At 40.9% G+C, this 139,002-nt stretch overlaps 10 protein-coding genes and 1 non-coding gene across 17 annotated transcripts; 9 read left to right on the forward strand and 2 right to left on the reverse strand.

The window, feature by feature from the left end:
* Positions 1–373: 373 nt before the first annotated feature.
* On the forward strand, positions 374–36,674 carry tnrc6ba (trinucleotide repeat containing adaptor 6Ba). Of its 2 annotated transcripts, XM_061709230.1 has the most exons (22): positions 374–612; positions 3,525–3,614; positions 3,990–4,011; positions 8,600–9,040; positions 9,195–12,248; positions 14,310–14,474; positions 14,676–14,872; positions 15,023–15,097; positions 16,052–16,255; positions 16,456–16,575; positions 17,459–17,584; positions 24,173–24,343; positions 24,587–24,697; positions 24,805–24,961; positions 25,175–25,336; positions 25,510–25,656; positions 26,995–27,138; positions 30,663–30,755; positions 31,482–31,685; positions 31,848–31,915; positions 32,027–32,166; positions 34,154–36,674. In XM_061709230.1, the coding sequence occupies exons 2-22, from the start codon at positions 3,558–3,560 to the stop codon at positions 34,710–34,712; spliced, it is 6,417 nt and encodes a 2,138-aa protein (XP_061565214.1). In that variant the 5' UTR covers positions 374–612; positions 3,525–3,557; the 3' UTR covers positions 34,713–36,674. The 2 variants fall into 2 exon arrangements, with proteins under 2 accessions (XP_061565214.1, XP_061565215.1); XM_061709231.1 differs by lacking the exon at positions 16,456–16,575.
* Positions 36,675–43,365: 6,691 nt separating this feature from the next.
* Positions 43,366–55,642, forward strand: csnk1e (casein kinase 1, epsilon). Of its 3 annotated transcripts, none has more exons than XM_061709035.1 (11): positions 43,366–43,643; positions 44,855–44,952; positions 45,065–45,175; positions 47,770–47,918; positions 50,346–50,574; positions 50,707–50,877; positions 50,955–51,103; positions 51,193–51,391; positions 51,470–51,615; positions 53,639–53,704; positions 54,280–55,642. In XM_061709035.1, the coding sequence occupies exons 1-10, from the start codon at positions 43,618–43,620 to the stop codon at positions 53,669–53,671; spliced, it is 1,311 nt and encodes a 436-aa protein (XP_061565019.1). In that variant the 5' UTR covers positions 43,366–43,617; the 3' UTR covers positions 53,672–53,704; positions 54,280–55,642. The 3 variants fall into 3 exon arrangements, with proteins under 3 accessions (XP_061565019.1, XP_061565020.1, XP_061565021.1); XM_061709036.1 differs by lacking the exon at positions 54,280–55,642 and adding an exon at positions 54,134–54,170; XM_061709037.1 differs by lacking the exon at positions 43,366–43,643 and adding an exon at positions 44,006–44,085.
* A 2,978-nt stretch (positions 55,643–58,620) lies between these two features.
* tmem184ba (transmembrane protein 184ba) lies at positions 58,621–70,530 on the forward strand. 3 transcript variants are annotated; one of them, XM_061709039.1, is made up of 9 exons: positions 58,621–58,946; positions 61,979–62,212; positions 63,322–63,487; positions 65,484–65,574; positions 65,757–65,924; positions 66,879–67,048; positions 67,170–67,364; positions 67,608–67,634; positions 68,310–70,530. In XM_061709039.1, the coding sequence occupies exons 2-9, from the start codon at positions 61,979–61,981 to the stop codon at positions 68,537–68,539; spliced, it is 1,281 nt and encodes a 426-aa protein (XP_061565023.1). In that variant the 5' UTR covers positions 58,621–58,946; the 3' UTR covers positions 68,540–70,530. The 3 variants fall into 3 exon arrangements, with proteins under 3 accessions (XP_061565023.1, XP_061565025.1, XP_061565022.1); XM_061709041.1 differs by lacking the exon at positions 67,608–67,634; XM_061709038.1 differs by lacking the exon at positions 58,621–58,946 and having other exon boundaries at positions 61,967–62,212.
* A 480-nt stretch (positions 70,531–71,010) lies between these two features.
* Positions 71,011–78,113, reverse strand: maff (v-maf avian musculoaponeurotic fibrosarcoma oncogene homolog F). The gene is made up of 3 exons (XM_061708501.1): positions 78,022–78,113; positions 73,804–73,895; positions 71,011–73,655 (listed from the first exon to the last, which is right to left on the reverse strand). Exons 2-3 carry the CDS (start codon positions 73,834–73,836, stop codon positions 73,212–73,214), a joined length of 477 nt encoding a protein of 158 aa, XP_061564485.1. The 5' UTR covers positions 73,837–73,895; positions 78,022–78,113; the 3' UTR covers positions 71,011–73,211.
* Positions 78,114–79,725: 1,612 nt separating this feature from the next.
* tomm22 (translocase of outer mitochondrial membrane 22 homolog (yeast)) lies at positions 79,726–84,439 on the forward strand. The gene is made up of 4 exons (XM_061708563.1): positions 79,726–80,021; positions 80,300–80,418; positions 82,948–83,065; positions 83,276–84,439. The coding sequence occupies exons 1-4, from the start codon at positions 79,932–79,934 to the stop codon at positions 83,348–83,350; spliced, it is 402 nt and encodes a 133-aa protein (XP_061564547.1). The 5' UTR covers positions 79,726–79,931; the 3' UTR covers positions 83,351–84,439.
* A 2,828-nt stretch (positions 84,440–87,267) lies between these two features.
* On the forward strand, positions 87,268–94,607 carry dmc1 (DNA meiotic recombinase 1). Its single transcript, XM_061708216.1, is given in 15 exon segments — positions 87,268–87,324; positions 87,996–88,040; positions 88,135–88,281; positions 90,001–90,083; positions 90,234–90,247; positions 90,250–90,285; positions 90,415–90,430; positions 90,432–90,454; positions 91,916–91,988; positions 92,114–92,205; positions 92,297–92,370; positions 92,780–92,894; positions 93,201–93,261; positions 93,365–93,481; positions 94,485–94,607. Coding segments are annotated over 15 exon segments (1,023 nt in total). The 3' UTR covers positions 94,555–94,607.
* A 1,838-nt stretch (positions 94,608–96,445) lies between these two features.
* gspt1 (G1 to S phase transition 1) lies at positions 96,446–107,080 on the forward strand. Its single transcript, XM_061709045.1, has 14 exons — positions 96,446–96,848; positions 97,524–97,568; positions 98,749–99,018; positions 99,113–99,146; positions 99,360–99,437; positions 99,575–99,755; positions 99,923–100,077; positions 100,753–100,893; positions 102,094–102,187; positions 104,054–104,134; positions 104,345–104,518; positions 105,200–105,289; positions 106,002–106,170; positions 106,349–107,080. Exons 1-14 carry the CDS (start codon positions 96,674–96,676, stop codon positions 106,399–106,401), a joined length of 1,740 nt encoding a protein of 579 aa, XP_061565029.1. The 5' UTR covers positions 96,446–96,673; the 3' UTR covers positions 106,402–107,080.
* Positions 107,081–107,674: 594 nt separating this feature from the next.
* Positions 107,675–111,021, forward strand: rsl1d1 (ribosomal L1 domain containing 1). Its single transcript, XM_061709046.1, has 9 exons — positions 107,675–107,741; positions 107,989–108,128; positions 108,249–108,387; positions 108,626–108,774; positions 108,971–109,072; positions 109,372–109,465; positions 110,183–110,293; positions 110,488–110,640; positions 110,766–111,021. Exons 1-9 carry the CDS (start codon positions 107,703–107,705, stop codon positions 110,904–110,906), a joined length of 1,068 nt encoding a protein of 355 aa, XP_061565030.1. The 5' UTR covers positions 107,675–107,702; the 3' UTR covers positions 110,907–111,021.
* On the forward strand, positions 109,155–109,283 carry LOC133419901 (small nucleolar RNA SNORA55). The gene has a single exon (XR_009770566.1). It is a non-coding gene; the product is annotated as a small nucleolar RNA SNORA55 (small nucleolar RNA).
* Positions 111,022–116,527: 5,506 nt separating the features above from the next.
* Positions 116,528–117,774, forward strand: LOC133419752 (transmembrane protein 238-like). Its single transcript, XM_061709167.1, has one exon. It carries the CDS (start codon positions 116,637–116,639, stop codon positions 117,108–117,110), a length of 474 nt encoding a protein of 157 aa, XP_061565151.1. The 5' UTR covers positions 116,528–116,636; the 3' UTR covers positions 117,111–117,774.
* Positions 117,775–121,466: 3,692 nt separating this feature from the next.
* On the reverse strand, positions 121,467–133,419 carry LOC133419751 (polyunsaturated fatty acid lipoxygenase ALOX15B-like). Of its 2 annotated transcripts, none has more exons than XM_061709166.1 (15): positions 133,313–133,419; positions 133,037–133,181; positions 132,570–132,771; positions 132,395–132,476; positions 132,083–132,205; positions 131,871–131,974; positions 125,161–125,327; positions 124,866–125,009; positions 123,885–124,088; positions 123,714–123,800; positions 123,447–123,616; positions 123,175–123,296; positions 122,926–123,026; positions 122,656–122,826; positions 121,467–122,534 (listed from the first exon to the last, which is right to left on the reverse strand). In XM_061709166.1, the coding sequence occupies exons 2-15, from the start codon at positions 133,154–133,156 to the stop codon at positions 122,355–122,357; spliced, it is 1,977 nt and encodes a 658-aa protein (XP_061565150.1). In that variant the 5' UTR covers positions 133,157–133,181; positions 133,313–133,419; the 3' UTR covers positions 121,467–122,354. The 2 variants fall into 2 exon arrangements, with proteins under 2 accessions (XP_061565150.1, XP_061565149.1); XM_061709165.1 differs by having other exon boundaries at positions 132,570–132,774.
* Positions 133,420–139,002: the final 5,583 nt, after the last annotated feature.

Consider the following 139,002-nt stretch of genomic DNA (forward strand, 5'->3'; position numbering starts at 1 on the left):
TCTGAAAATACATTTGTTCAATTTTGAATAATTTAGGGTATTTTTCATGTTTTTTCAGAAATTGGGGGGGACATCTCCCCCCGTCCCCCCTGGGATCTGCACCCATGCATCCAAGTGATTGTGGTCATTATTATTAATATTATTATTATTATTATTGCACAGTGGTTGATTACTCTGAGACTCTATGAGTGATGAGAGTCTATCAGAGCAACAGCTTGGTTTGACTACCTAAAGCCTGAATTCTGGTTCTGCGTTAAATCGACGCCGTAAGGTACGCGGCGACGCTTACCGTAACGCGGAAGCATAAATCACCTTACGTTCCCCTCCTCCTCCTCCCCCTCGTCTGCGCAGCTGCTTCGCGCTGAGCAGCAAAATGTCCGCCGTCGACCGACCGACTCCGCAGCGCTCTGAAACCTAAACTCTCCTGCACGTTTACGGGTCCAACCATCGCCACGCCGGTACCCATCCACGACCCAGCGGCTCGCTATCCGCCACCGACTGGACTCTCTTGCTCTCAGAGCCGCAAAGAGCTACACAAATCGCAGAAATCGCACTGAAAGCACTTTAGCCACGCAAGCTAGTTAGCTGCACGTCTTCATATGTGATCCCGAGGTGAGTAGCTGCACAGCTGCACACATGCAGACATGCACAGCTGCACCGCTGCACGGCTGCACGGCTGCTGTCATCCACATGCATGCGGGGGAGCAGGGGCTTCATGAGCTACGATGGCAGGGCCACTTTAACCTGGTACCTGTGGCTGCTGTCTTAGCCCGGGTGGCTAGCGCTAGGGGATCGGCCTGGTGCTGTTTGCTCTTCAGATGAAACTAACTTTCACTTTGGTTCGGGGGCATGTTCATGTCCAGCAATGTTCATGTCCAGCAATGTTCATGTCCAGCAATGTTCATGTCCTGCAATGTTCATGTCCAGCCTGCGATGTTTAGGGGAATAATGCGCCCTTGGTGTAATAGTTCACGTATGTAAACCTGTATATTATATATTATATATAATAATTAATAAATAATAATCCTTTGCAGGGTCAAGGGTTCTGCTGGAGTATATCCCAGCTCATTAAAGGCGACAGGCAGGGGTTCACCCTGGACAGGTCACCAGTCCATCCATATATATATATATATATATATATATATATATATATATATATATATATACACACACACACACACACACACAGGACTGTCTCAGAAAATTTGAATATTGTGATAGTCCTTTATTTTCTGTAATGCAAAAATGTCATACATTCTGGATTCATTACAAATCAACTGAAATATTGCAAGCCTTTTATTATTTTAATATTGCTGATCATGGCTTACAGCTTAAGAAAACTCAAATATCCTATCTCAAAAAATTATAATATTCTGGGAATCTTAATCTGAAACTGTTAGCCATAATCAGCAATATTAAAATAATAAAAGGTTTGCAATATTTCAGTTGATTTGTAATGAATCCAGAATGTATGACATTTTTGTTTTTTTAATTGCATTCCAGAAAATAAAGAACTTTATCACAATATTCTAATTTTCTGAGACAGTCCTGTGTGTGTGTGTGTGTGTGTGTGTGTGTGTGTGTGTGTATATATACGTAATATTGCACAAGTTATATTTTTTTTATATGTGTGTGTGTATATATATATATATATATATATATACACACACACACACAACTTGTGCAATATTACATGACACTTTTTCTATCCATATAATTATTTTTATGGCACTGCACTTTCTTTTATTTCTATTTTTAATGTTTAGCTTTATATCTTTATATGGGTGTTTGGCTTCTGGGGTGTTTGATTTGTAAATGACAGTGCTGTGTGTGTGAGATGGAGATGTCAATTTCCCGGAGGGAACCTCCCAAAGGGATTAATAAAGTCATCTGAATCTGAAAAAGGGGGCAAAGGTTGCTCGCTATTTCCGCTTTGGTTCGGTTCTGCTCAAGCGACTTGAATCAGCCCGGTTCCGATTTTCAGAAAACGCCTTTCCACTGTAGTTAAAGCCCCGTATCTCATATTAGTCTTATGGGTTTAAACTTTAGGATGTCGTTTGACGGGACCTTTGGTAACTTAATCTGGCCGAGTTGGGGTTGATTGTCATTTCTAGGGGTTGCCTGAGTTGTGAGGGGTAGAAATAATGTCATAATCGGGGCTGTTTATCCAGGCCCGAGGTCAGAAATGCTCCCGGAACGATGACAGTTTGGTTTTCCACCAGTCTGGCATTCCTGCTTGTAGCAATTATAAATGGCTCCGGGCAAAAACCGAATCAAAGAAAACACCGAGCCTGTTTGCTTTTAAGCTGTCCTGTCTTCTGGGTCACTGGCAACTTTTATTAAAACGTACAAATATGGGCCCCTAGTTCTTGTGGCATTGTGGTTGTTCAATGTTATGCTACATCAGGGTTTTTATGTAAGCCTTTTGGCATTGGTGACAAGTTGCAAGTCTGTAGATCTACTGAACTCATGGATTTTGTTTTTTACAAAGCCATTGGTCATAACATAGGTATTCACAGCTAAAATATTGCATCAGGATTCTTATGACAGTGCATTAGTTGCTGATATCGGATTGCATGTCATGCTGTCAGAAAATATTAATGTTAATTGTTCGATTGTCATGGTTTTCATAACCAAATGCAAGTTGAGTCATTTTGCTGATAAAATCAAGCCACTTGTAAAGCCTTTAAATTAAGTGAACCTGCAAATGTGAGAAGCTTGCCAAAGTTTTCTTGCTTATATGCACAATAACTCTTGCTTCGCCTGCCATCCCAATTCTTTACTCTTTTTGCCTTTGGGTGGACATATAATCAGTCAGAGAATCAAAGCGTGTGACGTAGGCAGAACTAACTAAGAATAAACTAGTCTTAACAAAATAGATCCAAAACGGCATGCAGCACGATAGGACTGCTGGCGATTTTTACTGTGAAAACTTGTCAATCCAAAGCAATTCTGCAGCAATATTGGGTGTTTTGAAAGTTGCCTCTTATGTTGCATTTGATGATACTTGTAACTGGGAGCGGGGGGTCTACTAGTGTACTAGAACAACCTCTGAACTTAAAATCTCAGGCAAGGTCCATGTAAACTGAGTCAGGTGACGTGATTGTGACATGAACATGTTTGAATGTTCAGTCTTCTAATGTTCAAGGGTCGTTGTCAACTTCCGACTAGTGCTTTAACACCAGCATGAGTCATCACGTGAAGCCTGTCTCCCCAGTTGTGATTGGTTTGGTACGTTCTGTACTGATGTAAATGGGAGGGCACTAGACACGATTTATGAGAGAAACTTTCTGGGTATGGCTGGCCAGGCTAGTACTCTGGCTGCTGCCCATGTTTTGAGAAACATTCAAACCACTAGGTCCTTGCTTGATATCAACCACAATTTCGTTTACCAATTGTAAATAAACTGGTGGTTAATTGCTTTACAGTGATGAAATTGGCGCCAAAATTAAATGTCGCTGACTCTACAAGTATTCACTTATTTACCTGTGAACGTCTCACCATAAATGTTCTTGTCTCTTTAGAAGAGAGGAGTATCAGGTCAGGAGCAGCAGTTCATGGAAGACAAGAAAAGGAAAAAAGAAGACAAAAGGAAAAGGGAAGCCTCTCAGAGGGTAAGCTTGTACATCTTGTTGGTTTTCTGTTGACAGTCTGGCCCTGCTAGTTCATCACAATAATACGTGTTAAGGATTTAATAAAACTGGAAAGGGGAAAAAGTGGAGGACATTTTTCCAAATGGCACTGACATGACTTAAGGCGCAGTCTGGAACCCTCTTTTGTCTCCTACATTGCATTGTTTCTACCCATTTTTAAATAGAGGACTTATGACTGTAGTATTTAGTATTATACAGTCAGATGTATTATGTTTCTTGCATTGACCTACATGGTAATACTTAAGATGTGATTTAAAATGTTAGTATTAATCATAATGTGGGGCAAATAATTTCTTGTAGAGAATGAATTAGTAATACTTATTCTGTTCCTTCTAGGTTACAGAGCAAAAGAACAAAGGTAAGCAGCCCCGTCATGTTTGTCCATATGCTTCTGTATACTTTCTGTTTACATTGTTACTATAGTTAATTCTTTTTCTGAAAGTTTACAGTGTTATTGTGGACATTAATTCCAATTAACATCACAATACCAATGCTATCTTGGTGGATAATGTAACACTTTGTTAAAAAACAACTCATATTTGTCTGTGTTTGGTAAACTTTGGGGGACAGTTGCACTGCTACTACTGTAAGTTTATAGTTTATCCCCGTGTTAAACTCCTGTGTGACGTAAGATGCTCTCATGATGTCTTAAACCCTATTGCACTGTCCTTTGCACCCGTGATTTAACCTTCTGCTGCAGTTAACCCTAAAGTCAATTGTATTTTCTCCTAATACTGTCTCTAAATCAAAGACCAACAGAAAAATACAGATTTGTAGTGTATTTGGCCTATGGTGGGTCATTGTGCTGAATTTGACCTGCTGGGGGAAGACTATCAATGTCTGTCTTTGCCATCAGAAGATTCAGCAGCAGGAGTGAAATCAGGGCAGGGCAGTGCACATTTTGGTGCAACAGCCTTCATAAGTCTTCTTCCCAAGCATCCTTAAATTCTTGATGCTGCTGGATTTGCACTCAGGGAACCTGCTATTAAATTGGTCAGTTGGAGGCAGTGTCTTTGCATGGATGTTCATGTAAAATACTTGTGGCTATCGTTGTAATTTGCAGCTCAACACATCTTCAGCAATAACTCTAACAGTCTCTTTCAAGCTCAGTATGTGTGTCAGTCAATTAACCTGTACCTGCTCCCATCTACTGGCACTTACAACTGCAGACTTTAATTACATTCTGCCAGTTAGATTGTCTTATTTTTGACTGATTTCGTGGGTGTGATTATAATTTTTTGTGTGTAGGTTTTGAACCTTTTATTGATGTTTATTTTAGCCCAATAATTGCATTGGTGTTATGGTTGTGACTGGAATTTTGTATTTTTTCGTGGGTCATAAAAATCACACAGATTTTAGTGGCTCATCAAGGCTATAAGAATGTCCTTTCATGTCTTGTCAGTCTTTGTAAAAGTAGCCCTTTACGGATCAGTACTTGTCAATAATTATGATCCATGCACTATCCAGACATCCCTGATTAGATTAACATGAAGTCAACACATAAGCTCCCCTTGACATCCTTTAGTGACAACAGTAGTCAATAGATGTTGTTTATTTATCACAATTAGAGCTAAGATTGTTCAAGGCATGTGTCACCTAGCAAGTTGACACATGCCACATTGAAAATTTTTGCGGCTCTGAGAGCAAGAGAGTCCAGTCAGTGGTGGATTTTTCTTTTTTTTTCTTCAGTAAAAAACCAACAAAAATCCCTTTATGACCATCTTTTCGTCGCCAACAGGACTTGGCAGACTAGTTTTCTTAACCATAACTCTTAGACTGTTTTAAGATGTAGATAATTCAAAAACTACTGGGACTGACAGAAGACATGAAGTTGGTTTGTTTGAGAGATGATGATGCAGAGGATATGGTTAGATAGAAGCAGTGTGTCTCACAGATTTACAGTTTACGGTCACATATTTGTAACTTTTTATTTTTAATTTTTATTTAACCTTTATTTAACCAGGCAAACAAATTAAGAAAATGTCTTATTTACAAATGCAGCCTAGGGGGATAAGGGGAGGGAGCTAATCACTTCAGCTTATCACTACCCTTACCCCTCAATGCTGGGTGCAGATCAAAAATTCAAAACAGTTTTTGAAAGTACAAAATCAGAGCTTTTCAATGGTGTGAAATAAATATATATATATGTATATGTATATATGTGTGTGTACAGTAAATTAGGGCTGAACGATTAAATGCATTTGCGATAATATCATAAAATTGGCAGAGCAGGTGCAAATGTACAGAGCATGCGTGCTAATGTTGCTACACCATGGAGTAAAACTACAAACTTATTCCAGCACTTTAACAAACACCATAGAACCACGGACGACAGTTGTATGATTAAAATCGTGAGTGTTAGTGCACCAGATAGCTAGACAAACCAACGATGGGGATCGTTGCTGAAAAGTTGAAAACTGTTGCTCCATTTAAGCAGATTTGAAAACGGCACAGGGAAATCACTCAGGCGATAATTGTTCTTAGCTAAAGATATGGTACCAGCGCGGTGACCAAGTCTGGGTTCACAACATTGATAAATGGTGCAGCAGGAGTTAAATTTGTCTGGGCTGAACCCTGGCACATAAGCCATTGCTGCATCAGGATCGCACATCTTAAGAAACTCATGATTTTCAGTTTTGAATAACTAAAACAATATTTTCAACAATTAAGCCAAAGAAAACTCCTTGATGGTTCTTTTATCATGGTGAGATATTGGATAATAAGAACTATTTGCCTATCAAAGCTCTAAATATTATAAATATTCTAGGGCACAATGCTGATTAACCTTTTTTTTTCTCTCCTCCCTTCAAGTAAGTCAGGGTTGTTGTCACTTATCATTCTGTCCACAGATGGGTAGTAAGAGATTGGTATTTTATGTGACCTTGAAAACAGGTGCTTAGACAAGTAAGATTGATTCTGTATTACATTTCCTTTAGCCTTTTGGTGAGTTTAACTGTCCCACTTTGAAATGGAGCAGGAGAGATCTCTGCTAACACTGAAGTTAGTTTGAATCTCCAAAAGACTAAAGGACCATTCCACTGCATTTTAGAGCAACAAGGCCTTAGACCAGGTCCAATTTATAAACTACAATCCTTCAGCTGCTCGAACTATGACTAAATTAACTTTGGGCCACATTTAGTTCCTTTTATAATTCTATTTGTGAAAAATGTTAAACAGTTTAATTTCAGTCATTTTCATCAGTTCTCATATTAGATATTTTGTAAAACCAGACCTTTTGCTAAAATAACCAATTGACTCTTTCTAATTTGTATAACTTAATTTTTTTTGTTGGTAATTTCTTATTTAAACTCTGTCTTTTAGGTAGATCTGTTGGTTGGTGGTGTTGAAGTAATTCCTTAAAACTTTCTAATAAAAAAAAAGCAATTATGTTTAGTCTGTATATTCTATTTATTGACTAAATTTAAAATATGCAAGACTTGAAGCGAAGATGCCTGGTCTATGAGAAAAACGTTTTATACTAAATGTACATAATATTGTTAGTATTAAAATCATCCATTACGTTTTTTTTTTTTTTTTAAGAAAAAAATCTGATTAATTCCCCTAAACATCGCTTTTTTTAAGCAGTTATATTGACTGTCATAAAGGGAATCATTAACAGTATTATTACTTAAATACATGAAACAGATGTGTGATGACATAATCAACTAATGTCAAGTAATTTTGTCATACATTTTTGCTGACGTCGATTATTCGTTGCAACCCTAAATACATTGAATAAGTATTATTTAAAAAAAATGTCATATTTATTTTCCCATGAAACAATTGATTTCATGTAGGTTATACTGCATGGTTGATTTTTCATTGTAGTGTAATTTTAGTTTCCAGAGGATATAAGTCTGGTTCAGATAAACCTGATCTTGTTGCAACACTGTAATCAGGTTTAATTTTGTAGGCGCTTTAATGCTGGCGTTCTGTTAAATTTCCATAAAAGCGGGCCACCAATTTTACTTCATTGGCCTTTTACAAACGGGCCCAAGGAAGAGGAAAATCCTGCAAATGCGTGTCCTTGCGTACACGAAACTGGCTTTCTGGAACTGAAGTGTGATCGTGCGTCTTGTGCATGAAACAAAACAGAAAAGGTCAATCAGGCTCATTGCGCTCATATTATTAATACGTGTGTGTGTGTGTGTGTGTGTGTGTGTGTGTGTGTGTGTGTGTGTGTGTGTGTGTGTGTGTGTGTGTGTGTGTGTGTGTGTGTGTGTGTGTGTGTGTGTGTGTGTGTGTGTGTGTGTGTGTGTGTGTGTGTGTGTGTGTGTGTGTGTGTGTGTGTGTGTGTGTGTTGCACTGATGTTTGGAAAAGTTGAAAGATTCAGCTGCATGTACAGCATCAGTACAATAAATACAAATGCTGAAGCTCTACCTGTTGGAAGTGTCCGGGTCTTCCTTCCTCACCAGTTGCTGTTTCATTTGTGAGCGGGTTTTAACTACTCGTCCCTGGAGCGAACTATAGCTCTGTGCTTATGATTATGGTCTGCACACATGATCAGAAAGTTGTTAAATTCTCTCACTTCTGACTCTGTTTTGGACTAGGGGGTGGGGGGCATTTGGACTACTTCAGAGGTGATATAATTTTACGCCCTTCCAGAAAGTGGCTCTTGCATACAGGCACCTTTACTGGCAAAAGGTGGAAATGGTCCACAAAGAAATGCCAGTATGTAAGCATCCTGTGTTTATCTCCAAGTTAAACTTTACATTTTTAAATTTCAAAACATTGTCAAGTTACCCACCTACGGAGTATTTTTTTGCAAGAGTGAATTTTTAGCACTTGACTCCCATCTCATCCTGTTACATTTCCTAACAAAAACTACCATGGATAGAACATGCATTTAAAAAAAATTGATTATAAATTGTTCTTTCAAAATGCATTTGGTTACATTTCTTTCATTTCTTAATCCATATTACTCAATGCATTTCCCTTCTTTCAGTGCCAGACTTGACAAAGCCGGCTTCTGCCCACTCTCCTGCCACTCAGAGCAGCTCTGCCTCCCCCAGCCCTGGACCCCACCCCTCTGCTTCTCCAACCCCAGCGACCTCAGGCCCTGGCAGTGCTGCCACCCCGTCTCAGGGCGGCAACAATGCCAAGCGCCTGGCAGTGGCCAACGGACAACCCAGCTCCAACACCAGTTCTTCCTCCACCGTTGGCGGCCCCAGCGCTGCTGGAAATAGCAGTACAAGTAGCGGAGGCGGGACTCAGGCGCCTCAGCAGCCACCACGCTACATGCCAAGAGAAGTGCCGCCACGATTCCGCTGCCAGCAGGACCATAAAGTGCTACTGAAGAGGGGTCAGCCACCACTGTCCTCCATGCTGCTGGGAGGTGGGGGTGGAGGAGGGGATGGTCCAAATGCAAACATGGCTGCTGTCTCAGGTAACTGCCAGATCAGGTTGTCCAGTTGAGAAGAGATTTGTTGGTTCAATCCCTGTTATTTTATTCTGTCCACATGCTTGGGCAAGACACTGAGATATTTTAGAGGTCAAAGGGTGTGATTTTAAAGGATATTTTGTGGAATTTTCTTTTACAGATTCTGGCATGGCATCGTCCTCAATGACCCCCACCTCATCATCAGTTGCTGCTTCTACAACTATTTCCAATTATGCAAATTCCATGTGGGGATCAAGCTCAGGCAGCCAGGCCTCCTCTCAGGGCAGGGAGAAGGTCATCGTGGATGGCAACGATCTAGAGGAGTGGCCGAGTATAGCTGGCAGTGATGGAGGGAATAGTGGAAACAACGGAATGCCTGTGAATAGCATCAGTGCCTCTGGCAACCAATCCTCACCCACTTCCTCATTCCCTTTGCCCAATGAATGTATGCAGTCGTCCAATAGTGTTGCATGGGGGACGGCTGCCACCCAGGGTCATCTTGGAGGAGGTACTGCCGTAGCTGCAACTGGGCCTCTGCTACAACAGCCCTCCTCACTTTCCAAAGCCCCCGCTGTGCCAGGGAGCCATGATGCCAATGGCCCCGTTGATGGTAGCAGTGGGATTCCAGGTGCCAACTTCAGTCCAAATGCCAACCCTTCAGCCTGGCCTGCCCTGGTGCAGCAGGATGGCCTCGCCGCTGCAGGGGAAGGACTGACTTCCTTTCATCACCAGGGCTCTGGAGGGTCTGTCAACGACTCTGCTTCCTTGGGCCTGGGAGGCGGGGCAGGCGGGGTGCTGGGAAGTCACCCATCTATATCTGTGAATAAGTCAAGCACCCATCAGCACCAACTTCACCAAATGCAATCTAGAGACAGAGAGGTGGGAGGAGGGAAGTGGGACAGTGAATCAGCAGGACCAAAAAGTGCAGGGGGAGAAAGGATGGAGGGAGGAATGGACCATGATGTGGGAGGAGGCGGCATGAGTGTGGGAGACCACAGCCTTGCTTCTTCATGGAGAGGCCAGCCTTCTTGCCCTGCAGCTAACTCCAAAACGGGTGCCTCAAGGACTGATGGATGGGACACTGGTGGAAGTGGGGGATTAGCAGCTGCTGAAGGGGATAAAGGGACCTCGAGTTGGGGATATCCTTCTTCCACAAGTGGGGGTAATGCTTGGGGCAATGCTGGGAATGGGGGAAATGGTGGCCAAACCTCCGGAGCATCTCAGGGAGGGTGGGGGTTTTCAGGGGTAGGAGGGGTAGGAGGGGGAGGAGGGGAGAGAGTTGCTGGTAGTGACTGGGGTGGGAGCTCTACTGCTGTTGGTGGCACTAATCCAGGAAGTGAGGAAATGGGAGCCTGTAGTAGTAATAGCAGCAGTAGTGGAGGAAGCACAGTGGGCAACCCCCCCGCTGCTTCCTCCTCCTCTTCAACCACCACCACTACAAACAGAGTCTGGGACAATCAGAAAGGAGAGAGTGAAACAGGGGAATGGGGTGATGGGGCAGAAGGACAGGAAGGGCGAGGGGGATCATCATCTAGTGGTGGAAATTCCCGAAATGGAAGTGCACATAGCAGCAATCGTCCTCGCCGACAGGCACTTAATGCTGACGCTGCCTTACAGAACCTGCTTAGTCGGTCTGATTTGGACCCCCGGGTGCTGTCAAACACAGGCTGGGGCCAAACTCAGATCCGACAAAACACAACCTGGGATGTTGAGGATGTCTCTGGACAGAGCAAAGGTGGAACTGCGACAAGTTCTATGAAACACCAATCTTCTGTTGGTGGTCCTACTCAGTATTCTAGTGGACCTAGGACCCTAAGCACTGATTCAAAGGGTCCAGGGGTTAGTTCCTCCTTGGCTCCTTCTACCGGGTCCTCTGGAGAGGGCTGGGAGAGCAGTAGCAACAGTAGCAGTAGCGGGACCTCTTTGTCAGGGAGAGCGCCGCCACCAACATGCTCCAACATGAGGAGTTTTGGCGTTTCGCAGTCAGGGCCAGTGACTACAACTGCACCTGGTATGGGATCAGGGGTCATACCTGGGGCCGGCCAGCAGTCCAAGGCTATGGGCTGGGCAGGAGGAGGAATTGGTTCTGCGGATAGCCATGAAGCCAAAGGTTGGCCGAATGAGGAATGGAGAGGCAAAACTAGAGGAGAGAAAGGAGGATGGGGTGATATTGGGCAAAAGGGTGAGTCAGTGAGCGGAGGCTGGGGAGGAAGTCAACAGGAGAAAGGGACAGGGGGGTGGAAAGACGTTAGGGGGAGTGAAGAAGGAAGTGGGTGGGGATCAGAACCAAAAGTGGGCTCCGGTAAGGATTGGGTTGAGAAAGAGTCCAAATCAAGTAATAGTGGTGGATGGGGAGACGAGAGGAGGAACGGAGGACACTCAGGTGGAGATTCAAGCGGGAGTGGTTGGGGGAGTTGGGACGACCGGGCTCCCCGGAGGACCTGGGGAGCAGGGGACACAGGGGGAGGAGGCAGTGGGGGAGGGGGGGTTGATTCAGGTGGAGGCATGGGGTCCAAACCCCATCAGAACTGGAGTGGAGGAAACAAAATGCATCAGATGCCAAACTGCCAGTCGGGCTCCACCTCAGGCCCACAGGCACAACTGCAACAGCAACAATCACAGCCCCACAATCAGCATCCACAGCTGCAGCAGGTGTTGGACCAAGGGGCTATGCAAGGGGGCGGAGGAAGGAAACTTATTTCTCAAGCCCAGGCACACAACCAAAGCTCAGGCTGGAGCTCGGGACCCATCCCTAGCGTCTCCGGAGGTGGAGGAAATGGATCTGAACCAAGCGGCTGGGAGGAGCCCTCACCGCAGTCTATTAGCAGGAAGAATGAGATAGATGATGGAACATCAGCATGGGGAGACCCAACCCATTACAATTACAAGCCGGTCAACCTGTGGGATAAGAACAGTGGTCCTGGTAGTCAGCAGCCTCAGGGTCAGCAACACCAACAGCACCAACAACAACAGCAGCAGCAGCAACAGCAACAACACCAACAGCAACAACACCAACAGCAACAACACCAACAGCAACAACAACAACACCAACAACACCCACAACAACAACACCCACAACAGCAGCAGCAACAACAGCAAAACCAACACCAACAGCAACATCAACAGCAACATCAACAGCAACAGCAACATCAACAGCAACATCAACCACCTCCAACACAGCCCCAGCCCAGCAGGCACGCTGCAGCTATTGGAGGTAACGGACACTTCATTGTCTTAGATTTGGTTTTGAAGGCTTTCTTAAAATGTTGAATAAGTTTTTGTAGTTTTCAATCAATAATCACAGTTAAAGTGAGGTTTCAAAGCACATCACAAATTTCCCTCAACTGCGTAGAAGTCACTAAAACTCTATTCTGTGCTGAAACAGCTGTAATGCAGCTTATTCGAAACTTAGTGTTGTGGTTTAGTTGAACTAAACAACAACTTTAGTCATGAAAAGAACTGTAATTTAGCCAGATACCTCGTCACAATTATAGTTGTCTCTTTCGGTACTGTCCCTTTAGTGGGCATTGCAGCATAGTTTAGCTAGTGTTAAATAAACAATGAGAGTAAACATGACCTGTGTGCTGCTATAGTTGCTGACCATATGCTTTGATTTTTGGATCAGATTACAAGACATCAGTAAAAACTCATTAAATAAAAGCACTAGGGATGGGCGGTTTGGACTAAAAAATGTATCACGATAATTTCTGGCTTTTATCCCGATAACGATAAGAATGACTCTCAGATCCGCCATGTTTGTTACACAAAAACGTCATCAACAGGAATTTCTTTCTTTCTTTCTTTCTTTCTTTCTTTCTTTCTTTCTTTCTTTCTTTCTTTCTTTCTTTCTTTCTTTCTTTCTTTCTTTCTTTCTTTCTTTCTTTCTTTCTTTCTTTCTTTCTTTCTTTCTTTCTTTCTTTCTTTCTTTCTTTCTTTCTTTCTTTCTTTCTTTCTTTCTTTCAAAAATCAGCTTTACACAAAAACGTCATCAAGGGGAATTTATCGTTTTTATCGCGAGATGACAAATTCTTATCGTGAGGAATTTTTTTGACGGTATATAACACTTTATGACCTGTTTCAAAAATACCTTTTCAATCGCTTTTTAAAAGTTCAGGTGTTTCAGGAAAACCTTTTAATTTATTTTCTCTTAAATTTGGTTATTTCTTAGTCTGGAGAAACCGGAAAAATGAAAAGAAGAATATTTACTATTATAGTAGCATGTGTGTTGGACAAGATGTGTGCAATGCTTCAGGGTTTAAGGTACCATATTTTCCGCACTATAAGGCGCACCTAAAAGCCTTTAATTTTCTCAAAAACCGGCAGTGCGCCTTATATATGATCATTACGGTAATTTCTGTTACTGTAGTCAGGGGGATTGTGGGTAATGTAGTTGGTGTCGCCAAAGTAATGGCGCTAAAAACGTCAGGAATTGTCACAGACGTTCAAGACAGCAGCGACGCTGACTCGCATAATGGCGACTTTGACGAGACGGAGCAAAGCTGGCTTTTGTTTTGTTAAAGTTTGACATACGGTACTTTTCTTCTTGGATTTTTTTTGCATTTGCTGTAGGATTTTGTAGCATTTCCTGTAGCGCAGTTCTATCAGGTAGATACGTAATTCAACCCCAGCCACTATAGTACGGTATTTTACTATATATTTAGTGCGCCTTATAATGCGGTGCGTCTTATATGTGGAAAAAGGTTTTTAAATACGTCATTCATTGAAGGTGCGCCTTATAGTGCGGAAAATACGGTAAAAGCCCAGTATGGTTAATCAGGCTTTGAGGTGACAGCACACTAATATAGTAGGTAGGGCTGGGCGATTTTGGACAAAAATAAAATCCCGATTTTTTTTTTTTTTTTCTCTGAAAACCCGATTTTTGATTTCGATTTCGATTTTTTTGGTAAAACTACAAAAGACAATGGAATAAATTGTTTAAAATATTTTATCTTTATTTTTAAAGAAAAATAGCAAACAAATGTCCCTATTGGGAATGAAGTGCAATTGAAAGATACTGTTAATCCTCCTTGAGTTTAGTAAAGATACAACATTTACAATTTTCTTGACCAAACAAAGATGACTAGACGAGCTCTGTCTGCAACCAGCTGCAAAAAAGGAAAATCGATTTTCCGATTTTCCTTTTTTAACATCGATTTTGATGAATAAATCCGATTTAGATTTAAAATTGATTAATCGCACAGCCCTAATAGTAGGTAATGTATGTAAGGTAATGTATCTGAATTCATCACCCTCACATGCTCATGTCTGTCTGCAGAACCAACAGGCTGGGGGGGGACCTCTCCAGCTAGTCCTACAGTAGACAATGGCACGGCTGCTTGGGGAAAGTCAAGTGACACTCCTACTGGGTGGAGAGACCCTGATGATGCTGGAGGAAAGACATCATGCTGGGGAAACCCGTCTTCAAACTCAATCAGATCTGGTTAGAAAATCAGCTAAAAGTTTATTTTAAAGTGTCTATCAATCTAATGTTACCTAGACAGCTTATAGTGACATCCTGTAGTCTCTTTGGATAACAAAAGCTTTTAAAACACTGGCATGCTTAAGCAGTTAGACAAAAACCTAAAACCAAATTTTGGCTTTCTGTGAACCGATGCCTATAATCAACTCTTTGATCCTTCAGTTTCAAAGTCTATGCAAGATGGCTGGGGAGACAAAGACAGCTCAGTGGCCGCCTCGCGTCACTCAAGCTGGGAGGATGAAGAGGAGGGCGGTGGCATGTGGAATAGCGCTGGCTCCCAGGGAAACAGCTCCTCGTGGGGACAGGGAAGCGGTGGAGGCTGGGGACAGGGCCACACTGGGAAGAAGCCCATCAACAAGGTGGGTTACTGATGGGTAAAGAAAGGGGAAAGCCTTCCTATAGGACAAAGTGTTGAAAAGGATTTTTCATTTGTATATAAAATAATCTATTTTTGCCCACACATTTTGAAGTTTCATTTCACTAATCAGTTTTATCTGTACAATTCTTAGGGTCCGCTGAAATCCGGTGGAGGAGATTCATGGATGAGCCCCATCAACAGACAGTTCTCTAATATGGGGCTGCTGGTAAGAGGACATTACTTACAATTTTTCTCATCACAAGTTTTGGTCAAGCTTTTTTTTAAATATATGTATGTATTAGGGGTGGGTATTGGGAAGGACCTCACGATACGATACGCATCACGATACTTGAGCCACGATACGATACACATTGCGATATCCCGATTATGCGATATCCCGATTATTATATTCTACATAGTTCACCGAAAAATTTAAAAATGCATTACACATCTTAAAATCCAAGTTGTATATATGTACATCAGATGATAGTGATGGATCTTAAAATCCGAGTTGCACGTTCATCAGATTATAATGACAATTCATGGGACAAACTGAGTCAAAACAATGTTTTTTTATAACTATACAAGCTAAAGTTACAACATATTTGTATATGCTTTTCATATTATTTACATCATATGAAATTAACATTAAATTTAGTATGAGGTTGCTTTAATTATGTGGCAAATGATAATAAACACAAGAAAGATGGGTACTAAAACCAAGGACAGGCACAGTGATCAGTCAGTATAGACATAAATCCATAAATAAATAAACCTCTGTCCATTATTTTTCATTTTTTAAGGACAGGCAATTGTGTTATATAAAAAATAAATTGAAATAAAACCTGAGCCAAGTGCAGGGCCCTCCCAGGGTTGGTAGAGAGTAGCAATGCCTAGGACTGTAGCTTAGGTAGGAGCACTGGGTGATATAATGGGAAGAAATCGGGGATAAAAAATATTTAAAAAAAAGAAAAATCGATATTCAAATTTTGAATATCGATATTGAATCGGCTGGAAAAGTATCGCGATATATTGCCATATCGATATTTTTGCCCCCCCCTAGTATGTATGCATTTATTTGTGTACTTGCTTACGCTGAAATACACACACTTATCAAGTGTTCTGCATAATGACTGTGCTCTTAATAGTGATGATGACTGTAACCTTTCCTGTCGGACAGAATGATGATCCCAGTGGACCAAACATTGACCTCGGTCCAAGTTCTCTCCAGGAGAAAAAAATGGAGGCGGAGAAAAGAGGCATAGGAATGATTGATTACAATGGAGATTTGAGGAAAGGAGCAAGAGGAAGTGGAGTGGGGCCGATTTATCGTCCTGGGACTAAAGAGGCAGCACCAGGGGATGCTGGCCAGTACTATGACAAGGTAAGACCTCGCTTCCATTTTGTTAATCTCCGTCTCTTGTGTCTTTCTCACGTCCAGATAACATTTCAGTCCTTTACTGCTATTTATTCCCTTTTGTGATGCTACTTTTTTCCTACCTTTTCCGTCTGCCCGATTTCTCCTTTTCTCCTACACATTTCATCACTACTCAAATTGGTCTTCCACTGGCTGTCACACAAAAGCCCTTGCATTTGATCAATCAGGATGGGTGCCTTGGGGAGGAGGGTCCTTGTTCTCTGTACTCACCACCCACTGTCTACAAGCCCCATACCCTCTTCAACCACTCTATCCCCTTTAGACAAGTAAGATAATCACTCCTCTTGTTTCTGTCCTGAGAGTTGTACATTAGCTTCTTGTAGTTGTTGTTCACAAGACTGTCATGGCCCCAAGTCCTTCCTCTGTGATGCACGCTCTACTTATGGCCCTTTTCCACTAGCACCTACTCGGCTCTACTCATCTCATCTCGGCTCGACTCAACTTGGCTTAGTTTCTTTTCCATAACAATTCAGCTGTACCAGAAGTGGGCGGGGTTGGAGCAAAGCTGCTGTGACGTATTTGATTGTGTGATCTAAACGAAGAAGACAACACTAAAGATGTAGAACATGGAGGAGATGATATATGTGCTGCTGGGTCTGTGGCTTGTGTTCCTATCAAGTTAAAAATGAGAGTGAGAGAAGCTTCAAGCAGCAACGCCTTTTCATTAATTTCTCTTAGTTTGTCTCGGTGCTGCTGAAAAGTCCGTTGGTAGCTGAGCAGCTATGAAGTGACAGAGCTCCTGGTAGATCTGGTCGTTCCTTATCGCCCGCCTAGATCCCTTTTTAATTCTCTCCTCAGCCACCAGGTTTATGAACATCTGCTGCCATTGCCTGTCGAGTAAAATGAACAAGAAGCCGCTGTCAGAGTCGCTCTTTTGCTGATGTCACATCCTGACTCAGACGTCTGACTCCAACCCCCGACCAATTGGTGGTGGAGGGTAATGACATCAGATACAGGTCGACTCAGCCACTTAGAACCTCCGCAGAGTAGTTACAGAAAAAGTATCTACTCAGTTAGACCCCTAGTGGGAAAGCGCCAAGCCGGGCTGAGTAGGTACTAGTGGGAAAAGTGCCATAAGTGACTTTTGGTTACTGTGTGTGTCCAGGCTGTGATGGCCACTAACATTTCCTCTTTTGTTTTTGATCACAGGGTGGTCACAGTATCTTTGGTAGCACAGGAGGGATGTCCCAAACAAGACATCAACCAAGTATCCCGCCAATGAATCAGTCCCCTGGGATACGAGCACAAGTGCCTCATCAGTTCCTGTCACCTCAGGTAATTAAGCGTCTACTTGTACTGGGAATTCTTCTTAGCTGGTGTTACACACTTGACATTGGCTCAAGCAACATGCATTGATTTTGTTTGTTTTTTTGTAAGTTTTGACTGTGGGTTGGATAATTAATGCTACAAAGGAAGCAAACATCAGGTTTGCGCTACTACCTCATGTTTACAGCCTGTGTTGTCAGCTCCATGCCCCTACCGTGCCTTCAAGGTTAAACTTTAAAAGGTTGCTATGTAATTTGCATTTTTTTAAAACAAGGGATCTCAATGAGAAATCAACACAACGTTGTGTTATTTGGTCTCAGTAATTATTGTGGAGATTACAGTGGGTGCAGTTGTTCTCTAATTAGCACACAGTCTTAAGTGTGTGCTTATAAAGAAAAAGGCTTACCTTTATTTAGAAATAATTCTTGGCTCCAGACTTAATTTTTTTGCAAACATACTTTGCAATGAGTTGATTTACTAGATTATTAAAATGTGTACTGTATTGACCTGAATCAAAGATGCCTTTGAATACATCTGTTATGTCGAGACTTATTAACACCTAAACCGTGATGCAGTGTCAATAACCTGAATGTGCTCGATACAGTTGCAGCTTTAAACATAATGTGATAACAATTCCAGCCGGTTTTAGAGATGCAGAGTAATTTGAGTCAAAAAGATGGCTTTAAAGCAGCACAACGTAACTTTCAGCTTTTCTGAGTTTGGCGGCATCTTTTGGACAAAAGCGGTAGTGTTTTACCAGAAAGAACACTACGTTTCCCATGAGCACCAGCGCGTACTGCCGGAAAACTCCTGTCCCGTCGCTGCATTTGTTTTGATGACAGGAGACGGGACGCTTTTCTGTTTCACCAAGTGAACAGACGGAATGCAAAAAAAAAGATGTTAAACTGCTGGAAAGGAACTGGAATTTACCGGGATACCTTAAACAAGGAAGCCAGGGAGCGGTATATGGAGAAAATAATGATTATTAACGGTCTGGATCCATATGAAATCTCTACTGAAGAGCCATGTGTTTCAATAAATTTGTATAATAGTACAACATACAGTACATGTTTTGTATCCCTCGTACTTCTCTTTTCTTTGTTTTTGACTGCTATATTATGCTGAAGAGGCTCCGAGGCGTGAGCAATATTTTTGTTTTCCTCGTGAGATTATTTTTTTCCTCTGCATCTACAAATATGAGTTAATATTTTTTCCTCAACAAACTAGTTTTATCTGAAGATTGGGGTTAATTGCGCCGCAGAGAGCTGGTCAGCAACTGCGTTTAGCTGGCGAAGTGGGGAATAAAACCCGTGTTTTGATCCGACCCCGGTCTGTGTGAGTGTTTGTGGTTTAAGGCTGTTTATGGTTCTGCGTTAAATCGACGCAGAGCCTACGGCGTAGGGTACGCGGCGACACGCACCGTACGTTGCGCGTGGCCACGTACCCTACGCCGTAAGTCTGCGTCGATTTAACGCAGAACCATAATTCAGGCTTTACTGTGTGGAAGCCGGTGTTTGGTCGTTACAGCCGCGATCCAAAGCGAGCCGACGACTCTTTCACTCTTTTACTTTGTTATATCAGATACTTGGCCTGCCTGGTTCTGCCTCCGAACAGGAAACCGTTGAAAAGTTAAACCATTAGGATCTTTTCCCCACGTTTGTTGTGTGGAGCTGCTGCAGCCACAACGCAGCAACAGGTTCTGCGGAGCTCTGCGCTCCAAGCCCCGCCCATTTTCGTCTCGACTGCGAATCGGGAAGGAGGGGGAAGTGACGTATGCCGTAAAGCAGTCAAAGTCGTAACGATTTGTAGTTTTTTAGTGTGGCAGGGTTCCTACCATGCTCCTCAAAGTTACATAGTGCCAGTGAAGGTGATACAGACCCCTCAGACCATGACAGAGGTGTCATTAAACCTGTTGGAAGTTGATGTACCATCACAATGACTCTGGAAATAGGATATTAAGGTGGAAAAGTTACGTAGTGTCGCTTTAAATTACAATTTACAAAAATAAAGTGGACACTTCTTCACTCAAGTGATGAGTATTTAACTGAAAAAAAAAAGAAAACAGAAGTTCTCCCTATTAGAAGTCTGCAGGATTAAACACACCTGGTTTAAAACCAGCCTGAACGAGTGCAGCAATGTAGGGTTTGAGGAAGTAAGGGGTCACATTTCTCACAGAGCTGTTGCCTTTTCATCTATTAATTACCATCATTTAGAAAACCAATCATATCTTGACCTTACTAAGATGCGACAAGATTTGGTGCTGACAAGACTTACTGAATTTATTTATTTATTTATATTCGGGTCAGCGTTAATTTATTAGTTAACTACGCGTTCACAAAAAAGAAAACAAAAAATTTAAATGGTAGAGATTTGCTAAGTATGCAGTGATGCAGTGCTTGATAGTCAGATGACCACACACATAATCAGTAAATGATTGTCTCAATTATGGCCATCCAGAAGGACCAGATTGCACGGAAACAAAATCTGATGAATTCACTTCCAGGATTATCATACTTAAAATGAGAGACGTTTTGAGGTTATATACAGTTGCATGCACATGCTTGGCTTAATGATCACACGTTAAGCATGTTGAAGTAATACGACCACAGACCTGTATGAGATTGCATGTGTGCAAGTTTAAAACTACAAGGGGAAATCCATGTATTTTGCACAAATTGGGTTAATTTCATTGTTTTGCATGAGTTAGGATTCTTAACATTAGGGCAGCAAAAATAATCAACGTAGTTTACAAAAAACAATGACTAAATTAAATGCCACAAATTTAATAAGCAATATTTAGTTGGTTACATCATCATAGGTCTGTTTTGTGCTGTGGATTTGAGCTTTTAGGAATGATGTTCATTTTTCTTTTAATAGTTGCAACCCTACTTGACACAATCTAATAAAGCAATTCAAGAATCTGTGATAATCAAATCAGAGTTGAGTCGTATCCACTTTCAAAGGTTTAACAAATCAGAACCTGGTAAAGAAATCATCTGGTTTGTACCAGTTCTTAACATGAATACAGCCTCAAGTGACAATACATGACACTTAAAGCTGCATCATCATTTATTTGAGGAAAAACTAAACCTAAATGTGAAAAACACTGAGTGGAAAGAGCTAAACTGTGACTGATTCCATAAGAAACAAAAAAGGCAAGTTGTAGCCATGTGCTGCTAATCAAATAGATAATCTATGAAAATATAGATTTGGGGAGTTTGTTGGTTTAGAGCTCAACACAAGGAAGAGGAGGAAAAACATAGGCAATTAGTGAGAATGGTGATAAAGTGATTAACAATGTTAAACCCAATCCCAGAGTCTACAACCTTAGTCAGCAGGTTAAAAGTTGAAGTTCATGAGAGAACAGTTAGAAAACCATTATATCTCACAAATACAGCTTGTTTGAGGGGTTGCCTCTTCTCTCCAATACAAACTCCATACATAAAATGTACAAAGTTTCATCTGAACTTACTATAAAACTTCTGGAACAGCGTTCTTTGAACAGATGAGACTGAGGTGGAAACGTTTGGTCATAATTCAAGGCACCACTTAAGCAAAAACCATACATGGATTGTAAAACACTGATTGTGAGGAAATCGTGCAGATTACCTCATCACATGTGCAGCACGATGGCTGGTTTTGCTACCGCATTACTCAGACCCCGAAGTCACCGAGTCAACCATGAACTCTGCTGTATACTGACCAAAATATAAACACAAGTGCCACATAGATACTTTGAATGACACATCCCCAAAAATAGAAATTGGTAGTGGACTGAAAACTTTGTCTTGACACCAAATGACCACTCCCAGTGAAATTACTGAGTTGTTGAGTTTTTTTTTTTCACACATGAACTGCATACAGCAAGTCCACATTGTTGGAGGTTGGTGTGAGCAACGTACAGCCAATCCTTCTAACCTCTCCAATAAAAGGACACTCCAAAATGTGGAGCTTTGTCACAAGTGCTGAGCTAGCGTGCTATTGGCATGCTCAGCGGAGGGATGTCCGTCACAGCTGTGTCAGAACAACTGAATGTGTTTCATTCAACTATCAGTCGCTTTAGAGCAGGGGTCGGCAACCCAAAATGTTGAAAGAGCCATATTGGACCAAAAACACAAAAAAAGGAATATGTCTTGTATAAGCCTTAGAATGAAGACAAATGGTGAAAGGAGAAATGTCGGAAAAAAAAGTCAAAATGTGGAGAAAAAAGTCAAAATTTAGAGAAAAAAGTCAAAATGTTGAGATTAATGTTGAAGTACAATCTCGAGAAAAAAGTTCAAATGTTGAGAAAAAAGTGGAAATGTCGAGAAAAAAGTCAAAATGTTGAGAAAAAAGTCGAAATGTCGAGATTAAAAAGGAAAGGAAAAAGGAAGAAAAAAAAGTGGAAAAAAGGAAAGAAAGAAGAAAAAAGAAAAAAAAACAAGAAAAGAAAGGAAAAAAAGAGAAAATAAAGACAAAGGAAGAAAAAAAGAAGAAAAAAGCAAAAAGAAAGAAAAAAAGAGAAAGAAAGAGAGAGAAAAAAAGGAAGGCAAAAAAGAAGAAAAAGGGGGAAAAAAAGGTGAAACATTATTGAAAAGGCTCCAGGAGCCACTAGGGCGGCGCTAAAGAGCTCTAGAGCCGCGGGTTGCCGACTCCTGCTTTAGAGAGACACTGCAAACCGCCCAATCGTACACGTTCTGGGTTGGAGGGCGTGTACTCCAGCTCCGTGTGGCGCTCCACGAAGAATGGGACTATTCTACCAATTCTTTTTTTTTTTTTTAATATTGTTATCCCAATTTTTTTACCCCATTATATCACCCAGTGCTCCTACCTAAGTCAGTCCTGGGTATTGCTCACCCTCTACCAATCCCGGGAGGCCCTACACTGATCTCAGGTCTCCTTCTTTACCTGAGGAGTGAGCAGGCCGCTTCTTTTCACCAGACAGGGTGGGGCTTTTCCGGCCGGATGTAGCGCGTGGAAGGCATGTACAGCCCAGGACTGCTGCATGTTTTTGTGAGGGTAGCTCACATTAGCTACCAAGGGAACACGGGGAGAACATGCAAACTCCACACAGAAAGGCCCTTTCGCCAACCCCCACCCAGGGTGTGGTGCTGATGACAGGGGGGAATTGAACCCAGGACCTTCTTGCTGTGAGACTGCACTACTAGCTGCGCCACCGTGCCCCCCACCGTCCACAATTGACAACCTCCTTGCGTCTGAGGCGTGTTGGTCTTCGTGATATAAAGGTTATACTTAGAGTTGTCCCGATCCGATTGCAGACTCGATCCGGACTCGGACGTTATGAGCCGATCAGGAATCGGATATATTTATCAGGGTTTCTGTTGTCCGGTAATTGCCGGACTTTGTCCGGTAAAATATGCCGAAGTCCGGTATTTTATAATCTCTCCGGTCAAAATGTCCGGTGAAAATACTCACTGGCGCCGACATCCACGTGTGCGTTGATTTATGGTTCCGCGTCGCACCGACGCAGAGTCTACAGCGTAGGGTTCGCGGCGACGCGCACCCTACGCCAGACCCTACGTTGAAGGCTCTGCGTTGCGCATGCGCGGAGAGCACCGCATGCGCGCAGAGCACGCCTGTTTGTTTTGAAGCTGAAGCAGCCCTATGCTATCATGTCTGTTGTGTGGAATTACTTCAGAGTGAACGAGGAGAACAATGCTGTCGCAAACTGTAAGATTTGTCAAATGGGGATTTCGAGGGGTGGCAAGGACAAAGCTGCTTTTAACACCACAAACCTAGTTCTAATGTTGCACTAGTAGTTGTTCTACTTCTAATGTGAAGAAATTTTTTTTATACTGACTTAAGAATGTTCAAGCTGCCTACCTCCTATGTGCTCAGTTTACAGTACACATGTTAAAATATAATAAAAGGGTCTTCCTGCATAATTTTCTTTTCTCTTCTTCATTTTTTATTGTTTTATAAAAGTATCGGATCGGGACTCGGTATCGGCAAGTCCTCAAAATCAAAGGACTCGGACGCAAAAAAACCTGATCGGGACATCCCTAGTTATACTCCATACTGAAAGCTGTGAACTCCAGCCAATGACCGCCATGTTCTAATGCTGCATACACTGCTGATTTTTTGAAAGAAAAGTGACAACACAGCACTATCGACATTTGATGTTTTGTCATGTTTATTCTGAAATATTTTAGTGTTGGAAATGCAGATATTGAGGGAAAATTACTTTGGGCGTTTATGTTTTGGGTCAGTATGTCTTGGAGTCATGTGAGGACATCTGGCCGACCACTAAAGACTTGGGAGAAATTGGACCGTGCACCGAGACATTGATCCCAAACACGCCACAATGGCTAAACACAAACGGTTGTGGTTGGAAAGAAAAGTATTATGGAGCAGTCAAACCTCCGACCTCAATCTGGATCGTGGAAGCTTAAGAGAGTTCTGCAAAAACACGTCCACAAACCTCAATAACCTGAAGCAATGTTGCTAAGAAGAACAGTGCAAAATGTCATGTTTTATATTAGTCGAGTGGCCTTGGAAATGGCCTTTAGAAATGAAAGAGCATGTTTGTTCTTGTGCTTTTTTTTGGGAGGGGCATCTGTGTATGTTAACGGGTTGCTTGCTGTTTTCTGTCTCCAGGTGCCAGGCTCTGTGCTGAAGCAGATGCCCCCTCCCAGCGGGTCCATGGGGAGTGTTGGTGGTGTGGGAGGGGTGGCAGGAGTCGGGGGAGGTGTGTTTCCTCCGCAGCTGTCGCCTCAGCATATTGCCATGCTCAGCAGCATCTATCCACCTCACATCCAGTTTCAGCTGGTATGTAACACTAAACACCTCTAAAGGCCACTGCAGGTCCTCATCACAAGTCTGTAGATTATGAATATGATTAGTGACGAACACTTTTGAGTATTTGAAAAATCTTACATTTTAAGACTGTCTGTACTTTTCATACAAATGTAACCAATATAGACTGTGACGATTATCCCCACCCATCCTTTAGTGTCTCACTCCTTGCCGTTTATGTCTGCTTCTGTATTTTTTCTGCTTGTGTTTGTTCAGGCTTGTCAGCTCCTCCTCCAGCAGCAGCAGCAGCCATCACAGCAACAGCAGCTGCTGCAGAACCAGAGGAAGTTCACGCCAAACGTGCGGCAGCAGGCCGACCCTCAACAAGTAAAAACACAGACACGATGCCGCTCAAGCCTTTCATCATTTTTCACCTTTCTCCACTCAGCATTTCTTTTTTTCTTTGTTTAAATATTCTCCCTTTGTCACCTCAGCTTGCCCGGATTATGGCCGTGCTTCAGCAGCAGAGGCAACAGCAGGTCGGAGGTTTAGGTGGAAGCTCCAAACTCTCTCCCTCTCACCACGGCGGGGTGGGTCCCAAACTGCCTGGGGCTGATCCCATGTCCCACCCAGGCCTGGCTGCTTACTCCGGTGAGTAGTTCTTCCTAATCTGTCGTGATGTGCTTGTCAAAATCAGTGTAGCATTATTTCTTTCTTTTTCTTCTTATTACTACAATTTTTTGTTGTTTGGTTCAGTGTGTTGATAGTATGAGAGATTTTATACAGCGCTTGATAAATGTTTAGATATGACAATCCTCTTGATTTTTACGTTTTAAAAAGAAAAATCTCTTTTCTTCTGAGCAGGGTTTGGTTCAGGGCTGAACCTTCCCGATTTAGGTGGCTCCATGGTTGGGGGGCCTGGAGCCATGAAGGATTTGGGGAGTCAGCAGTCTCGTTTCAAATGGATGATGGAGGGAAACTGTTCTCCAGACTCTGCCTCACCTGAGAATCCGTACCACAAAAATGGTGAGGGTTTTTTCCTTTCCCTGTTTGATCTAGTTTGATAAGGCGTGGAAAGTAATTGTATATCTTCAGATTATGTAAATGGGATTAGATGTGAAGTCGCATGTTAAGGCGATTAAGTGAACCGCCTGGTATTAAATGATGTAACACACCTTCTTTCTCTGGCAACCACTCAGGTCCTGTGACCCCCATAAAGATGCCAGCGAGCTCACCGTACTCCAGTTACGACATGATGGTCGGAGATGGGCTGAGTGACAACTGGCATCGCACCCCTGGCAACAAGATGGGTACCAAACCTACCAACACCACAAGCTGGCCCCCTGGTTAGTGACAGCTTGTAATTAAAGAAACGGCCTGTTCAAGACCATCCAAAGTAAAAAGCTGAATTAAAGAAACACAAAATACTTTTTTTATGGTAAAATATTAGTTTCAGTTTTGTTTTAAAGGAATAATCTAGGGCTGCAACAACGAATCGATAAAATCGATAAAAATCGATTATTAAAAGCGTTGGCAACGAATTCCATTATCGATTCATTGTGTCTCGCGATTATTACGTCACTCACTAAGTCGCGGAGCTGAAGTTGAGTTGAGCGCGGAGCGGAAGTAGAGGAGCTTGTGCTTTGCCAGCTCAAAGCAGGTATTTCGCCCGGACTACATTTAATGTGGCACAGCACGCTGACGCCGCGCACGTAAAAGTTTTTTGAGTGAAGGTAGTGAGAGAACAAATTGTAATATTCAAACAAATCCTGTTTCTGATTTGTATTTTTCTTTATTTTTTATAATTTATTTATTGTTCTGACAGCTCAGGTCCCTTTTAAACAAAGTATACCTCTTTTGTGCACTTTATTTTTATATATTTGGCAAATGTAAAGCATACATGTGTATGTTTTCTGTGTTAGTCCATTTAGTTTTTTTTTTTTTTTTAATCAATACTTTAAAAGCTCAGGGATGTTCAAGGAGCAACCTGTTTGTGAACTTTCTGAAGATTATCTGCACTATGAATTTGCACTGTCAGTTCTGTTTTCTAATAAATGGTTGGAATTTAATGCTTTTTTTTTTTTTTTTTATCCGATTAATCGAAAAAATAATCGACAGATTAATCGATTATTAAAATAATCGTTAGAATAATGATAACTTTTAGGAAGCATCGTTTAGTTCTTGTGATCTCGGATCCCTGTCCTCGACAAAAATCAGCCAAAGTAATTCTGGACTCGCGTCCTGGTCATCTCTTGTGACAGTTGGAGCTCCATTAAGTGAAATTCGACACACATGAACAACGATGAGACGAGCTCGCAGAGTTACAGTTGACATCACAGCTGAGGTGACTAAGACTAAAGGCGGAAATTATGGAAGACAAAGCAATAGACTGAACTGAACTTAGTTTCGTTAAAGCAGCTTAACCTCTGCATCTATCGGAGGGATCTCTTGAGTTCAAAATTGCCAAAGATCCACACACACACAACTGCATTTTCTGTCCAGTAGGTCGATAGTCAAAGAAGACATTATATCCGGCAAAACTTTACATAGTTACTGCAGTGTTTCTCATGTTGAAGTGGTCACTGGGTTCCAGGGTAACTATTTCAAATTTGGTCCATTTGCACTATTTGATTAAAAAAGAAAGAGAGAGACTCAAAGAGTATGCATGTGTGTTTCTGTCGTAGAGTTCCAGCCTGGTGTGCCATGGAAGGGAATCGACCGCGTCGACCCTGAGTCCGACCCTTACATGACCCCCGGGAGCATGATGGGAAACACAGGGTCCCCCAGTCTTAATGATACAGAGCACCAGTTACTACAAGACAATACAGGTTAGCACTTGCATGATGGTGTTGCTTCTTCACATGTCGCCGTTGGTAAGTCGGACTTGGGATCTCTTGCTATGTTGTGTAATCAAAACTCATAGGAAGACCCTTCTCCCCCTTTTCCAAGACGCACCGTTTGGAAAATGTAAATGTGATTCCTTGGTGACCACTTGCTTAGAAAAACCTTAGATCCACCAGTGGCGAGACTTTTCCTGCACTGCAACGCCACAGCATTCATCTGCACCAGCTGAGGCTTCAGCAAAGCTGTCGTCTTGACTAATGGCCCAAGTGAAAACCAGTCCTTGTTTTGTTTTTTTTGTTCACATACTCACAAAAGTGGCTGGTTGCACTGTTAATGTTTTAAAGTGGGTGTTTTTTTTTGCCATCACCATCCATTATATTATGAGACCATGTTTTTTTTTTGCTGCCTGGCAGCTGTTTGATGACTTGACGGCTTTTATCATCATCATCTAAAAGTTAGTATAAAAACTTCTCTCCAGTTTCCAGTTTTGTCCTACTTTTGAGCCACTTTGTTCTGGACCTCATCATGTTTCCTGGGAACTTTTTTATGACGTTATATTTATAGCTCAACTTCTAACAGGCACTTTGAGGTTGTTGGCACGACGCCACCAGCTGTTGTGGATGTAATGGTCTAAGTCCAAACCCCCAGTTCTTTTCTTTTTCTGACTGTAACTGGGCGCTGCATTTTTAGTGACGGGAGACACCACCACATCTGTAATGTCTCTTCCGCACGTCATCTTCTTATCATGTGGGATTATAGGAAAACAATGTTGCCTGTGTGTTTTCGTGTTCAGTGAGTGTCACTCAGCGGTTTTGCAGGTTTAGATGTTACAAACACACTCACAGACAACTGGAGAACCTGCGGCTGTCTTGGGAACGCTTTTTAGGAAAACTATTCACTTTTAACCGCACAGCCTGCTACATTTTAGAACTGTCTGCACCTGAAGTGAACTCCTGGTAGGAAAGCGTTAGACAGCTACAGATGTAGAGGCAGCGGTGGTCGCATGACACAACGATACAAATTAAAGTGAAAATCGATTTTAATCTTTTTTAACACCCCCATTAAACTATTGATTCTAATTTATCCATGAAATATAGTGAGAGGGTTCTTTTCAACAAAAACGCTCTGAAGCAGTGCTTTAACAATACATATGCCCATAAGACAAAACCAACTTTGTCAATTTTCTTTTATTTATTTATTTTATTTTTCAGTTTGTTTGTTTTTTCCCCACCATGATTTCCATATTGGTGCATGCCTTCATATTGTCAATTGACTATTTACCCTGTATTCACACTGAAAGCGTCACGGGCGTCATAGGCGTCCGGCTGCCATTCATTTTCTATGAAAGCGCGCTGCGAGACGCGTCGGAGGCATCCAGAGCATCAATTTGAAGTTGAAAAATCTCAACTTTATGCAAATGAGCAGCGGCGACGCCGAAGCAGCGTCCAAACACAGACCGGGATTCCCGAAGCAAGAAGCCTCAATGCAGATTGTACTTTCATGTACACACAAACGTACACTCATTCACATGCACACATGTGCACTAACAAACTTATTTGATCAGGAATTAATATATTTCATCCAGCAAACTGACATTTTTGCTGATTTGACTGCCGTTTTTACCTGAACTGCTCATGTGAAACACGTAAGTGATGGTTGAGGAGCTGGATGGTCCCAACGATTTTATTTGCTACATCGATCCAACGCAAAATAATTAAAAACCGTGCTTATTAATCACAAAACACAGTTTAAACATGACCAAATCCGCTACGACCCGGTGTGTCAGTGTTCACCGCAGACAGACTGCAGCTTCACCGGGACCAACGGCTCTGATGGTTGATGTTGATCCGCCAAACTTGTTAAAGAGAGATCAAACTCACTCTTATCTATGTGGAAATAATGCTAAAATATAAATAAGGCTTCCCAAAGTGTGATCCATGGTGAAATAGGAAACTGAAGATGTGCACGCTATATATAAATATAAGTAGACTATATACACTTTGTTCACTCCAGTTCTGCAGTGCAGCTTTAGCCCCGCCCACTACAGGCGTCGACAGACTTTCAGTGTGAATCTACCAAGCAGCGCGATGCAGGCGTCAGGCGATTTTTGACGCTTTCAGTGTGAATCCACCATTAGAAACAACTTGCAGCTTCATTGGGGACTCCATCAGATACAGGAATATGATGAATATCATCACCTTGTGCAAGAGCTATTGTTAAAAGCAGACCACTTATATTAAGTTAATTAAAGATATTTTTAAGTAGGTCTCTTTCAGACGGTGTCTCGGGCTGTCTCCAGTGTACAAAGCCCCAGAGAGCACCTTTGTTCTAGGTCCTATGCTTATGCCCAAATATACACACGTTTCATCTGAACATCACAGTAAACGTGAAATTGAACACGGATGTGTGACCACGACACTCCTCCCTGCCTACTCCCTCAAGTAGATCAATCTGAATATGATAATGAGTATGATTATCCATGAAAAATCACTTATCCAAACAAGGAATTTGCAAAAGCAAGTAAAAAAACAAAGAAAAACATTGACCGTGAGCTTGTGAAACATGTTAGTTTTATTTTATTTATTTATTTTTTTTCTCTTTTTTTCCCCCCTTCCCCTTAGTTTTATTTTAAAAAGACCACATTAGGGACCGAACCGGTTCTTCGCTGCAAATTGTATTTTATGGTTCGTCTGTTCAGACACACTTATTGGATATTTTAAGGATCTGGCTTTCATCTCGAGTAGTCGTCTCATACAGTTGCCATGGCGACTGAGTAATGTCCGACCTGTCAGCAGCTCCGGCTGAAAGTGTCATGTTGGTTGATACCGGAGCGTCGCTGGGACAAGTTAAGGGCAGCGATCCAGAAGGATCCTCTTGATGATCTAAACCGGCTGATGATCCAGTCTTCACCCTGGATCAGCAGATCAGTGCGGTCCCTGATGACTCACTCCCTCCTGATCCTGCATCAGCAGTGTCCTCTAACGGAGCCAAGGCTGTCGTTGTGATTGCACCTACCTTGAGCTGTATGTTCAGACCGTGTGCTTAAATGTGAAATTGTTGCAATTCGACTTGTGTGTAACTTATCTGGTAATTTGAGGACTGTCGTTTCCGTCACCTTATTGTTGACGTCACGTTTCCTGGACTTCACTGCATCAGCACTGAGTGTTACGGGTAAATTCTCAGAAATGTACTTACACCGACCTTGATGTGTGCTTGAGGGGCCGCAATTTTTCACGTTCATTTCACTTTTTTAACATCCGACTGTGAGCGTGGAAAGTGGGGTACGCACGTTTTTTACATGAAGCCCCAGGTGCACTGCTTTTTCTATGGGGGGAAAAAACCTCAAACCTGTTAGTGCACAAAAAAAAAAGAATCAAGACCTAATGCTGAAATGGTGTAACAAAAAGGGAGGGGGAAAGTTACGAGAGATTACAACTGCAGAATCAGGTATGATTGCTGATATGTTTTAAATCCTCCTTAAATAAGTGGTTGGGTGTTTTGCTCGCAGATTCCACTCCTCCCCTGAACACCTTGCTGCCTTCACCCGGTGCCTGGCCTTACAGTGCCTCAGACAGCCCCCTCAGCAACGCACACAACTCAGGTGATGAAACACACACACACACACACACACACACACACACACACAGTAAATTTTCACTTGAAATAAGTAGAAAAATCTGCCATTGGGACAAGATTTATCTTCTTATTACAAGCAAAAAAATCTTGTTCCACTGGCAGATTTTTCTACTTATTTTAAGTGAAAATCTACTTGAAACAAGTGAAAATTGATGGGTTTTTTTTCATGCTATTTGCTTTATTTGTTAATAAAAAAAACAACTAATCTCTGGTTTCTTTCTATTTTATTCCAGAAGGGAGGGGGGATCTTCTGATTTAAAAAATCTTGATTAAAAATCGAGATCATTCAATATGGGAAAAAAAATCGTGATCACTTTTTTTGCCATATCGCCCAGCCCTAGGTTGATCTGATCATTTGTCTTGATTTTATTGTTTTCCTCCCAATATTTTCTTCAAGCATAGTATTTGCTTCAGTAATTCACACCTGGGTTCTTTGGAAGAATTTGTTGTCTACGTTTGACGGCCCAAGATTGTCAGCTAATATTATTTTTGAATGTCATATTGCAGACTTGAATCATTTAATTTATTAAAGCGTTTTAATCATTTTGAATCCAGTTTCCAGTCAGATCTGGACAACATGGGAACTTGGTAGTTGATATGATGCGCTTGCTGCTCAAGACTTCCCGAATGACATGGTAATACATTTAACTCATATATTTTAAAGTCCAAGTTTTTCTCCTTCCTTTCACAGCAAAGTACACAGACTACAAGACCAGTTGGCCCCCAGAACCCATTGGACACAAGTCTTGGAAAGCCAGTCGGGGCAGCAGCCAGAACCAGTTATCCCGCCCACCTCCAGGCATACCCAGTCAAAAGCAGCCGTCGCCTTCCCCTTGGTCCGGAGGAGCTCCTCGATTGGCCAGTCGGGGCTGGGGAAGCGGCTCAAGCACTACTGGTAATGCTGCAACCCTTTTAAGGTCTTTTGACCTGTTTGTTGTTGGTTTTTGCTCAATATTTGTCAAAATAAAGTTAAATTTGGGAGGTTTTGAGAGGTGATGGAGATATGATTGTTTTTTTCTTTTAATGCAATTTCTTTTCCTCTGTCTTGGCTGTGCAGGCTCGACCTGGAGTGATGGCAGCTCTCGGGAAAGCTGCTGGTTGGTGCTCAGTAACCTCACACCACAGGTACACACAGACACATTTACAAAACCAGCTTCTGAAACTTGGAGTTGAATTATTTTTAACTACAGCTTGTCTAATCTCACTTCATATAAATGCATTGTTTTCTTTCTTCAGATCGATGGCTCTACTCTGAAAACCATCTGCATGCAACACGGCCCATTGCTGACCTTCCACCTCGGCCTCACCCAGGGAAGCGCTCTGATCTGCTATAACTCCAAACAAGAGGCAGCCAAGGCCCAGAGTGCCCTCCACATGTAAGGCTGGCTGTTGCTGTGATAACATCTGTTTATTGTCTCTATATTTATCATGTTATTGTGTATCTAGAAACAGTAGCTGTTGCACCAAATTCTTCCTGGTAACTCATCTAAAACTTGAATATCTGTTAGATTAATGTGGATTTTAAGGCGGTTTCTTGGTCTGGACAGGTTACAGGCCCCAGCAGACCCCACATAAGTACCGGTTGCAGAAAAGGCAAACTTCTGTAAATTCATGACTAGGCCGATTTAAAATAAAACCTGTGGAGCACCCAGTTAGCAGCCTCTGCTGTCTCTCACCGGCATCAACAATGGAAAAATGATCATTCATCTTATGTCACTGATGACTGAGGTTTCAGACATTTGATACATCTCTTAATAAGTCCAAAGCACACGGTCCAGAGCAGGAGATGCTTCATAATACATTTCCAGAACCTCTTAATAATGTTTAATCCCATAAGTGCAACCTGCTGAAAGCCATCATGAATGCAGCAGTTGGAACGCAGACATCTGACGCTGGCTCCATGTCCACGTTACGATTGACTGTATTGCCTAATTTTTACTGCCCAAACTTGAGATTTAAGTTTGCTAGTTTGTGGAAAAACTGTTTGTCCTGTTGATTGATGTACTGGAGGTTTACAAAATCCACACGCCATCACTGACTGAGGCTTTTTCGGGCAACTGGAGTCTGGTGGGGGCTCCTGCTCGCTTCCCTGACGCTCCGGTCTGACCTCACCCCTCATTGCAATACATAAATTACCAATTCTAACTCTAATAATCATTCCTGGCATTATCATGATATATTGTTTCATAGTGTATTATTATATTAAGTTATGAAATCTCATGGGATGTTAAACTATAGTATTATATTGTTATATATTATAGTATGGTGATATAATTTGGTTATATGCAGTACTGGAGTTGAGGGGGGATTAGGGGGGATGGCATCCCCCCTGAAATAAAAACGGTCAGAATCATCCCCCTGTAAAACTGTCATCCCCCCTTTCCATCCCTTATGTCATTTCATCAATGAATGTGGTTTTACTGCTATTTCAACATTTAGAGTCATCACCAGAAAAATAACTTATTTGACAGTTTTCACCTGTTTCAAGTAAATTTTCACTTAAAATAAGTAGGAAAATCTGCCAGTGGGACAATATTTATCTTCTCATTACAAGCAAAAAAATCCTGTTCCACTGGCAGATTTTTCTACTTATTAAGTGAAAATATTAAGTGAAAATCTACTTGAAACAGGTGAAAATTGTTGTTTTTTCCAGTGATGAGTCTTGTTTTAAGTGTAATGAGATTTTTTTACTAAAATGAGACATTTTAACTAGAAATAAGACAAATATTCTTGTTAAGATTTTGAGTTTTTGCAGTGACCCATTTTACTTATCCTGTGAAGGACAGAGTCATATTGATAAGTTCAGAAAACTGTTTTTTATTGTTGTATTTTGATGTATTTGATGTAAGCCCAGTGGATATTTAAAGCTTACAGAAGGCTGCATTTAACTGCTGCTATGTCATTCCTGCAGTATTTCTGCAGGAATGACATAGCTTAATTATATTATTTGTAATCAGCACAAATTATCTGTCCCCATATGATAAAATCCACCATCCCCCCTGATTTCTTTTTACAACTCGAGTACTGGTTATATGTTATAATATTTTATAAAAATTATGTTATATTAGGATATTACTATATTATTATACTATATTTATATTATATCGTGCTACACCACTCTATATGATAATTATTTATTTTTTTAACTTATTTACTCTCAAAATTAATATTCTCAATTTATGTATCTACTTTCATCTTATTTACACACACACACACACACACACACACACACACACACACACACACACACACACACACACACACACACACACACACACACAAACTGATGTCGTCTTTTGTTGTTGTTTGCACTGTATGTTAATAAATTTAAAAAAAAAACTGACTGAGGCTTTTGTTCCTCAGGTGTGTTCTGGGTAACACCACCATCTTGGCAGAGTTTGTCAGTGAGGAGGACGTGGCTCGCTACATTGCACATTCCCAGGCAGGAGGAGCAGGAAGCGGAGCTACCGCGGCCGGCTCTGCAGGCGTGGGGCCCGTCGCCGCCTCCGCCGTCGGGGTGAGCAGCAACGGAGGAAGCTGTGAGCGGGGCGGAGCAGGATGCAGCACGGTAGGAGGCGGAGTGGAGGGAGCCTCGTCGGGAGGAGCAGGAAACGGAGGAGCCATGTCTTCCAGTTCAGGGTGGCAAAGTCTGGAAAGCACAGGCAGCTCATTGGACCAGTCTGCCACTCCAGGGCCTGGACTCGGGATCTTCTCCCAGTGGAGCAGCAATGGGACTTGCGTGGGCGGAGCAGGCGGCGTGGAGGCCAGAAGGCAGGGTCTCTGGGGAGGGGTGGGGGGGATGAGCGGGGCAGGGTACCCCACCAGCAGCCTCTGGGGGTCTCCAGCACTCGACGACCGGCACCAGATGGGAAGCCCCGCATCACTGCTGCCAGGGGACCTGCTGGGGGGCGGCGCTGACTGATACACGTCTTTTACACCGGGGTTGTTATACATATGTCACACTCTACATTTATCTACAAGTGGAGATGACGTGAAATAAAGCTACACTTGTCATCCAACGCAGAGACACTTAAAGACACCATACAGGTTATTGTCACATACACATTAAACCGCTTAACTTTAAATGAAGACAACAGTGAAACTTGAACTGGGGGAAAAGGTGAAATCCATTCAACTTTTGTTTTTGGACTCGACTGGATAACTGTCTTTTTACTCTAAATCCCAACATTGGCATCCAGAAATCCAATCACTCAGGCATGCACTGTAGACAGGCTCAGCCAGTCGTACATGGAAACAAGTTTAGCTATTGCTGTTTTTATCGTGTCAGTGTGTCACCTTTTTCCCTTTCCTTTTTTTTTTTTTTTTTTGTATCACTATTTAATGGTCAAATCTCAAATCCACACTTGCAGACTGAGCCCTCATAGACCTGGCTGGCATATTTCCGCATTCCAGTTCTTCATGGAAGCTCGAGAGCGAGACAGAAGCAGAGGAAAGGATGGGGAGTTTGTAGAAAAGTTGGGACAGCACCACACTACTGAGTCAAACGGCTGACCGGCAGCATTTGAGAGGTGTCACTGTTTTTAGTGGGTACTGACACATCTACCTTGGTGGAAACATGCCATCACAATGGGACCCAGGGTGATTTAAAAACAAAGATATCCTAACAAAAACAACATTAGCCAAACTTGCACTATATGCCTCTGGGTTTTTTTTTGTTGACTCATCCTCCAGAAATCCTTCCATTTTTGAAACGGAGCTACAACACATCAACTAAAGACCTTTGCAGGATAAATGAACTGTTACAGCAGCAGTGGCCTTGGCTAAAACCCAGCGGCCGCCCACCTGTCGCATCGGCAGCATCGCACCCTCTCATCACTTACTCACCCCTCTTATATTTGACAAACAAATTGTATCTCCCCGTCGGTGTACGTCGGTCGTCATATCTTGTGTTTCAGAAACAAAATGTGTGAAACAACATGGAACTTCAGAGATGTCTTTTTTGTTAGTTTTTTTTGTTTATCCTTCAGATTCTGACCTTGTATTTTTTTTTTTTTTTTTTTTTTTTCATACTCAAGATCTCAAGTTGGTTTATATTGTCATGATGTAATTATGACACGGATCCCTTATTTACTCGCTGTAAAAGGTGGCCTCCTGCCTGCCTGCCTCTGTGTGTGTGTGTTTGTGTGCATGAAAGGAGTGTTGATAGTCATTGGCCAAATGGAGGAAGATGTGATGAAGATGACGACGATATCGCAGGTGTCTGTGTTGCGCTACTATGTTGAATGTTTTGTTTTTTTCTTTCGTGTCCAGAAGAGATTCATGAGATATTCTTGTGTGTGTTTGCACATGTGTGCGTGAGTGTTTGTGTGTGAATGCTTGCTTTTTGAACACTTATCGGCTCCAGCCAGAGAAGTGAAAAGATGTTTATCTGACAGCTTGAATTAAAGAGAAAGACGGAGCCAGTGGATGTTAACACATCTGTGCTTGACTGTCTGGACATTGTGATGGCTTAAGAAGAAAAAGAAAAAAAAAATCAAAAACATTGGCACTATTGCATATGTCTCTTATGTTGTGTTATTTTTTAAGCAGCATTTTGTTCCTCATTGTATTTTTTTTTTTTTTTCTGTCAATTGCAATAAGAGTAATGTTTTGTTTTAAGACGAGGCAAACAACTGAAGGCATTTGTGTAAAGATGCCGCGTCCTACCATACCAAGCTGAGCTGGAACAGTGTTTTACAGACACGTTAAAAACATTACCTGTTATGTTTTACTGTTTCATTTTGTTATGTATCAATTTAAATTAAGTCAGTCTTTATTATCACTCCTGTTCAGGATGTTTTCATTTATCTCAAATGTTACAAAAAAAGGAGAAGTTAATTTAAAGCAGAAAAGAACAAGATAATAAAGGTTGAATTGAAGTCTGGTCGTGTTTGTTATGCTTCTACTTTATTTCACCAATATGATGCAACGGCTCTCGTGTGTGTGTTTTTTTTTTTTAAATATTTATTTAGTCATTTTCTCTCCCTGTTTGACCTTTACTGAGCTTGCTGGGTTTTAGTTGTCATCAAATATGTTATCAAATCTCTTGATCTGAAGTGCATCACATACAGGGACTTACAGTAGTTGAGTGTAAAATATAAAGAATTTGATCTAAAGCTCTTTATTCACCAAGATTGAAGCAAACTTTTGTTTGTGATACAAAATGAATATAATATAATCAAATATAATATTGTAAAATATCAACTTAATTTCCCTTTGGGCATTAAAATATTTTTGAATTTAAATAAGAGGACTACACCCCCTTATCATATGTCAGTTGTTGCATCTTTAATATTTCTACCAACAGAAATGGCGAAACAAAAGAAATATGTATTTAGGAAACATCTTATTGGTATAAATCTGAACACCTTTGTTACAAAAACAAGTCTTTATGATATGAATACATCTGTATTCACACATCTAGACACTGGAACACCCCCCCCCCCCCCCCCCTTTTTTTTGCGAAAAAGGATTTTCTGTTTACAGCTGTTTTTATTCCACTCCAGGGTTTGATGTGACTGAAGTCTGGGTTCTGACTTTGCTGCTCTGGGACTTTAATTTTTCTTTTCCGAAACCATGTCTCGCTTGATTATGTTTGCTTTTGGACATTGTCACGTAGAAATGTGAAAATTCATCTTTTCCAGCTTTTTGACAGAATACAGACGGTTTGGCAGCAAAATATCTGAGTATCTGCAGATATGAATTTTCTATCTTGACAAGTTCCCACGGTTCAGTTGAAAAGAAATGGCCCAAGGAATGATGCTGCCACCACCATGCTTTATTGTAGGTTTGGTGTTTGTTGGACGATGCTCTCTGTTGGCTTTGGATCCAACCTGCTTTTGGAATAATTTCCTTCTGAATGTTGTGTGGTTTTATTTTGTATTTAAATTAAATAACATTAAATTAAAAAAAAAAAAAAGGCCCATAATCACACAACCAATTAATCTGCATTTATATAGATGAGTGAAGATGAGACATGACTATGATTAATTTAAATTAATGCAGCTTTGCATTTAATCGTTAATTGTTCAAAGGGCTTGAACAAAAACTACATCTGAACTTTTCAACCTGAGTTTAGGGTCTGTGAGTGTATTGTATTCTAGTAAGAACCACATCTAAGACGTAAAAATTAAACAAGTATCCTTCTCACCCGGCTGTAATATCAGCTGATTAACTATGATGACTTCCACTAAATAGACAACTGATAATGAATGTTCTTCTTTGGTGCACTTTTAACTGATATAGTATGTTTAAGTTGTATATAGTAAGCTGTAAAAGTCTTAGACACCCGTAGTCTTGTTGTATTATCAGAGTTTAAATAGGATCCACATTTATTTTCCAGTCTCTAAAAGATACTAAAAATGAAATAAAAAATAAAGGAATGTTTTTGTCCCTTTAACATAAAGAGACTTGAATCCTTATTAATATTGACAATATTTGCATGTGACAGTCTTTTTGAAAAGAATAAAATCTGTACTTGGTTCTGGTGGAAGTCAAACTATAAACTGACTTCTGGAGTCATTTTATTCTGAACATTTTATTCTGAACTAGATATTCAGGGGTCAATTGTCATGTTTTTGTTTTTTAACATACTTATTGTCATCATCATAATTATTGACTCTTGCGTTCGAAGGCCTCCTCAACAGCAGCCTCCCAGGCAGTGCTTTAAGTGGGAAAAAATAAGTGCCGGTACTCCCCCTCCAGTCATACAAATATGGGACTATGTAAATTTGTGTGTGTGTATGTATATATATATATATATATATATATATATATATATATATATATATATATATATATATATATATATATATTAAACTCTCCCACTCTGTTAAAAACCTGTATTTACCTTCATATTTCCGTTTGGCCATGCATTTTGTCCCTCCAAGTTATTTCCGTCACAACCACAAGCGCGCCCCTATAGCTCAATGGGATGAGCAGGCGACTTGCGTACAGTGAACGCGGGTTCGATTCCAGTCACGGCATATTTTGCACCCACTTCCTACGAGTCTGTCTTTCACTGCACCTATCAAATAAAGTTGCAAGAGCCGCATGACACCGGCCAAAGAGCCGCATGCGGCTTGCGAGCCGCGGGTTGGCCAAGCGCGCCTTTTCGTCTGTACGGCAAGCTTTGAGCATCAAAACACCTTAATCAACAAATCCAACCTGTAGACTTTGGGGAGATCGGGGGGAGTTACTGACTGATGGGGAATCTGGGAAGAACAGTACCGGTACGCGCCGCACACAGTAAATAATTTCCGGTACGCTGATGGGTACAATTTAGAAGTGCCGGTACTGCGTACCGCTCCGTACCGGCCCACTTAAAGCACTGCTCCCAGGGAACAGTGAGCTCTATGATATAGACCGTGTGAAGTGAGGAGGACCAGAGCACAAGGTCTGGTCTGAGGTTTGTTTTGGCGATCTCAGGTGGGAAGCATAGCCTGTGGTTCAGATCTGCTACCAACTTCCAGTCTCGTGCCCCTCCGAGCTGGCCGATGTCCGATGTTGTGTGAACTTTGGCTGGCTTTGCTCCTTCTCGGATGAAATCTCTTGCAGATGTAGGATGGACTGATGGAGGGGGAAGGGCATTGATCTTTGTCCGTTTGGTATCCAGAGTAGCTGCCAGGCACTTGAGGACGTGGTTGTGCCGCCAGGTGTAACGGCCTTGTGACAGGCTCGTCTTGTAGCCAACCAGAATGTGTTTGAGGTTTGCGGGAGATGGACAGAGGGGGCATGTAGGGTCTTCTCCGTACCATTGGTTGAGGTTAGAGGGGGAAGGCAGGACATCATACGTTGCACGTAAGATGAAGCTGGTGTGAAATGCTTCCATGCCCAACAGCTCCCTCCAAGAGAACTTTCTCCTCTCAACTCCCTCCCATCTCATCCACTGTCCCTACTTGGCTTGTGAGACAGCCTTTGCACACCTTGTTGCCTGCTCTTGCCGACGCACCTCATCGATGACCAGACGTCGGCGCTGAGCTGGAGCTGCCCTCTGCCAGGTTGGCCTACTCTCTCCCAGACCAAGGCCTCCTCTCCCTTGTTGCACTAGGCCAACAATGTCTCTGTGCCTGAGGTCTGACTTCGCCTGCTGAGTAGCTGCAGTTGGGGTCCATTTCCTTCCGGTCACCAGGGTAGGAGCTGTTTGGGCTACACAAGGGTCACGGGATTCCGACAGTGTCATTTCCAATCTTACTTTGGAACATTTGAACTCCTCTGCAAGGCTGGAAACAGGAAGTTCCAGAATGTCTCTTCCGTACAGCCCGATGTTGCTAAAGCATCTGGGGAGTCCCAGACAGTTTTTGGCAAATGAGCTGACCAAACTCTCCAGTTTTTCAACCTTTGAGATTGGGACCTCATAGATGGTAAGAGGCCACATCAGCCTGGGTAACAGCCCAAACTGGAGGCACCAAAGCTTCAGGCTGCCTGGGAGCATGGACTTATTTATACTCTCAAGGCCACTTATGGTGTCCAGCCTAAGGTGGTCCACTTGTTCTGTGTCCTTCAGGGTGGCATTGTACCAACGTCCAAGACTCTTGACTGGCTTCTCTGACACTGTTGGTATGGGTTCCTCGCCGACGTAGAACCGGTGTTCTGACAACTTCCCCTTGACAACTGAAATGCTCCTCGACTTACTCGGCTTTATTTCCATCCGGGCCCACTGGATGTTCTCCTGCAGCTTGTTCAGCAGTTGTCTGGCACATGCTTTATGTTTGGTGTATTTGATTAATTTGCTTGTGACCAATTGAACTGATAATCAATCAATCAATCAATCAATCAATCAATCAATCAATCAATTACTTTATTTGTCCCCAAGGGGGCGATTAGTTTCGCGACAGGAGAAGCACACAATGTTAAATACACATAAAATATACATAATAAGTTACAATAGGTTACACATCATAGTATAGCCCTAAGCTTAAGAGGGAAGGCTTTTTCACCCACTACCTTTTCCTACTGGCATTTAAAAGAACAATAGCGGAGGGTACAAAGGAGTAGTGGTAAGTATGGTCATGTCATCCATATAAGCTCTGATGGGAGGGAGACGAAGACCAGGTTTGAGCTTCTGTCCTCCTACTACCCACCGGGAGGCTCGGATGATGACCTCCATAGCCATCGTGAAGGCTAGAGGCGAGATGGTGCATCCTGCATTATCCCTATTTCCAGCCGTTGTCATGCGGTGATATACTCATCAGTTGTCAGGCATACCTGCACGTCTTGGAAGTAGGATTTGACGAGGCCGGTGATTGCTTCTGGGATGCTGAAATAGTTGAATGCCGTCCAGAGGAGATTGTGAGGAACTGACCCAAAGGCATTGGCGAGGTCCAGGAACACGACATGGAGATCTCTTCCCACCTTTTTGGTGGCCTGGATTTGATGCCATATCATGTTTGTGTGCTCCAAGCAGCCGGAGAAGCCTGGGATCCCTGCCTTCTGCACCGTGGTATCAATGTAGTGGTTCTTTTCCAGGTAGACCGCCAGCCTGTGAGACACTACACTGAAGAAGATTTTGCCCTCAACGTTCAGGAGGCTGATTTGGCAAAACTGGTTGATGTCGGCAGAATCCTTTTCCTTGGGGATTAGGATACATCCTGCCCTCCGCCACGCAGCTGGAATTGCTTGTTTCTGCCACACCACCTTCATCAGCTTCCAAAGAAAACGTAATACCTCTGGTGCGTTCTTATAAAGTTGGTATGGGACTCCATTGGGCCCAGGGGAGAATGCAGCTCTTGCCCGACGTACAATTCTCTCCACTTCGCTCCACTTGGGAGGGCTGATGTCCAGCTGATGTTCTGGAGAATGCACTGGTGGCATATCAGTTGGAAGAGCTGTCTGTCCGCACCGCTGGCTGTCAGAGTGGTTCATTTTGAGGTGAGCTTCAAGATCTTTCTTTGATATTTTGAGTTTGCCACTTTTTTCCTTTGTGAAAAGGCTCTTCACAAACTTGAAGGGGTTTTTGAAGAAGTTTGATCTTGTCCGCTCCTTCAATTTACACCTCCTTCTCAGGTTCTCAGCTCAACATTAAAAGCAGCAAGACACATTAAACAGTAAATAACAAATAAAATGATAAGAAAAGAGCTAAAATAATAAAAAGCACAAGTTGTTAAAAAGTAAGGGCAGTAGAGTACAGCAGGTACGTATTTAATTTAAGAGTACGCTTCAGTAAACAGTAATGTTTTTAGGACTGATTTAAAGGAGCTGACAGTTGCAGCAGACCTCAGGTCTACAGGAAGTTTGTTCCACCGGTGAGGAGCAGAATAACTGAACGCTGCCTCACTTTGCTTGGTTCTGGTTCTTGGGACACACAACAAACCAGATCCAGATGAACCTCAGGGGTCTGGGAGCTTCATAGGGAATAACAGATACAGCATGTATTTTGGTCCAAGACCATTTAGGTCTTTGTAGACCAGCAGTAAGATTTTAAACTCTATCCTTTGACTCACTGGAAGCCAGTGTAGTGATTTCATGACCATTGTAATATGGTCCAGTTTCCTGGTGTTTGTAAGGACTCTGGCGGCAGCGTTCTAGATCAGCTGCAGCTGCCTGATTGATTTTTTGTTAAGGCCTGTAAAGATGCCATTGCAATAATCCAACCTACTGAAAATGAATGCATGGTCACTATTCTGGTTCTTCCAGTTGCTGGAGGATGTGTCATTCCCAGGAAGCCAATCATTACCACCTGTTTTGGGCCTGTCCAAAAATAAATAGTGCTAAGTCCTGAGGTGCCTGCGCAAAGTCGACAAACTAATAACAATACCATCTATATAACTTAAAGACAAGAGTATCTCCCAATGTTACAAACCAAAAGCAAAATAAAATTGGATTAAACTGGACAGGAACATGTTTGCTTCCATGAAATCCAGCTCTCAAGTGAATGACAGCTTCTTGCAAGTTATGAGGTATCTGCTTAATTCAGAAAAACAGAGCAGATTTTTTTTTTAATTAAAACTTTTCTTGGAATTCTGAGATAATTATCTCGTTAATTCAGAAAAACAGAGCAGATTTTTTTTTTATTAAAACTTTTCTTGGAATTCTGAGATAATTATCTCGTTAATTCAAAAAACAGAGCAGATTTTTTTTCTCAAGTTAATGCAATACACTTGCGTAGATTCCAAAAAAATAAATAAATAAATAAAAAATAATGCATAAATACGTTTTTCCATGTCTTGTTTAGACAGAAACCCCTTTATTCTAGCAATGTTTTTCAGGTGATAATAGGCAGATTTTTTTTTTAATTAAAACTTTGCTTGGAATTCTGAGATAATTATCTCGTTAATTCAGAAAAACAGAGCAGATTTTTTTTCTCAAGTGAATGCAATAGCTTGCATAGATTCCTAACAACAAAATTTTTTTTTTTTTTTTAAATTAATGCATGAATACGTTTTTCCATGTCTTGTCTTAATTCTAGCAATGTTTTTTCAGGTGGTTATAGGCAGATTTAGTGACAAACTTTAGATGGCTGTTGAAGTTCAGGTCTGGCTTTAAGAAGCTCGTTTAAGTCCAACTAACGTGCTGGTGAGCGGGGTGGCTTTAAGACAATCCGGGGCTGTGTGGATCTCTGCGGATGACATCATTGATATTGTGAATGGTGTAAACAGAGAGGGCTGGGTGTGAGAGGAGAGGACACCTCCAGTCCTGCCGTCTTCGCTCGGAAAAATCAAGCTAAATCGTGACACAGAGAAGCTTCTCCGGAAGAAAAAGGACTCGGCCAACCCTGTTTTTTTTGGGGGGGTGTTTTTATCGGGCTTATTTTTTATTTTATTTAGGGTTGGGGTCACGGAGCTGCGAGGTTATGAGCCGCCCGGAGCCGCGTCGGCGCGTCGCTGTCCATGGTGCTGAGTGAGGCGAGACCACGGTGAGTGTGTGTGTGTGTGTGTGTGTGTGTGTGTGTGTGTGTGTGTGTGTGTGTGTGTGTGTGTGTGTGTGTGTGTGTGTGTGTGTGTGTGTGTGTGTGTGTGTGTGTGTGTGTGTGTGTGCCCAGGTGATTTGAATGGGGCGCACAGACACGTTTCTGTCTGAAGGGTGCGGTTAAGGAAATCATCTGATCTGATGGTCAACCAGGGATGACTCGGTGTTTGGATTTCTTTTTTTTTAAATCATTCCCGCATTCAGCTCTATTCCCAATTGCGCTCTCGTGCTGACTGCAGGAAATGCATGAAGTGTTTATCTGAAAACATCACGTCATGCCGTTTTTTTTCGTTGCTGCAATAGTGGGTTTCGGTTTTGTAACAGTGGCATTGAGGCAACTGGAAGCTCATGAAGAAAATGGTCTGGCAAAACCTGATGTAGCGGCTTTGGTAATATGCACCACAGTGTTCAGCTTTATTTATTTATTTATTTACTTATGTTTCCAATGCAGTGTTGCAGTGCAGCTTAAACCGAAGAAAAAATAACTTAACATAAAAGTGTGAAGAAAGAGTTGGTGAAACCTCGTCTGTCATTTCATCCCTGCTTCATGGCTGTGCAGGTGGATGAGGCTTAACTAAGAAAATATGAGTCATTCCAGTTTTGCCAAGGGACTCCAGACAAAACAATTGGAGTTTCATTCAAATTGCATGCGAACCAGACTCATTTGAAGTGTTTTGGGAAGTCGGTGAGATGCTGATCCAGCTTCCCTTGAAGCTGTGAATTAATCAGGTTACACAACTACACCCTCTCCTCTCCTTTGCTCTCACCTTATGATGGGCATTATTGACACTTCATTGATTTGGGGCTTTTATAATCACACCCTCTTCATGTTAAAATGAGCAGCTATATCAGATCCTGTGTTCTCAACAATGATTTGTCTCTACTGAGGTTTGAGTCCCACTCAGGGATCTTACAGATGGAAGTGAGCAACATTTTCCTCAGACAGCGCTACATCATTGCTGGCCTCAGTTCGTTTCACTTTTTATTTTGTCTATTTCTCCCAGGCCTCAAGGTTTCTTTTCTCTCATGACAAAGCAACCCTTTGGCTCATAGCTTGGAGGTTTAAACTCTGCAGCTTGCACCACCGTGTCCTTTAATTCTATTGATCATCAGTGATTGATGACAGTGTTGTGCATGTTTGTGTGTTTAACCCTTCAGTGAGTTGACAAGCTTGGGAGCAATGGAGTTGCGGGTGGGAAACAAATACCGGCTTGGGAGGAAGATAGGGAGTGGATCATTTGGAGATATCTATCTGGGTGAGAACCTGAGCTTTTCTTATATTTATTTGACAGCAATGACGAGAGCTTTCCTTATTTTCAGCTGTTTTCATGCTGTAACTGCAGTTCTTTTGCTTACTTCACCCATTAGGTTCAAACATCGCTACAGGAGACGAGGTCGCCATCAAGCTGGAATGTGTGAAGACCAAACACCCACAGCTCCACATAGAGAGCAAGTTCTACAAAATGATGCAGGGTGGAGGTGAGTCAATTTTACAAGGTTGTACTAGGGCAGGGGTAGGCAACGCTGGTCCTTGGGACCAGTGGCGTCAATTCAGTCAAAGCTAAGGTATGGCAAGGTTACGAGTCACAGAACTTAACTAGAGTATCAATCAACACGTCCAGCAAATATTCATCACAGAAGTCTGCTATGTAGTTTATCTGTGTGGTCAAGAAAATTGGAACTTTTTCAAATGCAGTCTCGCTCACTGCAAAAACTCAAAATCTTACCAGGAATATTTGTCTTATTTCTAGTTAAAATGTCTAATTTTTAGTCAAAAAATCTCATTACACTTAAAACAAGAGTCATCACCAGAAAAATAACTTATTTGACCATTTTCACCTGTTTCAAGTAAATTTTCACTTGAAATAAGTAGAAAAATCTGCCAGTGGGACAAGATTTATCTTTTCATTACAAGCAAAACAATCTTGTTCCACTGGCAGATTTTTCCACTTATTTTAAGTGAAAATCTACTTGAAACAGGTGAAAATGGTTGTTTTTGAGTCTTGTCTTAAATGTAATGCGATTTTTTTTCACTAAAAATTAGACATTTTAACTAGAAATAAGACAAATATTCTTGTTAAGATTTTCAGTTTTTGCAGTGTATAATAACTAGTGAAATCGATCATGTTGTTCTGATTTGAATTTGTAGTTATTCTATATGTATTAAGTAATAGAATAATCAATGCAAATAGACACAGAGTAATTCCATAAATGTATTTAAAAAAACAAACATTTACATTTTCCCTTGAAGCCAACGTGTGGCGGCTGCCATACCTTGCCATACCCAATTGACGCCCCTGCTTGGGACCCCCTTTCCTGCATGTTTTAGATGTCTCCTTGCACCACCACACATGATTCTAATTAATGGCCATCATCCGCTTCTCATCCATGCACAAGTCTGTTAATGACACAGTCATTGGTATCAGGGTGTGCTGAAGCAGGGAAACATCTAAAACATGCAGAACTGCGGCTCTCTAGGGCCACGGTTCCCTACCCCTGCAAATAGGGTCAGTGAAAGGTTTTAAGGGCATCAAGGGGTGTGTAGTCCTTCGTTCCTCCACTTGCCTTTCGTCAGTCCCACAGATTGGACAACCTCCCTGTGACATCACCCGTGGGTTTCCTGAAGAGTGCTTTTGAAGCTTCTTTTTCTGTACAATGTGATGTTGCAAGCCGGCAGCAACACACCCAACTTATGTCAGTCACAGTTTTTTAGCTTGGCTGACTTAGCTTATGCTAACCTATGATGCTAATTAATATTTTTTTACATTAATTCTTATTAAATCTGTGGAGCCATCCTCATCTCAAGTATTGATACCGAAACAACATACAAAATAAGTTCTGCCAGAGCAGAACAAAGACTAGCAGAGCTCCACTGGGACTCGTGGTCACTTAGCTTTCCATTACTGATGTTTGACTCGTTGTAGTATGATTAGCCTTCTGGCATTGCCATCTGATCTTGAAATTATCCACTGTGGATCCCAGCTCCTTCAGCCAGACAAAGGTGAAGGAGCTGTGGAGATGTCAGCAAACATTTGCAGCAGTACCTCCTGTTTCAAATCTTGTTTTGGGGGTGAAATCAGAAATGACCTCTACTTTTAGCCAACATGCTGGCTGCTCTTAGCTATTGTAGTTAGTTCTAGCTAGTCTATTAGTGAAATTAACAACAAAAAATAAATGTTCTATCTAAAATAAGAATGACCATGCTCTGTTAGGTCTTTATTCACAGCTCACCAGCTCAGAAGTCAATACAGTGATAAGCACTAAGTAGTAAAATGATAACAACTAGCCATTGGCTGCTGGCTGCCAATCAAATTACCATGTTACTTATTATACATAAATGTGTTGCTTTACATAATTTGGCCTGATGTAGTATAAAAAGTTCACCCCCAACCCCAGCATTTTTTGAACGAGGCTGTAAATATGTTACTTTCTGTTGCAACTTTGGACATTTTGAGCAGATTTTCAGTGGTGATTGACTCGTTTTGGCACCAACTCTCAAGTAACTGCAATGTTTCCTAGTTCCTCGATTGCTGCAACTCAGAAGTTGAAATGTTTTGCACATGGTTAGTCTGTGTGAAATACAGATTGCGCCCCTTGGTGTTCAACACAAGGAAGTCGTTTTCGTATGGATAGGTCAGGTTGATCCTAACCATACTGAGAATCTGCGATCAAGGGAGCTCAGGGTTAATGTCCAAGAACAAAAACCACGCAAATCGGATGAGCTGCAGCCGTTTGCAATGGAAAAATGGGTTACACTCCCTGAAGAGACACGTGCCAAGTTAGTTAGGAACCACCGTAAGAGACTGTTGTCAGTTGCAAGTCACAATGCTACACTACTATCATAAAACATGTGTTTGCCTTTGGCATATTTTTCCCCCTTGTTTCAAGTAAACACATCATAAATGATCGCAAATGAGCTTAATTGGAATTTGTATTTGTTGTTTTGGAACCAAATGGACAATTAACACTTTTTCTTAATGGTAATTTCTAGTACTTTATTTTTCATCCTATGCTTTTTCAAACATCTCTGTAGCCTAACTTGTCTCATTCCCTGTCCTCTTCTCCTCCAACAGTGGGAATCCCGTCCATTAAGTGGTGTGGGGCGGAGGGTGACTATAACGTTATGGTGATGGAGCTCCTTGGCCCCAGTCTGGAGGACCTGTTCAACTTCTGCTCTCGCAAGTTCAGCCTGAAAACAGTCCTCCTACTGGCAGACCAGATGGTGAGATGGACAGACTGATATACATCAATATATATATATATATATATATATATATATATATATATATATATAGATGATAGATAGATAGATAGATAGATAGATAGATAGATAGATAGATAGATAGATAGATAGATAGATAGATAGATAGATAGATATGTATATATATATATATTAGACCCAGAATGAATCATCACCTCACAGTTCTTCATAATAATTAATCATTTAAACATTTATTTATTTATTTTTTTTAAATATTCTTATCCCCTGATTTTTTCACATTTTTTTATCACCTGCTGCTCCTACTTAAGTATCCATCCTGGGCATTGCTCTCCCTCTGCCACCCCGTGAGGGCCCTGCACGGAGCTCAAGCCTCCTTCTTGCTTGAGGATTTTCTTTTCCCCCAACAGGGCGGGGCTTCGCTGGCGTGGAAGGATCACGTTATTCCAGCCAGATCCTCCCCGCCCCCCCCAGGTGCCCCGGCTGGCCAGAGGAGGCAGTGTACAGCCCAGGATTGCTTCACATTTTTGTGGGGGTAGCTCACATTAGCTACCCAAGGGTATGGGTGCTGACGACATGAGGAAGTAAACGCCCTCAACACCCATAGCATCTCACAGGAGGAACTGAACCCAGGTCCTTCTAGCGGTGAGGCGGCTGCACTACCGTGTCCCGTCTCTCCTCCTTTAAGGCATTGTAGGCATAGATCATCTATCAGGATGCAGGATTGGACTATATTCAGTTATTTAGCAATTCAAATTACATACAGATGTATTATTTGTTACAGATTTATTCCAGCTTTTCTTGTACACAGTGTGAACCGCAGGCTGGACAGCAGCAGGAGTTTCAATAAAAGGATGATCTTATTTTTATACTGGCATCATCAAACACTGAAAGTACATTTTATTTAAAATCCCAGAAGCTTGTTTGCAAGCTTGAGACGAAGTCTCTTACCTCAGTAATTTGGCCTCATCCCAACGCTTGGTCTCCCATGAGCCGTTTTAATCCTTCTTACATCATTCTTTAGTCTACAGTTTGGCAGATTTGCTCATCCCATTATCTCTTGGTTACTTGGACACTTTTCATCATCGCTGTACCTGGTGTGGTTGTACCACGTCTCCTCACTCCTCCTTTTATATTTTCTCCTTTTCATTCTTCCAAAGGGAAGAAAATTAGGATTTTGACCGCCCCAAGGCATAAAGTGACATGTTAAGATTTATAATGTTAAGTTATTTTTCTAAGTCACTATATATTTTCTCTCAGTGCTGTAAAAGAAAATTTGAGCGGGTGCGGGTGGTTGTTTTGTTGTTTACAGCATGTAAACAACAGGTCTTCCTTTCATTTCTTGCTCCCAGAAATTCCTCTCAGGTGGCGTTGAAAGTCACAGAGTCAACATGCAGTAGGAAGGAAAAATAAATAAACTTGCACCAGGATACTGAGGTTTAAGGCTCGTCTGAAACCAACAGCTTTCAGCTTCTGCTGCTTCTACTTTGCTTTTAGTCGGTTTTAGGCCGAGTCCATACATTTCCTCTGGGAGCAGTGCTGAATGAAGATGGAGTGGAGCAGATTTGATCATACACTGGCCCAGCTCACATTTGAACTTCCTGCCAGAGGATCTTACACTATGTTAACCACATTTCAGTGCTTTACTGTTGAAACCAAACCAGACTGCAACTGAAGTCTGGAAGAAATAAAGACAGAGAAAGAAAATGAAGAAGGAATGAACCCCACCTGTTTTAACTCCTAACAGGAAGTGAGGATGTAAAGAGGCCTTGAGAAGATCTTAATTTATGCTCCAATATTTTTTTTCTTATGCAAACTGTCCAGCAAAGTTAAAGTGTACAGACAGCACAGAAGCACAAAGAGTATTTATTTATTTATTTATTTATTTATTTATTTACACACTCAGACAAATCTTCTGTAGCTTGAAATAACAGAAAAGGCATCAGTAATGTGCCACATGCTTAAGTTCAACCAGCACATCCAATGTAGGCAACCACTTGATTACTTGTTGGATAATCACAGATTCTTAAAATACTTATTCTTATCACTTAGCACTATATATATTCTTATTTTATAATTACTTCTCCTGTGTTGATGTATCATCTGCATACTTGAATTTTTGAAGCCTGCAGTTTTTTAAGGAATCTTCCTGGACCGACTCAAGTTGCTTAACCAGAGACTTTCATTATTCTTGCACCTCGAGTCAAATACAATGTCTGATATAAACATGTTCCCAAAAACGTCAAATGCTGTATTTACACATTCTATTTTACAAAAGAAAAGATGCAATAAAATAAAAGAAATCTGAAGTCTTTGTAAAATGACTTTCAAGCATTTCCAAAATAAACACCAAATGTAAACTATTCCAAATGGAAGTTTGTTTGTGGACTTGAACGCGCCACGACCCCGTCCCCTGTCTCTTTGCTGCAGATCAGCAGGATTGAATACATCCACTCTAAGAACTTCATCCACAGAGACGTGAAGCCTGACAACTTCCTGATGGGGCTCGGGAAGAAGGGCAATCTCGTCTACATCATCGACTTTGGCCTGGCCAAGAAATACCGTGACGCCCGAACGCACCAGCACATCCCATACCGGGAGAACAAGAACCTCACCGGTACCGCCCGCTACGCCTCCATCAACACCCATCTGGGCATCGGTAAAGAAACACGCACACGCAGACGCTGATTTAGACGGATGTGTGACATGAGTATCTATCAATCAAGACTGGATTCTTTTGATCGCAGCTTCCTTTCCCTTCTTTTCCCTTCCTCCTGTGTTTTCTCCACAGAACAGTCGAGACGAGACGACCTGGAGTCTCTGGGCTACGTTCTCATGTACTTCAACCTGGGTTCTCTGCCCTGGCAGGGCCTCAAAGCTGCCACCAAAAGGCAGAAGTATGAACGTATCAGCGAGAAGAAAATGTCCACCCCCATTGAGGGGCTCTGCAAGGGATATCCTTGTGAGTAGAAGTCCGTCTGGAACTTCTTAGGTGACAAAAATGCTTCTCTGACGCCTTTCCGTGTTTGTCTTTCCCAGCCGAGTTCTCAACCTACCTGAACTTGTGTCGCTCCCTGCGGTTTGATGACAAGCCAGACTACTCATATCTGAGGCAGCTCTTCAGGAACCTCTTCCACAGACAGGGCTTCTCCTACGACTACGTCTTCGACTGGAACATGCTGAAGTTTGTGAGTGTCGTGCTTCCACGCCCTTTTAAAAGCTGAGTTGTTCATTTTCTCGAATGCATTCACATCTGTGCTCCTCCCTGCTGTTTCAGGGGGCCGGCAGGACAGGAGATGATGGGGAGAGGGAGAGGAGGGAGGGGAAAGAAGGGGAGGAAAGGGGAGGAGGAGGCCAGAGAGGAGCCGGAGGACGAGGTCTGCCATCCGGTCCCAACCCTTCTGCGGCCAACAGAGTGAGGAACGAGACGGATGCTGCTCCCTCCAACCCGGCCACACGTGGGGTCCAGCAGCCAGGTCAGGGGGGGGTTTGGTTGTTACACAACGACAGAGAATAAAAGCTTTCATTTCAAGCATGCGTCTATGTGTCTGCAGGGAACCGCTCTCCTCAGGTGGGGAGAGCAGAGCGAGCTGAGCGGGAGAGGAAGGTGGCCATGAGGCTTCACCGCGGGGCCCCCGCCAACATCTCATCCTCTGACCTCAATGCACGCCTCGACCAATCGCGCATCAATGCATCTCAGGTAGGAAGATTACAAGTGGACAGATATCGAGTGATCGTTTGTTGTGAAGCATGATTTCCAGCACAGATTTGTCCTCTTTCTCAAAAATACATTTGAATCCAACTGTGGGACAAAAAACGCCGTGCGGAAACACTGGATGAGTTTAACTCTTAGTTGTCATCATTTGTCTCAACTGATGCAAAAACATTCCTACAGAAAACTTTAGTACACAGATCTTATTTCCCAACATGTTAATACACTAAACTAAGATGAAAACCATCAGTATAAGACCTGCGGCATCTTTCAGTTTTAAGATGTAATGTATCAGGACACAACAAAATCAATCATCTGATTCTCATGTCCTGAAAGGATTTAAATGTTCTCTTAAATAAGCAACAACCATATTGTTATTAATATAACACATATTAAACCAAAATGCAAAGGCAGTACTTGATGTAATCATCCTCTGCATGATGTCATTTGTTTATACGCCTGGATCAGGTCTCATCACAGCATTTTAAGCAGGTGCAGGTTGCATTTCTTTGATGCTTTACTGTTTCAGGACTGTTTGCTGATCTGCTTGTGATCATCCGGGTTTTAACTGTCAACAAAAAGCCTCACAGTCAGCCTCACAGCTCTTCAATATTGCATCAGTGTTTATGATGTCCTTGTTGTAAAACTGGCCAAACCATCAGTCCTCCACCTCTGTGCTTGACCGTGGGTGTGAAATAGTGTCGCTCATATGGGTTTTCACTCGGCTCCACACTATGCATTTTGGCCAGACATCTCCACATTGGTTTATTTGTTCCAGTAGTCTTGTAATTTGTTTAAATGCCATTTCCTAAAGCTAAATTGTGCTGCCATGATCTTTCTAGAGAGCAGAAAATCCCCTCTGCCAATCCCTCCAAACAAACCATGCTTGTTTAGCCCTTTTCTGTTTGTAATGTGTTGAACCGTGACATTTAACACTCCAACAGAGACCTGCAGAGTCTGAGATACGGCTCAGGAACTGAAATAACACCAACAGTCAGGTGTTATTTCACTTTACACTGTTCACTGTTTTTGTTTGTATAAAAAAAACACGATTCATATAGGACTTTTGTTATATTATCCAGGGATCTTCTAAGTGAAGGAGTAAATCGTTAAACCCCCTTCAAGAGCTGTTAAGGCAGGAACGTTAGTGATTTGTAGCTCAGTGGGTCCCCCTACAGGTGTGGAGGTTAACACGCCTTTACGACGGTGTCTAAGATTTAACCAACTGAGGTCTCTTGCTCGGTCTGTGTCTCGTTTCATCTGCTGCCATTACGTCTAAGTTTAAGTTTAAGTTTAGAGTTTAGTTTACAAATAATTAAAAACCACAAATATGGATAATAATCAATTGAGGTTTGTAAAATGGGACTCCCCAGAAGCTACTGTAGCTTATGAATAGGGGCCCAGTCACACAGCAGAACAACTATAAATTACACATATACATACATATACATACAATATATACGGTAACCTTATAACATAAACAAGAAAAAAAAAAAAACCCTGAGACCTCCTCAGATTTCCTAGATACAAATATATTCTTATACAAATAATACATCAGGTATTGGTACATAAAAAATTTAATAAGAGACATAATTTAATAACAATTTTTGTTTTAGTCTTTTTTTAAAAATTGAGAGAGATCCAGACTCTTTTAGTCTTTTAGACTCTTAGTCAACTCCATGCTGTCCACTGCAGCTCTGTGAGCTAGTTTAGTCGTTCATGTGTGACGTTGTGCTGTAAAGTCACACGCAGCTGTTGCAAGAGACGACCGTTTCTAGTCTTTGCCCATAGTAGGGACGGGAGACCACGAGAGCAAGATGACAGTTCCTAAAAGTAAAATTAATAATCGAAACTAATATTTTAACATAATAAAATTTTTGACTGACTGAGATACTGAATAACTGATATGCAGAAAACTCATCCTGATTCAAACCTTCACTCTGCATGTAAGAATCAAGAACCAGGAAGACTTTGAGACACATTCATTTCCTTATTTCTCCTCCATATGTAGGTCAGTGTGCCATTTGATCATCTGGCAAAGTGAGTTTTTCCTCGGTAGTCTGCAGATAAGTTGCAGGTATGGACACACACACACACACACACACACACACACACACACACACACACACACACACACACACACACACACACACACACACACACACACACACACAGTAAAATACTTGTTAAACGACAAGTAGTTGGACATTTTAACATGAGGGTCAAAGTATTTCGACTCAGTCGTCCCCTAGTGGCCGTGTAAGTAACTGCATGTATTACCATCTCTGATAGTGACAGTTGAGCAAATCTGCACCCAGTCTTCTTGTAGGTCTGAAGATCTGGCTCATCTCTGGTTTCTCAAATTATGGCTTCACTAACACACACCCCCATCAATAATGCAGGAAATTTTCTCCAATGAAGGAATTTTTCCATCAGTTATTATCATTAGTTTCAGTCTATGAAGTTTTGGAGCGTGGTAATTGTTTTTTGTTATTTTTTTCCCCAGGAAAGCCTAATTTTTAACACTCACCATGACTCAACCCTTGTTGCACATAAATTGACAACTATTGTGTCACATTTATATATTAAATATTTTAACGAACCAGAAAGAATAATGTTTGCTCTATTGTTGTGTGTCGTGTGGCTCCGCAGCTGAAGGGCATCAAGTAACCCATACTTTTCTGAAATGGATGAATGTACGCATGAATGAGTGATGGAGAGTGAAGAAAAGAAGAAGGGGAAGAGGAATAGGCAGCACTGCGTCTCCTGTGATTGGGGATCGGGGCGTCCGTGTGCCCATCAGTTTGCGTCGACGTGAAGAAACTCCAGCCTGGAACTGCTTGGTACCACTTTTCAGGTTGCAGCTGGAGGGTGGGAGGTGGGTGGAGCAATCCACGGGCATCTTTTCCTCTCTTATTCAACTCATACAGCTCCACTTGCAAAAAATAAATAGATACGTTTAAAAAATAATAGAGTGAGATGGAATAACAATATCAAAGTGCACAAAAAGGACTATATTTAAATTACTCTGTGTAGTTAACGCATTATTAATTACAGAAATATCAATTTGCTGATATTAAAGGCCAAATCTGCTGCTTATGTATTCTTTATTATAATTAAACCCATAAACAACCTGGGAAGGGAACACAAAACTAGAGCGTATCCAAGCCTTTCGTAGACGAGACAGGAGAATGCTGCAGTGTGAGCCAAGGAGAGGATCAGAGGGACAGATGGGAGTGAGGCCACTTTTTGTCCATCAAATCGTCTGTCTGTGCTGTTGTCTCCAGTGTTTGGTTTTGCCTTTAGCTTTGCTTTTAACGCTCTGAGGAAAGGAGTTACGGAAGAGGGAAAAGCGGTGAATTGAAGGTTCCTGTTCTTCAGCACATCCGTTGATGTCGTACCCGTAGGTCAGACTGAAAACATGCAATGTGAAAGTGAAAAGGTTTGGAAGAGGGATACTGCTGTGAGGTGGTGGCAGGATAAAAGACGAATGCTACGATATGACGACGCCTTAGCCCAGCTTGTAGTTCCAGGTATGAAAAGACTTGAGAAGTTCAAAGACCTTGGAAGAGAACAAGTTTGGAGTTACATTTCAATGTTTCTGTTCATATCTTTTGCCTTTTTTTTCTTCCTCATTTGTTCTTTTCCTCTGACATGTAAATGTGTAGATACCTTTTTTTCCCAGAATATGACAGATGGATTAAAGATGGGGCTGGAAAGATACGTACAGTTTTGCCTCCTGACATTCTTGGGACATGAAACTGAACAACAAAAATGTATGATAGAGCTTCAGAGTCTGACAACAGTGCAGGGTTTTGATTCTGGCTGCAGCGGGAACAGATGTCCTCGTTCATATGTTGAAAAGTTCTGACAAAGAAGAATTGATGCTTTTACCCAAGTCTGTCAGGATGGATGGATATCGTTGACTGAATGGAGATGACTGGTGTCCTGTACATTTCTTTACCATGCTTCAACTTTATTACTATATTTGTGTATATTTTCGGATTCAATAAAAATATACACAGCCTACTCAGATTTCCGTCTCTAGGTTTTGTGTGTTACTTTTTCATGACCTTATAGAATTTGATGAAGACCATGAAATGTAACTATAGTGAGTTTTCATGTAAATATGAGAACAATTAAGACCATTTTAGCATTGAATATTCCTTTTAAACCCAAGACCTGAGAAGTAAATGAAGAAATAACCTTTAATATTAATAGTGTAGCAGAAATATAAGGGGATTGTGTAGTCTTGACTATGTAATCTCCTTGATTTCCTTGAATTGCATCCTGCAGGTGCAGAAGTGCTCACAAGATATTGAGGTGGAATCGATTAGCTGAACACAGGTTTGTTCAGGTGACTCATCCTGCAGCTGCTGCATGCTCACTTGTTTCCAAATATCAAAATGCTAAAGTTTTAGCATTTCCATGAGGGAAATATGGAATCAAAGGTGAGCTTCTCATGAAGATCATGACACTGAAAGATTAGAAGAATTTGATTAAATGTATTTCTAAATACACTTTATCTGGATCAGCTGTGTGCAGAGCCATCCGGACATCAAATTAGGTCACAACACCAAGAAAACAATGCATTTATATTTGTTCACTGAGACACATAATGTCAGGTACCATAAATAACTAAATAAAGACTTTAACTTGATTATTTTCCATTCTAAAAATTGTCTCGGACGATGAAAAGCATTTTCAAACCACTTCTAAACACTGGGACTGAAATGACTGGAGGATCCAAAGGTTGTGGGGATGTTTTAAATGATCACAGACTCAACTCCACATGGCCTACTGAGAAGTAACACTGCTTTGGTTTGCATTCAAAACCTGGTTTGCATCTCTGTGGAAAGGAATTTATACAACAGCAGGACAATCACAGGCTACTACTACTACTATTACTTACTACTACCTAAAATACACCATAGAAAGATGATCTTGGCATAAGTGCATGCAGTTTTCTCAGTGCTGAGTCCTGCAAAGAGCTGGACAAATCTCCCAACTCATTCTGATGAGCAGAGAAGTTAACTACAGTATGTGTAGTCATGAGTCTTAAAAGTAGGTACAGACCCTGCAGATCAGACAGAGTTTGGTAGGTCGTTCCACCATCGGGGAACAATGGAGGAGAAGAGTCTAGTTACTGATTTCACGCCACGTTATGGTGGAAGCACCAGGCGTCTTTCACTGGCTAAGAGCTGTCGAGAGGGAGTGTAGCTCTGGATAAGCCGTCAAAGGTAGACAGCCCCATTTGCAGGAACTTATTGAAGACCACATGGACCTGACTATGGACTTGAATCACCTGGACCCAGCACCACTGAGCATTGATGAGGGAGAAAGACAGAAATGCCTGACAAAATCAGAAAATCACTGAGGAACTTTGTTAGATGGTGAAGATAAAAAATACAGTTTGAACAAACTTCAAAACTGAAGGTTCTCTGAAATACAAGGACATTTATATAGAAACTATTTTTGGGGAACGTTTCTTATGTCTCCCTGAATAATCTGCATTCCAATCATAATCTAGAGATCATGTCTCTGCATGTCAAGGTATATAGTTCTTGATCACAATAATTATCATCTGCCTGTCCTAAAGTACCATTATGAATATCTCACGAGCCCTGTGATGGACTGGCCACCTGTCCAGGGTGAACCGCTGCCTCTCGCCTGTGATGAGCTGGGATAGGCTCCAGCAGACCCCCCTGACCCTGCAAAGGATAAAGCGGGTATAGAAAATGGATGGATAGATGGATGGTGATTTTACTTACTAATTTTTTTTTTATTTTTCAATCCTGCTATTCAGATGTATGTTTTTTTCTAGCGATTACTAAAATATGTGATTCAGGGCTACATTTCACTGCATGTTATAAGTGTATAACTGAGCAAGTTGTCACGGTTTGGTCAGTTCCTGTTTTATTTTGAAACCTGTGTCTGTGTTTCAGTTCTGTCTTGATTTCCCTGGTTCCCATCTGCCCTGATTGTGTGCACCTGTGTCTCGTCAACCCTTCTGTGTATATCTGTTGTCTTTCCTTTGCTCCCTGCTGGTCCATACTGTTTGTCCTGTCAAGGTTTTTGGATTTTGGCTCTTGTGTTTTTGTTAACCCTGCTCTGCAGTGTTTTTGTTAACCCTGCTCTGCAGTGCTTTTGGTTTGTTTTCAGCATAAATAAATCACCTTTTTGGAACTCCTGCCTCCCTGTGTCTCTCCTGCGCTTTGGTCCTAATCTACCACTCCTGACAAATGAAAGAAGTGACAAATACAATTCTGAATCAAGAATCTCTTGAATCTTACACTAACACCTGAGTAGTGTAGTGAGTAGTTTAAAAATGATTTACTACACAGGTCAAAATATGGAAAAATTGTCTACAGAAAAGTGTTTTGGTTATTTTTTATTTTTATATATATATATATGTATATGTGTATACGTATATATATATTTATAAGTATATATGTATATGTATATGTATATATATATATATATATATATATATATGTGTATATGTATATATATATATATGTATATGTATATATAAATATGTATATGTGTATATATGTATATATGTATAAGATAAGATATCCTTTATTTTCTCCCTCAGTGGGGAAACTTATTTTATATATGAATTTATATATATGTATATATATATATGTATATATATATATATATATATATATATATATATATATATATATATATATATATATATATATATATACACTATATATATATATATATATATATATATATATATATATATATATGTATATATGTGTGTGTGTGTGTGTGTGTGTGTGTGTGACGCTTTATGACTACCTTTTGCTCACAAACTTACATCATTTCCAGGACAGGAAGCTGTAAACAAATTAAGTATAATTCACTGACTCCGTGTATTTATCTCAGAAAACATCCACGCAGGCGGGTCAGGCTCCGCCCACTGCATGGCAAAAACAGCGCCGCGCTCTGATTGGCTGAGCGGACTCGTCCTTGCGGGGTGGGCGTGGCCAGCGGGATCTGCCATTAATCCGACGGGGATCTGTGCTGAAGCCACAAAGACTTGCCAGCGAAAAGATCCAGAAATAACACCTAAAATGGATATACAGAAGCAATAAAAGTAGAGAAAAGAGGTCGAATAACATGAGAGGTAAACTTTAGAGAGGAGTTTGTTTTTTCGGGGGGCGCTGAAGGTGAACGGTGTGTGGTTGGGGATCAACATGGATGTCCCGCTGCGCCTGTGAGGACTTCAGGCCGTCTCTGTTTCTGCTGGAAAAGTCTCACTGGAGGAGCAGAGGGGGGTTTTCAAACAAGGGCCAAGTCGCCAGGTGAGTCTGACCTCTACACGGGGCTTGAAATCACAACACTCACATCTTGTGCCACCTCTACGTGTTTCCCTGCAGCTCAAGTTCACTTTAAAGTTGTTGCTGTAACTAGGGTTGCCACCTTTCAGAAATAGAAATAAGGGACGCCCTGATTTCAGCAGCGCAGGAGCCAAAAAAAAGCCCCTAAACTGAATAAAAATTTGTTTATTTTATATGAAAAAACAAAATGCTTTGATTTAAAGTCTAAAGTGCTTTAATAGCATTGAACTTGCATGACTGTACAGACAGCCAACCATACTAGCAACTGAAATAGTCTCCTATGCTCTGTATGTCCACATCAGCCCAGATGTATAATATAGCCTACATGTGAAGAATATGGTGTAAAAGTTAATTTATTTCAATAATTCAACTACAATATGGTGTAAAAGTTAATTTATTTCAATAATTCAACTAGAATATGGTGTAAAGGTTAATTTATTTCAATAATTCAACTAGAATATGGTGTAAAAGGTTAATTTATTTCAATAATTCAACCAGAATATGGTGTAAAAGGTTAATTTATTTCAATAATTCAACTAGAATATGGTGTAAAAGGTTAATTTATTTCAATAATTCAAACAGAATATGGTGTAAAGGTACATTTATTTCAATAATTCAACTAGAATATGGTGTAAAAGTTACTTATTTCAATAATTCAACTAGAATTTGGTGTAACGGTTAATTTATTTCAATAATTCAACTAGAATATGGTGTAAAAGTTAATGAAAATACGGTACAAATCGCGTCCCGTATTAGTTCAATACGGGACGCAACATTTTTTTCTGAAATAAAGGACAATTCCGTATTTTACGGGACGGGTGGCAACCCTAGCTGTAACTTCAAGCTGAGCCTCATTTTCACTCCATTCAAATGTGCTAACCCGGATTCAACCGCAGAAGTTTGCATTATTATGACTAAAATCACTGTTGTGGAGGTAAGCTGAAGTTTATCTGAAACGTGATCCTTTGTGTGGTTGTCTGACTATCACTAATTTTATTACTAAATGTGTCATGAATCACTCAAGACTCCCAGTCTGCTCCCTGGAGCCCCTTTCCATCTGCTGCCTTATTCCTGAGCCCCCCACACAGTCCCTCTAATATATTATACCACGCCGTGGCCATGATCCTGCACACACTGACCTTTCTGCTTTCCAAATGAAACCCACAGATGTCCTTTGGCCTGGCCGCTGCATCATGTCCCTGACACTGGTATTGTTTGCGCCTGGCTGCTGATGCATTCATTCACTCCTTCTGGTTGACATGGATCTGCTGATCCTCCGCAAACTAATACAAATGACCCATTGCCTCTCTGTTTCGAACACGCAGGCACCAGATATAGACACACGAAAGCTGTCTGATGCAATAAATTGAACGACCAAATTAAATTAAAAGGGATTTTCTTTTGAATATGGGGACTTCTTAAGTTAAAATGAAGGGGTATTGCCTTATTTAGCACTTGTATCTATTCTGGTGGTTGATTATCATGATAAAATGATATACCCCAAGAGGAATTGTACATGACATTTGTTTAAGAACAAACAGAGCCGGAGAAGATGTCTATGTCACCCTGGAGACGGTGACCAGCATCCGCTTCTGTGTCTTATCTCCTGGCCGACTCACATTACATCATCACCAGGAGCTCTGGGTGTTGGATGCAGCCATGTAAATCTTATCTTTTGTTCCTAATGTATTACATTTAAACATACTGTAAGTTCCTCTTGTTTGGATCACTGATTAGATATGTGTGTGGAGTTTCTGGTTTTGTTTTTTTAACCAGAGATGAGAAAATGGACCCCAAAATATGTTTGCATATGTTGCAGAAAATTCAGTCGTCATAGAAAGAGGAGTTCAAGAAGCCGTGAAATGCCAGACTTTACGGCTTTAAAGCTACATGACGTGTTGATTTCTGCCAAACTTGGAAAAAACGTTTCACCTGAATCCACAGCTGGGTGGGAGATGTCTGGGCTCGTCATGAGTCAAAAGGCATTCTGAGCTCTGCAGAAACGAATTAAAATCAATATGGGATACCAGCGTGGAAAAAGCACACACACATTCTTTAGTCCTAAAGAAATGTTGGCCATCTGTTTATTCTCTATCTGGCTTCCTGTCAGATTACACACCGCACTGATAACAGAGCGCGCTCTCGGTGTTCCAGGTTGATGATTGCTGGTGGAAATGAATGTATGAATCACTTTACCCACTGTTGAAGAACAGCTTCAAGGGCTGCTGTGTGTAAACAAACACTAGGAATGGGCGGTATGGACTAAAAAATGTATCACGATAATTTCTGGCATTTATCCCGATAACGATAAAAATGACGATTAAAAAAAATACCAATTCAACTCCACCTTTGTAACTATAAATCTATCACCACATTCAGTCTTTGGAGCCCCCAAAACACTGCTCTAAAAGAATACTAAATGCTACTAAACTTCATCAATGGGAATTTATCTTTCTTTCTTTCTTTCTTTCTTTCTTTCTTTCTTTCTTTCTTTCTTTCTTTCTTTCTTTCTTTCTTTCTTTCTTTCTTTCTTTCTTTCTTTCTTTCTTTCTTTCTTTCTTTCTTTCTTTCTTTCTTTCTTTCTTTCTTTCTTTCAGGTTCATTTCTTTCTTTCTTTCAGGTTCATTTCTTTCTTTCTTTCAGGTTCATTTCTTTCTTTCTTTCAGGTTCATTTCTTTCTTTCTTTCAGGCTCATTTCTTTCTTTCTTTCAGGTTCATTTCTTTCTTTCTTTCAGGCTCATTTCTTTCTTTCTTTCAGGCTCATTTCCTTCCTTCCTTCCTTCCTTCCTTCCTTCCTTAAATCCGGCTTTACACAAAAACGTCATCAACGGGAATTTATCGTTTTTACCGCAAGATGACAAATTCTTACAGTGGGGAATTTTTTTGACGGTATATCGTGAACGGTAAAATATCGCCCATTCCTAACAAACACACACAGATGTGTAATCTCTTTGTAGATGTTTGACAGCCTCTGATGTTCAGATATGTATATCCAGATGTTCAGCCGGTGGAGGCGAGACGTACCGCTGTCCGAGAGGCTGGGTGAAGACTCTCCACTTGTTGGGGCTCCTGGCCTCCCACTGACCACAGTCCTCATGGGGCCCAACATATCCTGGCTCCCGGAGGCCCCGCTGCTGGGCCCGGACCAGCCCACCTTCCTGATGGCCCCAGCAGCGCAGGCTGTGTCCGGCTTCTTCGTCTGGACCGCGCTCATCCTCACCTGTCACCAGGTAAGAGCTTCCCAGCAGCACAAGCTCAGTCGGGAGTCAAAATAATAATCTTTAATTACACTTTAATTACACTTTAGCTCCTTAATCATCTGTAGCCCGTCTGGACATATTGTTCTCAATGTTTGACCGAGCAGACAGGCAGGACTGTGTTTAAGTGCGTTTAATGCGCAGGTGAAGGGAACTTGAAAATTTACCAGGGGTTGCTTAGCAACGTCCCTTAGCAAGATGTTGTGAGACAGACCATGATCATACACACAAAAGTGAAACTTGTGGGTAGATGAAAAATGTCGTCATTTTAAATGGAGTCAGATTTTCTTCTCTTTTTCATTCTCACATATTTGTCTGATGTTACCAGGCGATGTATTGATCCTTTAGAGGTTAATGATCTTCAGAATTTAATTTAATTTTAATTTATTTTATTTAATAGGGACAATGCAGGTTTACATGTGATCACATTCACTCATTACAAACAAGCCAATGTGACTGATGTTCTGCATACAGAGATTATAGCTATTGCTAGTTTCCATCTCCTGTCCCTAGTTAGGCTTTTAGTAAAAGAAAATGAAAGAAAGGAGAAAAAGAATACAAAAATACATTCAATTTTCAACATGCAAAGCTATATCCTATTTACAATTCTCAGCTTGCAAGAGAGCACCCTATTAGCGGTTACAGGTGATTAAAAATGCGTACATTTCTGATTTTGCTTCAACCAGTCTTTGACATTTTTAGTAAAAACCTTAAAATCTTGAGTTGTTTTTATCTCAGTTGGCAGTGTGTTCCACATTTGAGAGCCCTTTATAGAGAACGCTGACTGCCCAAAGGAGGTCTTACGGCGTTCAACCTTACAGTTACCACTTGTTGTTCCCCTGGTGATCCTACCACTATTCTGCCTGCTAACTAACTTACATAAAACATCTGGTGCTAGGTTCTGTAGACACTTAAAAACCAGTTTGAGTGTAGTGTAGAATGGCAAACAGATACGATACGAGTGTAAAAACACTTTTCCCAGACAAAGTATGCTTTTAGTTTTTATTTTCCCTGAATGCCTCATTTTCCATTTTGATATTGGGATTTGTCTGTATTTAAAGTGTGTCCCCTGTCTGTCCCAGATCTACATGCACCTACGTTTCTACAGCTCCCCGAGGGAGCAGCGCCACATTGTCCGCATCCTCTTCATCGTTCCCATCTATGCCTTCGACTCCTGGCTCAGCCTTCTCTTCTTCACCAATGACCAGTACTACGTGTACTTTGACACCGTCAGGGACTGTTACGAGGGTAAGAACTTCTTTATTGTCCCTCATAACATTCATAACTTACAAATCTGCTTTCTCTTCCCATATTTGTATATCAGAAATTTTAGTCTGTATTTGGCTTCTAGAAGAAAATACATGTGGAGCTCTTTAAACACGTAGATGTTGTCTGTGTGAAATGAGGGAAGCTGAAGGCAGCAGGTTTCATGAGTGGATGGGTGACGGACTCTCAACAAATGCTCTATGTTGCCTTTGAATCTCTGGCACCAGAACCGTTGAATCCCAGGCAGGTGTTGAAAGGCAGTGACCGCTTCCACTCTTTCCACTCTTCATTCTCTTCAGTCAGCTGTCAATATAAGGATAGAAATAGTCTTCTCACCGTGACACTTTGTACTGGCAAAGTGATCATGTCACATGTTTCTCGCATATGAACGAGGGCGTCCTGTGATGTCGCTTTCGGCAGGAAGTGTTATTTATAGTATTGTCATATGCATCACCTCCTCCTCTTTTCTCCTCTTCCTTTCCCCCAATGTTTTTTACTTAATTTCTGCTCTTCCTTTACATTTTGGTCCGACCACCTCCTCTCACTTCCGCGTCCTTCTCCTCTGCCTCCCGTTTCCTCTCATCTTTTTTACAAAGCAGCCGAGCCCTGCCCAGATCTTCTCCTCGGCAACCTGTTGCATGGCAACTGTGCCCACGAATCCCCCCCCCCCCCCCCCCCCCCCCCCCATTTACCACACTGGCAGCATCAGATAATGAGTTCCTCTCAACAAAAACAAAAACTTGCTGCGAAGTTCCCGTTCTCATTGTTTGTAGACTTACTGTATCACCGTGGCAACTAGCGCCGCAGTTGGGCGACCCTGGGGAGAAGTGAAAGAGAATAATAGTAAACAGCTGAGAGCGCTCAGCAGAGCAGAGCAGCCAGATCTCGCCACTTGCTTTTGTAATGGTTCAACAAAAAGAAAAAGGTGTGCGTGGTATTTTTACCACCTCAGTATTGTCTGGCAGGCATGTGACAGGAAAGATAAAGAGTGCGTGGGTGAAGTAGCAACAGAGTGTCAAAGGGAGAATACATTTTTTTAACACACTTCCACAAATAACTGATACACATTGATCGGCCCTCGGCCCATTTGACTTCATGTCACACAAGCCCATCCAGCTTGAGACTATGAGAGAGATATGAAGTTCCTCGGCGCCCGACGGGATAAACCTGGCTGTGTTTTTCATGAGATGCTTGATCGTCCTCTGATTTCCACCGAAGCAGAGGAGAGAGAATCCACTATTCACGAGAGACAGGTGGATGCGTTTCACCCGGGTGTGTGTGTTCATTTTTACTGGGTCCCATGGGCACTAACACATGACCACACACCCACCTGTAGAGGTAGACGTTACTTTTTCAGGATTTAGATTGGGATTTGAGGCTAAAATGATCAAAGCTACATGTGAGTGAGTAAAAATCGGTGCCGTTTATTTTAAAGACCCCCAATCACAGAAATGTTGCATGCAGCAAATGTGCTAATAAGTGATTGTATTGTATCATTTAGGGACCACTGGGTTGTGTGTTTCTGTGTTTGTGTAAAATGAATGACCTGAACAGTTTCTTTGTGTTTTTCTGTTTGCTGTTATTACATTTTGAAGCCACTTTTATCCAAAGCTTTTCTTTTAAGGGATGTGTTAATATCTTTTCATGCAATGAATATTTTTGGATGTGCAATTTGCAAAAATACTGTATTTGAGTGATAAGCTTGTGACACCAGTAAACTGAATAACCTCCTTTTGTGTCGTCTTGGGAACGCTATAAGACGTGTGCTCATGTACTGACACATAATTTTGAATTTCTTGAGCAACAGAATGAAACCCAAACAAATGTAATGCGTGAATTAAAAAACAGCTGCTTTCCAGGGACATGAATAGTAACTAATGCGAGTTTGTAGAGCACCAACAAGTGTTGAGACAATTAAATGGAAAACAGCACATTAAAATAAATGACATTTATAGAAATCTCCCTTGTTTCTCTGCAGCTTTTGTAATTTACAACTTCCTCAGTCTGTGCTACGAGTATCTGGGAGGAGAGAGCGCCATCATGGCGGAGATCCGCGGGAAACCAATCGAGTAGGTGTCACATTCATTCAACCACAGAATCAGATCTTACAAGTATTTGTCTCCATTTCAGCATGAAACAAGTTGTATTCTCAATCACAGCCACCCTTGATCTGCAGATTTAATCTTCTTTATGCATCTTTCCCATTTGACCACGTCGAGGTTTGATTGAGCGGTTGTTTGGCTCCGTTCAGGTCCAGTTGTCTGTACGGTACCTGCTGCTTGAGGGGAAAGGCTTACTCCATTGGCTTCCTGAGGTTTTGCAAGCAGGCCACGCTGCAGTTCTGCGTGGTCAAACCCCTCATGGCCATCATCACTGTGATCCTGCAGGCCTACGGCAAATATAAAGACGGAGATTTCAAGTGAGTGCTGTTCCCTGGGGAGACGATCCAACAACAAGCTTCAACAGCTTGTGAATTTCTTCTTTCATCGTAATTTGAAATGACAGTTTGAGAGTTATCATTGTTTTAGTCTAGATCAGGGGTCAGCAACCCGCGGCTCTAGAGCCGCATGCGGCTCTTTAGCGCCGCCCTAGTGGCTCCTGGAGCTTTTTCAAAAATGTTTCACCTTTTTTTCCTTTTTTTCCCCTTTTTCCTCTTTTTTGCTTCTTTTTTTTCTTCCTTTTTTTCTCTTTCTCTTCTTTTTTTCTTTTTTTTCCTTTTTTTCTTTCTTTTCTTGTATTTTTTTGCTTTTTTCTTTTTTTCCCTTTTTTCTTCTTTTTTTCTTCCTTTTTTTCCTCTTTCTTTGTCTTTATTTTCTCTTTTTTTCTCTTTTTTCTCTTTTTTTCATTTTTTTTCTTTCTTTTCTTGTTTTTTTTATTTTTTCTTCTTTCTTTCCTTTTTTCCACTTTTTTTTCTTCCCTTTTCCTTTTTAATCTCGACATTTCGACTTTTTTCTCAACATTTCGACTTTTTTCTCTACATTTCCACTTTTTTCTCAACATTTCCACTTTTTTCTCGAGATTGTACTTCAACATTAATCTCAACATCTTGACTTTTTTCTCTAAATTTTGACTTTTTTCTCCACATTTTGACTTTTTTTTCGACATTTCTCCTTTCACCATTTGTCTTCATTCTAAGGCTGATACAAGACCTTTCATTTTTTACGGCTCCAGACATATTCGTTTTTTGTGTTTTTGGTCCAATATGGCTCTTTCAACATTTTGGGTTGCCGACCCCTGGTCTAGATCAATACATTTCCAAAGGAGAATTTATCTTTTAGGATGACCTGCAACGAAAAATAATAATAATAATAAAAATAAAAAAAATACTCCAAATGCCCCACGAGTGCCACTAACTCTAACTCTGTCTCTCCAGTGTTGCCAGCGGATACCTGTACGTGACCATCATCTACAACATCTCGGTCAGCTTGTCTCTGTACGCTCTCTTCCTCTTCTACTTCTCCACCCGGGACCTGCTCAGCCCTTACCGCCCCATGCTCAAGTTCTTCATGGTCAAGTCCGTCATCTTCCTCTCCTTTTGGCAAGGTACAAACACTGCACAAGTCCAGCTATAGTTGACACTATTTGAGAAGCAAATCCTTATTTTACTCATGAGACTCGTTCACAATGCCGGTGCGTTCTCCTGACTCTGTGGTCTTGTGCTCAGGAATGCTGCTGGCGATCCTGGAGAAGTGCGGGGCCATCCCTCAGATTAACTCGCCAAAGGTGTCTGTCGGCGAGGGGACCGTTGCCGCTGGTTACCAGAACTTTATTATTTGCATAGAGATGTTTTTTGCGGCACTGGCGCTGCGACACGCCTTCACGTACAAGGTCTACATGGATAAAAGTCTCGATTCCCGAGGTGAGGAAAGCAGAGGGCATCAGGAAAGGTTACAGTGAAGGCTTCCGACTGCGTGGTTTCTAACACTTGTGCCGTCTAATATTTGCAAAAAGAAAAAAAAATGTTTTGTTTGCTCCAGTTAGCATTTTCTTTTTCACTTTCCGCCTTTTCCAACGCTTTTATACTCTTCATGCATCATTCTCACATTCCCTCTTCGTACCGAACTCTCCTCATTTGTCTTTTCTTCTGTGCTGCACCATGAAGGACCAGTTCCTACATACGGAGAGTTCGGTAGGTTCGACACCGCTGATGCTCACGGTCCATCCTTTTCTGTCACACATTTGCTAGTTTCAGTTAGATTTGTAGGTTTAAGCCAGTTTCTGTTCCTTTTATTTATTTGTTTTTATCATCCAGGTTTTTGATTCAGTTTTTCCTTCAGCTGTTTAGGGTTAATTTTCTCATATTCATCAGTCCCTTCTCATCTTTACATGTCTGAACCTTATTTTTGGTCCTTAAATCTTCCCTACACAACACCCCGTGTTCCTCTATACATCCTCCCTGTTTCTTTATGTCTCTTTCACTCATTTCGTCTTTTTTGTTTTGCTTTTAACACCATCTAAATCACAGATGCCCCTTTCTTGCCTTATCCCCCTTTTTTTTGTTCCCATTCCCCTCCCAGTGTTTCTTTCTGCACTAAATCACCACTCCTCCCCCCTGCTTTGGTTTGGTTTCCCCTCTTCTCTTCTTTCTCTGCTTCATCATCCCTCTTTTATTTTCACACGTTGTCTTTTTTCTTTCCCTGTGGGAATAATACTATAAATTTACCCCGTCATTGTTGAACCCTCCTCCCCTCCAAACAAAAACATTCCTACTCTTTCAGTTGTATTTCTCCATCCCCACGCTGCGTTTTTGTCTTTCACATCTTCTCTCGGCTCCTGACGCTTCCACCTCATCCCTCTGCTGCAGGCCGCTGCGCCCCGATGAAAAGCATCTCCAGCAGCCTGAAGGAGACGATGAACCCCGGTGACATGGTCCAGGACGCCATCCATAACTTCTCCCCGGCCTACCAGCAGTACACGCAGCAGTCCACGCTGGAGCAGGGGGTGCCGCCGGCGCTCTTTCGGACCAACAGTACCGTCGGCGCCCGCGGCGACACGGAGAAAACCCTTCTGCTCACCTCAGATGATGAATTCTGAGCGAGCGCTCCTCTTCCTGCTGCTGAATTCATTCATTCAGACTGATATTTCAACAGTAAATGGTACCCAATCCAGCCAGTGAGACGGATTATGATTGTGTTTTTTTTTTTTTTGGTTACTGATCATAAATGCAAAAGCCTTCCTACATATACACTTCTGCATCCACACAACCCAAACACCTCATTTGTGAGGAACACTTGACACTAATTTGATGTCAAACTTGGAAAAGTTTGAGTCACACTCATACGTTATGAATCATGCTTGACATTCAGAGCAACGTTTTTTGGCTTGAACACAAGCTTATTTTTATATTTTGGTTGAGTCATCCTTCCTTCGCCCTGATCTGTGTCTCGGTGGCCGCGGGTTCATCCTAAGCTGATGCCATGTTTTATTCTGCTATTTATTTGCTTAATGTGTATGACTTCATAAAGCAACACGAGGCAAAAGCATGAATGTAAGGCTTATTTTGATTTGATCAGTTTGGCCTGCCAGAACTGTCCATGACTGCTGTGGCAGTCCTGCACTACAGTCGTATAAGTGTGGTTAAAAATGCACGGGGAATAAGAATTAATGAGTGAGCTGGAACGACGATGATGGGGTGCCCCTTGCTGGGCCGTCTGTCAGAAACATGTGCGAATGTCACTTGCAGTTTATGGATTATGCAGTTCAACCGCTTCAGTCAGGCCAGGAGTGAAGAGCCAGTCGGGATTACAGTTGTGTAACTGGGGCGTTATTTGAATTGCTGGGATTAAAGCTTACGCTGGTTCGCTCTGGCCGCGGAGGCGGACATTGTGCAGGCCACAATGTAGGTTAAAAGGATCGAGGGGAGAACCAATAGAGGAATCTGGGTCAAAGCTCAGCCTGCTCCTTTTAATCAAACTTGAAAGCATTTTTTTTTCTTTCTTCTTTCTGGTATCCCAAATGCCAGAGCGGGAAATGACTGGAGTGATGAGTCACCAGTTGCTGGTTGGCTGCGTTTCGTGACCACGGCATGAACGGTATTCTTTGGCTGCCTGCACCGATGTTGGTTAAATCACATCCAGTGATTTCAAGTTGACCCCAAATCTGATTCATTTACCAAAACACACCCACTGAAACACTGAAATAACCACTCTCTCTTTTTATGTAATGCAAAATACACATTTCTGACTGACTTTTGAACACGTTTCAGAAAAGAATCCCTCCATAAGAGTAAAGGTCAGTCAACAGTCTAAATCAAAAACGTATAATGCAAAGACTTGTTGTTTTTGTGTTTATTTTGTTTCCACTATCCCACACAGTCCTTTCCATATTTTGTTTAAAGTCATAATTGGAGTTCTTGAGTCATCTCTGACTCATGACAAACATGCCAACGCGCTTACTTGTAATAACTTTCACTGCTTTGCTGTGTTGTATTTTGGACACTGGGGGGCGTACACAGAGTCCCAGAGCAGACGTGCCCCCCGCCTCACATCTAACACACAATCCTTTGTCTTAGTCACATTCTGCCGCTAATCTTATTATCGTCTGGGTGTTTTCATCAGAACATAAGTGTGCCCTGTGTTTCCCCCGTTAACAAAATGTTAGAAACAGCAGAGAGCTGCTGCCTATTTTTAGACTTTCTACAAACCAGATTATCTTTAGTTACAGTTGATTGGATATATTAAAAAAGAGCTTTCAATTCAAATGAAACAGTATCATCTTCTGCATTTACTGCACTTTGAATGCCAAGACTCACTAATGCACTCTTATCTCCGTTCTGTGCTGCGATGTTATTCTGTGACGTGTGCGTGTGTGTGTGTGTGTAGACTAATGTACATAAAGTTTTAAGTGCTCTCTACAGGAAGCATTTTTAAGGTGGGTTCAGATGCGACAATGATGAAAGACTTTTGATATTTTTTATTATTATTTTAATAGATTTTAGCTTCTAGTTATTTGTTTAAGTTGCTCACAATGCTACTATTTCAGTGTCAAATGGATGGCCAGAGAATTGAAAATAAAATATATTTAGTCTGTATTTAAAGTACCACTTGTGTCTTTGTCTGATTTATAAAATTTTCAACTGTTTTCTTTTTAATGTATTTACCTTTAAAAGGTCCCATATTATGCACTTTCAATCTATTCATAACGATCAGGCACCCCAAAAGAGTTTTTTTATTCTGATGGCGATTCAGAAACTCTCTGGGTCCGTTAGATCTTCCAGCCTAAATCTTCTTTCTCTGTGATCATGTTTGCAGTTTAAGTCAATTTTGGACTTTTGAAAGTCAAGAGACATGAATATGTTTAAACTACATTGGGAGTCTATCTTGTGTGTAACAAAACAAGAAGCATAAAATGTCTAATAAGTTATCCCACCAGAAAATTACTTTGATAGAAGTTAGTCACCTTTTTGAACAGTAGTTACAAGTCGTAAAGTATCTGACCTGAGGAGTTAAAACGTCTCTTCTGTTTTATGTACTTTTGCAGATCCAATCCAGCCAACAAGTGTCATGTTATGTACAATATGTACAACATTTATTATAATTAATATATAAAATAGACAATGTACTTAAATTTTCACAATAGAAAAAAAATACATGTAATAAATACAAAGACCATTTTTGTTTTGCAGGTATTACAAAACATCCAGCACAAATTGACAGGTGTAAGATGTTAAAATATTGAGAATAAATGCTTTCCCACAAAGATATTCATGTCTAGATAAATATATGCCTCATATCTTTAGGAGTTACTTGTCAACACAGTTATTGTGTAACAATGCCTAGTCATATATATAATATTGCTTGCACTGTTCAGTGGCCTAAACTCCTTAGTTTAGGCCCGCTTGAGCCGAGAAAACACATCTTGACTGAAACAGGCCAACGTCTGACGGAGGTCTTCAAGTGAATCAAGCGTCATCTCCTTACACTCTTTCAACCTGCTTTGCCTTCTTTCGTTCTCCAACATCCATCAACCTCTCAACCTTCTGGTTTCTATCTCACTTCATACCTGTTCCTTTAACTCCCCCCACCCCACCCTCGACGACGATGCTGTGACCTTGCTTTTTCACAGACAACATACAAATCATCATATAAAAATAAAGTCCCTCCAAGAATCCACTATGACAAGCTGGTACAGAGTTGGCAAACAGACACACGAAAAGAAAAAAATCATACAGCAATATGGCCATCGGCTTTGAGTTTTTCTACACACCTAATAATTAACATTTCATAATCGTCGTTGCAACACAATGAGACATGAGAAAAACCTCAGACTAGTCGTAAGTACTTTTGAAAACATGTAGAACGTCACAGCACTCATTAGCTTGTCTTTTAATTATATCTACTTTTAAATACAAATAATTATATATATATCTATATATACATATAGATATATATATAGATATATATAATCTTTTACAAACGTCACTCAACATTTTCGTATCTCAGCTGCAAATACAAACATTACAAATAATAAAACGGGAATGTATGCAGAGGATTTGCATCAACGTGAGTGGAATTCCTGCCCAGGTACGACTTTCCTGCTTTAACGCGTTTTTAGCAAAATGACAAACTTTTGTTGTTTGAGAAAAAAAGACGCCAAAACCAACTGCGGCAGAATTCCCACACAGGAAGATTTGTAACGTGAGCAGTGTGGCGTCATGCAGAAAACATGAAAATCCACAGCAATCATAAAGAAAGTTTTATGTGATCTTAAACAGAAAAGAAGATGTGATTACAACCTGTTTTTTGTTTTTACCTTTTCCCTTGTGTGTGTTCTCGTAGCTCTCACATACACTGAAGGCACTGCATTGACGTGAGAAATGTGAAAACGAACAGTTGAAATGTTTTCCCTCACATGCAGAATAGGTAGATAGCTTAAAGAAGTCTGGTGTGCTTCCCGGAGCTTCTTTGTCCTTTTCTCTTGTTTGTAGTATATTTGGACCGTTTTTGTCCCCTGAATACTCACTGCAAAACCAGACATGAGGAGCACAGAAGAGGCTAAAGAAAACAACAACAAAAAACTCTCTGAATACATCCATTACTGTGTTTGCACGCGTGAGTTTAGAACCTGACATAATTTGTACTTTCAGACTAAAAAGATATCAGAAGAACAGACTTTATGGACGTCCAGGAAGCTGCACGTGCTTGACCCTGTTGTTGGTTAGGAGCCGTAAACGGAAGCAGGAAGATGCTCTGGCACAATCAAGCTGGATTTGTTGAGCTGTAAAACAGTTCTGTTTGGGTCGGTCTAGCTTCAGTCAAGGTCATGTTAGTTGACATCTGTGCCCCACGTGGCTCTGTGAATGGTTTTGCGCAGGCGCGTGCGTGTGTGTTTGTGTGTGTGTGTTGAATGAATACATAAATGCTCACTGCCTAGTTCACATTAAGCCTTAAGCATCTGTCTGAACAAGATTTTAAATGTTAAGTGTCACAAAAATGACTTTTTTTCAATTGAAACACCGTCTCAAAATAAACTGCACTGGACAGAGGACACTTTCACCTTTTTCTGCTCCTTATTTAGAGAAATTAAGACAAGCTGTTGTTGTTGCTAGGTAACATGACACACCTTTCTGCATATAATGTGAAAATGCAGACAAGTGTTTAGTATTTTCCTACTTATATGTGCATGTGTGTGTACAGTGAGTGTGTTTGCATATAGACTGTCTGTCCCTCTGATCCCTCCCCTCCTAGTCTGGTTCCAGCAGCTCCTCCTAGGACGGCCCGTGTTCTCTTTGTGGCTGAGGTTGTGGTGGACTCTTGACGATGGTGATCACGGAGGCGGTGTTGAGTCGTGGAGCTGTGGCCAGCAAGCTGCCCCCTCCAGCTTCCAGACCTCTGGCAAATCTCTGGAGGGCGGCGAGGCGCGCGCCCAGACCCTCCAGCTCTTTCCTCATGCCGGCGTTCTCCACCCCGAGCCTTTCCACCTCCCGCTGCAGCTCCTGCTTCTGCTGCTCCAGCGCCTCTCGCTGGGAGACCCGCTTGACCCGGCAGCTGGCGGCGTAACCTCGGTTCTTCAAGGTGCGACGCCGCTGCTTCAGCTTCTGGATCTCATCGCGGGAGAGGCCACGCAGGTGGAGGTTTAACTCGCGCACTGAAAGGGACATGAGCTCACTGTCTGACAGGATGGGCATGTTCTCCCCACATTCCTGCTTCACCTGAAGTAAAACAAGAAGAGATAGAAATGGGGGGGGGAAAAAAAGAGGTAAAAAAACAAGATGACGCTTGAAAATACTTTTCAGCGTTGCAGTTTTCAGTTTTATAAAAGGGTCTAAAGGATGACTCATTCTTCTTGGCTGCTTTTACCTTCAGGGCTTTGCTGTTTCTTTCTGTCGTCATGATTCAATTGTCTCCAGTTTCTTTCCCCCCAAACACCAGTTGAAACAAATATAGACACTCTGGAAGAACAGAAAAAGGATATATATATATATATGTAAAAAAAAAAAAAAGTTACACTATCACATGCGACTTAAACCACTGTGCATTTTTGGTCCTTTCCTGGCCTAACATTTGCCATCCGCTCATAAGACAGCATGTCATGCATGATAAAGAAAAGCAGAACCCGCAGATCTTTCATGCTTCTCCAAATGCGCGCTCTCTCATTAAACTCTGGTTTGATATGAGGAAGAGGAGGTTTTGAAAGCGGCGTGCCTCTTTTTTTTCTTTTCGGTAAGGAATGGTGAGAAGGAAGTTATCATGTGTCTGCCCTTTGGTTGCTCAAAACAGGTGTCCTAATCAATCCCCTCAACACTTCCTCTTAACAACACAACTCCAACGGTTCAAAGCTTTCACATGAAGAAGTCTCAACGCCACCAGCTGTTTTGGGGAATATCCTGACTGTTAAACTGACTTACAGTCTGAAGGAATATGCTTTTACATTTTTAAACATGGTGCCTTCTATGTTAAGAAATAAATATTTTATACAAGACTGGTGTAATGGCTACAACTGGTTTAAATAAATACTTAAATTTGTAGGATGAGTAAACAGAACTGTTTATTTCCTCTTAATCTTTTCACCCAGCACTTCACGCAGATAGACTTCCTACAAGCCACTTAAGGTCAACTCTTGAATATCGCTGTGTAGGATGAAACTAACCTCTGAGTGGGCAAACTTCAACTGCTTTTGTTTTTCCCCTAAATCACTTCTTGGTCTGTGACTCATTATTTTCACACTGATAAAATGATTCTGAACTACAACTTGGGTCCGGGTTTCCTCCAGAACGTAGAGGTACCGGTACATAACTGCCCAAAAAGCATTTTGAGAAGCTGATGAGAAGTTAAACACAGCTGGTTGTATAGCCATAGCTTATACTGAGATTAACATTTAATCAAGGGCGACCAATTCTACACTGGTGTAGGAAAAGAAAAAAAGAAAAACAAAAAACCTCAAGGTACTTTCCCATGCCGCTTTTGCAAACTCGGTCTATAAACTTTCTGATGTATTGCAATGCTGGATTTTCTCTTCAGAGAGTGAAAGGCCTTTCACTCTCTGAAGTCAAACCAAAGTTCAAATGTGGAGAGAGAAACATAAGAAGTGATATAAAAGGATTATATATATATACTTTGAATGAAGAGCCAAACAGACATGATATTCAGAGCAAGATATTGACCTTTTGGAGGTTTCTGCCATGATTTAACCTCTAGCATGCGTCATATTTTATTGAGAAACAAGCTGATCTAGACATGTCACACTGCTGCTGATTCACATGTTTGGCAAGGTCTCATGGTTGTCATGATCCTTTTACAACATTTAACCATTTTCCTTCTGTTAATCTTTCAACATTAATGCCTTCAGGAGATACATTTTCTTTTCTTTTTTTTGTAGAAAAAGTATGTTTTCCCAAACTAGATTACTTATTTAGCCCACAACTAACCATTCAGTACCTTATTCCAATTACTCAACAGTGAACTCCAACCTATTTGCTTTTGCCTAAAGGTTCTTATTATCGTCAAAGTCCTAATTCACAGTGTTATTGTTTGAGGCTTAAAAACTGTGAGGCAAAAACACGTCAAAAGCATTAAAAAAATGTGGCATGATCCTTATTTGATCCTTATACAATCCAAATCCTCCTTCCATTAAAACTGTGTTGTAATAACAACAACAACACCATTTGTGTTTTGAGACCAGCATGAATGGATTATGATCTAATGGGGCCCCTAGCTGTGAAATATCCAGATAAAGAAATGGAAACATGTAAATTCCTGATCATTTTTCATACCATTACATTCATCTATAAGCTTTTGGCAGCAGGTAAATTATTCCAGATCTCTTTAGTGGATTTTGCTGCCGCCAGAGTCCTTACAAACACCAGGAAACTGGACCACATTACACCGGTCATGACATCGCTACACTGGCTTCCAGTGAGTCAAAGGATAGAGTTTAAAATCTCACTGCTGGTCTACAAAGACCTGAATGGTCTTGGACCAAAATACATGGTTGATCTGTTAGTTCCTATGAAGCTCCCAGACCCCTGAGGTTCATCTGGATCTGGTTTGTTGTGGTTCCAGAACCAGAACCAACAAGGTGAGGCAGCGTTCAGTTATTCTGCTCCTCACCGGTGGAACAAACTTCCTGTAGACCTGAGGTCTGCTCCAACTGTAGATCCTTTAAATCAGGGTTAAAAACGGTACTGTTTACTGAAGCCTACTCCTAAATTAATAATAATAACACAATCTATTTGTAAGGCACTCTTCCTCCAAAAACCTCAGAGTGCCACAGAGCCAGTACATAGTTAAAACTAACAATAATAAGTCATAAAACCCAACTTAAAAACACCTTACTGAATAAAAAAGGTTTCTAGGCCAGTCTTAAAAGGGTCCAGTGTCTGTGCCGCCCTTAGATGGTCAGGCAGACTGTTGCATAAAAATTAAATACTTACCTGCTGTACTCTACTGCCCTTACTTTTTATCATTTTACCGCTTTTCTATCATTTTATTTGTTATTTACTGCTTAATTGTGTCTTGCTGCTTCTAATGTTGATGTAAAGCACTTTCAATTACCTTGTGTTGAATTGTGCTATACAAATAAACTTGCCTTGCGTTTTGGGGTTCATTTATAGGGGTTTTTTAATGTACCGTATTTTCTGGACTATAAACCGCTACTTTTTTCATAGGTTTTCAACCGTGCGGCTTATACAAAGGTGTAGCTATTCTGTGGACTTTTCTTCCACCACTCGGGGGCGCTCTAACCGGAATTAGAATAAAAACTAAGACAAAATAAATGCAAAAAAAATACGCTACTTCTTCTTCAGCAGGTAGAAGTAGGTAGAAGCAGATTTCAAACAGATAAATAGATAAATAAATAGCGGTTATTTTCTCTTGGTTCTGTCCCATTTTAATCAGCAAAGTTGTTGCCGTGTTAAAACACAGCGTTAGGAAAGGATCTATTTAGGTACAAACACGTACATCATTTACAGTTCAAAATCCTTCTGTACATGTAGTAAATATCTAATCTAACAACAGAAATATCTGCAGCTTGCAGACCTTTTTTTTTTTTTTAAATAGAGCGGATGCGGCTTGTATGCAGGTGCGGCTTATAGTCAAGAAAATACGCTAATTTTGATACCATTACTTTTTGAGCTTATTTATGTCTTGAGTAATTTGTCCTCCAGATTTCAGCAGGTATAAACAGTCTGTTTGACTCGTTACGTCTTAAGGCCGGTTCATGGCACACCCAGCTACAAATCTATCCCCCACTACACAGTCCGGTGGCCAGATAAAACACCTGTTACTCTGGCCTCCAGCTCGCTACCGATGAACTACATTTCCCGGCATGCCCCGGGGCCAGGTGGTCCGAGCAGCCGCCGGACTCCGGCTACGACTGCGAGGCTATGAGACCAGCGTTTCGTAAAGTCACGGTGATTCAGCAATAAACCCTTTTACTCAGCTCCGCCGAGACTGTCAGGCAGCGCAGCAGACTCAGCACTGACCACAACTTTCTGTCTAAACAACACAGGATATCCAAACCCGCACCGCCCTAAAAATATAACACTGTTAAAAACCAAGTAAAAAAGCAACAAGTGAACTCAGCACGGCTACACTGGAGCTACAACACCGATCTGACACATTAAACCATCCCCTCGCTCCTCTGATTGATAATAAACGACTAATAACACACATATTACATTATATTCTCAAGTATTTATCTAAAGTACAGCTCTGTAGGACAGAACAGGGATAGTTTAGGGCAGCTACCAGTGCTATAGTAAACAGTCATGGGCTGACATTTACACTTTAAATGGGTCTTATCGTGAACAGACAGCCCTGGCTAGAAATAACACGCCTTGACGGTTAGATAAAAGCGTACAGATCCTTAAAGGTGAAGTTAAGACTTATTATTGGGGTTTTCTAGACGTGCTAATGACGTTAGCCGTTAGCACCCAGAGGGATTACAGCAAACAGCTGCGTCGGTTCCTGCTGGCGAGCCGCCCGGCTACACCAGCCCTCCAATGTTCCTGCTAATCCCACCTTGATATGTTACAAAATAAATACATACACATGTATAAATATTGATGTAATTTTTACCTGCTTGTGGACGCGACTCCGGCGACACAATGTTCAGTCCGCCTTTTCCCGGAATTACTCTGCTGCTCTCTGAGGTTGGATTCTTTCATTCATAAAAAAAAAACAAAAAAAACACACACACAAGCGCCGATGACGTCAGGCCTGAAGAATGAGGGCGGAGCCAGCCCCGCCCTCGCCGCGTACTCCGGGAGGATGTAAACAAGCGATCCCTGGACCCGGGAATGTTTCCATGACTGGGCTGCCAGCCGCAGCTCAAACATGGCTGGAAACAAGGGGAAAGTAACGCTTTACAGCCAGCTTTTGCTCGCGCTGTTTGACATTTGAAGCCATGAAAACAAACCCCCAGGCCTACGGGATGTATTGAATTGAACTGGATTTAATTTAATTGGATTTAACTGAATATAGAAACTCAGAGTAATCAATCAATAACTGTGCAATAGCAAAACGCAAGGCAAGTTTATTTGCATAGCACAATTAAACACAAGGTAATTGAAAGTGCTTTACATCAACATTAAAAGCGGCAAGACACAATTAACCAGTAAATAGCAAATAAAATGATAAAAAATTATAAGAAAAGAGGTAAAATAATAAAAAGCACAAGTTGTTAAAAACTAGGGCAGTAGAGTACAGCAGGTGAGTATTTAATTTAAGAGTACGCTTCAGTAAACAGTAATGTTTTTATCCCTGATTTAAAGGATCTACAGTTGGAGCAGACCTCAGGTCTACAGGAAGTTTGTTCCACCGGTGAGGAGCAGAATAACTGAACGCTGCCTCACCTTGCTTGGTTCTTGTTCTTGGGACACACAACAAACCAGATCCAGATGAACCTCAGGGGTCTGGGAGCTTCATAGGGAATAACAGATACAGCATGTATTTTGGTCCAAGGTAAAGTAAGTAGGCCTACACAGGAAGATGCTTTAGAGCCAGCTATTGCTCGCACTGTTTGACATTTGACACCATGAAAACAAACTCCCAGGCCTACGGAATGTATTGCATTGAACTGAATTTAATTTAATTGGATTTAATTGAATATTCAGATTCAGATTCAGATTATTTTATTAATCCCTTTGGGAGGTTCCCTTGGGGAAAGTGACATCTCCGTCTCACACACATTTACATTTACAAATCAAACACCCCAAAAGCCAAACACCCATATAAAGATAAAAACGATTTAAAAAAATCTGAATAAAGATAAAAAAGAAATAAAAGGTAAAAATAAAAAGTGCAGTGCCATAAAAATAATATGTTATGTTAATTATATGGATAGAAAAAGTTTTGTGTAATATTGCACAAGTTATTGCACAGTCCTGGTTATTGCACAGTTATTGTACACTGACTGACCCCCCCACAGTCCCTCTGTTCTTCAGTTCTTCTTGGCCCTCCTTCCCCCCAGTGGATTTGACAAGGACGTTTCACTCAGAAGTAAAATCAAATGAAAGAATTGGGAGAACAAAATAAAAAAAAACAATGCCATGATGAAATGTTATTTTACATAATTAATCAGTATTGTAAAAACTGAATACAATTTGTAACTAATAGCTAATAGTAAAACCTTAAAAATCTGCAAGTGGATTTGACGAGGAGATTTCCCTCAGAAGTAAAATCAAATGAAAGAATTGGGACAAAGTCTAAGTAAATAGCATGTACTGAGACAGCCCGCCCGACAGGGGGCGCTCTTTACTTTTCCTCGAGGGGGAGACTGACCCCTGTCCTGCTGACGTCATCCGACCCTGAGCGGCTTCACGTTTTCCTGCCGTGACCTCGGATCTGTGCGTGGATTGTGGCGTTAGTTCTGATTAAAATAAAATAAAAGCCAGCGGTAACAGGCTAAATAGGTCTCCGGCTCCCAGCACATTGTCCCCGCGCACACAGAAGCTCCCGGACAGCAGCAGCGGCTCAGTGAGCAGGACATGGCCGGAGTCGAGGAGCTTTCCCCCGCGGCGGGCCCGCTGGTCACCCGGCCCCCGGAGGACGAAATAGACGACGATGAAGACGAGGATGTCGGTATCTACAGTCATGCAAGGCTCTCTTTGATCTGTGTTTCACATTCTAGCAGAACACCGTCAACTGTGCATGAACCACGTGGTTTTATCTGTGTGATCTGTTGCAGCAATCAAAGTGACCATGACAGCATCACATGTCATTTTCTAGTAGTCACTCCAGCTGCATTAGTATGGAAAACAATGTAATTACATTGTCCTTATTGGTCATTTGCTGTTTGTATTTCCTCCAATCTGATGCAGTTATGTCATCTAGGTGTTGCATGTCCTTCTTGCAGATGGATGAGACAGTGATGGAGAGGTTGTGGGGCCTGACAGAGATGTTTCCTGACTCTGTGCGTGTCGCTGCTGAGGTGTCTGCACAATGCTCTGTTTCTCTGGCCAAGACGTTTTACAGGTGTGTGTTTGCTTCCTTTTATGGCCCTACCCTACTGTGTTATGCATATATTACCAGTGCAGCATAGTTACCTACAGCAATGATGGTAATATTCAAGAAACAAATTCTATAAATGGGAAAAAGTTGATTGAAATCTTGATTTAAAACTTGATTTAAATAAGTTCCTGGGGGTAATAATCGATGATAAACTTAGCTGGAAATCACACATAAATAGTGTAAAATCAAGAATGTCTAAAACCCTAGCAATAGTAAATAAAACAAATTATTTTTTCTGTCAAAGAGCACAGTTTTTAATGTATAACTCACTCATAGTTCCATACATGACTTATTGTGTGGAGATATGGGGTAATACCTATAAAACAAATACAAACCCTATTTTTCTATTACAGAAAAGAGCTTTAAGGATAATTAATAAAACCGACTATTATGAACCAACAAATAATCTTTTTATTAAATATAATACCTTAAAATTCCATGATATAGTAGAGCAGAAAAGTTTTATTTGCCTTTAAAGCCCAGCAGAAACTGCTTCCAAACTGCATTCAGGATTTGTTCCAGATAAAAGAAACCCGCTATGACCTGAGGGGGAAACTCATGTTTGAGATGACGACAGCAAGAACTAATATTAAAAAGAGATGTACATCAGTTAAGGCTAGAGAAATTTGGAATAGTTGTAATAACAACCTAAAAATGTGTCGCTCTATCGTCAAGTTTAAGAAATTGTTTAAAGAAAATACTGTAAATAAATATAAAACACTATAATTATAAAGTATACTATCAAAAACATTCTAGGATGTGAAACGTCAATTTTATATTTTGTCTTACTTATTTTTGTCTTCTTTATGTATTGTTTGTTTCCACTGAGTAAAAGCTAATGTCTCATATTTTTGCTGATCATAAGAAAAAAGGGCAGGCACTATAAGCTACGGCTTCAGCCTACACTTTTTCGGCAAAGGAAATTTTGTTTTTTTTCTTCCTTTTCATCTTGTTCTGTACAAGCCGAAATAAAGATTCATAACATTCATAACATAACAAAACCATCCTAAGCACAGGCCATATGGTAACACCCAGTAGTTGTAAATTTGAACTTGTAGATTTGATTCAAAAAACAAAACATTAACAGGGCCAAATTATAAACCTGTTTTGAAAGAAAATAAGGTTTTTTAACTTGAATAAGCTTCATTGAACATATGCACTTTAACTCACATTTTCTTTTTTTTCTCATTCAATTTTTATTGAATTTTCTTAGATACAAAACAACACATACCAACATACAAAACACACAAAAGTAGCCCCCACCCCACCACCAGTCCAATCACAAGTACACACTAACTGTGTCCTTATCCAGTCAGAGTATAATTCAGGTCTGATATCAGGTTTGTCCATAATTAAATTGTGCCTTGTTGAGCATTGTTAATCCTTGCTGACGACAGTTTCAAATATGCAATATTCGAGAAACTCCGAAGCCAATGAGTTATGGAGATGTCCTAAGGAGGCTTCCAATGTTGGACTATGATCTTTTTGACTGCTGTCAGTCCTGCCAGACAAATTTTGCGTGATTTTCCTGTTAGAGATAGTTTGGATTTGTCATTTAAAAGATGTACAAAGGGGTCCATTGGCAGTTGTATTCCCACTAAGTCACTTAAAGTTCTTATAACCTTCCCCCAGAATTCCCAAATCCCGGGTCACTCCCATACAACATGAACAAACGAGCTCAAGGTTCCAGGGGTGCAGAATGTGCAATACTTAACTCACATTTTCATTCTTCACTAACCTTCGTTATATATGTTCACATGCTCTATAATAAGTTGATTTTCTATCAATCTGTGTGTGTTTTGTGTAGCATACAGTCTGTACATTATGGAAACTTAACTTAGGGTCCTATAAGGGAGGTTGTGTATGTATATGAAACAAATAAAAAAATCATTGCTTATACTTCAAAATATGCTCAAGGTCTACATCAGTTAAAGAAACAAAATTAAAAGGAATATAACATTAAAAAACAATGCCATGATGCCATTTTGTTTTACATGATCAATCAGTATTGTAGAAACTGAATAAACGTTGTATGGTCCTATAAGGGAGGTTGTGCTGAAAAAACAGATGCCAAATTTACCATCGAAGATGTATATTTAATTGCATACAGTATATCAAGTCCAAACCAAAGTAGCTCAAAACAGCCAAAAAGCCAAGGCCCTCCAAGGGTTAAAAATACACTCTAAATAAGGAAGGGGGTATAGAGTTATGAAATCAGCTTCCCATGGTTTTACTAGAATTAAGAAAAAGGGTGGACGAAAAAAAAACAACCTTCCATTATGCTGTTAAATGTTTCACTGTCACAAGATTACAATCTGGCAGCCCCGTTAATCCTAAAATACACTCTAGATTTTCCTCCTTTTGGTTTTGTTTTTTCTCTTCATAAATGTTGACTTTGGGAAGGTTCAATAGTACGACTCCTCCTTTAACCTCTAATGCTAAATAACACATCTTGCTTGAGAGAAATTAATGCAGTGGTTTGCTTTGCTCCAGCTTTTCCCGCTCTGCGCTCTGGGTGGGCACTACCTCCTTCATGATCCTGGTGCTCCCTGTTGTGTTCGAGACGGAAAGACTACAACTGGAGCAGCAGCAGTTACAGCAGCAGAGACAGGTGAGTCTTCATGGTCACTCACAAGACGTTACACTGCATTCAGTTTTGTTTGGGAACTGACACAAAATGTCCCATTTTTGCAGAAGTGGGAAAGCGACTATTGTCACAAGGCAGAAATTAAAACTGGAAGTGCACAAGTCTATTGAGGAATGAGCTGACTAAATTACTTCTTTTTCCCCTTTTTTTTTTTTTTCAAATGCCTTTAACCAGATCTTATTGGGGCCCAACACTGGGATGTCTGGTGGGATGTCGGGCATGATGCCTCCTGCGCCTGGAAAGATGTGAGGAACAGAAGAGGACGTCAGTCTGAGACCTGCTGCCACCAACACAACAGGGTCACCCACAAGGAGAGGCAGCGAGACCACGGAGAAGAACAAAGAAATGTAGTTTCATGAATAAAGGCAAAAGCTGCGTATGGCTCCCTCCAACAGATTGTTGGTTAATTGGATCAGTAGAGGAGTGTATGGTGCCCAGCATGTCCTTCTCACTGTCTCTCCTTATTCCCACTGTCATGCAGAGACTAATTTCCAGAAGCACTGCTTCTGTTTTCATGGTTTATTTCTTTCTTTCTTTCTTTCTTTTTTTAAATTAAAACTTGTTTCACCCCAACTTATGTGTCATTTAGATGATAGTAGTTGTAGGTGAATACATGAGAACAGGAATGTTTCTGTTTTGGGGAATTATGTTAATGTATTTCCGGGGCTCATTTGTCAGTGGAGAATGGTGTTAGTAATATTTGACAGGTGCAAAGTATTTGGATAAAAGGAGTTACTGTAAACATTAATGTTTGTTAAAAGAACAACTTTTGAAGTTTAAAAAAAAATGTACTTAGTCTTTTCTATGTGGTATTTTTTTTATTTTTTGTTTCTACATTTGTCACAATTCACTCTTCCATTATGTGTCTGTCAAACTGCAATGTCTGCCACCTCATGCGTGTCACGGTTGTTCTTATGTTATTCTGATTGAAACACCAGGTTTCATGCTGTTCAGAATGAAAATGAGGATTTTTCTTCAGTAGTATCTGAAACGCTTCATTACGTTGGAATTTTAGACAGGAAAACCTGTTTGATGCCAATATCAAACTGACAAACAATCTTAAAATGTTTCTCTTGTCATTTATGCTATAATTCACATTCTCTTACACCCAAACAGACTGATTTCATTGCTTTTTGTCCAGCATGACTGCTTAAATTAAAAAGTCAAATGAAATAGAAAGTGTTTTTTTTCTTTTCTTAATTTTAGCATGGTTGGTGGTGGGTTTTAATAAAACTGATGTATTACATGTAATAAGATCCACAACGTCCCAAAACACACTGATTAGAATTCAAAGTCTGCACACAATGAGTTGAATCTGAATAAAAGTATTTGTAAATTTTAAAAAAGCTTAAGAGGATATTTTTTTATTGATCATTTCGTTAGAATGTCAGTTCTTAAAGGAAACGATTGAAAACTTCACACAACCGCAACAGAAGGTGCTTCACAAAAGTATAGGGCGGTATTGTTTTTATTTTACATGCCTAAAGGGCTTCAAATGTGTTAAGGATGCATGGTGCTGACCTTTTTAAAATAAAACACTCCATAGGTCTTCTGGCTTGGAATAATGAGAAAACACAGGTTCAGTTGATCAGATTAACATAATTTAAGGCGCTCTTTCCAACTAGGTGAATAACTGGACTGAAACTGACGGGCTAAATTACCAAGAATAAAATTTGAGAAATTATCCAGATTTCAGTAGATTTAACTAAACAGTTGCATGCAAAAGGGTCAGAACATACATCAGGCGTCTCGATACAGAATGACCATGAAACAGAGGAGCATACTGATTTTGAAGCATAGAGGATGATTCATTCTAGCAGACAAAACATTGTTAAGGTGTTCTCACTGTTAATCTTTGTTTGGACAGAGTACCAGTCTGCACATTTAGTCAGCCAAAGCTATTAGTCCATGGGCCAGAGCCCAAAACTTCACTTGTCAGTACCACTCAAGGTGACAAAACTTACTTATGATTTTTGAAAAGCTCCATGTCTATAGATATTTTGGTATGATAACCCTTCCTGAGTGGCAGCTGTATCATAGTTATCAGCGAAACAGATGGATCGCTGCAATTTTAAGAAACTCATCCCTTCAGCTACGTAGCATACTGTTAACATTGGCTAAGGCTACTTATCAGTAAAGCTCTTAATGTTAGCAGCTTTGATTTAGCTATATTCACCATAACTGAAACGTTTTTGTCTTTGTTCGTGTGATTATAAACCTTGTGTTGTACATGATTTGTTAACTAATTTAAACTGAGGCTAATCCCGTTTTCCAAATTTCTGCTACACAGAAATCACCATTCGTGACCTTATACTGACCTTTGGTCTAGTTAATGATGCTCTTCTAGTTTAAGCCTCACAATGACCTGTAACAATGATATAGTAGGGTTATATTATACATTTTCTGAATCCTTATGGTCCTGTGAGTATTCCAGTTTTTGTATTTTGTCTCTGTTGTTCCTAGATGACACAGGGCTAAAAGATAATTTAGGTGAAAATGGTGTAAAAATGTGTGTTGTTTATAGTTTAAAGAGCTGCAGTGACATTCACATCTTAGCTTGAATAAAAATGCTTAAAAGGTCCCCTTTAAAATGATACCAAATACAATATTGTGAAACATTGACAGATATTCTGTACATGAGTCTAAACCAGGATATGCACCAGCATCTAAAATGTCATTTTCTGAAGGGGGTGGGTAACTTCATGAGCTGATAACTATGATCCAGCTGCTACTCAGGAAGGGTTATCATCAATACTGGAGTTGAGGGGGGATGAGGGGGGATGGCATCCCCCTGAAATAAAAAAACGGTCCAAATCATCCCCCCTGTAAAACTGCCATCCCCCCTTTCCATCCCTTATGTCATTTCATCAATGAATGTGGTTTTATTGCTATTTCAACATTTAGAGTCATCACCAGAAAAATGTGACAATTTTCTCTGTTTTTAGGTAAATTTTCACTTGAAATAAGTAGGAAAACTGCCAGTGGGACAAGATTTATCTTCTCATTACAAGCAAAAAAATTCTACTTATTTCAAGTGAAAATCTACTTGAAACAGGAGAAAATTGTTGTTTTTTCCAGTGATGAGTCTTGTTTTAAGTGTAATGAGATTTTTTTTACTAAAATACTAAAATGAGACATTTTAACTAGAAATAAGACAGATATTCTTGTTAAGATTTTGAGTTTTTGCAGTGATCCATTTTACTTTCCAAGGACAGAGTCATATTGATAAGTTCAGAAAACGTTTTTTTATTGTTGTGTTTTGATGTATTTGATGTAAGCCCAGTGGATATTTAAAGCTTACAGAAGGCTGCATTTAACTGCTGCTATGTCATTCCTGCAGTATTTCTGCAGGTGTTTTGGTCAGTGCTATTATTTGTAATATATTATATTATTTGTAATCAGCACAAATTATCTGTCCCCATATGATAAAATCCACCATCCCCCCTGATTTCTTTTTACAACTCGAGTACTGGTTATCATACCAAAATATAATCTACAGACATAGCTATTTTCAAAATCTTTAAGCAGGTTTTGTCACCTTGAGTGGTGCTGATATCTGGTCTGGCCCATGGACTATATATTCTGCTGCTCTCAGGAGCAGAAGTATGGGAAACACTTTTTTCCAGTCACATTCCTCACTTTTTTTCTTTCTTTCCAAGAATCACTTACAACACACCCTGGACCACACATCATCTTCAGCCAGGGAGGCTCATTAGAAAAGGTTGTGATGAAGATTACATTTTTTTTTTTGCTTATTACAGACATCTGGAAAGTCGATGCTTCGTTCAATGACGGTTTCCAGTTCCTATTCCTACGAATTTAATGGTTTATGTTTCACATGTCCAACAATAACAATCCTTTTTGAAATTCAGAACTGTAATAAATTGCTTTATAAAGTACGGCTGTGTTTTAAGGTAGAGGCTGATGAAACATAACAGCAACAATGAAAGTAAATAAAAATACATCAATCATGTATTCTTTTAAGTGAAGAAACCAGAATTTCCGACGGTACCTGAACATACATAAGGTCCGAAATTCCCGCCACTGGACCGACGACTTAGCTACTTACATTTTTGAACAAATCATTTTCCCTTCATACATATTGTTTATCAGTGTTTTAACAAACTTACAAAACATTTGACATTTAAAGGTCAGACTGATTCAAAATGAAATCTGTCGAGGATCAGGTTGTGGAAGAGAACACGTCTTTCCAGGACGATGAGGTAATATATAAGCAGCTAGTTTATCCTCTTTCATTAAAAAAAACAGCTGGAAAACATTTGTGTTGTCAGATATTAGTTACATACAACATGTCACATTTTAATATAATTCTACCAGTCTCAAATTTGCATTTTTTGGTCAAAGATGTGTATTTCATTGTCTCAAATTTGCATTTTGTGGTCTCAAATCAATATATGGCCTCAAAGCTGTTTATTGTAAAAAAAATAAATAAAAATGAGACCATGATATACGCATTTTTTGTGACATAATGCTAATTTGAAGCCACAAAATACTAATATGTGACGAAATACTAATTAGAGGCCCCAAAATATTAATTTAGTCACCAAACAAATAGTAATTCTGAAAATACCAATTTATGGCCACAAAATTCAAATTCATAGCCCCTAAATAGTAAATGTACCCATAAAGTAATAATATGAAGCCAAAAAATACTTATCCGTTGCCACATTTATGTATTTATTTATTTCAAATGTCTTATCTGGGGCTCCATATATTTTACTTTTGTAATGTGCCAAACACAAGATAAAGGTAAAGCCATTTATTCATAATCATGTCTGCTTTTGGAGTTTAAAGACTTATGTCCTTACATCAGTGATGTTTACCCCTCAGTCATAACCTTATGTAGTCTTTTGTCTCTCTCTAAATGTAACAGGAGTCTTTCTTCCAAGACATCGACCTCCTACAGAAACATGGGATTGTGAGTAAATACCAAGGCTGAAATATATTCATCCAATCACAAATCATACGTTTCACTATAGATAATTATCTCTCTGTGGCTCTTGTGACAACAGAATATGGCAGACATCAAAAAGATGAAGTCGGTGGGTATTTGCACCGTGAAGGGGATCCAGATGACCACACGCAAAGCTCTGTGCAACATCAAGGGCCTGTCGGAGGCAAAGGTGGAAAAAATCAAGGAAGCTGCAGGAAAACTACTGGTAAAATCTGACTTGTTACTTTGATGTATTTGCACTAGGAATGGGCGATATTTTACCGTTCATGATAAACCGTCAAAAAAATTCCCCACGGTAAGAATTTGTCATCTCGCGGTAAAAACGATAAATTACCGTTGATGACGTTTTTGTGTGAAGCTGATTTATGGTTCTGTGTTAAATCCATGCACAACGTACATGTGAAGGAAGGAAGGAAGGAAGGAAGGAAGGAAGGAAGGAAGGAAGGAAGGAAGGAAGGAAGGAAGGAAGGAAGGAAGGAAGGAAGGAAGGAAGGAAGGAAGGAAGGAAGGAAGGAAGGAAGGAAGGAAGGAAGGAAGGAAGGAAGGAAGGAAGGAAGGAAGGAAGGAAGGAAGGAAGGAAGGAAGGAAGGAAGGAAGGAAGGAAGGAAGGAAGGAAGGAAGAAGGAAGGAAGGAAGGAAGGAAGGAAGGAAGGAAGGAAGGAAGGAAGGAAGGAAGAAGGAAGGAAGGAAGGAAGGAAGGAAGGAAGGAAGGAAGGAAGGAAGGAAGGAAGGAAGGAAGGAAGGAAGGAAGAAGGAAGGAAGGAAGGAAGGAAGGAAGGAAGGAAGGAAGGAAGGAAGGAAGGAAGGAAGGAAGGAAGGAAGGAAGGAAGGAAGGAAGGAAGGAAGGAAGGAAGGAAGGAAGGAAGGAAGGAAGGAAGGAAGGAAGGAAGGAAGGAAGGAAGGAAGGAAGGAAGGAAGGAAGGAAGGAAGGAAGGAAGGAAGGAAGGAAGGAAGGAAGGAAGGAAGGAAGGAAGGAAGGAAGGAAGGAAGGAAGGAAGGAAGGAAGGAAGGAAGGAAGGAAGGAAGGAAGGAAGGAAGAAGGAAGGAAGGAAGGAAGGAAGGAAGGAAGGAAGGAAGGAAGGAAGGAAGGAAGAAGGAAGGAAGGAAGGAAGGAAGGAAGGAAGGAAGGAAGGAAGGAAGGAAGGAAGGAAGGAAGGAAGGAAGGAAGGAAGGAAGGAAGGAAGGAAGGAAGGAAGGAAGGAAGGAAGGAAGGAAGGAAGGAAGGAAGGAAGGAAGGAAGGAAGGAAGGAAAGGAAGGAAGGAAGGAAGAAGGAAGGAAGGAAGGAAGGAAGGAAGGAAGGAAGGAAGGAAGGAAGGAAGGAAGGAAGGAAGGAAGAAGGAAGGAAGGAAGGAAGGAAGGAAGGAAGGAAGGAAGGAAGGAAGGAAGGAAGGAAGGAAGGAAGGAAGGAAGGAAGGAAGGAAGGAAGGAAGGAAGGAAGGAAGGAAGGAAGGAAAGGAAGGAAGGAAGGAAGGAAGGAAGGAAGGAAGGAAGGAAGGAAGGAAGGAAGGAAGGAAGAAGGAAGGAAGGAAGGAAGGAAGGAAGGAAGGAAGGAAGGAAGGAAGGAAGGAAGGAAGGAAGGAAGGAAGGAAGGAAGGAAGGAAGGAAGGAAGGAAGGAAGGAAAGGAAGGAAGGAAGGAAGGAAGGAAGGAAGGAAGGAAGGAAGGAAGGAAGGAAGGAAGGAAGGAAGGAAGGAAGGAAGGAAGGAAGGAAGGAAGGAAGGAAGGAAGGAAGGAAGGAAGGAAGGAAGGAAGGAAGGAAGGAAGGAAGGAAGGAAGGAAGGAAGGAAGGAAGGAAGGAAGGAAATTATCGTGATACATTTTTTAGTCCATACCGCCCATCCCTAATTTGCACAGGCATCTTCTTAGATGGCCAGAAGTCAATTAGAGATTGATTTATATTTGAGATTTCTTTTCTACATTGTAGAGTGTTGGTTTTCAGACGGCCTTCGAGTACAGCGCCAAGAGGAAGCAGGTGTTCAACATCACCACTGGGAGCCAGGAGTTTGAGTTAAGATCTGCTCATAGCATTAACATTATTATTTCTGCTGGATTTACTGACTTATTAGTTTTGTAAACTCAAATTAGAAGCTTTAGCTTCTTCTTGAGCTTGACAGAGTTAGTTTTACAGAAGTAAAACCTGTACTCTAATCTGTGCAGCAAACTTTTAGGTGGAGTATAGAGAGCATGGCTATCACCGAGGCCTTTGGAGGTGAGGAGACACATGACAGTAATTCTCTCTGCTCTAAGTCTTCTTGTTGAAAGTAGTCTGCATATATAAATATTAATATATATTAATGAATCAAATTTCACATGGTTTTCTGCATGATTCATCCTTTAGAGTTTCGTACGGGAAAACCAGCTGTCTCACACACTTTGTGGTAGGTAATGTGCTTTTCTGAACACTTTTCCAAACTGTTTTTTTGTTTTTTTGTTGGTTTCTTTTTTTTTTTTTAAACATGTTTCTTTATAGGGTAATCCATGTAAATTATATTACACAATAAACATTTCTTTTAAAGGGTTCGACAGAATACCCCGTTTTATATTTTACCATACACACAAAAAAAACAAAAAAAAAATAAAAAAAAATAAATAAAATAAATAAGGACACAAAACATAACAAACACCCTAAAACACACACACTGCAAAATACGTAATTATAAACAGGTCCCAAAGTAAGTACCGATTACCAATCAAACTCTGACTGAAGACAATAATAATAGGAAAAATAAGTAATAAACTAAAATACAGGACACGCAAAACAGCAGCAACAAAAAAGATTAAAAATAAAAATACATTAAAAAAACAAAATAAGATAAATAAATACAAATTAAAATAAACTGACATAAGAGGAACCCTAAAAAAAATTAGACATGATTAGCAATATCATACTTCCCTGTAATTAAGTTAAATCAGATTAAATTAATCTTCCAAGGATGCCAAAGAATTAACAAAAGAAAGAATAGGTTCCCAAATATAAGAAAACTTATCAGAGCAACCCCTAATACCGTATTTAATTTTCTCTAAATATAAAAATGACATCAGGTCTTTCAACCAAGAATTGGAAGATGGAGGTTTTGGTCCTTCCATTGAAGTAGAATACGTATACGAGCTACAAGAGAGGAAAAAGCAATTATATTAATCTCCTTCATAGTAAAACTATTAAAATCTTCAGGTACACCAAAAATAGAAATGAAGGGCTAGAATCCACCGGTTTATTAAGGGCTTTTGAGAGAGTATTATAGAAAGATGACCAAAATGAACATAGCTTTGGGAGGGAAAAGAACATATGTGTATGGTTAGCAGGTGATAAAGAGCATCTGTCACATTTATCACCTGTATCAAACAGTCTATTAAGCTTGACTTTGGACATCTGAATTCTGTGTACAACCTTAAACTGAATCAATGTCAGTTTGGCACAAGATGAGGTATAATTAATTCTGTCTAGGGCTCTCTGCCACCATTCAGATGAAAAAATAGTACCAAGTTCTTTTTCCCAAATATTTTTAACTGTTAAAGGAAATGATAATGATGATGAGATTAATTTGATTGCATTTGAAATGTTTCTGCGAGCTACAGGTACAGATAAAATTGTATCGACAAGCGACTCGAACAATTGATGAGTGAAGTTAAAAAAGTTATGTTGAGCAAAGTTTCGAATTTGAAAGTATCTAAATAAATGAGATTGTGGAAGGTCAAACTTATTTTTAATGGTGTCGAAAGGAGCAAAAACTTTATCAATGTAAAATTGACAAAAATTGTTGGTTTCTTTTTCTAAAAAATCACAGCAAAAAAAAAATCAAGTGAGTGTGTTGTAATGGATTCCGTGTTGATTTGTTCAGTGACTGCACAGCTGCCAGGCGAAGACGGCTACTGCGGTGGAAAAGTGATCTTCATTGACACTGAGAACACCTTGTATCCTAACTCTGGAAAAACACTTGCAGTTGGTTATTATAGAATTGCAATTGCAGGAGCAGCAGTGACACTTACTGTATCTGTCTCTCATCATTGTCCTTGACTCGTACTTGTCTGATTGCAAGTCGCCCAGACAGGCTGAGGGACATCGGTGACAGGTTCAATGTGGACCATGACGCTGTGCTGGACAACGTGCTTTATGCCCGGGCCTATACCAGTGCGAACAGACCCAACACTTCACTGGAACTACATTAGGATGCTGGTTTTGCTGCGAGCAAAGACTCTAACGTGATTTCCTTTAACTTCAGGTGAACACCAGATGGAGCTGCTGGACTTTGTAGCAGCAAAGTTTCATGAAGAAGGAGGAGTGTTCAAGCTGTTGGTAAGTAATTAAAACCTATGCCAAAACATAGAAAAAAATAAATAAATACATAAAAATCTTGTGGCTTCTGTTTGTCATCAGCTCTGTAAAACTGTTTGAGGTGGAGTATTAACCCTATAACGCCAAATACGTGTATTCATATACAAAGAACATAATCAACATTTTCTGAAAAAATCTGAATAAACATTACTCCAGTTAGTAAATGATCATAAATACCCAGGGTATAAAATATGAAATAGTAACATTTGCAAATGTTCTTAAATGTCCAATAAAAACTAGAAAAAGTATCACATTTCCTAAGTAATATTTAATATATGAGGCTTCATAAGATTAACTTATTTTCCATAGTAAGTGAATGAATGTCATATTGTCCCAAAGCACACTGTCTTCTTTTGCTCCTCTCTTTCAGATCATCGACTCCATCATGGCTCTGTTCAGAGTCGACTTCTCTGGTCGCGGCGAGCTGGCTGAGCGGCAGCAGAAGCTGGCCCAGATGCTTTCCAGGTTGCAGAAGATCTCTGAAGGTGAGAACGAAGACTGCAAGAAAGATGCTTCAGTAAAAGCGGAGCTTCTTAGATCTGAAATTAGGGAAACTGTGGCCTTTAAAGAGATGTAACTGAGTTGCTGAAAGATTTTATCAAACCAACTCTTCTCTTCCTCCTACGGAGGTTGTAGCTGAAGGTCAAAACAAATGTAAACATGTCCAAAGGGAGTGTGTGCAAAATATGTTTTATCTGAACTGATGAGCACGTTTTTCATTGCACAGGAGACAACAGAGTATTTTTTTCTTGAAAAGTTTTAGTATTTTGATGACTGTATGTTTTTCCTAGAGTACAATGTAGCTGTGTTTGTTACCAACCAAATGACAGCTGATCCGGGAGCAGGAATGACGTAAGAGATTACCAGTACCCTCACTCTGACTCACAAGTAGGACAAATATGGTCCTAGAGAACATTGTTTTTGAAAGACTGCTGTGATGTGATTTTCTTTTTAGTTTTCAAGCTGATCCCAAGAAGCCAATTGGTGGGCACATCCTGGCCCACGCCTCCACCACCCGTATCAGCTTGAGGAAGGGCCGCGGAGAGATGAGAATTGCTAAGATATTTGACAGGTATTTAGCAGTTGGATGTGTTTCCAGGTCATTCATTGTTTATCCTGAAATGTAATATATAAGTTGAGGTGCTCCAATGAGAAACAGCTGTGTTCCTTTGTTATACTGAAAGTAAAATTCATGTCATATTAATAATACATATAATGTATTCATATTTGAATTTGGCTAATATGAGATCTCATATGAGTATTTGGAGAGGATCATTTATGTATATTAGGGTCAGCAGCTGTGATTCGTGCAACAGGCGCAGCGAGGCAGTTTATTGGCCGTTTTGAACAACACAAGTGGGCTCTGACTCGTATATAGACATTAAATTGACATGTGGAGGCTGCAGGTAAAACAATTCAGAGGTTTGAAGAAGACACTTGAAACAGAAATGAGGAGAGGAGAGGTTTAGAAATTGAAAAGCTTGTTTTATTTGAAACCACTCATCAAGATATGGCAAAATATGTCTTTAATGAACAGACTTACACGATCTTGCTCTTGAAACCCTTGGATGAATTTATAATCTCAGAAATGCAGCTGAGAAGGCAGCACTTGGTTTGAAACATGGGAGACCTGAAGATGGAGAAAAACAAGTCCACAGCACTTCCATTTCCTGTGGGACTGGGTTATTTAAACATTTATTTGAACAATTAAAACATTTCAGACTCGAGGTGGCAAACAATCTGTTTTTATTCATTTGTGATGTAATGCCACGCCCCCTAGTGTTCAACTAAAATAAGTACAGTTCTGTTACAACAGTTTACACTTGAACACTATAGTTTTACGACATAGTCAAACAACTGAGAGAAACTTGTTTTTCATAAACCAGTTTTTTGTACTGTCTTTGGCCAAATACAACCTCCTCTCTGAAATCCACTGCATACAAAAATAAATCAAACACATGCAAAGCAAATAACACAAAAAAAATTACTCCATATAGACTTATTATAAGAGCACACAGAAGCCAGTGAATATGAGGTGTAAGACTTATTTGTTGTACTCTTGTGATTTCTTCTAGTCCTGATATGCCTGAGAATGAGGCCACTTTCGCCATCTCTGCCGGAGGAGTTACCGATGCCAAAGAGTGAAGGATCAAATGAAGACGAGACACATAAACATCAGCTCTGTTCCCAGATCACCTGAGAAAATGTTCATTGTATTTTTAATGTCTATATTTATTGGTTTTTCCTTAACTTATATAACATGTTCAAGTTTTACTATAGTACTTCTTATGGGTGTGTAATTTGTATTAAATAGATTGGAAATACATAAAACCTATTTAAATAAAAGTAAGTTATGGATTATGGTTTGGTATGACTCATGATGAATATTCTGTAACGGGGGTCAGTGTTGTGTAAGTTCATACTTCACATGAACTAATTCAAAGTTCAGTTCACATAGTTTAAAAATGAATAGTTCACGTTCATAGTTCACCATTTTCACTTTGAACAAATTCAGTTCATTTCAATATTTTTAGGCGAGAAGTACGAATGAAACGCCAGCCTATCCTAAAACTGTTCACTGTATACAATCATGTATTGTCCTAGTGGCTTTTCAACTTTACTCTGGCGCAATTAAGTGTCAGCACATTTAATCAGTCATAACTCGCAGAATATAAAACTGATTTTCATGTCATACATCTAGGCATGATACCGGACACATGATTCGGCGTATTTTAATATTCATAGTAGGCTTAACAGTAATAGAATATTCTGGCATGTCAGTATATAGTTAGGCTATTTTGCAAGATACACACACACACACATATATATATATATATATATATATATATATATATATATATATATATATATATATATATATATATATATATATATATAAGATAAGAGATAAGATAAGATAATCCTTTAATAGTCCCACAGAGGGGAAATGTGCAGTTTACAGCAGCAAAGGGGATAGTGCAAAACAAGAGGCATCAATAGAAATAGTAATAACACAGTAATAATGTCAGAGTAAGACACACTATAAACAGTAAATTGGTATATACAATAATAATAATAATAATAAGAAAAATAAATAATAAGAAATACTGGTATATAAAAAACAACAGACGGATATTTACATAATTGCACGTTGCAGTGAATGATATTGCACATTATTTTCCAGTATGTACATTTATTGTCGGGTTGTCATGTATGTGGTCTACTGTGAGCAGTGCTGGTTGTTTAGTCTCACAGCTGCAGGGAGGAAGGACCTTCTGTATGTATATATATATATATTGTTATTGTTATTGTTATGAATCTTTATTTTGGCTTGTACAGAACAAGATGAAAAGGAAGAAAAAAAAACCAACATTTCTTTTGCCGAAAAGGTGTAGGCTTCTTATGATCAGCAAAAATATGAGACATTAGCTTTAACTCAGTGGAAACAAACAATACATAAAGAAGAAAAAAATAAGTAAGACAAAATATAAAATTGACGTTTCACATCCTAGAATGTTTTTGATAGTATACTTTATCATTATAGTGTTTAATATTTATTTACAGTATTTTCTTTAAACAATTTCTTAAACTTGACGATAGAGCGACACATTTTTAGGTTGTTATTACAACTATTCCAAATTTCTCTAGCCTTAACTGATGTACATCTCTTTTTAATATTAGTTCTTGCTGTCGTCATCTCAAACATGAGTTTCCCCCTCAGGTCATATATATATATATATATATAGTATCTTGCTAAATGTATGTGTATTATATAATATAATACACACAACTATTTTAATAATATGAAGAAACAATAATAAACATATCCATATATATCTATGTATATCCATAAACATCTCTCTCTCTATATATATATATATATACACACACACTATGGCATGCCATTCAGGAAATTAATCTTTGAATATATGGAATCTATGTAGTACATGAGTACACGTCACATATGTGTCTATGGTTTATTCGGTGGACGGAAGTTCCCCTCTGTCCGCCCCAGTGAGCCCCGGCTCGATGCCGCCCCCTAGCGGCGGCCGCAGGACGTGCAGCGGCACCACCTCGCGTCAGCTACGGGCTCCATATGCTTCCCGAGCACCAGGCGTAGAAAGATATGGGAACTTCCCCAAACCTGCTGCTAAGAGTCTGAAACACACCAGCAACTAACCGCGTCTTAACGGAACTACCCCAGCACCGCCACCCCCCCCTCGGCGCGGCGGCGCAGCGCGGTTCAGCCCCGGGAGAAGCGGCCATGGACCCGAGAGACACAGCCCCGGATTCATGGGAGCTGGAGGAGGACAGCGAGGCCCCGGCTCCCGCGGCGGGGCTCCCCTCCGCCTTCGCCGCACTCAACGTGAACGCCAAGCCGTTTGTCCCCAACATCAACGCCCCGGTTTTCGTGCCCAGCTTCCTGCAGGCTTCGGGCGGTGAGTTACCGCCACAGAGCCGGGTGCGAGTTAGCTCCCCCCGCTAACAGTGAAGCCTGATTCATGTGCCGCGTTCCATTTGTCCTCGGAAGTGGGGATTTCCCAGTTCCCAGTTGGATTTTTCAACTGGAATGCCCCTCGAAGTGGGATTTCCCACTGGGAAAGTGAGAGAGTCTTCACCACCCCCGAGTTCACATTCCAAGATGGCTGCCCCGGTTGTAAACAGTAGAAGAGAGCTCTGTAAAAATTCGTAGCACTTCATTCTAGTTTTGGTCACACTAAATCAGTCGTATACAAGTATTGTTCGGCATATATATGCTGCTATAGTGTAATTTACATTTTTCATGTGGTATATGCGAACTACAAACGTGTTTACCTACTTTGTAAGTGGAACGCTGATAACTCGGCTGTGACGTCACTCCCAGTTCCTAGTTCCGACTTCCGAGGTAAATGGAACGCAGCATTAGCCTCGCTGCGTTCACTTCCCGCTGCGACCTCAGTGCTCACGTTTCTACCAACCGATCAACAAGTCGCTCCCAGCCCTAGTCATTGCTTATACTCGCGTGATAGCCTACTTAAACCACGAATATACTTATAATATCACGTAAAACGTGGCCGCGTTTTAATGGTGAATTGTGCTGAAAGTTTGACGTGCTTTGTTTCTTGTCCCTGAAGGCACCCCTGACCCAGCTGCTAACATGGAGGTGGCGGACACCAGCGGTATGTCCACGCTGCACACACACTCTTGCTTTGCTCGGGGTTTAGTTTAAATCCTGGCTCCCACGGGGCAGGCCAGGTGTAGACAGAGCCTCTAATGTGAGCTTCCGCCATTCCTGAGACCCCATGTGGTCTGGACGAGCTGGCGAAGCCCCTGCTTGTAGTATCACTTAACTAACTGCACCTTTTTAAGGGTGCGGGCACTGGCCAAGCCATGTGCGTGGGCCTGCGTAGAAAAAATGATGCAACCTCATTTGTCCCTAACCCCGAAATAGATGAGACACACGCTATAATATGAGACATGTGATTCACGTCCATGGCCCAGGCCTGTGGAGGAATGTAAAAGTATTCAGTTGCTCCCTTAAGAAAAGTTCCCACTTTCAGCCAGTCTGTTTTAATTTGCCCGAGTAAGGTCCATTCAGAGTTTATGACCACATTTTTTCCCTCTTGTTAAAGTAACAAAACTAATTATGTTTGTTAGAGAAGGGCTGCATGGACAGGGTGAGATTTGGACTATATAATAGAAAGAAGAGCAAGAATGAGTTGGATTAACCTTTGCATTTTCAAGCACAAGTGTGAGCTAATATTTACATTTTTAGATTACTCTGAGTTTGCTGAAAGAAGTAAAACAATAATACAGCTTGATGACTGTCGACAAAGTCATGGCATAGATGTGATTATGAGTTGCCAGTAGCAGTTTCTCACAGGCTGAATTATAAACGAACGTTGGTTCAGAGGAAAATAGGGCATTGTACATGACTGCTGGACTGCATAATTTCATAGTTACTGAAATGGGGATGCTTATTTGTGTGTTGCCATGGAAAGATGCTTTTTCTGCAAGGCTTAGCAGCTTTTAACTGCAAAGATTTCCCTCTCCCTAGTCTTATTTATTCACAGAACATTGCTTTGGTGGCATTTGTAACAAGCGGACAGGAATCAATGATGTAGTGGTGTCTATATTAGGTCCTGCCATACAAATTATCATTATCAGGATACTAAATGAACAGGCACAACAGACGTTAGTGGACCCAGATATACATGTTCATTTTGAAGCTGCAAAAGTGAAGATCTGCTACCGTAACGTTTCCTCTTATGTACATAAAACCGCTAAGTTGTTATTGCACGCCAGGGTTGTACAGAGCTACAACAGCATGTGAAACGTACCAAATATTCATGTTTCCAGCTCCTGTCGAGAATGGAAACACAGAGGCAGACATGAGCACAGAGGAGGAGACGTGGGAGCAGAAGGAGGAGCCTGGGGGAGGCGAAGGAGGTGGAACACAGGAAGAGCTGGAGATGGGAGGGACCTGTGAGGAGGGGAAGGCCATAGGAAAGGAGGAAGAGGAGATGATGGAGGAGGAAGAGGAGGAGATGCCCATACCTAAAGTGGCTCCTCCGCCACCTGATGCCCCCAAGAAAGAGCATGTGAACGTGGTTTTCATCGGTCACGTAGGTGTGTAGTATTTATTCGTCTTCACCGATATGTTTAAGGGACGTTGTAGAAATTTGTGTTTATTTTAATATATTTGGATGTGATTTATTAACAGATGCTGGCAAATCCACCATTGGAGGACAAATCATGTGAGTTATTCGTTTTTTTTATATTCGTTGGCTGGAGGATTGTATTTCTGTACGGCTGCACAGATTATAAATAAAACTGGTGAACTGAGTAAATGTGTTTTCAGTGTGGTGTTGTTCTCCACAGCTGCAGTAAAAACACTGCGGCCGTCAAGGCCACAAGTCGTCTCTGAATTTCACAATCTTTTCATTATTGTGAACTTTTCCTCTCCTTAGGTACCTAACTGGAATGGTGGACAAACGCACCCTGGAAAAATATGAAAGAGAAGCGAAAGAGAAGAACAGGGAGACTTGGTGAGGCACTCGCTCAGCACTTAATCACCATATCATCAAATGTGGAAAATGTTGGGATAACATGTGGCTTGTTTGCCACATGTGCACTTGTTTTGTTGTAAAGTATAGTTGTAATTGGATGAATACGATGGTTGCAGGTACCTATCGTGGGCTCTGGACACAAATCAGGAGGAGAGAGACAAGGGGAAGACGGTCGAGGTTGGGAGAGCTTACTTTGAGACAGAGAAGAAACATTTCACCATCCTGGACGCTCCCGGACACAAGAGCTTTGTCCCCAACATGATCGGCGGGGCGTCACAAGCTGACTTGGCAGTTCTGGTGAGGCACACAAGCATTCACATGGAAACACTGAACAACAAACCCAAACTGTACCTAACCCTAAAGTGCAAGAAAAATGTCCCTAAAAATAGCAAAATTGTCTTTAATTAGGACCATTTACATTAAATGTGAATACAACTACTTACCTTTTTTTGGTGTCTTCTCAGGTGATTTCAGCAAGGAAGGGGGAGTTTGAGACTGGATTTGAAAAGGGTGGACAGACGCGAGAGCATGCCATGCTGGCTAAAACAGCGGGTGTCAAGCATCTCATTGTTCTGATCAACAAAATGGATGATCCCACTGTCAACTGGAGCTTAGAAAGGTGAGCGGCGCGGGATTGAAATGGATCTAAAGCAACATTCTGGAGTTAAAACAAAACTCTGTCTATAATTAGATGGTAAGAAGCCAAAATGTTTCAGCAGAGAGCATGAACTCCTCCTCCTGCCTCTGTTAGCAGTAGTTTGAGCATCATTTGGTCGTCTCATAAGAACGTGGTGAACAGCAGGAGATGTCTGTACAAACGGTTCTTTTTATTTACTTTCGGTACGTTTATAAAGTTAAAACAACTTTGGTTTGTCTTTCCACACTTTCACCGAAGTGAATGACAGTTTTGATTGTTTTTATATGCTTAATATAACTTAATTTCTACGTAGATCCATTCCCCAAAGTGCTCACATTAATTTCCATTTTACTGCAAACATTTAACAATTTAAACCTCTTTATCATGTACTATAGACTTATGGTTGTTTTAGCTGTTTATTTTTTTACACAAATAAAAAGATTATTGGTACAGTTTATCACTCGCTGTTTGTTAAAACGTTACCTACAAGTGTAATTAATTTTATGTTTCCTGTGAGACGTTATTCATGTTGAAAGAGATAAAAAACACTGTTTGATTGTTTAGCATTTGAAATGTAAAGAGTCTCAAAGCCACACCCGAATCTTTATTTTTATTCAAATCTTCTTTTCTTTTTAAACCTTTTCCTCCATCTGTCAGGTATGAGGAATGTAAAGAGAAGCTGGTGCCATTTCTGAAGAAGGTGGGCTTCAACCCGAAGAAGGACATCCACTTCATGCCTTGCTCTGGACTCACCGGTGCCAACCTCAAAGACCCCGTACCCGAATGCACCTGGTACACGTAAGTCAGCTCCACGCGCGGCATCATGAAGTGTTGCAATGATTGCTCTTAACCAAAGAAAAATATACTTTTGTGACTTTTTTAAGTGTATGGAGTAATGATCCTTGAAGCAATATAGTTTGCGTTTGAAATAGTTGAATAATTTGCGAGTTAGTAGCCTGAAAATGGAGGACAACAGCTGGGGGTTCAGATAGGAGTAGAGTCATAAGAGGTTTAAGTTATGATTATTACATTTTTGTAGTCACTCTCTTTATATCCCAAAGTAAAGAGTGATAATAATGACTGTAATAAAGAACAACAATTATAATAATAGCAGTGAGTAATCCCTTTAATCATCACCGCTTTACTACTAATCACAGTCATCACAGTTGTTGCGTGTGTCACTCTGAAATTGACATCATGGTCTCCTGGAGAATGATCCGTTAAGTCTGTGTAGTTGTATTATTGGAGCTAAACTACACAATGGTTGTGTAAACACTGATAAGGCACCGCTGGAGGAGATAACGGAGGGGACAGTTGGACGTTGGTAACTTAGACGGAGAGCAGCAGCAGATCTTCATCACACTCAGCCTCATCTGCTGGCTTGTCTTTGCTAAATGCTTTTTAATCTATATCTTGTGGTAGTGCAGATGGGGTCCCTACAGGTAGTTTTACCTTTTGTATGTGTATAAAAAGGACTGTACAGGCATCTCTGTCAACTTGATACAAGTCTGTACAAGTTTACCACCGATGTCGCAACAATACTTTAGAATAACTGCCAATAGGTGCAAAAGAGGGAGTGTTTACAGTCTCTGCTTCTGTAGACGTGGATCAGTACTGGGATATTTATGACAAATAAGGAAATTATTAGAAGCAGAGGCGATGACCCTCCTCCTTTTGCTTCTATTGACAGTAGTCTGTATAACATCAGTAGTCTATAAACTTATGACAAGATAACAGCAACTGGACGGAGATTTCTGTACAAACCGTCCTTTGAATTCACTTTTTGTACACGTACAAGGTTGAAATGACCTCGGTTGTCCGTAGGGACCTTGGCCCACGCTGCCATTGGACTGGAAGGATATTTTTTTACCCCACAATCTGCTCTATTTTGCTCTGCTCTAACTTGACTTAAAAAAGAACTAATTTAAACAGAGAAACAAATGTGATGAGTAGAGACGGTCTTACTGGATTTTATTCTTTTTTTTCTCTCTCTCTCAGGGGTTTGCCATTTATCTCCCACCTGGACAGTTTGCCAAACTTCAACAGATCAAGCGACGGGCCGGTCAGACTACCCATCGTTGACAAATACAAGGTGAGCAACATGAAGCCTTTTATTTTCTGCTTTCCAGAGAGAAAACCAGAAATCTGTGTTAGATTGTCTTTTTTCTCTCTCTCACTGCGCCGTCTCGGTGGACAGGCTGGTGTAAAATATCTCCTGGTATTTGCTTTTTTGGCCAAAGTCCTCCTTACTCCCTCTTCAGTTTGTCAGTTTCCTTTCTGCTGAGTGATTTTCCAATGATACAACAAGATACACACACACACACACACACATGCTGCAGGCTTCTGCATGCCGTCGTCGTTCCTTGCTAAGATATTTCAGCTTCTTGGCACTCGTTGATGTTTATATGTTGGAAGCGGTTCAAGCACATAATGTGAGTGTTGTTGAAATCAAGTTATTCTGCAGCTCTCTTAGATGTTCTCACACTAATCTGCAGCCTTTTCATTTCTTCCTGTCATCCTCTCATACTGTCGTCTTTGTGGTGTCTGAATACTCCTCTTTTCCCGTGATTGCGTAAGAGACTTGCGTAGCAGTTATATGACTAAGTAGCTCCGACTGGTGTTCTCCTGAGGTAATGGGATTATGGTTTAGTGGACTAATAGTCATCCAGCCGAGGCTTCGTCACTCAACAGGAACACGGATCTACGGATAAAACAATTACAATTAAACAACACAAAATTAATCAGAGTTAAGTAAATACTTTATAACAAGTTTATTAACAGTACCACAAAGCTAGGGTAATTTAGCACATCAAGAGAGAGTTATTTAATGATAAAGACACATTAATTAGAGTCAAAGTAAGTAAAGTTTGTTATTTTCGGAACTAATTGTTAATTTTTCTGTGTGAAATAAATGAGAAACTCCAGCTGTGATGTCACCATCTGCAGCCTGTTAATCTGGCTTCCAGTAAAGACTCAACATAGTTATGTTTATCTCTTTTAAAGCTTCGTAAAGCAGCAAAGCATGTTTTAGGTTGGACCAAAATCAAAATATCTCCCCTAATAGAAACTGTATCCCACGATGGGCTTTGCTAAGTTTACACAATACGTTCATGCAACAAGTCGCATTGTCAAATTATGAGACAATCTTAGCTAAACATCTGATTGGAAAGTTAACATTCATAACTACTTTCATGTAAATGCAACAGCCCCAGGTATCTGTAAACATGTTGTACTTGCACACACAGCAAAAACAAACACTACTGGACACTGAAACGCCATTGCAGAAATGTTAAAGGCTCATCCAGCTGTCTGAAAAGAATCTACAACATGTATTAATCAAGATCATAGCTGTTGTTGTCATCAAGAGGATGAAAATTACAATTATTGACTTTCAGTCTTTTACAATCATGAGTAAAGTTAAACTTTGAAGAATATCATGCTGTTGAAGTTTAATGTGTGCAGTTGTGCAGGACTGATGGGCACAACACCTGCACAGGTGGATGAACGTTCTCATATGTTGATCTTCACTGGTGCCACGTGTTGGATTCAGATCCGATCGAGGGCCGATCCAGAAGTGACACAATTTTCGATCTGAACATTTGAATTGATGACCAGATTTGTTCGGCACTCACACGGCCCTGAAGTATCAGACACGGGCCACATCAGCAGAAGAAATCGGATGTAGGTCACTTCAGGCAGGCGCTGTGAACTTAGGCAGGACACACAAATATGTGAGGCACAAAAACGACTAAACGACTGAGTTGTTGAGCTCCAGTGTTATGTCATAATTGATAAACACAATGCAAGTATAGTTCATGCTCTATATAGCCCCCCCTCCTCCTCCCAAGGCAAGGATTATTGTCTTTGCTTTAGCTGTAAAGAGCTCTTTTCACGTTGGTATCAGACATTGATTCTGTGTAACGCTGCATTTCTTTGATCTTTTTCTCCATCTTTGCAGGATATGGGCACCGTCATCCTTGGAAAACTGGAGTCTGGATGCATCGGTAAAGCCCTGCAGCTGGTCATGATGCCAAACAGGGTGAGTCCTGCTTTGTAACGGTCCGATCCGTCTCCAATGGGAAGAACCAACTGTCTTAATATAACGTTGAAATCTACATTACTCAACTGCGTTGAATGCTTCCTCCCCACAAATATTGAGTTTCGGTTCCATTGTGAGTCACGTATCCTGTTTCAGTACAATATAATTGTCACCGTAACATTTACATATAGGTGTTGGTGTGTGTTGCAGCATACAGTCGAGGTATTGAGCCTGCTCAGCGACGACGTGGAGACGGATGATGCAGCTCCTGGGGAGAACCTGAAGCTGAGGCTGAAGGGAATAGAGGAGGAAGAGATCCTCCCTGGGTTCATCCTCTGCAGCCCTGACAACCTCTGCCACTCTGGTCGCACCTTTGATGCCCAGGTAGAGACCAGATATTCTTCAGCGTTGCTACATTTTGGTAGACAACCGTCTCCCGTATTTCACCTCATGTCTGGCTGCCGCTTCTTGATAAAACACTAAACTTAATGCATCGTCTTGAATGTGGGCATAGCAACCGCAACAAACGATTAGAGCCAGCGTCTGTCCAAGCAGGGCCGTTTGTGGGCGGGATGGTTCGCCTTCATACCGATTTGATTCCAGGCCAAACATAAATGCAGTGTTTTTATGATAAACCCAACGAGGAACGGTACGGAAAACAGCTCAAATACAGACGAGGGACGGGGAAGAAATACGTTATACTAGAATGCAGAACAGAGTGCAGTGTAGTTAATCTACATTATTAACTATGCTCTCGGAATTAAATATATGTTTTTATGTTATATGTGGGAAATATTTCCCATTTATCTTAAGAAGTGTAGCAGTGTAGTTAATCTACATTATTAACTATGCTCTCGGAATTAAATATATGTTTTTATGTTATATGTGGGAAATGTAATATTTCCCATTTATCTTAAGAAATGCAGTGTTCATGTACTAAAAGACTAGCGTCACCACCGATGACTCAGAATACGAGCGTTTTCCACATCAGCGGTAATCGGAAATTTCTGGGATCAGTTTTTACAAATGAAAATTGACAGCTCTATTTCTCCTTTTTTATTGCAGATTGTCATCATTGAGCACAAATCAATCATTTGTCCTGGATACAATGCTGTCCTTCACATCCACACCTGCATCGAAGAAGTACAAATCTCAGTAAGTCGGGTTGATAAATAACTCTGACAACTCTCTTTTTTTTTAATGCATTGTTTGTTTTTATGGAGTGAAATATATATTTATACTGTGAAAAAGATAAATTAAGTAATTTAGTGTATTTACACCAAAAGGTGAACTTCTGCTTCATCTAATTGGTCAGGGGAGGTTTTTTTGTCTCTGCCTTAGTTCCTTCACTTAGTATTTAAGAATATTAATAATGTTCAATAATATTTGCTTGGGGTCATGCTCTGGGTATCTGAAAAGCGCCTAGAGACAGTTTGGATTGTAATAGACGCTGTATAAATAGAAATGAATGCTTGGATTGACATGGGAGATTTATGGACATGTTTGTCATTTAAACTCTATTACTGTAGGAATGCTCATTTTTTCCACGATGCACAGAAACCACAGTAACGTTGCGACCGATGCCGCGTGCAGGACTGATTTAAACTACATAAATAAGTCATTGTTTTGGCTTTTCTCTGCTCCGTCCTCGTTCAGAAAAGGTTTCTGGTTATGACGATGCAGGCTGTTGCAAAACGCCCAAGTGCAAAACGCTTCACTTCCTGAAGTGATCGTAATCTATTTGCCTTTTTTTTTCCAGGCAAGGCCTTTTTAGACTGTTTAGACTTTTTTTCCCTGCGTTGATTAGCTTTGCGTAACTCCCACCCTGAACAAGTCCTGTCTAAAAAATGTCAAATTCTGACTGCAGGCCTTAATTTGTCTGGTTGACAAGAAGACCGGAGAAAAAAGCAAAACTCGACCTCGCTTCGTGAAGCAGGATCAGGTGTGTATCGCCAGGCTCCGAGCAGCGGGAACCATCTGCTTAGAGACCTTCAAAGACTTCCCTCAGATGGGAAGATTCACCCTGCGAGATGAAGGTGAGGACACTGCAGTTTAAGTGCTGGTTCCTTATCGGGAAAATGTTTTTTTAAGTTTGTCAAATCCAATGAGAAAGTAGAAAAAGATAAAAGCAGGTTCTGCTGGTCTCAGAACAAGGTAGTATAAAAACTAAACCTGAGTCACTCTTTTGTCCCTCACTTGTCTTTGTACCACCAGGCAAAACTATCGCCATCGGCAAGGTGCTGAAGCTGGTACCAGAAAAGGACTAACTGCACCAGAACCAGCACACAGAGTTTTTTTTCCCACTCGTTACCAGAGGACAAAGCGCTGCCAGAGCCGACCCAAACAGCTAACTCTCTCTCTTTACACACAACTTTGCTGAAGAGAAGAACAATGACGACGAGGAAGGAGGACGGAGAATTCAAATCAGCTCAAATGAAGAAAACAAGACTGAATCAGTTTTTATGATGAACATTATAAAATGAGAGACCAAGTCCGGTGTGTCAGCTTTCTCATATTGAGAGCTCAGCTATGCCACTAATGTAGCTACATGTCCCCCATCGTTACTCCCAGGGCCAAGCTCGCTGTTGGCAGCCCACACTCTTTGTTTTTTGTTTTTAGAATGAAGATGGTTGCAGTGCTAATGAGTTTTGGAGAGAGAAAAGAAGATTTCATTATCCTTCAAAACACCAGAGTTAGCTTGTAATTATATTAGTCAGAGTGCACCCCTCCTCCTTTCAACATTGGGGATAGTATTGCACTGGACGTTTAATTTGGCTTTAAAGATTGCTGTACCAAAATGTTACGTTTGGTCTCTCTCTACTGAGATGTTTAATTGAACTGAGCTTACTGGATGATCCAAGGTTAAAGTCGCTCACACAGACACACACAGCTGTTACATAATCGAAACTGAAAATAAATGATCAAGCTGAGAAAATGATGTATTTCCTTTTCATTTCGTGTCTATATTCACTGCAAAACCATTTGTTTGTATGGATATTAGAAAAAACACTCTTTGGAGTGGTATATTGACACAAGCTGTATTTCAAGGACAAAGTACTTCAAAGTTGCAGTCACACCCGTTGGGGATTCTGTTCAGCTTGATTTGACCATCTGGGTCGATGTCAGTTCCAAGATGGTTTGAGTTTTTACATATTGTTGATATTGAGTTAAATCTTAATGAAAGTTATACAACAGCTAAAGAATCATTTACAAATTATATTTCTACCATTTTATATAGAATACATGCTTATAATACATTCTATTAAACTGTATGTGTATTATAAATGTATCAAATCAAAGTTTATTTATATAGCACTTTTCATACAATAGTAATGCAAAGTGCTTGACATAATAAAATACATTTCATTACAACCTTATAATATAGTATCAAATCAGATTAGATTGGGGTGTTCACACAAATTTTATCTTCTATAATTTTTCCCCACTTAAAAATCTGTTTTGTCAAGGCTTCTCGTACACATAAAGTTTAAGACGTTTCATCTCGTGACGTACCACGTGAGATATACCGAATGCGCATGCGCCACTGTTCACACGTGAAGCAGACAGCATGGCCGATCAGACTGAGAGTTTATTAGACCGGGCCCAGGTAAAAGTTTCTCCTTTCGCATTTTTATTGGTTTATACTGTAAACTTTATAGTGCTAATCGAACTAACTAAGGGTACGAGATGTTTTGTTTGAGTATTACACGATTTGAGTCGAGTTTTAAATAAAACTAACCGAGTTTAGCCATAAAGCTAGCAAGTTAGCGGCGCAGCTACAGGAAAAGAAAAAGCTCGTTAAAAACTTGTTCAAAACGTTATTGTTTGTGAATGAAATTCCATATGATTTACAGGTAAAGAAGGCAGTCCAAGCCTTGCAGGCTTTCCTAAAAACCAAGGCTACTGAAGACCTGCTCTCTCTGAACGACACTCAGCAGTTAACCCTGCTCTTCACTCTCTGGAAAATTCCCAAAAAGGCGCAGACCATCCGCATGTGAGTGCTTGAAAAGGAGAGAATCCTTTATTGAACACATGTATCTGACATCTGGATAGCTTTTGTTGTCGTTTTTTTTTTGTAATTTCTCAAGTGTCGATGTTCTTTCCACGTGTTTAGTCCTCTGCCACATGGCCAGCGTGCTGACACGGAGGAGGTTTGCCTCTTCACCAGAGATGAGCCCAACATGACATCAGATCAGACCCAGAGGTTTTATAAGAGGCTGCTGGAGGAAAAGGGTGTCAAAAACATATCAGAGGTATTAAACTTTTTTTTTATATAGGGTGCTACAAGCACCCACTTTGATAAGGAGTGCATAAACAGTGAAGTGAAAGTAATTGCACCCCAGGAGAACATAATGTACAAATGGCTTATGCATTTTTTTAAGTAGTTACATTGATTAAAATATTCTAACTTTATAAAAATCAACATGGTCCAAATTTAGACTTACTGAGCATAATAATGGTGTGTGTGTGTCCCACCCCCTTCTTTTGCAGATTATACCGTATAAAGTACTGAAGACAGAATACAAACCATATGAAGCCAAACGTCGCTTGTTGGGAAACTTTGATATGTTCCTCTCTGATGACCGCGTACGCCGCCTGCTGCCATCCCAACTCGGAAAGCACTTCTACGAGAGAAAAAAGTAACAACTGACCTCATTGTGTAAATGTTATTATAATACTAGATGTTTTTAGAATTATATCATTACTAGTGTTGTAAATAAATGTTGATTCATCTACCTTGATTAGGTTAATGTAAGAAAGCAGAGCAGCAACTTCATACTTTACATCAAACAACTGAAATCAATGGTTTGCTTTCTTTGTTCCCGCCTTTGCCAGAGAGCCTCTGTCTGTGGACCTGCAGAGCAAACACCTGGCCAGAGACCTGCAGAGGGTCATCCAGGGCACCAGCCTGAAGATTAGCAACAAGGGGTGCTGCTGGTGCGTTTTCCCCATTGCCCTTGTATTTTTCTTTCCCCTTTTCAGCTGCAGAAAACCATAATGAGATTTTATTCAGTCAGTTGCACCTCGATACAACCCCCGTTGATTCTGACTGTTTGACGTGGGTTTCTCGGGTGCTACAGAAAGTCACTGTATATCCAGATGGACCTCCTCTTCCCGTGGAGTCTGTCTCTACAACTTTGATACAAAACATGTCAAAATAGGTTTACAGTTGATGCACAACTAACTGAGTAAGTGAAACAGCTTCAACTTATGTTGCATGGTGGCTTGTGTTGCAGTATGGCACGTGTGGCCCTTTCTGGCATGGCTGCGGATGACGTGACGGAAAACATCGAAGCTGCCGTCAAAACAGTGGTCGAAAAAATGCAAATGGTGAGTTACATCCCAGAGAACAAGTATGTTCATTAGAGATCGTTTCAGTATAAACCTGTAAACAGCAAATAACATCTGATCTGTCACATCCACGCGGGGATTGTCTCCACCTCTACTCAAGTTTTAATGAACAGACTATAAATAACTGCAAACATTTTAATGTTTTCATCCATTGCAGAATTTTAAGTTACCTCACTGTGTTACACTTCAGCATTAACTACCATCTTTGCTTTCAGGTATAAAGTCTTTCATTTGTCATGAGCACAAAATGAATAAGAGAAAAAACACCCAATCCCTCTGAGAGAGGAAGTAGCAACAAAAGTAAAGAAATTATGCCATGAAATTGTCTTATCGGGACTACCATAAATATTTAGGAAGCTTATCTGAACTTCTGCAACAGATCTACAGTCATATTTTTTTGGGGATGAGTAGCAAGCTAGATTTCAGGCTCGTGTTGAAAATATTGCAGGTAAATTAAAAGAAAATACGGTGCAGTTGTCTCTTTATTGAGGCGTTCAGCTGTTTGTCTTTATAAATGTCACTGCTGCCTTTGCCTCGTGGGAACTTGAGCAGCAGCAATATTGTGACAACGTAAACTAATAATTCGGCACAATTTGGGTATTACTCTTTTGCTTGAAAGAGATTTTTACTCAAGATATGAGTTATTCATTGATTAAACCCATTGATTACCCGTCTCATTTACTTTACTCTTCACAGAAAGGACCAGTGATTAAGCTGATCCACTTAAAGAGTCAAACGTCGGTGGCCCTGCCCATCTACACCTCAGAGGTGAACAACCTCACTGTGCTGGAGACTCTTAAAAACAAGGTGGGTAATAATAGTTGAAGAAAAAAGTGGTTGTTTCCAGGTCCTCGAGGGCTGCTGCTCTTCGGCTTTACGTGTTTTACTTCTGTAATACACCTGAGCCAAATGAATGTAGAGTAAAGCATACTCAAGGACCGGGGAAGAGTGGCCTTTGTACAATCTTTGAATTAACCAGCCCCTTCATGTCTGAATTTAAGAAACCTGGTGACAAAAAGATGAAAAAGACGAAGAACAAGAAGAAAGTAAATGCTGTCAAGAAGGACAAGGTAGAGTTGAAGATAAAGGATGGAGAGGAAGAAATTCCACAGCTTGTTCCCATAGAAACGCCCAGCAAAAAGCCTAAACTGGAGGTAAGCAATGTTCATCCCTACTATCACAGCTCTGATTACTTAGAAAATGTTTAAACTGACAAGTTGAAACAATTTTGTGTGAATTTAAGGAACTGAAGGCGGCTAATTTCTTGCCTTTCTTGTAGAAGCCATCCAAACAGACGCAGCTGCAGAAAACACCCAAACCTGCCGGAGCCAAGAAAGCGACAAAAGCTCAGAGCAAACTCGCCAAGAAGACTGGCAAGACAGGGGCCAAAGTCAAAAGAAAAGCGCCCAAAGCGAAGTGATCCTCAGTCGGCCGTTTCCTGCCGCAACATGGACGTTTGATACAGATCGCGGGTTGTTCAAGTCGGCTTTTTGTAGTCATGTTTTGCATATGATAAAGTCTGATACGTTAAATCATATTTGGCTATGTTGTATTCTATAAAGGCTTTGCAGACATTTTACTTGTCATCACAGATGTGGAACTAATCAGCGTTTCAGCAAGCCATGACTGCGAGTGTCGACGCAGGGTCGGGGACCGCAGCCAAGGAAGTTATTCTGACTGAAATGTGCGATTCGTGTTAAAATGTTACCTTTGACTTTATGGCCAATGTTTGATATTCAATAGTCCACTACAAACTACTGTTCTGCTGCAAACTTGCACCGTGACATCAGTGTAGACATTGTTTTCATGTGCAGCACCCACCTGAACTGTGTTGCAGAACAACTTTCTTTGAGACGTCAATACCAGACGGCAGTGACCTCCCGTCAGAACGATTCACCCCTACTGACCTCAGAAACTGCTCGGGAACATGAGGGGGCTCAGGTCAATGGCTCAGCCTCCACCCTTGCCATAACCTACAGGACTCCAAGGATCCCAGTGCCAGAACCTAGAGGACACTGCAAGAGCTGTTTCGGTGGAACGACGGGGACCTTAAGTTTGTTTGTTTGGATTTTCCTGGTTGGTTTCTGGTGTTTTTTATCGTCTAGAATTCAATTGAATTTTATGTGAATAGCGTCTATTACAATACGAGTTGCCTAGGGGCTTTCCAGAGACTTCAAATTTCATTTCCATTGCAGCAGACCTGTAAATAAACCAAATTGTTGACAACTCTGGCTCTTGGTTATCCTGTTATATCACAAGGAGAAGACTGTAATCATTTTGATTTCTTTTTTGTTATAATTGGATTGAAAAAATAGACAGTTCATTAAAGCCAGTCCATGTTGGAATATCCCTCACATGGGGGCATGACCTCCAATGACTTGTAGTACCACTTTGTTCCACTATAAGTGCACTTTCTCATGCCTTATCCAACCATCTAATTTCCTGGTTGAGGCGTGTGGAACTAAGATTAAAAACTGCTATAGCGAGTCAATCTCCAACCCCGCTGTTAAAATGTCAAACTTTAGAGCAGAAATAATTATTTAAAGCCTGGCTCATCAAACCGCATTGGTCTCAATTGTTTGATTTCATATCCATTTTGGAGGGGGATTAATTTTTTTCTAGTACCACATCAGGAGCATAAAATGTATTTCTAATATGTATATCTAATAACTAACCATTACCGCTTCCTATCTGTAATTATGCTACTTTGCTTAACATTTGTATTGACCAAGCGTCAGCTAAACAATACATTAATCTTTTTAATCGACATCAAGTTAACATGTTAAACAGTATATTCTGCTGTAAACGTCTGCCGGCAGCTCTGGAGATACTTCGGAGCAGACCTGCTGCAGGAACTGCGAGCCAAAGCTAACTTTGAATGATAATGTGGGCGTGTTTCTGTTGGATTCCCAACCAACATGGCTGCAAGAAGAAAAGGGCTTTAAAAGGAACCCTGGCTATTAAGACATGTAGTCCCTAATTAGCCACAATTGTTCTCTTATACTAAAATATGTTGTTAGAAAAACATAAAATAATCTAATTGCTTTAAAAATCTACAATGTTTATCACATATTTTGACCTGCGGGAGGCGCCATGTTTTACCTGCGCAATGCATTCTGGGGGCGATGACGTAGACCGGTGGCTCTGGGAAGATAAGCCGCGTTAGTTTAACTGGGACAGGTATCTAAAACATAGATGAGCAGCATCTCCCGGCCGTGGAGGCTGACGAGGGAGCCCATAAGACGTCTCGGTTCAGGCAAACTGGATCAAAGTTCTGTGATGCACGATCTGCAAAAATGATCAATGTTGTGCGCATCTTACCAGTGCATTAGGCTCCTGCGTAGACGGCGTAGGCTACGCCGTAGACGGCGTAGCCGGGGCTTTAGAGCCTGCAGCGCACCGCTCTCCGCTCTCGCCGCGGCCGGGATGGAGACGCCGGTGGGCAATATGCACGTTTGAGTGGGCATAGCCCACCCCTGCCACCCCCCTAAAACCGGCTTCGGTGCTGGGTGATGACAGACCAGAGGCTGAGGGGACTGGCCCGGGACTTTGACGAAACGGGAGGCGCAGACTTCGCTTCAAATAGGCAAGAACATCTTTATTTAATTTAATGACACCAGATCTGGCTGGGGTTTTTATTGTAGCATCGGCTATCTGCTAGTTGAAACGTGTGGTCTGTTAGTCTATCTGAGTTTCATGGTGTTTTTGTAGTTCATGCTTTATGGTGCGGCACTTTTTTTTTTTTTTTTTTTTTAACTTTGTTGTAGGTGCGCCGTCACCTTAATGTTTAGCTCTGTTTTGATCTGTGTTTCTGGTGCCCCGTCACCTGTTTAGCTGTGTTTTCATCTGTTTCTGGGTGTCAAAACAGTGGACGGGGGTTAGCAGGAGCCACCGTCTGACGTCACTACCCAGAATGTAAACAATGGCGACCTACATGTTAAATTATATTTTCAAATTTTATAAAAACGAAGACATCAAAAAGGTTTTTTATATCACATTGTTATAATTGATACCAACATTTATCTTTTAAGACCTACATGTCTTAATAGCCAGGGTTCCTTTTAAGACCAGTCTTTGGAAACCATTGGGTCAGCTTGACCTAATGCTTTGTGCACCGTTTTATAAAGTCTACGGTCTTTTGCAAGGAAGGGGTCACGTCCATTTTGCTAGTCTGGCACAATCCAGAAGTTACTTCAAGAAAAACAGTTCAATAAATGACCCTATGAGCCGGTACCAAATTCTCGATTGGCCCACCTTTACAACAGATATAAGCATGTTTACCATCTGGTTTAAAGGTTCTGAGTGCAAGGACAGCATGGTGGCTTAGTGGTTGGACCTGTTACCTCACAAGAAGGTTCTTGTCTCAACTTTTGGGCCCAGCAGGAGTCTGTGTGCTTGTGTGTTACTCTGGCTTCCTCCCACGACCCAAAAACATATATTTGCCAGACAGATGACTCCAAAGTGCCTGTAGATGTGAGTGTGAGCATGTTTTCCTGGATTGGGTTTATATGTGACCTGTCCACGGTACTGTATACCCCTTGTTTTTACCTGTCATGAGCTGGTCTAGGCTCCAACAGGCCCCTGTGACTCTGTATGCATAATATATGCATAACAAGGGGAGTGGTTGACAACGGGTTGTGGTTTGTTACTTCAAGCTACTTAGTGTTTTTTACCATCTAGACTTCTGAGCTGTACACAAATATCCCATGGTGCATAATAATTAATTCTTATTTTTAGCGATACTGCTCTCATATACTCGTACTCGCAAAAATTCTCAGATACCACGCACCAATACTTCATTGTTGTTGTAGTTACTGGTTAGCGCCTCTAGGGGGAGATGTTGAGCCCCCCGCGGCTCCCCGGGTGAGTGCGCAGACTGGGGGCTGAGCAGCCACCGAGCCGCTGCTCACTAGCCAGCTGTTCCGTGTTTCAGTAAATTCTATCTTCCTTAATTATACAAACTGGACGGTTGAGTATTACCCTTACTCACAGGGAACTTTATTAAACACTCCACGTAACTCACAGTACAACGTGCTCTCATCGCAGGTACATCAACTGCGCATGTGCGGTGCTTCACCTGAAGCTGTCCGTGTGAAACAACATAAACAATCCCATTGTTACATTGTTACATTCCGGTTAGCCGCTAGTCGGTGCACGACCTGTCTTCCAATTCATTGCATTTTTCATAGCATTTTTAGCCTAGTTATTTTTGTGGTAGAAGTATCGTATCGGTACTCTGTATCGGCGAGTACACAAATTAAAATACTCGTACTCGTACTCGGTGTGAAAAAAATGGTATCGGGGCATCCCTAGTTATTTTAAGAAAATATGTTTCATTGTTCTGTTAAAGGAGCATAGGGTCCTTTTAAGAAATGAGACTCTCTAGCGCCACCCTTCACCACGACGGCCGTCAGGGGTACTGCAGCCAACAGTGAAGCCGGCATGGGAGAACGGGGAGAACGCGCATGCAGCGTCATGTGACGTCACATCCGCAGGATGCGGGAGGCGGGAAATTCGGCCTCCGAATTGCAGCACATTTTGCAGCACACAGCCTGTTCAAGGCAACGGAGAGATACGCTAGAGGGCTCATTCTTTTTGGTTTGGAACGCTTCATCTGACATTATTACTAGAAAACTTAAAACGTATACAAATTTTTTTCATAAATCCTGCCTCAATCCTGCCTCAAGCTCCTTTAATTGTACCAACAGGATGCCACAACAGGCTCTGGGTTGAGCTGGAAGGGTCTGATGAAGCTTAGATAAGTGGTTGTCAGCTGCAACCTTCACTCATGGCTGAAGGTTGTTACCGGTACTAACTGATGGATGCTTGTTTGACACTTTATATTTTATGTGACCACAGGACCACAGTCAGTAGAGCATCAGCTCATTGAGGGTCCCAGTGCTGCTCAGTCAGGGCTCTGCCAGTCCCCAATGCCAGGGGGTTAACACATGAACCCTCTTGCGATGTGCTCATTACTACATAGAGTGGCTTTAATACTTCTTTCTTCACTATTCAATATAAACTGTTGATTCATATTTACAACATGCATTGTCCTTGAACACTGTTTGCTCCATGAATCCATCTGTCTGATCGTATCGCCGTCGGCTGTATCAGGTGACGAGTCTATTGTTAACGGGATCGGACTCAAGCTTGTACAGCTGCTACCTGCATGTTGTACAGCTAAGTGGACATCAGTATATCTATTACAGAAGTATTTTTAGTCTGAAGATGCCAAGCTTTCACTAAACACAAGCGAATGTTTGTTTAGGAATCAAGGGTTTACAATAACAGAGTAATCAATGTGGTGATCCTAGTTTGAGCAGGGGGGCCGGGTCTGTGTGCTCGTCCAAGACCTCCCTGTTGTGTGGGAGCGACGGGTCATCTGGAATGACAGTGTGCTCACGGGTTACTGGGGGAGGAGATGAGACACCGTCATCATACAGATGATGAAGTTCATGTGACTCTCGGGAGCTGCAAGACGGAATTACAGAAGAAACGGGAGCAGCATCGTTGCTCAGAGGCCAGCATTTACGCTATTTGTCCATTCAAGCTTCCGAGAGAGGGCAAAGGAAGAATAATCAGCCATGGACACAAGTGGAGAAACTTCACTTCCAGGTGGGAGTCAGAACTTGCGCTCGGACCCACAGCCGGTGCCCAGAGTGGCCTCGGGCTGGACCCAGCTCCACAAACCCATCATTGTAATAGTGATAGGGTCTCTGATGTCTGCTGTGGGAGGGCTCCTCTGCCTCATCCAGTCCCCGAAGATGACTGCGGCGTCCCGCTCCGTGGCCTCGGGATGTCTGTCCATAGGGCTGATGTTTGTGCTGCTGGGGCTGGTGTGGATCCCTATTCTGAAGGAGAAGCACAGACGGAAACCATTCAGCCAGGAGTCATGAACAGAAGATGGGAAGGACTCCGTAAGGTGTAAGTGGGGGAGGCTATTTTCGTCAGTGATGCAACTAAAACCTCCAATATAATCACGTTGGTGTGGCTGCTGCTGATAACGGTCTGTGTACATTGTACTTTGACCGGAGTCACAGCAGGTTGCTTCATGCGTTTCCCTCATTGAGGATTCCACTTCACTGTGGTGCAGCATCCGTTGCACTGGATCCCTTCTGCTTTTGGCTTTCTGAGGACCTCCGCCACCTCCATGTCGACATCTGTGCAGGTAGAGTCCGTCATGGAGAGGACGTACGGAGGACTCGGCCGCTGTAAGTGCTCCTTCTGGTTTGCAGTGGCCCAGGACATACTTGGAATCCTCATCATCTTGTTGGGGGTGTTCGGAGGGCTGGTGGTCCACGACCTGTTCATCTACGCCGGCTCCATAATCATCTTCCTGAGCCTGATCTGGTGGGTTTTCTGGTACGTGGGCAACATCGACGTGCCGCCCGAGGAGCTGGAGGATGACGTGGGTTTGATCAAGCGGAAGAACCAGGGACTCGGCCGCGTCGTCCGGCAGGTCTCCACCCGTCTCTCTCGCGGGATCAGGAACTCTTTCAGGAAGAAAGGCCTGTCAGGTGACGAAGGACCAGACGCTGCTACGGACGTGTCACTCAACACTGTCTGTAGCAGCATGGCGGCCTCCTCGTCAAGAGAGCTCATGAGAGAGACGTTGTCAATATGAACTGTCGGACATAAAAGACTGGAAACGACTGCCAGATGTTCCCTGTGTTTGTCATTTGAATCTGTCGAGGGGTTTTCTGTGTTCGCTCTGCACTGTTAATGATTAGACATCACCGAGGTGGCGTCTGGATGAGATCCACAGGCTTTAATTCTGCTGATAAGATGTACACTTTGCACACAAAAACACGCGTTTATTGACACTTGTGTAGTAACCATAGCTTTCTCTTCTGTTTTTATCATTGGTCACCAATTTTCAAGAGTATGATTGTGACTATAAACACGAACCGTAAGAGATAAGCTATACTACGCCATTTTTGTTGAATAGTGGCACATTTTGGACATATTTTGGTCAAAATATGACAGGGCTACAGTACAAAGGTGAACTTTCCAATCATGTCCCTACACCTCTTCATAGCAGCTGTTAAAATGTTGGTTTAGTTTTAAGTGGCATAGTGTAACTCTCGTGGTCCCCTGCTCCATATCCTCAAAGGACACAAAGTAATCCTCTACTCCTGTGACAGTACGGCTTCACGTCATTTTTTGTCAAACAGTGGATGTCCAACTTAGAGAAGAGACTCGTGGACGTAATGGTGGAAGAGGGAAGGAGAAAGTGATGAAGCAAGAGACATGGAAATGGTGGACATTGTTGTGAAAGAGACTCAATCTTCAGGGGTCCGTTTCACAAAGCAGGTTCAACAAACACTGAGTCTAATCCTGAACTCTTAGTTGATCTACTCTGAGATCGGAAACTCTGAGTTTTCGGTTCCAGAACAGCGGATTTGAGGTAATTTACTCAACTCTAAGTAGTTTCACCGGGAGTTAAGCGCGAGCGTGAGGGAAATAAAAAGCCAGCATCAGTAGAGCGCTGATACAAGGATTCACCATGGCAACCGGCGACACAAAAGAGCGACATACATTTTCTTTTTTTTCTTTTTAACTTTATTTATCTTTTCAATTTACAAAATCCCTTTGAGGAAACGTTAGTTTGCATCTCAAGATCCACATACTTCACGCCACTGGAGTTAGAAGCGTTAATACGTGCATATGGCGAGTATGAGAGCATATTTTGAAAAAAAAAAATGAAATGTTATTGTCAATTAGATCAGGGCCGTCAATTGGGTACGGCAGCTGCCACACCTCGGCTTCAGGGGAGAATGTAAATGTTTTTTTTTTTAAATACATTTATGGAATTACTCTGTATCTATTTGTATTGATGTATTCTATTACTTCATACATATAAAATAACTACAAATGCATATCAGAACAACATGATGGATTTCAGTAGGTATTATCTATCCCAACACTTGTACCCCCCCCTCATATCTTGAAATGTCCCAGCGTCCCTGACGACAGTGGTCTCTATCAATCTCGTTTTTAGTGCGCTCTGCAGATATAATATATGTCCTGCCATTTTCTTTCTTTTTATTTAAATTGATTTATTTTATTATATTTATGTTACTTATGTAATGACTTATGCACTTCATCCACTTTATGTCTCATACTGTATTTGTTTATTTAATTCCTTGATGCCTGACTGTCCACGGTCAATGTTCTGACTGTAATTGGAACTTTTAAATAAAGTTTTAAATAAAGTAAAAAAAAAAGTGCGCTCTGCAGTGTTTACTAACTTACAAAAATTAAAATGAAGCAGACAACCACGCAATAAAAAAAAAAAGAAAGAAGGCAAGTGATGGGTCCAGAATATATTAACGAGGCTGTTAGCCACTGATGGATTAATTATGCAAGTTCATCTCAAAGTAAGATATAAATCCTCTTATACATCTGTTTAAGGGAAATATTTGACTTTTTTTTACTCTCCCTCTCCTTTTTGCATTTGGACTTTAACTGTTTGAAGTTAAACTGGGATGTCCCTGTGATATTGTTGCACTGACATAGTGAATAAAATACGTTGCGTTTGTCAGATACGCCTTTTCTGCTCTCTACTCTGCCGCTTGCTGTCCGTGGTGCAGAAAACGGATGTGTATTGCGTAAAGACCCATTGGCTGAATTGACGCCACTGAGGGAGGAGACAGAGAGAAACTCCAGGTTCGCTGAAATAAACCTGGTCCCGACCAGGTTAGATTCAGAGCGTCTGTTACTACGGTAACTGACCGAGAGCTTAAATTACCCCTCTTTGTGAAACAGGCTAGAGTTACCTCTCTTTCTCTGGTTTGAGTTACCTCCCTTTGTGAAACGGAAAACTCAGAGTTTCCCTCATTTCAGGGTTAACAGACTCAGAGTTCTCACTAAACCTGCTTTGTGAAACGGGCCCCAGGACTGTAAGGAGACCCTCTGTGAAAAAAATGCTCAAACTTCCTTTGTGTCACTTCAAGCATAGTAGTGTCGGCGTCTCCACTCGGCTCCATCCTCCTCTTCTGCCTTGCATTTCCCTTTATGAACTCTCCTGTTTCAGCTTTTGCTCGAGACAGATCCGATGCAGATCAAATGCAGCAAGATGTGAATCTGGGGGAGATAATGACAGAAACTGCATAGTTCAGCTCTCATTTGGTTCACAGATCCCTGCAAATGTGGACGGCTTGCTGAATGAGGATCTTTGACTGCCTGAAATAAGATGAGAAAATGATTTTTATGAGTTTTTGAACGAGTAGGTATTTCAAATGCTCTCAAACTAATGAAAAGTGATGTTCATAAAATGCCCCCTTTAAGGATAAAATGAGGAATGCGCATTACTGAGAATACTTGTTTTTCTCATCTCAGCAATTGTAACTGTGATACAGAAGGACAATGTACATGTATATAGACCCTGCATATAATATATTTTTCAGACTGCCGAACCAATAGAAAGATGACATGAACACATCTGTTCTCAACACAGATGAGGGTAGAAGGTTCTCCTGGACAATATAACGTCTGTTGCTGGACTGCAGCTTCCAAGACTGTTTGCTCGTTTGCTGATAATATTTAACTTATAGTTGTAACTTTCAACATCTGTGTTATGAGAATGTATATTAAAATAATCTGCTCTAACAAGTTGTGCCTGAAGGTCCATGAAAGTATAACACAATCAGCAGTTTAGAGTCCTTTCTTGAAGATGTTGTTCCTCGTGTATAAAAGTCTCCGGTTCTTACTGACTGCTTGGGAGTTTGGGGTTTGTACTTTCTTGGGAGTCTTTACAGTCACGTGTGAATCACTGTTTGTCAGTTATGTTGTGTAGCTGGTCAGCATGTTTTGAATGGCGTGAATGGAAAGTCACTAACAGAAAGCTGCTCAGTTTCTGTTTTAGTGTTTTGGACTTGAATCTATGTTTGGAGAAGATCCTTCAAAAACACATGCTGCTTGTGGTGTCGTGGTCTGAAGAACTGCTTATTTGATCATGTAAATGACATATCCACACTTATCATTATTTTAATCTCCATGCTACCCTTTTCTGTTGATTTAGGTTTTATTTGTCCTCACATATAAATGTTGAATCTTCTCCTTCTTTTACGGTTTGATTGTCACCACCGGGTGCCCTCTCTGGTGAAACGTTATGCGTTCATCACACCAGGGAATTTTAAGTTCCGACTCGATGAGATTCACCGTGTCAGCGTGGTAGATTTGTGAAACAGCACGAGGCTATCCTTAGGGAGTCATCCGTGGAGCATCAGATGTGGGAGAGAAGGAAGGAATACGGCAGATGTTAACACACAACTATATTTATGTTAAACATTTTCAACAGAAACAAGCGGTATATTGAGATGATAGGGCTGCATCAGAAGTTACACTTTTATGTTTGCTCATTAAATGTTTCAATAACTGATGTTGTGGATCTCTTTGTAAAGTTACATGTTTTAAATATTTTTGTTGTTGTTTTATATTAAAGTATTCTTTTGCTATTTCAGATTGTTTACATCACTTTACAAGCATGACGAGGTATAATCATTTCACAATGAAAAGTCTTTTTTTGTAACTTTGTCCTTTGTAACTTTGTAACTTGAGCTGTTGTGGTACTGTTACAAGATCAGTTTAAAGGTCATAAGACTTGATATTTTAAGTTTTAGCTAAAGCTACTCCAGGCCAAATAATCATGTAATGATCTCATGACCAGATGTGTCAAAAGTATTCACATTCATTACTCAGGTAGAAGTATAGATACTAGAGTTTAAAAATACTCCTGTAGAAGTTGAAGTATCAACTCAAGTTTTTTACTCAAATAAAAGTACTGGTTTCAAAACTACTTAAAGTATAAAAGTAAAAGTAATGTAAGGGGGAAAAAAGCCATTAAGGACAAAAGTCATTGAAAATGAATGCATCTTAGTATAATAAAAATATATTAAAGAACCATATATGTGTACTATTGAGCAAAGTATTGTAATGGTGCAAAAAGTCAAACTTCAGAGGCATGTTATCTTTTATCCTAACCTTTATTGGAATGTACATCCAAGTTTAGTTGCAGGAATCTGAGGGAACGGATGTAAGAAAAAAACTGGACAAGAACCACACAACCACAACCAAATTCACTCTATCCGGATGGAGCAATTTAACTGGATAGTTTTTTTTTTTAAAGGCCGAAATGAAATAGAGTAACATGGCTGTTTTTAAAATGTAAGGAGTAAAAAGTAGAGATAATTGCGTGAAAATGTAAGGAGTAAAAGTAAAAAGTTGTCTGAAAAATAATTACTCCAGTGAAGTATAGATAACCAAAATTTCTACTTAAGTAAGGTAACGAAGTATTTGTACTTCGTTACTTGACACCTCTGCTCATAACTGATAACGTCAAAACCTACAAAAGCTACATTAAGTAGAACTCTGTGTTTGATGTGTCTTTGTTTTCTTGGTTGTGCAGCCATGCACACAGCATTTTCTGACATTGACTGCAACAATGTTCGTAACAAAAGCAAATGTACAAAAGACTTTGCCCTTTTCATTTTCTTCCGCCATTTGCTTTTTATTGTTATTCACCTCCTGTCACAAATACCCCTAATGTGTAGCAATACTAAAATCAGTAATTAGCTCCCACCCTTTATTAATCATTTAGACAAACAATTTTTTTTATATTTTTATGTGCTCATAAAAGACAACAATTAAGGATCATCAGTGTAACTTACACTTACAATCATGTAACATAAGTCCTGCAATATTTGATCTATAGGGAAAAAAGTGATTCAAATATGATTTTAAGGATCAGACTTTTCCTGTCAAACAGTATCAGTGAGGGTCACAATGTTTAGTTCATCCTCAGATCCCTTTTATTAACATAAAGCTGAATTTGGTCATCTTCTGAGGAGTTCCCATCTGCTGATGTTCAAATTGCCACGCTGTTTTCCACCTCCAATGGATCCATGTATGTGTACGGCAGCTCCAGACTCCTGTTCCTGACTTTGATGACTGTACTCAGCACTTCGAGCTCGCCTTGAAAATCCTTTATCACCTTACGGGGAGTCTCCTCGCAGAAGTGGTCCTCGGGGTACTTGCCAATAGGCACCTGAAGGGATTGATGGCACATTCAGGTTTTAAATATTCACCAAACACACCCTAAACGATAATGTGCAGCTGTTGAAGTGGAAATGCCCTTTTTTTTTTACGTTGAAGTCTCACCCACTTACAAAGTCACTGGACTGCCGGCTGAGCAGCCACATAGTGGACATGCCCTGAGCTGTGGTTTTAACGTCTGGGAAGGTTTTCAGCATCGTGTGCTTGTCTGTTGTCCCCTTTTTGGTTGGTGGGGGAAGTTGCAGGGTGATGGGAGTGTTTGGCATCCAGCCACCAAAGTCGTACTGCGGTGAAGGAAATGGCAAAGCGATGAATCATTGATTCCTTTTTCTAATATACTTTATGTCCAAAACCATCACAACTTCAGTCACACGAGTGGTCACCTGTCCAGAGTTCACAGCAGCGTGCTGGGCTGAGCAGGTGAAGATCACCATGGTAACAAACTTGACCATTTCAGCTACGGTGGTGAATTTCTGTGGAATTCCTCATATTTTGAAAGAATTAACTTGGTTACTTCACACCATTTTAGGAGCTCATTCACAGTTTAGTTGATGCTCTAATAATACTTTTGTATAATCTGCACGTAGAAGGACATTATCTTCATAAAGTTTGACATTTTAAGTAAAATCCACCTGTGCAAGCTTGAGAAAGGAATCCATGTTCAAAAATGTCTGAAATCCACTTCTGTAGCTCAGAGTCTCGCTGGACTTCGCTGTCGTTCTTGTAGTAGTAGCCGAGGGTTCCCTGCACAAACCTTGGAGAGAAAAGGGATGCCGTTTGTAAAACGTTGTCAGATACAGTTTAAGAAACAAAAGTAAACAATGAAATAACTACCGATCTGTTATCAGTTCCACACCTGTCCCAAATCTAATGCCAAATAGAAAATAGGACCAGTCTATAGTACCTGTGGATGATATCCCAAAGCTTGAGTCCATCGTCCCTATAGTAGAAGTTCGGCACGTCCTCCAGCCCGCGCTCAGGAATGTCATCTGGTATGCAGAGGGAGCTGTATGTCATCGAGGACAGTGATCTCCTCAGGATTGTGACCATACCTTCTCCACCACTGGCTGCATACTGGGACAGAAGTCGTCTCACAGTTCAAAACAGCAAAACTCCCTTAGTTACATTGCAAAGAGATGCTGGCTGTGGTCTACCGAGTTTGTTTTCTTACCCGAGTAAAAACTCCCACTTTAGATATCAGAAGATTTCTAGCTAAGAAGTTGATCTGCAGAGTGTAGCGTGTGTGAGGTATGAGAAGCTGGGGGAAGAAAGCAGTCTCTTAGGAACACATTGCATGGTTATTATTCCATACCGGCCCCATGTTTGCACACCTGGCTGTTACCTTGTACAGAGGGTGCACCATGGGCACGTTGCGCAGCAGTGACACTGCAAAAACCTCGGCCAGCAGGTGCGTACGCAGCAGATGTGTGTTGAGCTGATGCTCATTGAAATCGGCGCTTCGTACAAAAATCTTGGCCACCTGCCAGTCGTGCTTAGAATCCGTAGGAAAGAAGATCGGGTTGTCTTCTCCTGGTTGCTGCTTCAGCTGCGGGAGACAGACGAAGCACGTGGGCCAAGTTTAAGTATAGTGAAGATGACTTTGTATGTGTGTAAATACGATTGTGTTTAATATGTCAGGATTTTATTAGATTGTTAAAAGTATGAGGGTTTTTTTCTATAAGATTGTACTCTGATGGTTGCTCTCAGTGCAGAACCACCTCCTGTTTTTATGACCAGACTGATTAGCTGAGTTCTTCTTTAGGTGAGGACGGTGAAGAGGAACGGATGTTTAAGATTGATGGTTCTCCTCCTGTTTTTCTCTGGGTTTTGGTTGTCGTAGATCTTTGCTGGGTTGGCATGTCGGATTAGAGATAGACAACAGAAAATATATGGCTGAAAGTGTAACATTTTTAAGTTTCTTTCACTGCAGTTGGCTTCCCAGATAAGGTTCAACAGATAAGGTTCAACACTGGCTCCTACAACGTACAAAACACCTCCCCTTTTCAGTATGAATATGACTGGATTGATGACCACAGTGTGCATTTCTCTCCTACCTATGTGGTTTGAGTTTACCTCCGGCTGGAAAATATTGAACATGATATAATAAAAGCTTGTATTAACTCTGATTATCTTCCCTGGTTTTCTTTCAGATAAATGGTTCCAGGCTCATTCATAGTCAAACTTTTAAGTGTGTGATAGCTGCTACCGACATTGTGCTAAAGTGGATCCTTTCTGTCATTGGAGAAATAACCCTGAACCTTATGGTTTGAAGAAAATCCAACATTATACATTCATTTTTGCATAAATTGAGTGATAATCTCACCTGAATAGCAATTGGGATCATTTTGTTATCCGGGGTTTTTTGGAGCAGGACCAGTGGGGCCATCAAGTACTGCTTCTTCCCATTGACGACGTTTGCTTGCACTCCGTCCATGTTCTTGTAGTCGAGCAGGAAGACGTTGCCTTTCTGTTTGAATTTTACACAAGAATGAGAAGGAACCTGTCTCATATTCATAGCGTCCACAAAATACACTTCAGGAAAGGTACTCATCTGGTAAAAACATGTATGACATTCAATGCGAGTCTCAGTCTACTTTATTTAATTTTGAGATGATCACCTTAATTTCATCATTTAAGCTACAGCGAGCATGGTGGGAGTCCATGCTGTCAGTGACTGGGAAGTTACTGGGAAGGGCTGTGCAACGTCTGATCAAAAGGGGGTTGACACCATTCAGGTACTGGTATCCAAAGAAAGCATCCTCCTCCCAATGCTGTTTGACGTACTCTGCAAAAAGAAAAACGAAAACATTGCATTTCAAATAATTCAATTCTGTTATTGTTGTTACTCACACTTTTGACTGCAATTTCAGTGCAATCTGTCAGTTCCTTTAGTTTCTCCCTACTTGGTATTGAATTAATTTTGAATCGGACTCAGCTGAAATGAATTGGATTATAAATGCATTACAACAAATTGTACTGAATTGGACTCTGTATTGGACTTCTATATCTATATATTCACTAAAAATGGACTGAAATTAACTTTTGTTGTAAAATAGTGGAACACGTTCAAAATTTAGCTAAACTGAATTTCAGGTGAAAAAAGAAATTGAAAGGGTTTTTTAGCAATGCTGATACAACAACTTTGATCGTGTGACTTATTTTAGTTGAATATACTGTATCTGGGTGAAATGGCACAAACATTATTTCTTGTTTCAACGCTCAGGAAGCTGGCGGCACCAGCAGACACACAGGCGGGCGGCTCGATAAACAAGACTAAACAGTTCTTGATAGCTGGATCTCAACAGCTGCGTAATATCTTAAAATAATATTTACATGTTTTAATAAATAGCCAAACAAATTTGCAAATAAGTTAAAGGAGCATGAGGCAGGATTTATGAAAAATATTCGTATACGTTTTAAGTTTTCTAGTAATAATGTCCGATGAAGCGTTCCAAACCAAAACGAATGAGCCCTCTAGCGCAGTGATTCTTAACCATAGGGCCGCGGCCCACACTTGGGCCGCGAGCGCCATCTAGTGGGCCGCGAAAAAAATTCAGTTTTGTACGTGTGGGCCGCGGGGGCCGCGGGACTGCATAGCAACTCCCAACCAAATGAGGAGAAGACAATCAGCTAGCTGTACGTGTAATATTAAGAGAAATGGTGTGTATTTACAGAGTAAATCCTTCATTTTGCACAGAGTAGGTTTAGATCCGCCAGGATCAGGGATCGATTACTTGGGTCTGCGCCCAGAGCGAGCGAGCGCGGCGTGATCAGTTATCCTGACGCGTCCCCGCGGCCGGGGAGGTCGGTGCCGCTCGGGCTTGCGGGCTCCGTCGTTTACTGCTGAAGGATTGTACATGTAGATGTGTCTGGACTGTTGTTCGGGCTCGCAAAAGCATCGGAAAGTGACACGGCTGCAGCGGCCAGAGAGCTGCGGGCTCAGCTGATCAGGCTCGGATGAAATCCGACACGCGCAGTCCTGACAACTTATTAATGTAAATAAAACTTAGTAAGTTACTTAGTAAGTAATTAGCTTGACTCTTACAGAGATGAGAAGCCTAACAGGTCGAAAGGGAAGTTCAACCCGGAATGGACAGATTCATCCTGGTTCAGTCTTCCCACTGGGACAAAACCAGTGTCTCATGCGTTCAGAGACCGTGGCGTTCAAAGTGCGAAAGTGAAACGCCACTGAAACAAAACACAAAGTTTTTCATCAAACATATCCACTCAAGTCTGAACTGAAGTCACAGAAAATAAGCTGACCATCTTAAACATGTTTGGGTCCACATACAGCTGTGAAGCAGCTTTCTCCACAATGAACATAATTAAAACTAAATATCGTTCCAGGCTCATCAATGAGCACCTTCTCTTGATAACCTGACACCATCCAGCCCAGATTTAAAGTCCTGGCAGGAGAAATTAGAGCTCAGTTCTCTCACTGAACGACAGAAAGTGAGGGCATAAGATTAAGGGGAAGAAAGAAAAACTGCAAAACTTTTAAATTGCTAAGATGTGTTTATATTAATTTATTATAAAAATGTGTTGAGACAATTAACAAAGAAAAGGGGAAATTCAAACTGCTGGTAAAGAAATAAAATAAGATAGCATTTGAAAAATAAAATAAAATCTTATTTATTTATTTTATTTTTAAGAGAAAAAAATGTGTAATTGAAGTTACACATGTTAATGGGCAAATATGTACTTTTTTAATATAACAGTCAGATGCAGATGTTGATACAACTATGAGGCTACTTGAATATATATATATATATATATATATATATATATATATATATATATTTATTATGATGTTCTGGACCTTCGCTGCTATACAGTGTTAATATTTAACGGGCCTCGGGCCACTCTGTACTGAAAAAATTGGGCCCCAAGGTCAGAAAGGTTAAGAACCCCTGCTCTAGCGTATCTCTCCGTTGCCTTGAACAGGCTGTGTGCTGCAAAATGTGCTGCAATGGTGCCCGGAATTTCCCGCGCTGGGCTGCGGATGTGACGTCAAATGACGCTGCATGCGCGTTCTCCCCGTTCTCCCGTGCCGGCTTCACTGTTGGCTGCAGTTCCCCCGACGGCCGTCGTGGCGAAGGGTGGCGCTAGAGAGTCTCATTTCTTAAAAGGAGCCTCATGCTCCTTTAAAAGGAGTGCTTGAAAACTAGAGAGATAAAGTTATTTATTGCATCAAACTCATTCCATTTGTATGACTGAATACTTGGTAGCAACAGGGTAACTTAATAGATGGATGAGTGGACTGTAGATTATTGTCTGGGAATTGTAAATCCCACCAAATGTCATATTACATAGCCTAAATGCAAAGGGGTGTTGCAAAATAAGTAAACTGTAGATGTTTGGCTTTCCTGGCATAGATTTTAAGGCAGGGTGAGCAAATCTATATGATTTATAAACCGTAATTTTCTTTTAACACATGGTGAATATTTCTACACCCTCCGTTAGCTTCCCATCTTATGAGTACATTCTGTGAATAAAAAAAGGCCTCTTTTCATACATAACCCTGGCTTTGTAAATTTGAAACAGAATGGGGGCAGCCTGCTCCCATGAGCCATAACCAACATTGTTCCATCCAGTCGTCAACAGGGGGATAGTTTGCACATGAACTGGGGAATAAGTTATTTGAAATATCAACATAAGTGATGTCATCTAGAAATTGCTTACCCCACCTTTAAAATTATACAAAGATCCTTATAATCAGAGCCGGATTAAATAAATGGACTACACAAGGCAGACTGTGATTTTCGGGCCCCCCTCCATCGATGTTATTTATGAAATCTTAAACTTACCAAAGTTACTAATAAAACTTAATTCACATTTTACATAGCAAAGTCATAGTCAAGTTGGTTCTTTGTATTCCAAAATAAGTCATGTGTTGTATATTAAACAGTCTATCAGACTATTTTTAGATTTTTATTATTTATACGTTATTACAATGCTCTATTAAATGCTATTAAATTATCCTTATCTTATCGATTGTGAGCATTTTGCAGAAAATCCTAATTAAATGTGTTGATTAAATTGAATAGTTAAATAAGAAGTCAAATCTACAAAGACCAATACAATTTGCAGTAAGACAAAGTGTGCTGTAGTATGTATGTCTGTATGTGTATATGTATGTATGTGTATGCGTATGCAGAGCCGTTAGAGAGATTTGCGAGGCCCTGTGTGAAATAGCCAGGGTGGCGCAAAATTTTTGGGTTTTTCGGGTCGGATCTGGTGTCTCTATGCGCAATTTTAACTCTCCAATTAGCAAAATACTGATGGATTAGCAAATCCCCTGATGGAAATTTCCTGAATCTGTCTCGTTTTCTCGACATTGTGTGACAGTTTGTTCCACCTCCACCTGTCTGGATCAGAGCAGCTTGTGTCTGCGCTTGGTCTGATCATTGGATTGAACAACAGACACGCGTCATCATTGCACATATATTTATTGATATGCACAGACTAGTACACATTTAGGTCTGTAATGGAACGTGACTGTTGATATTTATAAAGAAAAAAAAAAAAATAGGGGAAAAAAAAACGGCCCATAGCGCCAGGCCCCTTGGGGCGCCAGGCCCCTTGGGGCGCCAGGCCCCTTGGGGCGCCAGGCCCCTTGGGGCGCCAGGCCCCGTGCGGTCGCACGGTTCGCACATCCCTTGCGGCGGCCCTGTGCGTATGTATGCGTATATATATATGTATGTATACTAAATATAGTAATAATGCACATATATATATGCCTTAGGTTTTTACCGGCATGTTATCAACCATTAATATGTGTGCAGACAAAAAAAAAAAAAAAAAAAATTTTTTTTTTTTTTTTTTTTTTTTCCCCTCTGTCTGGGCCCCCCCCCTGTCGGGCCCTAGGCACGTGCCTACTCTGCCTCTCCGTTAATCCGGCTCTGCTTATAATACATGTACAGTACCAGAGGTGGAAAAAGTACAAAAATATTGTACTTAAGTAAAAGTACAAATTTTCTGCTTGAAAATTACTTAAGTAAAAAGTACCCATTAAGAAAATTACTTAAGTAAAAGTATAAAAGTACCTCAACTTAAATATAATAAAGTACAAAAAGTACATGGGTTAAAATGTACTTAAGTACAAAAGTAAAAAGTAAAAAGTAAAAAGTACAAAGTACAAAGTACAAAATTCAAAGTACAAAATTATTTTCAAAAGGATTGCAAAGAAATGAAGAATCCAAGAATTTGCTTACAACTCTAAATAATGGTGATATTATTCTGACCCCTTTAGTGTTTGTTTCCATTACCCCATTTTAATTTCTCCCTTTGCTCATCACTGCTGCTGTACCCCATCGGCCCCGCTGACAGGTTCACCCAGCCTGTAGTATGCAGTGACAACATTAAGCAACGCCAGCTGATAAAGGATGAGACTTTTGAACTTTTAAATGCCAAAACCACCTTAGAAGGGGTGGAATCAAAGAATGGTGCGCATGGACACGCGTCGGCTGCCGCTCAAGGCTGATTTATGGTTCCGCGTTACACCAACGTACCCTACGGCGAGGCTCTGCGTCGATTTAACGCGGAACCATAATTCAGGCTTCAGTCCTCCTCGGTACTCGACGCGACGGCGGTTCCTCCGGCCTTCCGTTCCGCCTCTGCGGCGCAACTCTCCCGGGAGCTGCGGCCATAGACATATATAAAGGCTAGATGACTCGTCCGCGCTGCTGCCAATGGAGAGCGACGTCGTCACACGGCGGCCATCTTGCCACAGGAGAGCTCGCTCACTTTAACATTGTGTTCAATGGAGCATGTACTGCTTAAACAACCTTAACTTGCTCAATTCTCAACAGATTTTCAAACAGTTTGGTTTGTCATGAACGTCAGAGATGTAGTTATGACACTGCATACTTGTGAATAATTATAAACATTGAAAAACGTACTTTTATATCAAAATAACCAGAAACAGATAGCCATGACATGGTTTTCATATTTAATCAATATTTCTATAGTATTCTTAGTAATATTTATAGTTACATTATAACATATATATATTATTACCATATAACATATATATATATATATATATATATATATATATAGACATATTATTACCATATAACATGTATTCATATGACATAACATATTAATATATTATTACATTATGATGTATTTACGTCATGACATTACATTACATATGTGTGTCTATATATATATATATATATATATATATATATATATATATATATATATATATATATATATATATACACCTCTATCCATTAAGTGTAATGAGATTTTTTTTACTAAAATGAGACATTTTAACTAGAAATAAGACAAATATTCTTGTTAAGATTGTGAGTTTTGTTACTTATCCTGTGAAGGACAGAGTCATATTGATAAGTTCAGAAAAGTGTTTTTTATTGTTGTGTTTTGATGTATTTGATGTAAGCCCAGTGGATATTTAAAGCTTACAGAAGGCTGCATTTAACTGCTGCTATGTCATTCCTGCAGTATTTCTGCAGGTGTTTTGGTCACTGCTATTATTTGTAATATATTATATTATTTGTAATCAGCACAAATTATCTGTCCCCATACGATAAAATCCACCATCCCCCCTGATTTTTTTTTTTTTACAACTTGAGTACTGGTGGTCACCCTTGATAACTTGGGCAGGTAACGTTAGTTAGTGGTGATACACAACTATTGTATATGCTGCATGATTAGGTCGTTTTTCGCAACGAAGAGATACAATTTCAACATGTCCAAGCATCCCAAATCATACCCACGTTAATGACGTTTAAGATGAACCAATCCGTTTGTAAATCCGTCAAGATTTCAGCAAGTTATGAGTATTTTTGTCTGTACAGACCACTCACCCTCCAACAGCAACAACTATAGCGCACGCATGCGCACCAGAGAGTCTCCTGTGGCAAGATGGCCGCGGGTGAACGACGCTGGAGACTCCGCCGTGAGTCATCTAGCCTTTATATATGTCTATGGCTGCGGCTCCTTCTCGGTATATTCACGCGCCCCCCTTCCTTCCCGTCCGCCTCATGGTTCCGCGTTAAATCGACGCACACCTACAGTGTGCGTCGCTGCGTACCCTACGCTGTAGCTCTGCGCCGGTGTAACGCGGAACCATAAATCAGCCCCCGCTGTGCTGTTCTTCAATTTGTAGCGAGTAACGACGTGTCCAATTTTAAATGTAGCGGATTAAAAGTACGATTATTTCCTTGAAAATGTAACGAAGTAAAAGTAAAAGTACAGAAAAATGAAAGTATCAATAAAAGTACAAATTCTCAAAAATCTTACTTAAGTAAAATAACGAAGTACTTGTAGTTTGTTACTTTACACCACTGTACAGTACCTGATTTACTAGTCTTTTTGCAGTAAAACACGTTGCTAATATCATCAATATCCTTCCACCTCCTTTTATAAAAAGTAAGTCCCTTCAGTCCCAGTTCTGCCAACCTAAAGGAAAAAATAAAAACACAAGCCTTTTAATGTGACTGACACTTTTTATAGGCATCTAAACAAGCGATATAGGCAGACATATGTGCAAGAATATGAGGCCTTTACCCTGTGGAGGCAGTGAAGAGAAATTCTGTGGTTTTGGTGAAGGAGAAACGGACTTCACAAGGCAGCAAAAGAGGGTTCTTTGCCTTGATGCAGTGGGGTATTCCCTCCAGGTACACATCCCAGCTGGGAAAAGTGAAGAGTGAAGAGTGGTTTATTGACTCTTAGGCACATTTCATAGTGTGAAAAATCCTGGCAGATACATGGTGGCTCATAGATCATATATCCTGAGCGTTCACTCAAACAAGGGCAGTAAAAGCTTCTTTCTTGTCTAGCGTTTGGTTGCATTAAATGTAAAAATGCATCAAACCTCACCGATAGTCTTCCTGTCGTTGCTTGAGCTCCTGCTCCCGAGCGTACCTGCTGAGATGATGGTCATCGTCAAAGACTCTCAGAGCTGAAAAGACAAAAGAGAAAAGTAAGGTTGGCTAGGCTGAACTAGTTGCAGTCCACTTCTCATGAACTTTACTGAACTAGCTCTTCCACGGACCTGTTCCCTCTCTGAAGCGGTGCACGTCGCCGTCAGTGATCCAGCGGTAGATGGGGAAGTTATAGATGTGTCCCTCGGGTGATTTCACCACCACTTTGGCAGGGAACCAAGAGTCTTCTGGACAAAGCGGCAGAGGCTGTTTGTCTAGTTCTATCAGCACCAGCTTCCCAATGGACGTGGGGCAGGACACAGTGAAACCTGTCTTCTGGAGTATAACAAATGTTAATTCAAAAACTCCATAAGACATCAAGTACATCTGAAAACTGAGAGCTGAGCTGTAATATTGTAGCGATCAGTGTTGAATTACTCCAACGGCAGGAGAAATAAATCCAGCTAAATCAACTGGCAGCTTTTAATTGTGTTATATATTTGCTGCACTACAGATGTGAGTCCGAGTATCAGACATGGAGGTTGATCTACCAGACTTACAGTTACTTTGATAAACGCAGCAGCCCCTTTCAAATTACCGTCATGAGCCACTTGCGTTCGCTCTCTCCATCTGTGCCCACCAACTTAATGAAGACTTTGTTTAAAGTCGCAGAAGCTGCCAAATCAGCAGTGAAAACGGTCCCTTCATATTTCACCATTTTCACTCTTGACACTAGAATGATACTATTGGGGAGAAAAAAAGAACTTAATTGGCATTGATATGGGTTAACATGACCATGGTGTTTAAAGGCAATAAATTTAAGCTACAATAATAAGACAGGAAATGTCAAAAGACATTGCACCAGCTCACTTACCTCTACAAATGAAGAGAAGTTCCCCTGAAGAGCTGCTGAACTGATGCAGCTGATCACGTCTGACTCATCTTTATATACACACCGCTTTGTGGGAGTGTCTGTTACTGTTCAACAGGGGAGTGAAAGATACGTGTTCTTTTGTCTGGTGAATCAAGAAAGACTAGTGGAAAGAATTACAGGTTAACAACTTTTAATCATGTCAAGCACAAGGTTTTTTTCCGGCCGGAGGTACAGTTGTCTCCGGCCGGGGTACACTTCTTTCAGACCGCGTGAGTCGGAGAGAAATGCACCACGTTTTCATGAGTCCAGTCTTTTTTATACTCTGAAGGGGGGTGTTCTTTGCAAGTGAATTTCATTGGTGGAGGGAATCAGTTACGGGAAAGAACCCCCGAACTTTGTCACTTCCAGCTCTACATTTCCTTTACTGTCTGTCTCCCATCTGAGGTGTCAAACCAGACCGCAGATCAGACCCCCCAATGCTAAACATCTGTGTCTCCCCATTGTCTTCTCTCAACAAATTGTATGTGTATTGCTATCAAGGGGAAATCACCTTAAGGTGTCACCTTTCCCCCGTCTCCTCTCCAACATTATGTGTATTGTATTTAACTTCTAATCTAATTTTTTGTCTACGCTTGGCTCTTAATCAGAATGAGATTACTTTGAAGAGAGCCTAGACAGTTTTGAGCTTCAATAATTTCATGAAATCCTAACAACTTCCACTCAAAACATGATTAATTCATGTTTTTCAAACCAACCATGTAAAACTGTCCACTGGGATATATAAATATGTGTTGTTTTTGTACCCCCCTTTTTATAAAATAGAACACCCTGCTTAGCTGTATAGACAAAACAGAGTCCCAATCCTGCAATATTACACATGACCACCAGATGTGAAGATACAAGCAGAGCAACAGAAGAAAAAAAACCCACAAATATCAAGAACCATACATACGGATTAATATACAAATACATTCAACAACAATCATAAATTTAAAGCTGTGGAAGTCTGAATATTCATATTGTAAACAATTGTACATCTCATAATGGATGAGCATTTCACAAATAAACCAAATAAATCAGTATAACCATGTGTCAAGTCCGTTATATATTCCAGTCAAAAATGGGGAAATCCCGGGGTCCAGGTTTACGGCAACAAAAAATAATCCATTGTTCTTCTGGAGACGAAAGCACACCCACTCCATGATTTCCTGTAGATCGGAGTCCTGCGTCCAGGTGATGAAAGTTGTCCTCCGATGTCTCCCAAGTTTTTTGCTGTTGCATCCAAGTAGCCTTTACTCAAGCATCCACTCAGGCCCTGGAATGTCTCTGTCATGGTCCTAGAGTGGCTCCTGCCACTCTGATAGACAAGGGAGTCTTCTCCTAGCCTGGAAAAGGTTTCATTCCATATCCCTGTATGACTCAAAAAACAGAATGGACAGGTTGCACGGTAATAACTGTCTATCTATAATCTCAGTTGAGCCTTGCCCCTTTGTAACAACTTTAAACAACAGATGTTAGTTATTAGAAAAATGGCATGCAAGTAGTTTGTATTCCTCTGACGTATTAACATTGTCTACTATCATTGTCTACTATCCCCCCATTTTTTTTTTTTTTTTTCTTATTCTTTCAACAGGCACTTTGGACAGATAACCATCTTTTCAAACTAATCCCCCGAAAAACATAAAATAAAATATAAAAATCGTAAAATAATATCCAACCAGCTCTATGAAAAAGTATGTAAAACCGATGACCCATTGGAACAAAACAGTAGGAAATGAGTGTGTGCAGTATACCCATAATCACCCCAATACTGCAACACCAGGCATCCGCAGAAAACCTCGGCCCTTCAGCACCACAGGCTGTTCCCAGAGCTGTAAGCAGATAGACCTTCGCCAGTGTCCAAGCATAGTTTCGGCAGATACAGTTGCACCTCGTATTCAGATGAAGACGCGGCCGTTATCCATCAGTCTTTTCTTCGTCAGCGTCTTGGGCGAGAGCCCACCTCGTATTCAGATGAAGTTCGTATCATCAGCCGACACAGCTTTGTCGTCTTTGACCTGAAGACGAACAGTGCTGCACATTGAAGCAGCGTAGGAGATGGATCTGACGTTGATTTCTGTGGTTTTGTACCTGGGGTAACTTTCCAGTCAAGGTCCCACAGAAACCAGTGTAGCTCCTAAGTGGAGCACTTAGCACACTGCACACACCACATCCCTCTCTGGGTCATCAATCCTCCACCCTCTCTCTTTTTTTTTTTTTTTTACTAAAATCAAAAAAAAAACAAAACATATAACATCTGCATAAAATAAGAACAACCACAGCCATTACAATACAAATTGATACCACCACACCTTTCCATTTACCAAAACATTAAGAGAACAAATCTCCAAGAAAATTAAATTAGGGGGGGGGGGGGCTGGGGGGTCATTGTTTGTCACCTCTGGCTTTCTCAATGTTGGTGGGGGCGCCTCCCACCCACTGTGACGTTTCCCAAAACAAAACAAAAGAGGACTGATTGTCAGTCCTGAACAAAAAGGGGGGGGGGGGCTCGCAGGGGGAGAGGGCACAAATTAATACTACATAACAGACATACATTATACATGACAAGCAAAACAATAATAGACAACAAAATTCTGTTATTTGACATTTCTTTTCATTTAAGTGTGTCCTTATGTGTTCAAACTTTACTTATGATCTGAAGTAATCGAATCTCTGACTACTTTAAATACTTTTAACACAAGTAGAATGTTTTAAGACATGGGACTCGCTTGTTACGGGTAGTTTAAGGCAATCCAATAACTAAGGCAGAAAACTGCTAATCTCTGTATATGGGCCCAGGATTGCTTAGACTTCCAGAAACAAAACCTCCTGTCTGCTCATCGGTGTGGTTAACCACTGCAAAGTCATCTTAGATGAGCTCCCAATATCATCTGAACTTCAGAATCATAAACAAAGTTACCCAGCCGTGCACGGACTTGACACACTATATTCATCAATACGTTAAGACATTAATAGCTAAGGGGTCCGCGACCCCCGAAAGTCCGCGACTTTCAACCTGTAGTTTCACTAATCTAATGGGATCCGCGACCCCCGAAAGTCCGCGACTTTCAACCTGTACATTAATAAATAAGTTTCACTAATCTAATGGGATCCGCGACCCCCGAAAGTCCGCGACTTTCAACCTGTAGTTTCACTAATCTAGTGGGATCCGCGACCCCCGAAAGTCCGCGACTTTCAACTGAAACTAAATTTCAAACATTGTGCATGACATACCAAAAGTCAAACCTGTCTTTAATCTTTATGAGCTTGAGAAGAATTCAATCAGACAACCAATATTAATTTGATAAATCCAATGTGCAGAATTCCTACTCATCAGCGGTTTCTGCTTACCTGTATTTAGACTAGTCTGTTTTGGTTGTCTGCATGAAAACTTCTCCAGGGCTCCTCTCCAGAATTCCACAGTCAGGATACAACCAGATCACGTCGGGGTCACCATTGAAAGATACGTGTTCTTTTGTCTGGTGAATCAAGAAAGACTAGTGGAAAGAATTACAGGTTAACAACTTTTAATCATGTCAAGCACAAGGTTTTTTTCCGGCCGGAGGTACAGTTGTCTCCGGCCGGGGTACACTTCTTTCAGACCGCGTGAGTCGGAGAGAAATGCACCACGTTTTCATGAGTCCAGTCTTTTTTATACTCTGAAGGGGGGTGTTCTTTGCAAGTGAATTTCATTGGTGGAGGGAATCAGTTACGGGAAAGAACCCCCGAACTTTGTCACTTCCAGCTCTACATTTCCTTTACTGTCTGTCTCCCATCTGAGGTGTCAAACCAGACCGCAGATCAGACCCCCCAATGCTAAACATCTGTGTCTCCCCATTGTCTTCTCTCAACAAATTGTATGTGTATTGCTATCAAGGGGAAATCACCTTAAGGTGTCACCTTTCCCCCGTCTCCTCTCCAACATTATGTGTATTGTATTTAACTTCTAATCTAATTTTTTGTCTACGCTTGGCTCTTAATCAGAATGAGATTACTTTGAAGAGAGCCTAGACAGTTTTGAGCTTCAATAATTTCATGAAATCCTAACAGGAGCCACTAGGCCCTTTTTGGGGTTCTCCCCAGTCCCCACTCATGATGAAACTGTGAGGTGAGCATTGAGCAGTCAGAGTCGTTTACTCAATTAGCGCATATTGATATGCAAATTAGCGCATACCGTTGTAGTAGCTAAACAAAATAACTTGTCACTGTGCCTTCCAGACAGGTGACTATAGGCAAGGCTACCGTGACACACTGCTTTTCAACTAGTTGACTGCAAACTCCTGCTTTAGCTTACAGTATATTATTATCTTGTCGGAATATTATTCCAGCCAATAAGTTAGGAAGTTCCATTTGATTTGATTTAATTTTACTTTTGTTTGCCTACAAAGCAAAATATTACTTTACTTGAGTCTCCCCTGAAGTGATTTTGGTATTATTTATGCAAGCAAAATTCTACCATAACCTGTATCCAGAATATATATAGGGAAACAATTATTTTTTCATCGCTGTAAAACCATAGAACAGTAAAGAAGATATTGATGTGTATAGGTCTTCATAGATCTAGTCTCTTCATTTTGACCTCAAAGTGCACCAGATTGATCAATTTTTACTTAAAATCTACATATTTTTCTTCCGGGGGGGCATGCCCCCGGACCCCCTAGGGGTTCTGTGGTCCATGAACTTTGGGGAGGCTGAGCCCCCCCAAAGCTCTGATGCTAAAATCGCCCCTGCTGTTCAACCAATACATACCCATGTTGATGACCATGTCTAAACAGCTCCATCGAGTTGTTTAGACATGTTTAGACATCTGGGAAGCAGCCTTTCACCTCACTTCAAAAGTCACCCCAATTCTAACTGGACAATAGCAAGTTCAACATATCCAAACAGTTGTGTGGTCTTTGCCGAACTGAACTCAGTTGAATTAGCAGACAAGGTCATAAGTGTGCCATGACTACACAGCTGCTGGGAAAATCATTGGGGTAACATGGATTAGGAGCATGTGGTGCTTAAACCATCCATGATGCTGACTCTGTTACCTGGAAACAATCGGAACATTGATCAACACCTGTACTCTGAAATTCAGATTCTACTGATGTCAGCCGACGTTACGCAAACTTATTTCCAAAGTAAAAGATAAGATGATTGTAAGGTGTAATACTGATAAGGCTGGTGCAGTGGCGTTGCAAGTCAAAGAACTGAATTGTTCTGAGGCCATGAGTGTATTGAGCAATGCAGATTTGAGGAATGATGCTTCAAATCAAATCAAATCAAACTTTATTTATAAAGCACCTTTCATACATAAAATGCAACACAAAGTGCTTTACATAAAACAAATACAAACATAAAACGTATTAATGCCCTGCCCCCCTCCCCCTCCCCGGAAACACACAGACAGACACAAGCACACCACAATTCAGCCAAGTTACACACACAGACACATACGAAGACACATGGTGTAGACACGGCTGAGCACAGAGGATCCAGGTGAGGAAACGGTATCGGGGATCCGTCCACGCCAGGAGGTCTCATAGTCCGCAGCTACAAGGGAGGCTCCACAGAGACCATCCCGGCCTGGACGGATAGAGGAGTCCACACCACAGCGGTGAAACCGCGGTGCAGAGCTCCACCACCATCCAGGCCAGAACCACCGC

The sequence above is a fragment of the Cololabis saira genome, chromosome 19 (genome assembly GCF_033807715.1).
Source record: "Cololabis saira isolate AMF1-May2022 chromosome 19, fColSai1.1, whole genome shotgun sequence".
Lineage (NCBI taxonomy): Eukaryota > Metazoa > Chordata > Actinopteri > Beloniformes > Belonidae > Cololabis > Cololabis saira.

Excerpts from the sequence above, each read along its gene's own strand:
- tnrc6ba (XM_061709230.1), top strand. The coding sequence starts at position 3,558 with ATGGAAGACAAGAAAAGGAAAAAAGAAGACAAAAGGAAAAGGGAAGCC. Across the intron at positions 12,249-14,309 it reads GCACGCTGCAGCTATTGGAG|AACCAACAGGCTGGGGGGGG; the intron begins GTAACGGACACT and ends GTCTGTCTGCAG. Across the intron at positions 15,098-16,051 it reads TCTCTAATATGGGGCTGCTG|AATGATGATCCCAGTGGACC; the intron begins GTAAGAGGACAT and ends CCTGTCGGACAG.
- csnk1e (XM_061709035.1), top strand. The coding sequence starts at position 43,618 with ATGGTGCTGAGTGAGGCGAGACCACG. Across the intron at positions 51,104-51,192 it reads ACTGGAACATGCTGAAGTTT|GGGGCCGGCAGGACAGGAGA; the intron begins GTGAGTGTCGTG and ends CTGCTGTTTCAG. Across the intron at positions 51,616-53,638 it reads CGCGCATCAATGCATCTCAG|GTCAGTGTGCCATTTGATCA; the intron begins GTAGGAAGATTA and ends CTCCATATGTAG.
- tmem184ba (XM_061709038.1), top strand. The coding sequence starts at position 61,967 with ATGTATATCCAGATGTTCAGCCGGTGGAGGCGAGACGTACCGCTGTCC. Across the intron at positions 63,488-65,483 it reads CGTCAGGGACTGTTACGAGG|CTTTTGTAATTTACAACTTC; the intron begins GTAAGAACTTCT and ends GTTTCTCTGCAG. Across the intron at positions 67,049-67,169 it reads CTTCCTCTCCTTTTGGCAAG|GAATGCTGCTGGCGATCCTG; the intron begins GTACAAACACTG and ends TCTTGTGCTCAG.
- maff (XM_061708501.1), bottom strand. The coding sequence starts at position 73,836 with ATGACGACAGAAAGAAACAGCAAAGCCCTGAAG. Across the intron at positions 73,656-73,803 it reads GAAACAGCAAAGCCCTGAAG|GTGAAGCAGGAATGTGGGGA; the intron begins GTAAAAGCAGCC and ends GTTTTACTTCAG.
- tomm22 (XM_061708563.1), top strand. The coding sequence starts at position 79,932 with ATGGCCGGAGTCGAGGAGCTTTCCCCCGCGGCGGGCCCGCTGGTCACC. Across the intron at positions 80,419-82,947 it reads CTGGCCAAGACGTTTTACAG|CTTTTCCCGCTCTGCGCTCT; the intron begins GTGTGTGTTTGC and ends GCTTTGCTCCAG. Across the intron at positions 83,066-83,275 it reads AGTTACAGCAGCAGAGACAG|ATCTTATTGGGGCCCAACAC; the intron begins GTGAGTCTTCAT and ends GCCTTTAACCAG.
- gspt1 (XM_061709045.1), top strand. The coding sequence starts at position 96,674 with ATGGACCCGAGAGACACAGCCCCGGATTCATGGGAGCTGGAGGAGGAC. Across the intron at positions 99,438-99,574 it reads GAGAAGAACAGGGAGACTTG|GTACCTATCGTGGGCTCTGG; the intron begins GTGAGGCACTCG and ends CGATGGTTGCAG. Across the intron at positions 106,171-106,348 it reads ATTCACCCTGCGAGATGAAG|GCAAAACTATCGCCATCGGC; the intron begins GTGAGGACACTG and ends TTGTACCACCAG.
- rsl1d1 (XM_061709046.1), top strand. The coding sequence starts at position 107,703 with ATGGCCGATCAGACTGAGAGTTTATTAGACCGGGCCCAG. Across the intron at positions 107,742-107,988 it reads GTTTATTAGACCGGGCCCAG|GTAAAGAAGGCAGTCCAAGC; the intron begins GTAAAAGTTTCT and ends TATGATTTACAG. Across the intron at positions 109,466-110,182 it reads TGGTCGAAAAAATGCAAATG|AAAGGACCAGTGATTAAGCT; the intron begins GTGAGTTACATC and ends TACTCTTCACAG.
- LOC133419752 (XM_061709167.1), top strand. The coding sequence starts at position 116,637 with ATGTCGACATCTGTGCAGGTAGAGTCCGTCATGGAGAGGACGTACGGA.
- LOC133419751 (XM_061709165.1), bottom strand. The coding sequence starts at position 133,156 with ATGGTGAAATATGAAGGGACCGTTTTCACTGCTGATTTGGCAGCTTCT. Across the intron at positions 132,775-133,036 it reads AACGCAAGTGGCTCATGACG|AAGACAGGTTTCACTGTGTC; the intron begins GTAATTTGAAAG and ends GTTATACTCCAG. Across the intron at positions 124,089-124,865 it reads TGATCCCAATTGCTATTCAG|CTGAAGCAGCAACCAGGAGA; the intron begins GTGAGATTATCA and ends TGTCTCCCGCAG.